General features: G+C 47.7%; 5 protein-coding genes and 2 long non-coding RNA genes across 22 annotated transcripts in view; 4 read left to right on the plus strand and 3 right to left on the minus strand.

Annotated features, from left to right (window-relative positions):
* Positions 1 to 17,148: 17,148 nt before the first annotated feature.
* On the plus strand, positions 17,149 to 40,274 carry GREP1 (glycine rich extracellular protein 1). 12 transcript variants are annotated; one of them, XM_080977975.1, is made up of 18 exons: positions 17,149 to 17,241; positions 20,999 to 21,055; positions 21,366 to 21,410; positions 22,145 to 22,189; positions 22,407 to 22,466; positions 23,268 to 23,297; positions 25,021 to 25,065; positions 26,607 to 26,645; positions 27,942 to 27,992; positions 28,401 to 28,466; positions 30,500 to 30,553; positions 32,141 to 32,209; positions 32,725 to 32,799; positions 34,272 to 34,346; positions 35,046 to 35,108; positions 35,406 to 35,492; positions 39,565 to 39,618; positions 39,842 to 40,274. In XM_080977975.1, exons 1-18 carry the CDS (start codon positions 17,181 to 17,183, stop codon positions 39,865 to 39,867), a joined length of 1,002 nt encoding a protein of 333 aa, XP_080834101.1. In that variant the 5' UTR covers positions 17,149 to 17,180; the 3' UTR covers positions 39,868 to 40,274. The 12 variants fall into 12 exon arrangements, with proteins under 12 accessions (XP_080834101.1, XP_080834097.1, XP_080834103.1 ...); XM_080977971.1 differs by having other exon boundaries at positions 26,607 to 26,642; positions 27,939 to 27,992; XM_080977977.1 differs by having other exon boundaries at positions 26,607 to 26,642; positions 27,939 to 27,992; positions 35,409 to 35,492.
* LOC308461241 lies at positions 35,622 to 42,297 on the minus strand. The gene is made up of 2 exons (XR_013978843.1): positions 41,895 to 42,297; positions 35,622 to 38,382 (listed from the first exon to the last, which is right to left on the minus strand). It is a non-coding gene; the product is annotated as an uncharacterized lncRNA (long non-coding RNA).
* A 139-nt stretch (positions 42,298 to 42,436) lies between these two features.
* On the plus strand, positions 42,437 to 51,057 carry PKMYT1 (protein kinase, membrane associated tyrosine/threonine 1). 4 transcript variants are annotated; one of them, XM_080977966.1, is made up of 9 exons: positions 42,473 to 42,585; positions 44,788 to 44,860; positions 45,009 to 45,379; positions 46,319 to 46,809; positions 46,996 to 47,102; positions 47,291 to 47,463; positions 48,756 to 49,012; positions 49,831 to 49,929; positions 50,305 to 51,057. In XM_080977966.1, exons 2-9 carry the CDS (start codon positions 44,803 to 44,805, stop codon positions 50,546 to 50,548), a joined length of 1,800 nt encoding a protein of 599 aa, XP_080834092.1. In that variant the 5' UTR covers positions 42,473 to 42,585; positions 44,788 to 44,802; the 3' UTR covers positions 50,549 to 51,057. The 4 variants fall into 4 exon arrangements, with proteins under 4 accessions (XP_080834093.1, XP_080834092.1, XP_080834094.1 ...); XM_080977965.1 differs by lacking the exon at positions 42,473 to 42,585 and adding an exon at positions 42,725 to 42,877; XM_080977967.1 differs by lacking the exon at positions 44,788 to 44,860 and having other exon boundaries at positions 42,437 to 42,585.
* Positions 51,058 to 53,314: 2,257 nt separating this feature from the next.
* On the minus strand, positions 53,315 to 75,054 carry PAQR4 (progestin and adipoQ receptor family member 4). The gene is made up of 3 exons (XM_080977983.1): positions 74,715 to 75,054; positions 57,753 to 57,971; positions 53,315 to 56,731 (listed from the first exon to the last, which is right to left on the minus strand). Exons 1-3 carry the CDS (start codon positions 74,878 to 74,880, stop codon positions 56,298 to 56,300), a joined length of 819 nt encoding a protein of 272 aa, XP_080834109.1. The 5' UTR covers positions 74,881 to 75,054; the 3' UTR covers positions 53,315 to 56,297.
* A 4,202-nt stretch (positions 75,055 to 79,256) lies between these two features.
* KREMEN2 (kringle containing transmembrane protein 2) lies at positions 79,257 to 109,389 on the minus strand. Its single transcript, XM_080977254.1, has 8 exons — positions 108,056 to 109,389; positions 94,159 to 94,425; positions 93,062 to 93,186; positions 90,420 to 90,573; positions 85,199 to 85,531; positions 83,690 to 83,833; positions 80,771 to 80,843; positions 79,257 to 80,410 (listed from the first exon to the last, which is right to left on the minus strand). The coding sequence occupies exons 1-8, from the start codon at positions 108,120 to 108,122 to the stop codon at positions 80,116 to 80,118; spliced, it is 1,458 nt and encodes a 485-aa protein (XP_080833380.1). The 5' UTR covers positions 108,123 to 109,389; the 3' UTR covers positions 79,257 to 80,115.
* On the plus strand, positions 99,148 to 102,639 carry LOC308461674. Its single transcript, XR_013978940.1, has 2 exons — positions 99,148 to 99,212; positions 100,187 to 102,639. It is a non-coding gene; the product is annotated as an uncharacterized lncRNA (long non-coding RNA).
* Positions 109,390 to 134,446: 25,057 nt separating the features above from the next.
* The window catches only part of LOC308460255 (uncharacterized protein), a 9,469-nt gene continuing 3,084 nt past the window's right edge, over positions 134,447 to 140,831 (plus strand). The window contains exons 1-2 of one of the 2 annotated variants that reach the window (XM_080976364.1): positions 134,447 to 134,602; positions 138,808 to 139,822. In XM_080976364.1, the coding sequence (XP_080832490.1) occupies positions 138,998 to 139,822 (825 nt within the window). In that variant the 5' untranslated portion in view covers positions 134,447 to 134,602; positions 138,808 to 138,997. Of the gene's footprint in view, positions 134,603 to 138,465; positions 139,823 to 140,831 lie in introns of those variants that run through there. The other variant, XM_080976365.1, reaches the window with a different exon arrangement.

The following is a 140,831-nucleotide window of genomic DNA, read 5'->3' on the forward strand; positions in this document are numbered from 1 at the left end:
CCTGGTAAACAGGGAGGGTTGGCAGTGCATATGCAACCAGGGAGGAGAGAAGGCAGGAGACCAGAGCTCATAGTCAGCCGTGATGTCTTTGTGATTAAAAAATAAGAGACACCTAGGCAGAAGCCATAACATCAAAATGCCTCTACTGTTTGCATTCAAGTTGGTCTTTATCAGAATCTGTAACTTTAAGAACTGGTGACAGAGCTTGCTTTCCCCCTCCTCCCTCCCCATCCCTTTTTCCTTGGGTATCATGTCTTTTAGACTGCAAGCCTGAGGGGTAGTGACTTTTTTTACTACTGATCTTTGTAAGCCACTCTGGGTGTCTTTTTTTCAGCTAAAGTGCAGGTTTTTTAAAACAACAACAATGCTTTTAATAAATATTAAGTACCAGTAATTGTCTTCAGACAGAAGTAAAAAAAAAGCAGTGGCCCTAACTATGTTCTTAGGAATCAGGAAAGGGGTGTGTGGAAAAGACCTGCTTCTTTTCTGAACACTGCCCATCCCTGCTGCACCCTCTGATATCTCATGTGTGGCTTGTTTGTTTTTTAAGCATCTTGTAGAACAGAGGAAAACAGGTGTGGTTGTTTTTGGCTTGACACAGAGACGTCTTTCTCCAGCTTTATGCTCTCCCTGTTCTGACAACTGGCTGGAAGAAGGATAGGGCAATGGGATTCTGTTCAGTCTTTCACATCTCTGCAGAAGCAAGACGGGAAGGCCACCTGAATGAGCATCTCAGTCCTAGTGACAAATCATCAAATCAAGGAAGGGAGGAAGTTAAGCAACTGACCAAGTTCAGCAACAGAATGACAAATTCAGAGCTGATGAAATACAGTGGAACCTTGGATCTCGAACGGTTTAGTTGACGAACAAATCGGCTCCCAAACACCAAAAACTCGGAAGTAAGTGTTCCGGTTTTCGAACATTTTTCGGAAGCCGAACGTCCGGCGCAGCTTCCGCTTGAGTGCAGGAAGCTCCTGCAGCCAATCGGAAGCCGTGCCTTCGTTTTCTAACGTTTTCGGAAGTCGAACAGACTTCTGGAATGGATTATGTTTGAGAACCAAGGTACCACTGTATGGTATTAATAGCATTTGTCTTGTATTCTCTATGTATCTGGTCAGTTTTTGTTTTAATGTCTAGTTCACTGTGAAGTTTTTTGAGAATGTACTTTATTTTATAAGGTAATGACTGTGAACCTTTTGTTTTGTTTTGTACCTTCCCCCCCTTTTTTTCTCCTTTTATTTCTTTTATTTCATATTCCTTACTGGATTGCTATTTTAAGTTCATGTAAAGATAAAAGTAAAAATCCAGAGCAGACTACCTAACAAATCCCAAGAAAACTGGGAAAACAAGCTCCTGAGAAAACTGAAAAGTGATTTACTGCTGGACATATGCTATTCCCAAAATCCCTATCTTGAAAGGAAGAGTGAAATCAATGAGTCACCCAAAGAAAGAAGTGCTGTAGCAATGGGGAAGTGGGGGGTGACTCCCACAGCTATGTGAAAGGAGGCAAACCCTCAAGGCATGCGCTGACTGGGCTAGGGCATGACCTGGGCTGAGGGCCAGGAGGGCGGAAGGGCTGATGGGGAGGCCGAGGCAGATTTTGCAAGTCAGGCTTGAGAGACGCCAGCAGGACTTGGAAGTCTGAGCCAGGCTAAACAGAGAGAGGGATGCCAACATCCACTGACAATCCTTTTTTGTTCCAAGAAATGTGGGTTATTTCCATTATTAGCTCTTTCTCTCCTAAATGGACATAATTTGTTCATGTTGCTTTTTACAGCGAATCCATAATGATGTACAGAACCACTGGCAAAGCCATTTACGCCTCCAATGTCTGTTTTCCTCTCTCCAACCTAACCTAACCTTCCCTCCTTCCTTCTTTCTTTCCTTCCTTCCTTCCTTCCTTCCTTCCTTCCTTCCTTCCTTCCTTCCATTATCCCTTATTCTTTCTTTCCCTCTTTATTTCTTTGCTTCATTTGCTGCCTTTCCAAATACTCAAGGCTACTTTGAAAACTTCCTTTAAAAGTTACACTAAATAATTAAAAACAGAATACCCGAATTTGTGGAAGGGAAGGCTGTCAGTGTCTCTTAACCATAGTGTGCCTTTCAGTACCAACTGCTGGGATGAGGAACAGGATCACACCACCGCTTTGGGGCTTCCTGTAGGCACCCCATTTGCCCACTCTGAGAGGAGAAATCTGGATTAGATAGGGGCTTTGGTCTGCTCCAACAGGGCTCTTCATAAGAATGTAAATTCAAAGGCACAAAATTAAAAACATTGACAATGGAAGTCAATTGTATAACTGAAAACCTCCACCCAAACCCAATGCCTTTAAAATCCAAAAGGGCTTTCATTAGCCTCTGAAAAGCTAAATGTTTATGCACTTGTTTTAGGGAGGCATTCCAATTGCCTTGGGGCAACTGCTGACAAGGCCCTGTTTTGCATTTCCTTTGTGCAAGGTGATGGGGGCGGGAAGTGACTCAGTAAGGCCTGGTGAGCAGCATTAACACACTGGATTTTCACAGGAGGGGGGTTCTGGCAGGGAGCAGCAGCCTTTGCAAGCCCAGGAGCTGGAGGGCTTGAGAGTTCAAAGTCTGCAGTTTGAACTTGGGCCTGCTCGGAGGTGGGCAGAGGCATCTCTTCCCCTTCACCAGCAGGGATGGATGTAGCCAGACAGACAAATAATATTTAGTTTGGGACCCATCTGTCCCAAGCCTTCCTTGCATGCCCCCCATATGCTTTGGCAGAAGCCCATGGATTTGGGGAGAGGGAAGAATGGAAATGTAAGCCAAATGCAAAGAGGGCAGGGGAGCGGTCAGGGAAGGAGAGTTTGGGATGGGGTAGGGCGGACAGCCTGGGCAGCCAATCAGCAACCTGACCACAGTTTAAGGGAACATGGAATTAGTTCAGTTCTGTGGAGTTTTGCCAAGATGAGCTCATTCCCCAGACTCTGCCCTCTACTCTGGCCACAGAGTGTAGTCTAGTGGGCAAGTTTCCACACCTTCCAAAATTTCAAAGATGAAAATGAGGGCATGCTTTTACTCTCATACTGGGAGTTACTGCCCCCTCCACTCATTGGCCATTTATTCAAGTAATTTATATCCTGCCTTGACTCTGCTAAAAATATAATGCTGGGGGTGGGGGCTGAAGGCTCTTGGTCTCTCTTTTCTGAATGTTGTATTCATTCACTCTGCAAATGCCCATATTGGACTGTTTTGGAAGCCAAGGAAGTGCTTGTTCTTTTTGTTAAAAAACAAACTCGAAAAATATAATTGCCCTAGAATAATAGATGATCAAAAGTTCAAATGCAGATATACATATACACGCACCACACACTTCATCCAGTGACGTGAGGCAGAAAATCTTCCAGTTTTATTTTTCGGTGGGAAATATTTTTGCTTCATGAGTTCATTAGTAGGGTGGGTGCCAAGTGCAAGTACAGTATATCCAGCAAGCTTAGAAGTTTTCAACATTTTTAGCTTGTTTACAAGTTAAATTATTGGGCTAATTAGATCACTCTCTAGGTCCTGGAGTTTAGGGTATCATTTTCCACTGGAAAAAATTCTATCTCACTATTATTATTTGTAATGTACACTCTTGGAACACTTTCCAGAAAATTTTCCCATTTGAACATTTCTGGAAAACCCCTATCATTGACTTCATCTCACCAGCTTTTTAAGTTTTTCAAAGATAGGGCAGGTCTGGTAGCACTTCCTTGCAGGAGTGGCGAGTAAGGATGGATCTCCCCTTTTCTCCCTTCCCCAGTCCATTTTGGTTTCCATGCTGGCTGCGGAGGAAGAGAAGGCCCTTCCAAAGCTGTGCCCCTCTTCTATCAGCCTGCTTTAGAGAAAGGCTCTTCCTCTGTAGCCAGGAAGAAGAGATGGGCATTAGCCTCTTAGCAGGCTAGATAGAAACATGTGTAGGCTAGTAACTTATTTGGGCTTATTTATAAGGCTGAGATTACAGGTAATGTTAAAAAATAAAGTGTAACTTGGGCTGCAATGTTTACCTGATTTATTGGTAAGAATTTTAATCAGCTAAGGTTGTGCTCCTTGCACAACATGAATTTTCCAGTACTGTATGCAATTGGATCCCACCAGAAAACAAGGATGGTCTGGAAGCACCCCACCTGCCTAATTTATTCATAAACAAATCAGGCTTCAATGAATGGGTCATCTGGAAGCGACCTGCCAAGGAAACCAACTGGAAAGTGTGTGCTTAAGGTGAGATCATATAAACTGCCCACAAGAAAATCCTAATCAATGCTCAATAAATGCAAACGTTGTGCAAACAAATCAGGAGGGTGCTGAATAAATGGGTCGCCTGGGATGGGGTGGGGGGAGCGACCTTAAACTTTGAAGATGCAATAACGCCAAAGTGTGGGATCGCTCAGTTTCTTTCAAATTAAAAACGCCTTTTCATTTTCCTCATTAGTAGAAGCACGGGAAAACTTTCTGCCAGACCTTGATTCAAATCTGGCATGGTCTCCTGCCGCGGGCCGGACAAGATTTCTTGCGGAGGCCGGATCCAGCCCAGCCAGCGTGCGCAAGGCCACTTGAAACACGCAAGGACAGATACCATATGGGAGCGAGGAGGAATGAATCTGGTGGCCAGAGGACTCCTCCAGAATATGCACAGCAGCAGTCCCAGCTCCAACACCGCTGAAAAGGCAACTTATTTCCCCCTCCCCTGAGCAAAATGAAGAAATTTATAGCGGACTTGCTGCGCCGGACGCAAAAAAAGTGTCCGCCTGCTCTCTAGTGGTAAAACCTATTTATTGCACTCTCTAAGACCGGCGCAATTCAGTCAGATGCCCCACGACGTGACGCAGAAGACCCGTAAGCAAATTCTTAGCCTGACGTCATTTTTCTTCCTCTGAGAGCAGCCGTAGGGTGGGCTGGTTTGGATCGTGGCTGCAGCATTCGGAGAGGTTTCCTCAATATTCCCCTCCCGTGCTGTTTCCAGGACTTAAAATCTCTCCCCTTCGCCCCTCAAAGATACTACATTAAGCATGAAGGTGAAAACATATATAGGCGCAATAAAGGAATCTCCCAGCAATGGCAGCTGCAGTTGGGAAAAAGGGTTGTGGGGATGCGTCTTGCAGGACAAGGTCGACAGCAACACATGGGCATCATCTACGACATGTGATTTGTGATATGAGGATAGACTGCTGAACTAGGACCTGGGAGACCAGAGTTCAAAACCCCATTCAGCCATGAGGTTCACAGGGTGACCCTGGCCCAGTCACTGTCTCTGAAACAAACCTACCTCACGGGGTTGTTGTGAGGATAAAATGGGGAGTGGGACAAGCATGTACGTCACGTTGAGAAGCTTGGAGCAAAGGTGAGATATAAATGTAAAGAAAAGCACATAACTGAGGAGAGGGGAGAGAGAATCTGTGGCTGCTGTCAGGGAATGTTTGGTTTCACCTGTGTCGCTCCAGCTCTAGGAACCAATAAGGAAAGCAACAGCAAAATGCCTGAGAAAGTGTGGGATAGCACTTACTTTGATGCAAAATCAGGATGAATGTACAATTAAACAAGTTGCCTGGAAACATCCCGTGTTTCTTTAAAATAAGAATTAAAACTTTCTTTTTTAAAAAAAATTAAAAACCTCAGAAGTGTCCAGAATTCTTCCAAACCCCACAACAAAACCAAGCTGTACAGAGAGTGGATTAAGAATGTTTAAAAAAATCAAATCTTTCTCACTCTCACATAACACACAGTTTACAATGAAAATTTTGATGCGTTATCAGCAGTCTTGTCTGCTTTCATTTTGGAAAGTTGTCTGTTTATGTCTTGCAATGTTTTTTTACAGAGGGTTCCCCCTCCCTCTTTCTTTGTTTCTTTTCTTTTCACATACAGTTCTCTTTTGACTTGCTTCTCCAAGAATGAAAACAAAAGATCAAGGCGAGAGATCAAAGAGGAAGTGGGGGGGGAACGACATATATTTTCACACCCTTTCATGTCTCACCAAACCTTCCCTCCCTCCCGCACAACACACACACACAGGCACACACACACACTTTTCTCTCCAGTGTGCTAGACTGCAACCCAAGTGAAAACATCTGTGGGGGAGGCAAGCAGCAGGCAGCCCCTTGTGCAAAGGGAATGTGCACTTCTAGGAGGTGGTGCAGGACGGCAATAAAACTGACCACTCCCAGGTTCGCAGAATCAGACGTTACCCAACCTAAATATTAACACACAGCTGCCACATGGCGCTCCGGAGTTTAGCCTGGATAGAAGCCAAGGTCTACAGGTTTCTGTGGCCAAAATGTAAGATGTGGGGCCTGTGGTGTGGCTCTTGGCGGGGGGGGGGGATATTGGCCGAGGCGGGAGCTGCACTTCCACAACAATCAAAAGCTTTTTCTGGCCTGTGTTAATTTTCACCAAATACATCCACTCCAGCTAACTCCGCTTACAAAAGACATCCCTAAAATGGAGGAAGATTAGGACATTATCCTTCAAAGGAACATTTCTTCCAATTATCAACAGCTATTAGCTGTGATGGATACGTTCTGTCTACACCAGGGGTCAGCAACCTTTATCAGCCATAGGCCGGTCCATCGTCCCTCAGAGCATGTGGTGGGCCGGACTGTATTTTCGAAAAAAATATGAACGAATTCCTATGCCCCACAAATAACCCAGAGATGCATTTTAAATAAAAGGACACATTCTACTCATATAAAAACACGCTGATTCCTGGATCCTCCGAGGGCCGGATTGAGAAGGCGAATGGGTCGCATCCGGCCCCTGGGCCTTAGGTTGCCATCAGAGGCAGTGTACCTCTGAACACAGTCTGTAATATGTGGTGGTGAAGAAGAAGAAGAAGAAGAAGAAGAAGAAGAAGAAGAAGAAGAAGAAGAGTAGTTTGGATTTGATATCCCGCTTTATCACTACCGGCGGTTCGAATCCCCGTGATGGGGTGAGCTCCCGTTGCTCAGTCCCAGCTCCTGCCAACCTAGCAGTTCAAAAGCACATAGTGCAAGTAGATAAATAGGTACCGCTCCAGCGAGTAGGTAAACAGTGTTTCCGTGCGCTGCTCTGGCTTCTCCAGAAGCGGCTTAGTCATGCTGGCCACATGACCCGGAATAACTGTCTGCGGAAGTGGACAAACGCCGGCTCCCTCGGCCTGTAAAGTAAGATGACTGCCTCAACACCAGAGTCGTTCATGACTGGACTTAAATGTCATGGGTCCCTTTACCTTTTAAGTTTAAGTTGAAGTGGATTTCTTATGGACAGTGCCAGTCCTGAATGTATTGGATGTGACCATTATGCTCATTTGCCTTCAGTAATAGTAAAGCTCTGCTGGATGAAATATTAATTGCCTCTATTTTGGGGGAATCCTGCAATGTGTTTAAGTTTTTACTCTGCTAACTATATATTGGAGTTCTGCTTTGACTCAATATTTCATGGCAGTGACTTCCCCGGGGTACAAGCCTTTGCAGTGTGTCTGGAGGTCCTGGGCTGCCCGGATGACAAGACCCCCCTCTCGACCTCACTGTGGTGGCCCAAAGGAAAGCAGAACAATACGTTTGGCACCAGCTTGGTTGCAGGAGTTGCTGGAAGGAGATATACAAGGTGCCATCCAACTGTCTTAAGTACAGCACTCTGGATTTGTGTAGGGATTACTCTTTAGCCTTTTCTTCTCTTGAAAATATCCTGCAAAGCAGTAGAGGTTTAGGATCAGAGGGTTCCTTCTCCTAGATGGGCTACCTTCCCAGGCTGATGAGCTCTCGCTTCCCTTCTAAAGGATATGCAGAAACTGCCTTCTTGACCATTGGACCCACAATTGGTCTCGGCTGCTCAGTTCCACTGGAATCTGTCTCCATATGTAGCAGAAGTGTCATTATTTTTGCCCCTCAGACTCTGCAGCCGCTGCCCACGTGTGCAGCAATTCTTGCACAGTGACCCAATCATGAGGAAATGCGCACATGTACACAAGTTAACATCTGCAAACGAGCAAAATGGATTTATGCCTCCAGAATTAGCTAGTTACTACCACGAGGAGACAGGTCCTTGTATTTAGTGGGTTGAATAAGATTTCAGAAACGAGTGGTGCTGTGGGTTAAACCACAGAGCCTAGGACTTGCCAATCAGAAGGTTGGCGGTTCGAATCCCTGTGACCGGGTGAGCTCCCTTTGCTCGGTCCCAGCTCCTGCCAACCTAGCAGTTCGAAAGCACGTCAATGTGCAAGTAGATAAATAGGTACTGCTCCAGCGGGAAGTTAAACTGTGTTTCCGTGTGCTGCTCTGGTTCACCAGAAGCAGCTTAGTCATGCTGGCCACATGACCCAGAAGTTGTACACCGGCTCCCTCAGCCAATAAAGTGAGATGAGCGCTGCAACCCCGGAGTCGGTCACGACTGGACCTAATGGTCAGGGATCCCTTTACCTTTACCACGGGGAGACAGGTCCTTGTATTTAGTGAGTTGAATAATCCCACAGACTCCTTGCCACAAGCCTTCCTCCTAGGGGTGTCAGTGGGAAAATGCATCCCCCATAAGGATACTGCCTGATAATAACTGCCTTTATCAAATGGTGCGGGGGGGGTGTCTCTCGGGGTGAGGTGTTTAGGCAGCAGAGGCAGCGATCAGGAAGGGCCTCTGAGGGGGAGCGTGAAGAGACCATTCAGGGTGTGCATCTTGGCAGGGGAAGAAAGAGACTGTGGAGGGACGTTGGGAAGAAAACTTCCACCCAGGCTTTTCCTGCCAAAGGGTTGTAACTTTTTCCATTTTTGTTTTCCTTTCCCTTTTCAAAGCGGACTCCCCTCCAACATTCCTAAAAGCCACAAGTTAGATCAGAATCCTGGAAAGCAACAACTGAGACCCGTGGGGCCGTGGGTCAAGCGAGACATTACACCATTCCTTCAATTAGCCATTGTGTCAAGAGCAGGTGGGGAGGGGAGCCCAGTCTGGCCAGGCGGATAGAGGGATGTCGAACCTTTTGGGGGGGGAGGACCCACTGCAGCCTGATTCAGATGAGGCCCTCCTTCCCAGAAGCTCTCACTGATGGCACCATTGGCAGGAAGGGTGAGAGTCCAATCAGTCAAATAAATAATGAATCTGGAGAGTGCCACTTTGGCTGCCCCTGGCTTCAAGCTCTTCACTTCATCAGGGAAGGTTGCAAAATTCCACACATGAAACAAGCAGGCTAATTCCCTCCAGACCAGACCCATTATCTCTCAGAGCCGCTTCCACCTCTTGTTTGGATTCAGTTTTAATCTGCAGAACGGGTTGAAGATTCTTGGCTCTCTGCATTCTGACATGACAAGCAGGGCCTGCAACGAAAGGCCCAAGCATGGAATGCTCCCATTCAGGTTTTCAGCCACTCCATTCCACTCCCACCTGCAAACATTCGGTCAGCATTCTGTGCCCACTGAGCACGCTCAGTCTTGTTGGGGCTGATTATAAAGGGTTTTGAAAACCCTTGGGATTCTCTAAGCCTGCTGATACAGTACCTCTTTCCTGGGCATGAACAATGCTGTTTTTGGCTACAGAAGGCCCAGCTGCACTCGTAGGACTGAAAGTGCTGTCAGTCTTTCATTGCAGCCTGTTGCTTTCCCTTCTCAGCAACCCCAGGCTGACACTGAGGCTGCAACTGCAGGCAAATAGGAAAGTACATAAAGGGTGTGGGGGGGTGTAATTGATTGTGTTCATTAGGAAGGGGGAGCGGCAACTGCGCATGCCTTTGCCACACAGGATGGAAAATTAGGATTCATTTAGCAACACAAACACAAGTGTGTTTATTTGGACAATGGGCCTGGATTATTCCGCTGACCTAACGTCACCTGTGCAGCCTCTCCTCCTCCATCCTTAAATATCTCAAAGGCTCCTTGGTGTTGGACAAGGACTCAGGGAGATGCTGGTTAACACATTGGATAGCTCAGCTGGTTAGACCATGGTGCTGATAATGCCAAGGTTGCAGTTTCAGTCCCCATATGGGTCAGCTGCATATTCCTGCATTGTACAGGCTTGGACCAGATGATCCTCAAGGTCCCTTCCAACTCTGCAATTCTATGATTCTGATCAAGTTCACTGGGTGAACTTTCGCCCCTTACAACCTTGCAGCACAGTCTGCCTCGCAGGGTTTAAACATCTGCTAAAACCAGGGCAAAATTTCCAAAGGAGCATGTTGTGACCCACTAGCGAAATTCAGAGCTTTTCGTTTGTTTTATGTTGTGCGTAGAATTATTTGGGCCTGAGTTCATTTCTACGGGTGATGTTGTTGTTATTCTGCATGTTGCCTTTTGTTTCAAGAAAAAAATACCAAGGCAGTTCAGAAACAGCAAAACAACTTCATCAAAACGTGAAAGCATCCATGATTAAAATGTATAAGAAACAAGCCCATGGAAACAGAATAACAGTTACCTTGTGTTCTGTTCAAATGGATATGTTGTTCGCTTTGTGCTACTGTTGCTACTCATAGGACCCCTTCCCCACCTCTTGCAAATCCCCTGATGCTTTCCTGCACAATAGACAAGCCACATTTTTTCCTTCTGCCACTTCTCGTGTGCATGTCTGACCACCCCATCTTGTCCCGGCCTGCTCTTCCTCCCCACCCCATCCCAGGCCCCAAACATTGCACCCACCTGCTAGATTCCTCCCCAGGAATGTACCTGCTGTTTGACTTTCCCACTGGGAGATGCCTGGTTTCTGATGGAACTTAGAAAAAGATGCTCATCCTTTATGGGGTGAACTGGGGAGGGGGGGAACCTCTCCCCACTGCCCCTCTATATCATTCATAGACTTTCTTGGCTCTCTCTGCACAGAACAGCAGATTGCACAAAAGGAAAGTTTCAGGCACTGAATTGTGAGTTTATGAGCCAGTTTATTTCTCTCTCTTTTATTTCAGAAAGAAATAATACACAAAGTTTTGTTGCGCAGTCCAGCAGCTGAGGCAAAAACTTGGGAGTCAGCATCACTGAGCTGAGGGGATTTCCTTCACGCCATTGGCACCATACATTTGAACCACTAGGATACCATTTTAAACACTCAAGACTTCCTCCAAAGAATCCTGGGAACTTTAGTTTCTGAAGGGTGTTGGGAACTGTAGCTCTGTGAGGTGTGAACTATGTTTCTCAGGATTCTTTGAGGGAAGCCATGTGCTTTCAGTCTATGGTTTTTCCTCCTTTTTGCTTGGAGTTCTAACCTACACCCCACCCCCTAGTTGCCCACCCATTCAAGGGGGGTGAAAAGCCCCTTCTGTTATTCTCCTCCAGGTCACCTTCTGGTCGTATGCCAGCCTTGCTGTATCTTTCCATTCTGTTCTTTCTCAGGTTAACCTGCTGAACTATAAATGAGGTTTATTGGCGGTTCCTGGCACCTTGAGAACATGGAAAGTTTCCTTCCAGAATGACCTGCCTTTCAAACGTGTCCTGGAGGCACCCCAGGTTTGAGTCAGGGAGCAGAGGTATTTTAAGCAGGATAAATTCCCATTAGCGGCAACGAAAACAGGGACGAGAGAACCACTGGGAGGAATAAAGCAGAAAGGACCAACAGGCTGGATTTCGGTCACTTGAGCAGATGGCTGCCCTGTAGTGAGATGTGCAAAATCAGAACTGGATCTCACCAGGGAATACAAGCAAGCGAACAAATGAAAGGTAGGAAATGGAGTAAAATAACATTGCAGAGGACATTTGGACTTTTTGCGCATGCTTCGCTTTCGAGCTTTTGGAATGCGTTTAGAGCACATTATTTTCCCCAAGCAATCCTGGAAAACATAGTTTCCCTTGCGATTCTCAGCACCCTTCACAAACTACAGTTCCCGGATTTCTTTGAGGGAATCCCGCAAGGTGCATTGAATGTACTTTCAGTGTGTGGTGTGGCCTTCAGGGCTCTGCCCATAAGGTTGTCATGTCTTTCACGTCATATCTGTGATTTAGCCACACAAATTGTCCTCTGGCTTTGAATTCGGTAACCCTTACAAATCGTGGTCGCCAAGAAGGATTCTACAACCTAGATGCTTCATTGCTGTGAAACCTTAACAAACTACCCACCTGATTAGCCCAAATGGCCCATCCTTGATGATGATGATGATGATGATGATGATGATACTGATTTGCCTTTTCCCACAACAGCACAGCCTTGCTGAATATAGGAGCAGAGTGGGTAGAATTTCCTCTGTCTTTCTCCCTGTCGGCCCCACTTCTTCTCTTCCACCTCCACATCTCTGTCTAATGAGCATTCCCAGACAGTGACCTCTGCCACTTAAACATTGCAGAGCATTTTTTTAATTATTATTTTTTTTGCAGGCGGGTGGGGTGGGGGAGACAAGAGAGGTTGTGTTTATACACCCAGCCAACCTGCCCTCCGTCCCCACCTTGCCATCTGTGTTTACTGTACAGCACCCCACTCTAATGGCAATTCCCCTTCCCAACACACTTGCACTGCACCAAGAGCCTTTGGAGCAAGTCCCTGTGAGGCTGCCCTGACGTTCCAGTAATTCACGGAGCAAGAATGCCGGTGCCTTTCTCAAAAGCTGCAAAAGCAGGAAAAGGCTCTCAGTGTCTGTGTTTGTGTGTGTATGTATGTGTGCGTTGGCCCCAAAATCAATAGGGAGGTCATGCTTATTTTGGGGTGGGGGGGTTACAAACTGTGCCAGGGTGCTTTGACGGGTCACAGCCCGAGTTCAGCAAATACTGAAAAGTCCCAAAAGGAGGAGAAACACATGCCAAGCAAGAGGCCTGGCCTCTTAACATAAAAAAGCACTTCTGCAGCTTATTTCAAGTCATTCTAGAGTTGTTGACATACACTGTCTCAAGAATCCACATAACAGCCATGTAGGGCAGGCCAAGAGGTGGAGGCTCAAGGCTTGTCTAAGGCTGTCACATCCACAGTGTACGTTTAAAGTACAGTGGTACCTCAGGTTACATACGCTTCAGGTTACAGACTCCGCTAATCCAGAAATAGTGCTTCAGGTTAAGAACTTTGCTTCAGGATGAGAACAGAAATCGTGCTCTGGTGGCGCGGCAGCAGCAGGAGGCCCCATTAGCTAAAGTGGTGCTTCAGGTTAAGAACAGTTTCAGGTTAAGAACGGACCTCCGGAACGAATTAAGTACTTAACCTGAGGTACCACTGTATATGACTTCCCCCAAAGGATTCTGGGAACTGTAGCTAACACCAGTGCTATTTGTCTAGAAAAAGAGGTGCCGAAACTCATCATGCATGCCTCCTTTGTTCTCTTATAATGGCAAGGGTGCCCACTTAAGAGGTGCCAGATCTCAGTTCCAGCTGAAAAGAAAGCCCTGGCTAACCTCGTCCCAGAGCTACAATTCCCAGAACCCTTAATAAATGACAGTTCCCAGAATTCTTTGGGGGGAAGCCATGTGCTTTAAACATATGTTGTGGATGTAGCGCTAGAGAGTTAACGGCTGGCAGTGCAACCCAACAGCAGAAGCGGCGCTGAGGACTGGCCACTTAAAAACCAGGAAGCCACTAAGTGCGTTGAGCCATGCAAAGGAGCCCTCCAAGGCTGATTTCCTTGCTCATTCAGCACATGAGTTTGAGGCACCTTCGCGAACAAGTGCTGGCAAGAAGCCCCGTGATTAACAGCCATTGCAGCGTCCAGACAGTTTAAATAGAGGGGAGGGAGGAAGAGAGCGAGAGCTGGGGGGGGGGGGGAAACGTTACACAGCTGGCTGGATGCAAAAGTTTACCAAACATCCAGGCGGGTTTGTTACAAGCGCAGGGATGGAAGCCAACCCAGTGTTTATCTTGGAGAAGGAGAGCGGATTTTGCAAGTGACTCGACAGAGCAGCTTTGAAGTAGAAAGAGCAGGTAGGGTTCTCTCTCCTGCCCCCTGCCCATTTATTTTATTATTATTATTATTATTAAATGAGCAGCCTTTAAGAACTGCCTGACAAGTGGACATTCAACAGGTGCAGCTTCTCTCAGCAGGGAGGTGCACTGCGGCAAGGGGAATTGAATCTTCACAAAGAGGTGGCAGCTTTAAGGGAGGATCCTGGTGAGGCCGACTCAACCATTAGGTCGAGTGAGGTGGGTGCCTCAGGCGGCAGATTCCAGGAAGGGGAAAGATGTGGGTGTTGTGTGGCCTGCCCAGCACCCTCTAAGCTAGCCTGCCACCTGTAGGTTTGGTTCAACATGGTCATTGTTGGAGTAATATTTAAACACTGGGTTGGTCACTTTCTGCTAAATCTGTCGATTTCAGTTTTTCTCATTCTCTTATTTTTTCTTGACATTTCTGCAATAGGTTTTGGTTTCTTTAAAAGTTTGCATGAAAATTCACTAGCACTTTAGTGCAAATTTTCTCCTAATATATGTATTTCAGTATACAGTTTTGCCCAATATGCTCATTTTTGAAATGTATTTCCCCAAATATAATGGATTTCTGTATATTTTCACTACTTTATGCAATTTATGCATGCTATATGCATTATTGGCTGGGGACTTGCATAATTGGGAGAAGTGCAAATTTCAATTTTGCAAATTTCAAAAAAATTCAATTCACGTATTGTTTGGGAAAGTAAAATTAGGTAGGTTCACCTTTAAAGGCAAACTGAATTGAATCCTGGGCCTTCTCCCATCCCTTCCTGCTGCACATGAAATAGAATTCTATACATGCGTCAGACCACAACATGTCTTGGATCCTGGACAGATTTGAATCCAGGATCTTGGCGGTCTTGGGCAACGTACCATCAGGGTGATGGGGGGGCACTTTGGGGCATCAGCGACTGCTCCCGCTCCCCAGCAGAGTTAGCCAGCGGCGTAGCGTGGGTTATCAGCACCCGGGGCAAGGCAAGTAATTTGCGCCCCCTAACCCGGGGCAAGGCAAGTACAGTAATTTACTCTCCCAAGCAGCAGCAGCAGCGAGGCTTCTCTTTCCCCCGCGCTCTCCTGGAGCTGCCTCTTTTCTTTCCTTTTTTCCCTTTCTCCAAGGCTTTTCGCTTTCTCTCCTTAATTGATTCCTCCTCCACACCGCAGCGTTTCCTAGCTGCTTCCCCCCCCTTCCCCTCTCTCTCCTCCTCGCTCTGCTTGCCTTGCCCTGCACCGGCAGCAGCAGGCGCAGCCAGACCCCCGCCAGCCAGCCCGCCCGCCCGCCCACCCGGCTTCCTCTCCTTTTTTTGCCCGCGGCAGAAGGCTTCGCTCTCCCCCTTCCGCGACCTCCTCGCCAAGCCGAGCGAGCGCGGGCTCCCTAACCCGTGGATTTTAGTAGGGGCAGAGAGCTGCTAGTGCGAGTGCGCCCCCCGCCCATGTTGCGCCGGGTGCGGCCGGCCCCCCTGGCACCCCCCACGCTACGCCACTGGAGTTAGCTATGATCTGTGGTGAGTGGCTGTGAGCCTCCTGCCATTTTAAGGATGTCGCCAATGCAATGCAACATCCAAGGTATTGTGGGTAATCTCAATGGCTTTCATTTCCCACAGTGCCATGGGACAATCAATGCCATGTCAAGAGGGGGCATTGCACATAAATGACATTGTGGGCAGTTCACAAATCTAACAGCCTGCACAGAGAGCCCAGGGCTGCCATTAGCCAAGGGCGCTGACTTCCCTTCCCCATTGAGGGGACCCAGCATCGTATGACATCACACACATGAGATCATGCACCCCTATGCATGTCTCGCCCCCGCCTGATGAGCAAGCACTCACCTGGCAGCAGGGAGAGTGCGCCAAGGGTGATCTTCACCCTCTGTGCATTCCGCCCCCCACCCGGCAGGTGGATGGGGCATGCGAAGGGCAGTCTTCACCCTCCATGCATCCTGCCCCCGTCCAGAGTGCGAGTGCTCACCCAGCGGTGGGCTGCGGGGGATGGCAGCCCCCCTCAGTAAGCGGGGGGTGGGCTTAGCACCCTACCCACAAATACTGAGGGGGCTGAAACCCCTTCTGCCCCCTACAGTTGGCACCCCTGCCATTAGCGGTGGTCTCTGCCAGGGCTCTGCTCTCCGTATGTGAAGGAGACATGTATTTTGCCTATCCAGTGGTACCTCTGGTTATGAGCTTAATTCGTTCTGGAGGTCCATTCTTAACCTACAACCGTTCTTAACCTGAGATAACACTTTAGCTAATGGGGCATCCTGCTGCCACCGCACCGCCGCCGCGCGATTTCTGTTCTCATCCTGAGGTAAAGTTCTTAACCCGAGGTACTATTTCTGGGTTAGCAGAGTCTGTAACGGAGCCTGTTTGTAACCTGAGGTACCACTGTATAGTACGTGCAAATGTGAGTTATTTGCACTAGGCCTCATCCTGTCTTCCTGGCCAAGGATTACCCACCCCTTAGAAAATATTTGTGAGGCCGTCTGAGCAACATGCAGAGTGCCTAGCCGCGTTTCTCCACTAGGTGATCACGGCTTGCTCCCAAATATCTGAGATTAGCAAGGAGTGGCTTAAGCAGCTGAGGAAAGGTACAGAGTTCCCCCTTTCCTATTCAATTCAGAAATGGCAGCAGTGTTAAATGTACATGTTGTGGCATGTGGAATATAAAACATAAAAGGTTGGGGGGGGAGAGGGAGGGAGGCGTTAAGGATGCATCTGTGGACAGGTGAAACAGATGTGTGGAGGGAAGATGGGAACACAGCACTGTAGCAGCACCATGACCGGATGATCTCCCGGTGTATTTTTTTATTATTGTTTTTATTAAAGGTTTCCTTGGGTACATACATTGTCTCCACTTTCAGACTATAAAGTCCTTTTTACAGATCAGCTACATTTAATGTGAGGCTTCAATGTTGTACACAGCATGAGGTATCTCCCAGTGTATTTGACACCACGCAATCCTATGCACATTTGCTCAGCCTAAAAGCAGATCAAATCATTTAACCGATTTTTAAAAAAAATGATAGTTAATTAATTTGTATCCTGTAAAAGTTTTTCTTTTTTAATGCTTCATTAAGTACAATAGAGTTGTGGTACTCTGGTCTCCTCTGGAAAATGCACAGAGGAGTGAGATGATGTGTCCGACAGCATTAGCAGCAAGTGTGTCTTGCAAGGATGTGGACGTATGTATAGAGAACAAGGCTGCTTGAGGAGAAGTATGCGAGGGTCCCTGTGCTTCAAACTCGGAGCCCATTGGGCACAGTAGAAGGGAATGTGGCCCAGACACCCAATGAGGAGAGAAGGTGGGAGGTGGGCGGAGCATAAGCAGGGAATAAAAGGGGCTGCCCCCCCTCCAAGTCCTATGGGCACCCAGAGACTCTGAGAAGGTACTGCAGACTCTTTACAGTGGCCAAGATGAATCTTTGCACCTCGCTTCTGCTGTTGTGCCTGGCCAGGGTCAGCCTGCAGGGAGGAGGTAAGTCTGGGAGACGGACATGGAAAAGGGGACAAACAGAAATAGACAACAGAAAATTCAGTTTTCGTGCTCCTCTTAGAGGGATAACACCAGGAATAAACAGAGGGACTGTTTGCAAGAGGTGGGTAAGAGAGACAAGATAGAAATTTATTTTTTAAAAAAATCAAAAGAGGGAGGGTGTAGCTGGGAAGGTCCATTCAGCCTCCACCCCTGTCTTAGTCCAACGCTCTAACCACTACACCATGCTGCCTTTCACATTGCACCAGCAATGTGATGTTGGTGAGACACTTTGTTGGGGAAGATGAAAACAAATGTTATAGGTGCTTTTAAATGAGGGCTATAAGGGCTGGCATTCTATACAATGTAAATCTGGGCACCAGAATGCAGTGAGAGGTGGGTAAGGAGGATGCAGGAACTGGGTAATTTACATTGAAGGAGATCATCACTCATCTGTTGCCAGGTTTCCCCTTGACTACTGGAAGTTTGGTGTTAAATTTAATTATTCCTGCACTCCCAACTGAGCACCCCAAAATGTAGGGATAGAAAGATTTATGCGAAGGAGCTAGGGCAGCCTCTGCCAACCAGGTGCCCTGAAGGCTGATGGGAGTTGTAGTCCAAAACACCTTCAGGGCAGATGCTGGGCTTGGAGCATATCCTTCATTTGCAACAGAGTCTTAATTGAGGTATAGGACTGTGCTGTTCAAAAGAATGGAGAGAATTGTTATGCTGAAGATTTACAGTGCAGACCCATGAATGTTAACTCTGAAATCTGCCCTGCTGTTTCCAGTTAAGTGTGCACCATAGCTGTCAACTTTTCCCTTTTCTTGCGAGGAATCCTATTTGGAAGAAGGGAATTTCCCTTAAAAAAAGGGAAAGGTTGACAGCTATGGTGTGCACCCATAGGATTGTAGCTTCAATGAGGGTGGGTGGGTCACAACTGGAGCAAAAATAAATAAACTTTATGTCTCTTGCATATCCTCTTTTGCATCCACAAGGGACAGGGAACAACTATGAGGAGAGAAGCACAAAGGTACTTCTCAGCTTAATGACCAAAAGTCATCTGCTTCAGGTCACTTAATGAGAACTGGCTCATCTTCTGCAACTCCCTCTCAATTTTTTAATCCCCACTAGGAAGAACCCCATCCTGCCTCTTACAAACTCTGTAACTGCTACTGATTTTATTTCATTCATTTAGGATGCTTCCAGGCAGGGACTTAATACTGGAAACGAGTTGTTGGCAACTTTTTTTTATTATTATTCATTAAATCTGTATATCACCCTTCATATGTAGAGCTCAGGGTGGTTCACAACATAAAAATACAAGACAAAACATGAAAAAACCACAAACCAATAAAAAAACCCACCCATCCCACAGACACATTTAAAAGGATATTGCTTGTTCGTTTGTTTTACTTGTTTTCTGTCAGAAAGGGTAAATCTGTATTGAATTAGGGAGGTGGGAGAAATGAGTTAGCATTGTGATGCAGCCGTAAGCAGCACCGATCCCACAATAAACATCTGCCTGGAAGCAGCTTGATTTTCTATACTACCTTTCTGCTGAATGGCAACTTCTTCAGGTTCTTAAAATCAGTGTGTGTGTGTGTGTGTGTGTGTGTGTGTGTGTGTGTGTTAAAAAAACAGTAATTGCAACAAAACCAAACAAAATGCAGTAATATATTAAGGCACCAGTTTGATATTGCTGCCACTAATGGTGCTCCATGCCAAAAATCAATTAAAGCAACATAATGCACCTTCAATAATTGTTCCCTTAAGTCTCTTGTTTCCTCTTCCTTTCCCATACTTTTTTCCCTTTGGTATCATGCCACTTACATTAGGAAGTTGTCTTAAACCAAATTGGATTGTTGCTCTGTCTAGCTCAGTATTGTCAACTCTGACTGGCAGAAGCTTCCCAGGGTTTCAGAAAGGGCCCTGGAAATATTGGGGAGTGAAGTGGAGACCTTTTGCATGAAAGGCAACGTGTGCTTCCACTGAACTATGGCCTGATTGTGATTCTTCAGGCAGGGACTGCCTTGTTTGTTTGTCTTGGGACAGCGCTTAGGAGATTTTACCTGCTTTGTAAACAAGTAGTTAATATTAGTACCCATGAGTCATAACCATGGTACAGTGGTACCTCGGGTTAAGAACTTGATTCATTCCAGAGGTCTGTTCTTAACCTGAAACTGTTCTCATCCTGAGGTAACGTTCTTAACCCAAGGTACTAGTTAATTCCAGAATACGTCAAAACTAATGGCAATTGTGTGATCATTGCATAGGGTCCCACAAAATGACAGCAGAACTTGTGCATTGCAAAAGGGGTCAGGAGGCTGCAAGCCCCATGGAAATTGGAGAGGAGCCCCACAAACCAACTTTCCTTTCATAACCCCAACATCCCTCTTTGGCCCCCGGGCTGTCCAAAAAGTCCAGGCTCAGGGCAACGATTGGGAGTTTGCATACTGTTCCTTCCAGGTCACATCTCTACCTGGCACAAGGATGCCACATTCCTTCCATGCCCCGGGCAGCCCTGCACACACAAAGACCTCCTTCTCAGGGGAGAGGGGACTGACACCCCCTTGCAAAGCCCTGAAGGCAGGCAGGCCAACTCCCTGAGCCAGGAGACAGGGTGGGACCCAGGTGGGCCAGATGGCCAGGGTGGTGAAATAATCCTTTGGCACCTGGGACTCAGGCTTTGAAAGGAGCTTTGTGGAAGGGCCCACAGCCACCTTTGCTGGGCCTGACAGGGCAGAATGATGGATGCTTTCCGCCAGATGTTGAGAGGAGAACCAATCTCTCAGCAACAGGAACAACCAAGAGTCTTGTGGCACCCTGAAGACTTAACAGATTTATGGTGGCGTAAACTTTTGTGGACCAGAGCTCCTCTTCGTCTGCCGGCCAACTGAAGACAAACCTTTCATACATCTGGTGAAGTGGGCTCCAGTAATCCATGAAAACTCACTCACCATCTATGTTTGCTAAGGCACTACAAAAGCCTTGATTATTGGACGGAAAGTGTCTATCACAGCTGTCTCTTCTAGATGTTCTGCAAAACATGCTGTCCACTTACAGCCCAAGGAACAAAGTGTGAACTAAGGACCCAAGAAAAACACCCTGATGGTCATGAACTTGGAGGGCTTTCAAGTGGGATTAGGAGGGGGGAAACCATGGGAGATAAAAGCTGTCAATGCTAATTAGTCATGAGGATGACTATGTACGCCTTCCTGTGCTGGAAGCAGGATGCCTCTAAAGACTGGTTGTTGAGGACCACAAACGGTTGGGTGCTGCTGGTTGTGGGCTTCACTTAGACATCTGGTTGGCTTCTGGGGGAACAGAACACTGGAGTAGTAGTAACTGAGCTAAGTCTGATCCAATACATTTTGCTGCCTGAGACAGAGCAGCAATCAGCTCGCACATGCGCACGCGCACACACACACACACACACACACACACACTCATATGGTCAGGTCAAGGTGCATAACTCATTGACAATCTGCCACTATTTCACGATACCCCAAATCAGCTGCCTAAGGCAGTCGCCTCCCTCTGCTTAATGGTAGAGCTGGCCTAGATCCAGCAGGGCTCTTTCTATGTTCTGCTAAGGCAGTCCCTTTCAAAAACCAGTCTATTGAGTTATAATTAACTTTATGCTAGAGGCTTGGTGTGTAAAACAATATGGGAAGTGATAAGGCTCAGAAATATAAATAAGGTAAAGGATGTATGTGATATCCAGTCTCATTCCCTTTTTCTTGTGGATCTTTTCCAGCATTTAAACCGCAATCAAATGGCCGGGCAGGTCCTTACTTCCCATCCCTGATGAGGGGTAAGTATCCTGCATCACACCCACCCCTCATAAGTATATAGTGTGCAGCTGCTAAAATCAATGGGATTATTTTTTTTGTCCTCAAAATCCAGTTCAATGAGTGGCTTTAAATGTGCATATATTGACCCTGAACTAGTTCCTGTGCATACACAAAGGCTGACTGGTGCCTCTGAAAGATCTCCTGCTCTTTGCTTTCTGTTTCATGGGGCTTCCCTCATTTCATTCACCCTGCCCTGTTGGCTCTGCTGAACCACCCACAGCCAGTACAAGAGGGCAGTTCATACTTTGTGGTCTGTATTTCATCCCTTAGGAGGAGGAGTTGGACTGGGACTGGGACCAGCTGGAGCCAAGGCCGGTAAGTTTTGCGGCAGATCTTGAGGTCGGGGTATGGGGTGGAGGGTGAAAATCTAGACAGAATCAAATACTGTACCCATCTTAGCATTTGCTATAGGATTATCATGCAGTACTTAAGACAACAAACTGTTGCTTTTATATCGGCCGGGTGGTATAATAGAGCAATGCATCCATTTAAAATGTGGTGAGCATCTGATAGTTACTATACTAGCTTTTTAGTGTTATTATAAATAACTATGTCATTCATAGTAACTCTAGAAAGCTTGTAGATTTCCCACAAGGGACTTACCTGCATTTTAAGTGTTTCAGCTCCTCAGAAACAAATCCTCTTTGTTACAATATGCAATAGTTTGTTGTTCTTTTCCAGCTGTCCACCTTCACAGCATTGCCCAATTCTTTAAAACTGAAGCAAAATTTGGAAGAAAATGTACACTGCAGGGGACTTGGTTTAATTAATTCACACACACCACACTTCCTTCAAGGTGCTCTCTCACTGACAAATTATCTTCACACCAGGCCTGTGAGGTAGTTTTAAGATGAGAGATAGTCACCCACAGTGAGTTTCATGGCTCAGCAAGGATTTGAACCCAGGCCTCATTAGTCTACATTGTACATAACATATGGGAACTGCCAAGGAAAATACCATGTTGTGGTTTGCAGTAAGCCCTGATCTGTTATAATCACTCTACTTTCATTTCCCCTAGCTATAACCTCCTTTGTTTTTTATTCCCACAGGGAAATATCCAGGCTATGGGGCCCAAGGATTGCCAGCAGGGCTGGGTAAGTTTAGCTGTGATGGTGGCCTTAAATACAGAGGAATAGAAAATAATAATAATAATAATAATAATAATAATAATAATAATAATAATTTCAAGCTGTCAATTCATATGCCAAAAGCTGACTGGAACAAAAATGTTCCCTCCTAAAGAGATTATTAGGGCTTGGCCTACGCTGGTGGCAGAAAGCGGTTGACAGAGAGATGTTTCTGCTTTTGCAGGTGCTCAGAATGGATTTGGGGCTGCTGGACCAGGCTTCGGGAACAAACCAGGAAAGCCAGGTGAGCAGGACATGGAATGACATCCAGGGGAAGGATGTCCTGCATCCATCAGTGGGGCCACTGCTAAGCCATGGACCATATGAAATGTAGAAACATGGTTGGTCTTTGCCCAAAGATAAGGGTTATTGTTGCAACCACCAAGGGCGTTAGCAGGAACTAAGCAACTTTTCTCAGTTGTTTCCAGAACACAGGAAGCTGCCTTCCATTCGTCAGACCGTTGCTTCCTCTAGCTCAGTTTTGTGTACACTGACCGGCAGTGGCCCTCCAGGATTTCAGACAGAGTATCTGCCATCCCGTTGTGGTTTAACCCACAACGCGGGTGGTGCTGTGGGTTAAACCACAGAGCCTAGGACTTGCCGATCAGAAGGTCAGCGGTTCGAATCCCCATGACGGGGTGAGCTCCCATTGTTCAGTCCCTGCTCCTGCCAACCTAGCAGTTCGAAAGCATGTCAAGTGCAAGTAGATAAATAGGTACCACTCCAGCAGGAAGGTAAATGGTGTTTCCATGTGATGCTCTGCTTCGCCAGAAGCGGCTTAGTCATGCTGGCCACATGAGCCGGAAACTGTACGTCGGCTACCTCGGCCAATAAAGCAAGATGAGCACCGCAACCCCAGAGTCGGTCACGACTGGACCTAACGGTCAGGGGTCTCTTTACCTTTACCTTATCTGCCATCCCTACCTGGAGATGCCGGGTATTGAATCTGGAACCTGCAAAGCAGATGCTCTACCATTGAGCTAGAGTCCTTCTGCAATCATTGATATTGCCTGTCCATCTGTTGATGCTTTCTGCCTTTCTACAGGATACAGAGTCCCAAATGGATATGGAGCAGGTAGGATGGCTTCTCTTTCCCACTTCACTGAAGCATGTCTCCATTTCTTCCTGCCTCCCATGCACATGAGAGGGGGAACAGGATGAACTGGAATTGAATGGCAGAGCTGGGTGACGGACAGTGTAGAAAAGAGCAACCATGTGATCGAGGGGCTCTTCCGTACAAGGAAATAATAATAATAATAATAATGTATATATATATATATATACGTATATATATGGCGTTTTCAGAGAGAGACTTAATCACTTACCAGCAAAATTCAAGTTTCGCAATTTAAACTGAATTTGTGCACTTGCACAACAATTGCTCCAGGCTTTCAGTTTGCAAACAATAAAAAATAAAAGCATGTGTAAAGGAGGGGGTACATGGCAGAGATTTGTAAAATTATGTCCTGTGCAGAGAAATTAGAAAGGGAGGTTAGTGTTTCGTTTTAGCAATCATTATATGTATTTATTTATTTATGGGTATATAACCCACATTTTCAGGCAGAGTACAACATATAGGGATAAAATCAACAAGAGGTCCATAGAAAGACCGTTAAAAATAACAATAAAACAATAAATATCAATAAATACTGGTTAAATGAAAAATTAATGCTGTAATGGTCTGTCTAAACAAACCTCTTGCAGGTTTAGGATTGTGTGTGTCTCTTGCTCTGTTCATGACAGTTTAGTGCCCTGCTCCCCCAGTCTCATTCTGCTAGCATGTCTTCTGAAAGGAGGGAAAGCTATGGGGCTTGCAAGCACCCACAGATGCTGTTCATGAATCTGGCTCAAGTGCCAGCCCTGGTGGTCCCCATTTCAATTCCAGTCTACAGGGTAGGAAGGACAGAAGCAGCATTCACAATACACCTTGGTGTCTTCAGACTGATGCCTTTCCTCTCCTTCTGGGGAGTCTCAGTGCCCAGAGCCAAGGACATGTTGGTTCTCTGCCCATAGCTGTCAACTTTCAGATTTGAAAATAAGGGATCAGCAGCCTCGAAAATAAGGGATCAGCAGCCTCACCTGTCCCGGAGACAGTCTATGGGATATTTAACAATCCGGGATAGCAGCGGGAAGCAGCGGGAAACAGCGCTGAAATAAGGGAATTTCCCGCAAAAAAAGGGAAGGTTGACAGCTATGGCTCTGCCCACCCTGGCAAGCCAAAGTGCACTGTATCCAAAGCTGGTCAAGTTATTTTGGCATCAAAAAATAAAAATAAAAAAATCTCACTCCCCCTCCCTTCTCCCTTTGCTTAACGTGTTGTCAGGTTCAGTGATTTAAGGTAAGCTGAGATCTGTTGAGCTGGGGTGTGTGATTCCTTTGCCCAACTGCCTTAATATTTATATTTATTTCTATTTAACAGTGATTTTTATAAACTACCACTAATTTCGGGTCAGAAATTCAATCACTTACTGGCAAAGTTCAAGTTGCACCATCAAAGCTGAATTTGCGCTCTTGCACAACAAACTCACTTTCCCCCAAGGTAGGACTTTTCGCACTAAGGAAAGTGCAGTGAAAAGTGTGGGATGTTGCTTGACACAAAGTCTTCCAACCTTACAGACAAATCAGAATGAATGCTCCATAAACAGGTCCTCTGCAAGTGACCTTAAGTTGTTGTTTTTAGTGCCACTCAGATTTAAAATGGAAATTTGAATAAGCAAATGTAAATTCCACTTAAAAGAGGGGAACTAGACGGGATGTTTCTATTCCATCGTCGTTCATGATGCATCTTTGCCTTCCAGGTTATAGAGGACTTGGTTACCCTCGTGTTGGCCTCCCCTTGGGAAGTAAGTCAGATACCTTTACTTCTTCCTTCTGTCTCATTACCTGTTCAACAGGTACCTCACTTACGTGCTTCGCTGTTCCTTTACTCTCTTAACATTCCATTGGCTAAACACGTCTTGCTCGAATAACCCTCCATTTAAAAAAATGCTTGCCAAGACTTTTTGCAAACTTGGAAGACCGCTAAGTGACCCAGCTGCACTTCTTGGCAAAAACACCAACCCTTCTGCTTATTTTACCCTTTTGAGAACTGTTGGCCATCCTCCTTCATTTTCAGACCCTGGAGCTGAAGTACTGGACATTGGATGCTGTGTATTTTTTCTGTGGCTTCATCTGAGGGTGCTTTCCCACCCACTAATCATGAGATTGTTGCCTTTTGTTTTGTCCACGTGTGTTAATGTTTTGACCCTCCAGTGTTTGGTGCAATTTGGCCTAATGGCAACCTCAAGGCTGCAGACACTCCAGTTATCTGTTTTGCTAGGGATCATTTCTATTCTGTGTTCCATGTCTGCAGAAAACCACTGTCTGGTTGTTGCTGTTTTGCCTTACAAGGGTGCATTGTTAAAATGTTGGTGGTGCAAGATGCTCAGATACATAATTTTCCAGGGTTCAGCCTTTTCCTCCAGAAGTTACCTGGGGGAAAGCTGTTATGGTAATCTTGGATATAATATGGACAGTTCTTGACTCCAAACACGCACCTGGCACCCTGATCACTCCATGAGGGTGCTTGGATTGAGCAGAAGGGTCTGGATATGCATCTTCTGGCTTGGAAGTGACAAAACACTTGAAAGTACGGAAGGGAGGTTGTACCCCACAGGGTTGGTTTTCAAACATAGGGCTGCTGATACGATCCAAAAGATTAATTCACCAATTTCAGTAAGCATGGGGTTCAGTGAGAGAGAATAATTTTGCAGAGATCTGGTTTCCTTTTTCTTTTTTTGCATATGTGAATAGGGGGTTGGTGGGGGTCAAGATTCTTGGGACTTTTTGGAGAGACATGATCTGACATAAGTGTGAAGATGTGTATCTTACTGTATTATGAGGTATGCAGTTTAGGGCAAGAACCATGGTACTCGGATTAGTGTTTATTGTTGTTCTGTGATGAAAATTTACAACTTTTTTTTAAGGTCTCTAGAAGTTACACATCTGAGTGTGGTAGCAGAGCTACTTGTCTCTAGTACCCATGCAGATGAATGCCAGAAGGGAAATTCATCATCTTGAGCAATATCTGCTTTCCTTGAAACACAAGTGCATGCTGGCTGTAGCAGGGTCCTGTGAAACCTTCAGAAGCTAGAGAGGGGCTCAGATGAATTTTCAGTGGCCACAAAGTGGGTCCTGACTGAGGACTCTGCATAGCTCTTTACCCCTTTCTATCACTGCCAGAAGCAGAGAGGTAGACAAAATAAGTGCACTTAATTTGCAACATTTATGCAGATCACATAAATTTAATTTATGTAATTTTTTTTTAAGTATGAAGTACACAAGCCTGCTCTTATTCTTTGTACCTAGTGTTCTGGTCTGACCCAGTCTCTTTCTCCTCACTCAGCAGGCCTTGGAGCCAGAGGCAAGCCTTCCAAATCAGGTAGCAGTACTTTCACCAACAAACGTTCCACCGGGAAATACTCCCCCCATCATTCCCCAACATTAGGGCTGTGTGTCTGCTGCATGTGTACAGAATTCATAATTCCAACAATCCAAAAGTTCTTCTCCAGGTTGCAATTTAAATCAAGCCACTCTCCTTCTCTGGCAACTTGATTTTGGGGACACCAAGATCCTGGTTGTTACAGATCCTGAGAAATGGGGTTTTCCGGGTCACCTGAGTCCTTAGTATGGATGGCAGGCACCTTGGAAACAGCAGGGCTCCTTGTTCCTCAGATGCTGTTGCAACCATGCTCAGCAGTCCCCAAAAGCCCTTCCTACTGCCATCACTGCCACTAGATAAAGGGAAGGGAGCAGCAGGGCAAGGTAAAGTATTCTGTAGAGTGTTGGTTGGGGGAGGCATTTAGAAGGCCAATTGAGCTTCTAATGGTGTAATCAGGAGTTCAGTGTGGCCAGGATTTCAAAGTTAGACTAGCGGGGGAAATAACCTATGTACAAGAGTGGTGCTGTGGGTTAAACCATAGAGCCTAGGGCTTGCCGATCAGAAGGTCGGCGGTTTGAATCCCCGCGGTGGGGTGAGCTCCTGTTGCTCGGTCCCTGCTCCTGCCAACCTAGCAGTTCGAAAGCACGTCAAAGTGAAAGTAGATAAATAGGTACTGCTCTGGCGGGAAGGTAAACGGCGTTTCCGTGCGCTGCTCTGGTTTGCCAGAAGCTGCTTAGTCATGCTGGCCACATGACCTGGAAGCTGTACGCCGGCTCCCTCTGCCAATAAAGCGAGATGAGCACCGCAACCCCAGAGTCGTCCGCTACTGGACCTAACGGTCAGGGGTCCCTTTACCCTTTACCCTTTACCCTTTACCTTTACCGATGTTTTAGCTTGGTTTGCCAATCTCAGTTCTGAACTGAGGCAAGAAGAGTACCACTAGCCACAACCTTCAGATAAACCCAGTGGTGGCTTGTCCACTAGGGGAAATGGGGCACTGCCCCAGTAACCCCAGCCTGTTGTCAGCCAGCCTTCACCTGCCTGCCTTCCTATTTACAACTACCCAGGAGGTGACACTGCCTGTCAGCTTCCTCCTCCCTCTCAGTCTTGCCTTAATAGATCTCAGGAGGGGGAGGGTGGTAAAGCTAGAATTAGTTGGCTCTGCCTGTCACTGGCTCTGGCGCCACCTACTGCTGGGCTCCCTGCCTTCTGTGCTACCACACCCAACAGGCACCAGCCCCAACTGGGTGAACCCTAGATATCTGTGAAAAGAGAATTTCTTTCTTTCTCTCTTAGCAGGTTATGGGGCAGGGCCCAGTACTGGTGGCTACCCAACAGGAGCACAGCAAGGTGAGCTGGGAAAGTTTGATGGGGCCCCAAAACAAACAAACAAACAAACAAACAAACAAACAAACAAACAAACAAACGAGAGTGGGATTTGCTGTTAACTTTCCTAAGGATTAATTTCACCAGAGAGGGGTATTGGGGCCCAACCCTGTTTAGTAAATATGTCATCTGAGCTAGAGCCTCTGTATTCTGTTTCTAGGGCTGGGACACCTCATTTGTAGGGAGAAAGCACTTTGCCCATGCTGAGATACAAGCTCTTTCTTCTTTTGACCCCCCCCCCCCGCCATGAAACCTGTCATCATAAACCGATTTTGCCTTGTGCAGACCAGGGAGGAAGGGCAGGGGAGGAAAAAAGGAGTGATCACTTCCATCCACAACTGATTTTTCTTTTCTGCATGCTTTGTACATCAGCCTATATTGGTGGAATTGGAGCCGGAGGCTACCCAAGCAATGGAATCCCTAATGGATATGGCAATGGTGAGAGAGACACGCTCTGATATTGTGCAGTAAATTGGTACTGGGGGAGTCAAATGGAGCTAGTGGCAGAGTTGCTTTTGGCCATAGACTGCTGTGACACAAGCATGTTTATCCTCTGCCCCAGAAACAAGGAGCCTGGCATGTGAAAGGTCTGTTCAAGAGACTTCAGGCAGCAGGCCAGTCAGACTAGAAAGTACTGGGCTAGGAGGATCAATGGCGTGACTAAGTATTAGGCAGCTCCTTATCCTGACATTACTTTGCAGAACATGCCCTTTTATTTTGTGTGCGTGTGTCTATGCTGCTATCCCATGTTTGGGACACTTATCTGCAAAACTAATACATGCTTCTCAGAAAACTCACCCAAATCTTTGTGGCAGATCTGTTGCATGCAAAGTCTTGTCCACCTTCGTTATCTATCATGGTTAGGACTGCTATACATCAGGAATTTCCTGGTCATAGCTAGAATACTGCAGTCAAAAACAATGTCCAGATGGGAATTGCTGGAATGTCCGGGAAAATCTGGACATATGGCGCAACCCATGTTGGAAGTCAATATTTTTATTTTTATTTTTTGAGATTTTGAAAGAAAGAAAAAAAAGCATTGTATCCAGATTTTCACTTTTTGAAATATGGCAAGCCTAATCATGGTACCAACTCAAAGGCACTAGCAGTTGAGCAAAATAATGCGGAAATAATACTTTTCAGCCAGTGCATACTTGCACAAAACAGCAATGAAAATATACGCCCAGAAGGTGGAGCAGTTGGCCAACCTATTGAAAAGTCTATGTGAACAGACATATTGCTGCCCATCCATCCATTTATTCTACAGGGAGTGCTCTAGAGCAGGGGGCTCTCACTTTTAGCCCCTCTGGGCCCATCAGTCACAAAATGGTGGCGCAGTGGGCAGAGCCAGTCACAAAATGATGGCAAATGGAGGCAGAGTTTGGCACCATCAGCTGGCAATTACTAACGTGGTTTTCTACTGATAGCTAATCCATCCTTGGGAATTGCTGAATTCTTTGCCGCAGCATTTTCCTTGGGACAAGAAATCCCATAGCTCAGCTGTCCTAAAGCAAAGTACAGACATTTGCTCTGGAGGTATTTGCCCCCCCCCCCCTTTTAGGCAGAATGTGCTGATCCAGAGACTCTTAAGTGGAAAAGCCTTTTTCTGTTTTTTCCTTTCCCATCACTGCATGCCTCTCAAAGTATTTTTACCCATCTCCTGCAGTTTTTCTCCCATTCTACTTTCAGACTCAACTTGTACCTTATTCCCCCACCCTGAGCAAAAAAAACCTGTGTTTCTTTCATCCCTCCTTTCTGGTCCTTTTACTTCTTCCTCCCATAGCAGCTTAACTCTCATATCTCCTTCCTTTGTACCCCTAGTTTATTAATATTCATAATTATTATTTAATTACAGTGGTACCTCTGGTTGCGAACAGGATCCATTCCGGAGGCCCGTTCGCAACATGAAAAACCCGCAACCTGAAGCGCCGTATCTGCGCAGATGCGCAGCGCAATTTGGTGCTTGTGCACATGCGTGAAGCACGATTTAGCAGTTCTGCGCATGCGCGATTGGTGAAACCCGGAAGTAACCCTTTCTAGTATTTTTGGGTCGCCGCGGGACGCAACCTGAAAAAACGTATCATGAAGCAAACGTAACATGAGATATGACTTTATATTGAAACATTTCTTAACCTTTTATCAGACTTTCTAAATTTCCTTGAACATCTCTCTTTCCCCTCAGAGAAAAGAGACCTCCCTTCTTCCCAAAACCACTTCTCTGTCTCCCACTCACCTTTATGCAGCATGATGCAACTTAATCCAACCAAAAGACTATTGCATGGGACAGATAACTGAGGAGGGGGCTGTGGGCTGGCTGTGGCACTGAGGCTCATCTGAAAGTGGCCTAAGGCCCACTGTGGGGTTCCAGACCACTGTTTATGTAACACTGCTCTCGAGTACATATTCAGCCTGAATGGAATCAGTTTCTGTTTGGTTTGGGAAATCGTAAAGATGTGTTTTTTCTTTCTCAGGCTATGGTGCTGGAGGAAATGGATATCCTGGTGTTGGATATGGGAATGGGAATGGTTAGTATTTACTCCTCACATTTTATTCTCCAAGGAGCTTGGAGTGGCATTTTAGCACAACAACCCTATGACACACAGAGCCATCTTTCCTATTGGGCTTACGGGCACGTTGCACCAGGGCGCTGGCCTCTCAGGGGCGCCCCAGCGAGTGGTGGAGTTGTACGGCTTTGCCGACAGCCTCCCTTTTCCCTGCATGCCCGCCAGCTGTGCCCCGTCAACCATATGGCTGGCGGGCATGCAGCTTCCTTCCCAAGCCTCCGCGGGAGGAGAGCGATCCTCGCAGAGGCTTGGGAAAAGGTCGACAACTCTGGGAAACGGGCGCGCCGGAGGGATCTTTGAACCACGGCGCCAGATATGCTTAAGACAGCCCTGATGACACATTTTAGACTGCAGAGTGGGTGGCTTGCTCAAGGCTGTCCTGTGAGTATCATGGCTAAGTCAGCATTTGAACTCAGGTCTCTCAAGTCAAAGTGCCACACTGGCCACTATGCTATATTGGCAACGATGGGGGAATAAATTTAGGGCTAAGATTGGGTAAGTGGAGGGGAAGATATGACATTTCATCAGTAGAGGCGGGGGGGGGGGTAGTGGATAAGAAAGAGACAGGCTACAGGACTTATCCATTGGCTCGCCTTGACTCAGCTCCAGAACTTTCTTTCAGTGTCCTGAGATTCAGCTGCAGAATATGTGAATTAATGCTAAGAAAGGGCCTTTGCCTTCCACTAAGGGCCAAGCTAGATGTGTTTGGGGCACAGTCCATTCCACATGGCACAACTCACAGGAAGTTCAGACAAACATTTTGAGGCTCTGTTTGCCCTGCTGCTTTCCCCTGAGAAAACCTGTGGCTTAGCGCTGTATTAGAACAAAGGGCAATCAGGTTTTCTGTGGATTGCTGTTGAATCTAATTTAGTGTTAAAAGAGCGGATTTTCCAGGGGGAAGTGGCAGGGCAAAGGCAAAACTGTTCCAACCGATGCCAAGAAAGCATGGGACAAGCAGAAGTGTGGACGAGCCCCCTGTGTGGGAAACGGCACACATGCCAATGGGAAGATCCTTTTAAAGAGGATAGGTCACATCTTGCTCCCAGAATTGATCCCTGGACTACCACAACAAAAGAAATGATAGTAGGGGATGAGAATGATTGCACAAGACAAGCGGCTGCCAGTCAAGAGTACATTGTTCTGGTCTAGATTGACAAATAGCCTGACACCAGTGTTGAGCACCTTCCTATATCCATGAGCAGATCCCCCTGCCTGTGTAGAACTGGCTAAGAGTGCAACAGTTGGGCTGCGTAGGTTTCCCTGCCTTGCAAGACAAACAAGAGCATCAGTGGAAGGGGCAATTGAAAAATGACATGGGAGTAAAAAAGCTAAGCTTGCCTTCTGCCTTGACTGCATTTGATCAGCTCTTACCGCTCATCACAGGTCTCTTCCATTTCATCGAGTAACTGCAGCTCCCATTAGGGAGAAGAAAAAGAAGATGAGGAAGGGTTGATCCCCTGATACACTGCTTCAGAAATGAACCATTTTAGGTTTTGAGACAAGCAGGCAGGGAGGAGCTGTATACTGAGCCTTTGGGTGTCTTTGCAGGTGCCCGGGCTCCCTATGGCAGTCAATTAGGAGGCCCTGCTGGAGATCCTGCTGCTGCTAAATATGGAGGTAAGTCTTTATTACGCTCCCTAAGGGAAAAGAGACTTCCTTCCTTCCTACATAAGGCAACTGACAAACAGCCTGGCAAAGTTTTCTGCAGCTTGAAGGGGAGCAGAGTTGACTTGCAAGGCATTTTAGCTTCAACTGGCCCTGAGGGGGTGAAACATGCCTTAATTGCTGCATAAATGACTTAGGAAACATAGGGAGGATGAAAATGGCCTGGGTGTGACTGTGTTGAATGCTTATTGTTTTACCTGTTTAACTGTCACGGCTTCTCCCAGAGAATGCAGGGAATTTTTGTTCGGCAAAGGTGCTGACATTTCCTAAAAAAGCTAGTTTTCTGGAGGGGAAACGGAATGACCCTGAAACCATTTGGTGCAGGTGTGTCCTCCTGTGTCAGCATGGGAGAATTTCTGTAGAATTGTTCTAAGGTGTGGGAAAGAGGGGTGCCAAAGGGGCAATCAAGGGATCCTCTCTGTGACCTTCTCTTGCCCTTCCTTGGGCTCCTATGATCTGCGTTACAGGGACAGGGCAACTCCCATACAGTGGGCAGCCAGAGGCTGCTGGCCTGGGAGGAGACTATGGTGCTGGAAGATATGGTAAGTTAAGACAGCAGGGGTAGGTGTGCCTCAGACTGGTACTCTGTATGACTGCAGGAAAAGCACAATTTTGAGTCAAGTGCTGATTATTTCAGGTACAACTAAAACACATACACAATCTGGGGTCCCAAATGTAGTGCTTTTGGGGTTCTCATGCACCGACCGGTATTCTCAGAAGGCTCTCCCAATTTATTATAAATAAAACCAGGAATTTTTGAGGGCCTTTGGTAGAGGGTTGCCTTTTTTTTAGGGGGTCAGACCTGCAAAATGGGTATTCTTTTATTTCCACAATGAATTCTTAGATTTCTTTAGGGTTTTGAGGCCCTGGGCCCAAGATTGGAGACCCCCTCAATCAGTGAAGATAGGCTTGTAGGCAGAGCAGCTGTGGTACTAATATATATGCTATGCAGATGAGGCAGATCTGCATGTGTGTCCTGTTTTGCATAAATGGTTCTGCCCTGGGTCCCCAAAGTGAAGAGTAAGTAGCTGTGAAATATACTTTACTCTTCTTTGCGTAGACTCAGGGCAGAACCATTTATGCAAAGCAGAACACACATGCAAACCTGCTTCATTTGCGTAACATCTGTGTCAGGGGTCGGCAACCTAAGGCCCATGGGCCACAAGCAGCCCTTGGGGGTCGTTTAACTGGCCCATGCACCCCCACCGCCTGCTCGGGGACCCCCACCACCTGCTTGGTCGGCTCCTGCAGCCAATGGGAAGCTGCACACGCCTCCTCCCTGTCAGGAGCGCTGGAAATAGCGCTTGCGCATGCATGCATGCACACTCCGGCCAACCGCAGCATCTGCGGGACCGTGAACCGGCCTAAGCCACAAAAACTTTGCCGCTCCCTGATCTATGTACCGTATTTTTCGCTCTATAAGACGCACTTTTTCACTCCAAAAAAGTAAGGGGGGATGTGTGTGCGTCTTATGGAGCGAATGCAGGTTGCGCGGCTATCCCAGAAGCCAAATCCCTCTTGCTGTCCTGGCTTCTGGGATTCAGAGTATTTTTTTCCTTGTTTTCCTCCTCCAAAAACTAGGTGCGTCCTATGGTCTGGTGCGTCTTTTAGAGCGAAAAATACGGTAAATAGTAGGGATAGGGAACCTGCAACCCAAGACTCCCATCAACCCTGACTGTTGGCTCTCCTGGTTGAGGCTGATGGGCCCTGGAGTCCAGCAACAACTGGAAGGACACGAGTTCCCCATCCCTGATATATAGGCTGCAGAATTCTACTTTTGATGGCAGAGTTGGGGCTTTCTTTTGCTGCAGACTTTTAACTCTTTAGTACACACAGTTCTAGCTGCAACTTGTTGGGCTTAGCTTATAAATTCTTATTGTACATTGTCGTACATCTTGGCAAGTAGTGTGCTTTCTCCAGGACTGGGGTGTGATAGTGGAGGGATTTGTTTTTGGTGGGTTGAGCAATCATATCCCCTTGCCCTCCCAACTTTTCTTCTTCTCATGCCTTCCAGGAGCTCCTCAGAGCCCCTATGGAGCACAACCTGGTGGCTCTGATGGCATTGTAGACCCAGCTGCAGCCAAATACGGTAGGTGAAAGAGAGTCCACCTAAGTCACAGAACCAGAGTAGAGCTTCAAGCACATCCATCTGCTGAAAAGCAGTATGGATTGGGGAACTGAGTACACCAAACTGGTAATACTGAGGTCTACTTACATGGCCAGTTTTGGCTCTGGTGATAGCAGTTAGTCCCAAAGAACTAGGCACAACAAAGAGATAGAATGTTATCTGTTAATAGACCAAGTTAGGTTTAGTTTGCTGCGGATACATTAGGGTGGCCGGATGCAAAAAAAGGACGGCTCCTACGCTTTTAATAGTTTCATGACAAGCTACACCCGCTGATCTTACCTATTCTACACAAATATTAAAGGTGCAAAAGCCCAGCTGTTTTGCATCTGGCACCCTGAGATACAAGTTTTAGAATTTAACACAGCTATTCACTGGTAGCAAACAAAACTTTCAGATGCATTTGAGGCATGCAGTTAGCAACTGTAAATATTTACATTGCTCATTTAATGCCACCCATGTACAAAATATGATACATTCTAGATTAGGAGATTCAACTGTTTTCCTTTAGAGTTGATGTTTGTAGAATATATCAACTTGAAGAAGGCTGGGGCTCCTGGATCTTCCTAATCCTAAAAGCCTGAGCTCATGGACTAATTGGTTTGGGGTGGTCTTTTGTTGTTATGCTCTTTCCCTCTTTCTCACTCTCTGCTTCCTCTGCAGGCAATGGGAACGGAATAGGATATATGAATGGACGAGACTCCCAAGCTAATGGGCTGGGGGCAGGTAAGGCTGAAGGTGCAAGATAATAATAAAAAGCACAGCTCTCAATTGGGTGCAGCAGGAGACAAACTACTCCTTCAAGGAAAATGGGGTAGGAAGTTGACAAAAAAAGAGATTGCGTATTGGATTGTATGCTAAAAATGTTGAAACTTAATAAAATGCAAAAAATATATATTAAAAGGGCACTGCTCCCCTCCCCACCATTGCTCTTTAGGATAGATTTGCCTGGGATTGGTGTAATTGGGGATGCCTTTTGCAACCAGTTGCTCTGCTGCTTCACTTGGCTCTTGTTCTGTCTAGCAGGTGCATATGGTCCCTATTCAGCAGGACAAACTCCAGGAGGGTATGGCAGTCCATTGGGCGCTGGACAAGCACTGGGAGGATATGGTAAGTGGTTCTAAAGTTGTATTCTCTTGTAGCAGTGAGGAAGAGATTGGATTTCCCTGCCCAAGAGGTATAGAGCTTCTCAACCTTTTTCTGACCATGCCCCACCCCTCTCCTATCAGTAGACAGGTAGCTATTTAAATGTTTTATTTGTAAATAGAACATGTTTTATTTATAATACAAAATATTACATAAAAAATTATACTTTAAGTATTTCTCGATCAATGTGACTCTTGTGTTTGATGACCAGAAACAAACTTTTTAATATTCAGTTCTATTGCTGTGAGAGATAACCAAGATCAACTCTGTCTGTTATGTTAAGGCAATTCTGTGCTAGGCTGAGTAAATAATTCACAGGTGATCTTGAAGCGCATTTGATTTAATGTAATTTTCTGCTTTTATTAAAATTTGTAGACTCATGCAAGCACCCTGCTAGTGATCTTGAAACCAAGTGTTGTCGGTGAACTATGTAGTGAATATAGAATACTTCTGCTACACCTTTAAAATATGCAGTAAATCCTCTGTATCTACGTGTCATAGAAGCAGCACCATCAGTAGCACGGTCCAGAATGTTCTCAAGAGGGATATCTTTCTCACTGATGTACCTCTTTACTTCTTCAAAAATTGTTTCACCTTTTGTTTTAAGCTTTCAAGCAAACAGCATTTCTTCTTTCAATTTGTCATCATGCAAATCTCTTAACACAAGCCATCAGTATGGCTTTGTTATCTGGAATACACAATTCATCAGTTTGGAAAGCAAACTTATGAACTTCTAACTGCGAGGCTAGTTGGTTTTCAATATTTATTGCCATTCCATCAATACACCTTGACACTGATTTATTGTTCAAAAGGATGGATTTGATAATTTCACAAGCATTTTGGTTCATAACGGTTGATATAACAGACACTGCTGGCAAAATCAAGGATTGCCCTTTCCTTGGCTATCAGTTTGGATATCTCATAAGATGTGATTAAACCGTTATCATTTAAAACCGATTTCTGAACAAACATTTTCTTCAATGTAGGTCTAGTTTCAAATTTATCTTGCAACGCTCGAAAATATTCCAGTGGTTTATCCTTCTTGTCATTATGTTTTCAAATGCTTCTGCAACTTACATGGATGCACTCTCATTGGAAAGTGTAGTCATACATATCAAACAAGTGGGGCAGATTGATGCAGAAAAATTCAATCTCATATTTTATGTAACAAAATTGAGTCAAATAATCATAAAAAATGCTTTATGCATGGCATAACTAATCAATATTATAAGAGCAAGCAAAAGAACCATTAAAGTTAGAAGACAATGAGAATATAATGACCTTAGTAAAAAATGGGTTTTGTATCATTCTGCCCCATCTATGGGGCACTTAGATACATTGGATGGGGCACTTTGAAACAAAGCGTAAATTGTATGAGAATGGTATTTATTTACAAAAATTTAATGGAAAAAAATTAATTGTGAGAGATGATGTTCGAGATGTGCCCTTTGAGAAATTTGGTTTTGGCAACTGCAAAACAACATCCTTGAAATCAACACTTGTCTTATCTTCTACAATGGGGAAGACAAACATACAAGATCCTGTTTTTTCCCTGAGATATGACACTTGATAATCGGTCATATTATATTTGGAAATGACTTTGGCCACATAGTAAACAAGTTTTTTTCTTTTCAAATTTAATGAGTAGGAAATCTCCAACATTTATATTTTCAGGATTGGGAACATCAAAATTTATATCCTCAACTTCTGAATTAGATGCAACTTCAAAATCTTCATCATCATCACCATCACCACCACCACCACTCAATTCCACAGATTCATTCCAACTTGTATTGGAGTCAGATTCTGAACATCTTTTCTTCTTAGTTTTTTTAGTTTCCATTAAACACAATCATTTTTTTGCCGTTTTCAACTTTTTCTTTCTGCTTCATTTTAACTTGCTGTTTTATTTCCTTCTCTTCATGCAATCTCTGTAATCTATCTTTTTTGGGCATATCAGTGAAGAGTCTCAATTTCCTTTCCCTCTTCCGCTATTCAAGGAAGAAGTATTTTTACCAATGACTTTTTTTTTATATGGTCTAACTACTTCAGGGGACAATATTGGCGTAGAGCCTGGTGGAACGACCTTAGGAGATAATGTTACATCCTCTTCCAATCGGCTGGCTTCAACAACTGGTATTTTGTCTTCTTCACAGTTTTCGAGAACCTCATCATTTTGGCTAATATCAATGTCCACAAAACCTAGCTCTTGTGTATTTTCTTCATTTGTCACATCCGTAACATCAGCAATATTTTTAGAACTCGAATCTAACATTTGCATTCGTGCAAAATCATCAGGCGTAAATTTGTTGTGCATTGTTACACGCTCATAATTGTCAAAAAAATCAGTGACTGCGGTTTTATTAAACACAAAACTTTGTGCTGCACTCATATTTTCTAGCTTTCTGGGGCTTCGATCCCGATTCCTCTTTCTAAATCCTGTTGCCCAATCTTTCCCAGCACATCTATTTTTCTTCCAGGATTCCGGATATCTACACCCCAAATATTCTGCATATTCATAAGCCAAAACCAAGACTTGCTGCAAAGACAGCCTGTAGTGCATTTTACTACAGTTCAATAAATATTCAGTAAATGCTTTCTCTTGTTCAGTTGAGAAAACCTGTGCAACAGTGTACTTGGACCCATATATATTAGAAGATGATGCTTCATTTTCTTCAGAAGTTTTTCGAAACTTTTCAATGCGATGTTGCAAAGTAGCAGCTTTGATCCTGTATTTGTCAGCTGCCCTCCGTATAGACAATCTCTTTGATATAACTTCAGATATAGCAGTCTTTACGTTCTCCTCATCGATACTTCCTCTATCAGTCTTAGGTTTATAAGTTCGCACCATTTTCTGGAAAACAGAATAACTAGTTTAGTGATTTCATGCAGACTTGTATATTGGGGCACTATTGTACACTGCAGGGCACTTTTATACATATCAATGTGCCCCGTTTCTTAGTGTATCAAAGTACCCCACAGACATTTTCAGAAAATAATTATTAGTAAAACCACTGAATTTATTTTAAAATCACGTGTAATCCTGATTACCCTTGGTATTTTAAAATCTTAACTAAATGATGTAAAACAGTGTCAGAACACTTACATTTCACGTAATTTTTTAGCTGGCCATGCTAAAAGCACAGCTACTCTCGTCAAACGCCAATGGCTAACTAGCGGACGGCATGGTTGCAGCTGTTGTACTCACACATGTATAGACACATTTTAGTGATGTCACGATACGAATAACATTTCTTGAAATTGAAATATTGTTGGTGCATCAATGTGCCCCGCCTCCCCCTAGGCCAGGCTTCCTCAACCTCGGCCTTCCACATGTTTTTGGCCTACAACTCCCATGAGTCCTAGCTAGAAGGACCAGTGGTCAGGGATGATGGGAATTGTAGTCTCAAAACATCTGGAGGGCTGAGGTTGAGGAAGCCTGCCCTAGGTATTGTGTAATCTTATGGTGACAGAAATCATAGCCAAGATACTCAACTGAGTATTGTAGGTTTCCTCTTTTTTTGTGGAGGTAGCTATGGGGTATCATAAAAGTAAAAAACTGAAACTTGATACATATGCCAAATAACTTTACGTATGTTTGCAACTAAAAATAATATCACTTCTCAGAAATAAAACAGCATTAGAACATCTGAACAAAGACAAATGCAAAGTTATTCTGATCTTGACAGATCTCTACGAGGAGAAGCAACTGAACACAGCAACCACAAAAGGAATGGCAAACATAATGCCTGCAGTCCTAGGGCTGCAATTCTTAACACTTACTGGGGAGTAATTCATTGAACACAGGACTTGCTTCTGAGAAAGCATGCATAGGCATGCACTGCATACTGTAGTCTTTGCAATGCCTTTTCACACTTTATGTTTTGATAATTGGATGTTTGAGCACTGTGATTTGTACAAAAAGAGGCTACAAATGGTCTTGAGTGAATTTCTTGCTTTGGAATAAATGGAAAAGCGTTCTGTACACCAAATAAGAGTAAGGAAAAAACCAGTCACTTTTTCTGTTTTGCTCTAGGAGGAAAAGAATCTAAGTATGGAATGAATGGTTTTCTGGGAAATGGGTACAGAGGTAAGAAAGATGGGGTCCCTATCTTTCATAATTGCGGCTGTTCGCTATCCTTACTACTCAGTCTGTTGTACAAATCTGAGCTTCCATAGTTTGGTTCCTATCTGATCAGTTTCTATCCCCACCACATGCCTTTCTGCAACCTGTTTCTGGAAGTGCAAGGATGAAATATGGAACAATGCCTGCCTCTTTTTCTACATTTCCCCCCCCCCTTCTGTTTTCTCAGGTCGCTGCTCTTCTGGAAAATGCTGAGGAATGATGTTACTGTGTGGAACTTTCTCTGCAGCAGGATTCAGGCATCCCGGCAACTTTTGGTGCTAAGTGTGATGATAAACGACAACCAAGTTTTCCAATATAATGATCCTATATTTCTTTTTCCTGTTTTTATTTTATCATTAGAAACCTTTCATTGTAAAAGAGAAGATTTTACCATGTTGGCTTCTAAAGCATTATTGAACACATTTTCTAAGGGCTGTTAGCATGTCAAGATCAGTGTTACAGAGATGGACACATGAAGTTGGAAACCCCTTTCCTTCCAAAGAGATTTGACTTATCAATTCCACTTCTTTGGAAGTAGCCTAGAGTTGATTCCCATCTTAGTGTGTATCTGGGTGCCCAGGCACAAGTGTCTTTTCAATTAAAAATAAGTAAATCCACAATTCTGTTGTCTTTATCATTCTTGGTGAAAGAATTGTAACATACCAAACCAACCATTGCCTTTCTTTAAACATTCATGTTTTGTTTTTCAGTTGCTGTGGGTTTTCTACATTCTAAACAATACTACCCAGCCCTAAGTCAAATTGAAATATTTGCACTGGGTTTGTGCAAATGTTGTGAACAGTTAGAAATATAAAGAAAGATTTGGATCCCTGGGGTCACTTATAGAAATTTGAACATGGGGAAAAGCAGGGGAAGGATACATGGGAAACCCAGATGTGTGCTAGCTATACAATCCAACCACAGCGATAACCAGCCTTCTTTGCTAGATGGAGCTGCTGCAATTCCAGATGGGCTTATAATTTTCTCCTAACCAACAGAAACTTCTGTGATCAAGTTTGGCACTTGGGGGTTTCTTTCATTCTCAGCTTCTTGGCCACACAGTTCTCAGAAACAGTACCGTATTTGAAAAAGTGGTACAGTAATGGCCACATATTAATTACATCAAAATAAATAATGAGTTAATGTTCTGGGACTCCCCGTTTCTTATGAACTATATTAACTCAATGTGAGGGGATTTAAGTATCATAAAACCACTTTAAAGTATGTAAAATGGCAATTTCATTTTTTAACAAGATTGTAATTTTGCCACACACACCTCAACCTGCTACCCAGGGCACATGACTTTTCCCCTACACTGGTTCTATGTACAATTTGTGCTTGTTAACTCAAGCTTGACAGATGGGCTTTTAAAAAGTCTTTTTTTATTTTTATTTTGGCAGGCTGGCTCTCCCAGTCTGACCAAAGGGGTGCCCATCATGGAGCCATTTAGAACAACCCTTATTACTTATGTCAGTCAGGACAAGGGGATGGGGGTTTGCACTTTCCAGGTCAGCTGGGGCCCTTGGAGTTCCCCAGTACCTTACAAGTCTCCCCTAGCTTCACCACTTCAGCCGACATAGACAATACATCAGGTGAAGGCCCTTATGGTCTGACTGGTGGGGGGGACACTGTTTCCCTTGGCACAGAAAACATCCAGGGAACCCAGAAAACCCAGGTGGATCAACTGAGGCTGAGAACACACCATATATTTAAAACATATCCCCCACTACACCAAAGAATCCTGGGAACTGTAACTTACTCTCACAAAACTACAATTCCCATCACCCCTAAACTACAGTTCCCACAGTTCTTGCTGGAGTGGGGGTGCTGCAAACGCGCTTTAAATGTATGGCATAGACAACGACCTGAGTCACTCTAAGGGGGAGTGAGCGTTGAATCAGAGGCTCTTCAGAGAGATCCAACGCAGGTTTCCGAGTTCTGGTTCGACCTGTTTGCCATACCACCCAACAAACAGAACCAGAGTTCGTTTTTCCCTTCGGGATCCTGGAACTGTCGAGTTGGAACGGACACCCTAGAGGTCATCTAGTCCAACTCCCCGTCATGCGCCGGATCTGGGCGCTAGGAAGGCAGGCGCTTCCAGCAGTTCCCTAGTCTCGGGGTGGGCGAGCAGCTGCATGTAGCCCCCGCCCCCCCAATTCCGACAGGCTCGGGTGGGGGCCCGGCCGCCCCGGTATTGTTCGCCCTTCCCCGGGATGCACTGCTTGCTCACACACACTTACCAGGGCTCCTCACTCGCGAGGAGACGGCAATTCTTCATTTACCGCGACTTCCCCCTCCCGCTCGAGCGAAGGAGGCCGCTTAGGCCCACCCGACCACCCGCTTCCAGTTCTTTCTCCTCAGGTGCCGCGTCCGACGTCGGGTCCCGCCTCCCCAAAGGCAAAAAAGCCTCGTCTGTTTCCTATCGAGTGGGCGGCCCCGGGACTCCTCGGCAAAGTCCCCGCTTGCAGGCTTGCCTCCGAGTCCGAGCGAGGCCTTTCCTCTGTCCTCAACCCAGCTGGCCTCGTCCACCCACCTGCCAACGCACTGACTGACTGGGCAAACAAAAAAATCGGGGGCTGACAGTTAAAGAGAGGCGTTTCCGTTGAAAGGAGCGCTCGCGCGCTCGCTTAGTCCATTCGGCCCGTAGCCTTTCACGCACGCATGCGCGGTGACGTCGGGACGCGGAAGTGGGCGAGGCCGTTTGGAATTTTGGCGCGAGAGCGCAAACCGGGCGTTGAGGGGATTCGCGCGCGCGCGCCGGGCAGGAATACACACACCTGAGGGAAGGGAGGGGGTGGGAAAAGGGCTGCTTCATCCGGGGACTCTCGGACGGGCGGAACAAAGCGATTCCCTCGTTCGCACGTACGCGAGAGCCCTTGCTCTCCGGGGCTCCGAGGAAATTTAAAATTATAAAGAGGAAGGAGAAGAGAGGTAAGGCGCCGGTGCTTTTGCGTTTCCTCAGTGGCAGGAGCGGGCGTGGCGGTGATGTCGCCGACCAGGAGCAGGGGAAAGGGGGGGCGCCCCCCGCACCTGAGGTGAATTTCGGGGGAGGGCAGAGGCGGTGGCTGAGGGAACGGCCCTTCTCCGTGGAGGAGGGCGAGGCTGCCGGTGGTGGCTATCTATCACGGTTAGAATGATTAAACGTCGTATTGATTTCTATCCCGCCTTTTCCCCTGACAGGGACTCGAGGCGGCTTACAGACGAAATAGGAAGCGGCCGAAACGTAGGTTGAGGTGGGGGGAGGGAGGGAACGACGATTAAAAAGCAAGTAAAAAAATGGATAGAGCCGTGTTTCTGATAGGTCTGGGGGAAAGGAAGCTGAGGCAGGGGTCGAAAGGGGCTTATTCTAGCCAGGGTCACACTTGCAAGATGTTATAGGGCCTGGCGGGGGGGTGGGGAGGTTGTGCCCAAGGCTTCGTGGAAAGTGTGAGGTATTTGAGGGCGTCCTGGGAGGCGGTCCCAAGCATAAGGCGGGTCGGAGGCAGCAGGGTTTCTGAATGCCAGTTGATGGGAATCACAAATGCTCTAATCCTGCTCCTCGCGGGGTTTTCCCCACAGGCATTGGGTGGCCACTGGGAAGATAGGATGTTGCATTAGATGGGCCATTGGCCTGATCCAGCATGGCTCTTCTTGTGTTTCTATAAGGAGCAGGAGAACTTTAGAGGGCTGAGAGTGATGGAGCTGGAGGGGCGAGGATGTCTCTTCCACAGCTGACATAACTCAAGCCCAGTTGTGGGGGACAGCTGGGCTCCTCTTTTAGTGGTGGTGTTGGTAAAATCAGAACAAGGCAAATTCCTGGAGGAATTCTCTAGTTGTCATTTTAATCCTACTCTTTTCTCAAGGAGTTCAGAGTACATAGCTCTTCTTCTTTCTCCTTTCCATACTGTTTTATTCTTGCCACAGCCCTGTAAGAGAGTTCAGGCTCAAAGACTGGCCTGAGATCACCCAGTGAACTTTGTGTGGATTTGAGCCTGGCTGCAGGGGCTCTTAAGTCAGATGTGATGTGGAGGCCATATAGGCATCTGGTAGCTAAATGGAACCTCCATTTTTAGAGGCAGTGTACCTGTGAGTACCATGTGTTTCTAGAGAAAAACAGGAAATGGCCATCACCCTCATGACAAGGTTGTGACCTGGCTGCCTGGTGCTGGAAACAGAATATTTGTTCTCATCTGTTTGGCCTCCTGTTGTGTTATTACCATCTCTGGTTGCACACACCCGGGACTGAGGTAAGGACAGCCCAATTGTATCATCATCATCATCATCATCCTCATCATCATTAGTCTACCTAAGGAAAGAGAAAAAAACCCACACATGCTCTGCTAAAGGGTTAGAAATATAGCAATATTTTTATGTAATGCCCTATTTATTTTGAAGATGCACAGGGCAGTCTTAATTTTAAAATCTTTGTGTTCAATATGGCTTCCTCAAAGGAAATTGTGTATAGGTTTGTATCCAAATGCTCTGCTGTTCACATAGACATTTAAGCAGCTTATGATAATGTAAATATGAATTCCTTGTGTGAATCGATACTTTGAAACTCTTCATATCTTCCTGTTAGTGCTCCACTTAGTGTTTTTTTCTTTGTGACTCTGCTGACTGCTTTGTTTGTTTTCCTTTGAGTGCCTCTAAAGATTCTGATCCCAGACTTGTCAGTTTCATCTGACTGTCACATGATTTATCAGGACTCACTAAGGCCATTACAAACTCCATCACAATTACTGATGGTTCCAGGACAGTTGCAGTAGATGGATGAAAGGCATCTTAACCTAAAATGCGTCCCAAATGGCCAGAGCCTGGAGACAGCAGCCCACAGGGCATTGATCTTCTAAGATGGAATTCTAGGAACTGATTGGGAGGCATGAGTTATTGAAGCCTCTGCCTGATAGACAGAACCTTAAAATGGGTGGTTGTTTTTGTTTTTGCAAAAGACAAAAATAAACACGTCCCTTCCTGCTGTGAATACAAGCTACGAAGGTACATAAAGATACAGCTCTGGGCTTGTGGTCCCAGAACTGGAATGTAAAAATGAATAGTGGGAGTTAGAATGCTTTTCAGGTCCAGGGCTTCTGAACATCATTGTTGCATACAGTGGAATACTGTATTAAAATTGAATGTATCCTCCTGTTCTTGCAGTTTATCCTTTGGGCTATGCATGTGGGGAGGCTTCTTTCCCCATCACTTGAGACTCTACTATCAGTCTCTTCAGGTCAGCAAACTGAAAATATTTACCTTTTTCTTGGTTAGTGAATATTAAATGTGCCTTAGCAGCCCAACACAAAAGACTCGCTGACTGCAACTTTGAATCATTGAGGAAATGATAATGTAATTTCAATAACTATGCATTCTGCTTTCAGACATGCCACTACCTCTTGACTATGGAGGGGCTGAGTCCCAGATGAGTCACACTCCTCTTCCAGTGCCTGCCTTCTTCCGGGAAGCAGAAAGCAGTTTTTCAGCCAAGAGAGCTCGTAAGCCACTCAGCTATACCCTCCCACCACGCCCACGCCACAAGAGCTCACTCACTGTGAGCAGGATTTTCTCTGACCGCCGGCAGCAACCGTGGACCAAGCTCCAGCCACACAGTGTTTCCTTCCATGGCGCACAGAGGAAACAGACACCCCTGCGTAGTCACCTGTATGATGCTTCCAAAAGAGAGCTGTTTTTCAGGCAGTGTTTCCAGCAGCTAAGCCGTCTTGGCAGAGGGTCTTTTGGTGAAGTGTACAAGGTAAGGCAGTAGCAGACAGGCTACTAATCTCTTGGGACACATCTACACTAGCCATTTAAAATACATTTCTTCCCCAAAATATTCCCGTGAACTATAGTTTATTAAGCGTACTGTGAAATGCGGCTCTGTGAGATGAGTTCCAGTTCCCAGAATTCTTTATGGGAAGCCATGCTCTTTAAATATAAGGTATGGACACAGTCTGTGTGGAAGAAATGAATTCACGCAAGGCATAATTAAGATTCCTCCCCCTCACAGTTTGTGGTGGTGACCACTGGTTAGATGGCTTTGAAAATGAATTAGACAAATACATGGAAGATCTGCCTATGAGTGGATTACATTAAAATGAGACTTCCATGTTCAGAGGTGGTGACTGTGGCAGGGGGCTGTTGCCACCATGCCCTGCTTGTGGGCTTCCAGGAGGAATCTGGCAGGCCATACTGTAGGAAGTGGGGTGCTGACTACAATGCATTGTCTTAAATACACAGCCCCACACTGCGGGTGCCTCCAGATTTTGGGAGAAGGATTTAAGTGCATGCTACAACATTAGGTTTGTGCAGTTAAAGGGCTCTGTCCCCTTAGTGCAACAAATCAACTTTAAAAAAGAAGCATGCTTTTTGCAATTTGGAAAGTGATGGGAGAATGCATTGAAGAGTGCAGGATGAACAAATGACTAACAGAATGATTTATAAACACCCCACAAGTAAATCAGGATGAATGCAGAACGAATGCTAATTGTGCAGGCTTTGTTCTTATTTCTTTGCTGGGTGATTTTATGACAATGTGACATGAATATAATTTCTCATCACAGAATCTGGATGTTCTTGGCAAGCTTACCACTCACAGTTCCTGAACACCCCTTGTGCTGGGAGTTATTGCATGGAAGGGCCAGGATCCTCTTCAGTCTACAGGATGTAATAACTTGTTTCATCTTCCCTACAGGTGCGCTGTAGGGAAGATGGACAGCTATATGCTGTGAAGCGTTCTGTGGAGCCATTCCGAGGTGAGAGTGATAGGCAGCGCAAACTGGCTGAGGTGCGCAAGCACGAGCGCGTGGGGCACCATCCCAACTGTGTGAGCTTCGTACAGGCCTGGGAAGAGCGTGGGCAGCTCTACATACAGACGGAGTTGTGCCCAAACAACCTGTTGCAGTATTGTGAGGAGTATGGGCCACTGCCCGAATGGCAAGTGCGAGCGTTCCTCTGGGACTTACTGCAGGGACTGCGTCACTTACACGACCGCAACCTTTTACACATGGATGTCAAGCCAGCTAACATCTTCCTCTCGTCCAGCAATGTCTGCAAGCTAGGTGACTTTGGGCTTATGCTGGAGTTGGACTCTAGGGATCTGAATGATGCTCAAGAAGGCGATCCCCGCTACATGGCACCTGAGCTGCTCCGTGGGGAATACACCAAGGCTGCTGACATCTTCAGGTGTGGGATGAGATGGGAAGTAGGGATGCTAATATTTCCAGTGCCTGAGATAGCCAGCAGCTTCACAGTTGTGGCTTTTGCTCCCCTGCCTCAAAATTTAACTTGTTGCGGGGTTCAAATTAGCACTACAGATAAGCAATGTTGTGCTGCTCCTGTTACTTCATCTGTGTGCTTCTGTCCTTCCAGCCTAGGCATAACCATCTTAGAGATTGCTTGCAATATGGAGCTTCCTAATGGAGGTGAAGGTTGGCAACAACTGAGACAGGGCTATATGCCCCCTGAGTTCACTGCAGGTGAGCAGAAACAAAGGGAACATTTCTGCATGCAGCACTTGCATATGCCAACTCAACCACTAATCCTCATGGAAGGAAGCAAAGTGGCTGTCAAAACTAGGAGGGTCTGGGGAAAGAGCTGGTGGCATGTGAAATTCAATATATTGCAGAAAGCAAAGTAAGCAGTGGAATATTCTTGCCCTTCCCAGATCTCTCTGCTGAGCTGCGGACTCTCCTAGTTGCCATGTTGGAACCCAACCATCTGCTCCGGCCCTCGGTGGAGACGCTGCTTGGTTCCAGCCTCATGCAGAAGACAGGGAGGTGGCGGAAGCTGATGCTGCTGGCACAGTCTGGGATCCAGCAAGGAGTTTCCATGTGCAAGGTGATCAAGGCCCTGGCCAGAGATCCTCACAATGCTAATCTGCAGTGCTCCTTGAGCGCACTCTCCACGGCATTACCAAATCATCTTCCTAGAACTATGCCACTGCTTTGCGCCCCTTTTTTGTTGTTCTGGACAAAGGCATCCTTATCAGAAAACAGCCTATCAGTTATTTATGGGTGAATCACACTGAGCTAGTTCCATGTGTTGCTCAGCCTAAATGCCTTTGGGGCGGGGTTTGCCGGCCTAGTTGAGGGTGTGTCTTTGTTTTGTGATGTTTTATGTACCCAGTTGCAAGAGCAGCACTGACTGACAGCAAGGGGCTGGAGACCTTTTCTGGTGCCCTAGCCTCCAGTTTGCAGTAGGGAGAGTATCTACAGTGGTGCCTCGCAAGACGAAATTAATTCGTTCCGCGAGTTTTGTCGTCTTGCGATTTCTTTCGTCTTGCGAAGCACGGTGTCGGGAAAGTTTTGGAAAAGCTTCAAAAATCACCAAAGTCTTTAAAAACCTCAAAAAAGGCTACCACACCGCGTTCTATGAGTTGCTCCTCGAAGTCAAGTCGCAACTGTATTAACGGTGTTAAGAAAAAGGAAACAAACTTGCAAGACGTTTCCGTCTTGCGAAGCAAGCCCATAGGGAAAATCGTCTTGCGAAGCAGCTCAAAAAACAAAAAACCCTTTCGTCTAGCGAGTTTTTTGTCTTGCGAGGCATTCGTCTTGCAAGGTACCACCGTATTGCCAGATTTGGGAAGTGCCTCATGCCAGCATGCTGTGCCCCATCTATTGCTTTCTTACAGTGTTTCCATGCGCTCTGGCACTTGCCATGGTATTCCATTGCGCCAGAAGCGGTTTAGTCATGCTGGCCACATGACCCTGAAAGCTGTCTGTGGACAAACGCCAGCTCCCTTGGCCTGAAAAGTGAGAGGAACCGGCGTGATGTAGTGGTTAAGAGCGGTTGACTCATAATCTGGTGAACCAGGTTTGCTTCCTCACTCCTCCACATGCAGCTGCTGGGTGACCTTAGGCTAGTCACACTTCTCTGAAGTCTCTCAGCCTCACTCACCTCACAGAGTGTTTGTTGTGGGGGCTGAAGGGAAAGGAGATTGTTGGCCATTTTAAGACTCCTTAAGGGGAGTGAAAGGCGGGATATCAAGTCCAAACTCTTCTTCACCCCATAGTCACCTTTGAACGGACTTAACCGTCCAGGAGTCCTTTACCTTTATCTTAATGCCAGCATGTTATTACTCCATTGATTGCTTTCTAAATGTGTGAATTCTCCCCATCTGTTTATTTCAGATCCTCTTCAGATTCATGCAGTGGCTCTGGGGGTCTGTGAGCAGCCCGGTTCACTGGCTACTGTTTTGGCATCGGAATATTCCAGTCACCCCCCCAAATTCGCCCCTTGTCCTTCCCCCAGAAGACAGCAGCCTCTCTAGTGGTTGGGGTGAGGAGGAAGAGGATGCCGAAGAGAGCCTTGGTGAGGATGTCTTTGAACTAACGGAGACAGTTGGGCGACATAACCACACTTGCCCTGAGCTGCAGTCTTCTGACAAGTAAGTAGAAGAAGAAGATAGGACCGCTCCTACTTTCAGACAGTAACAGGTTGGAAGTAGAGAGTACATGTGCGCAAGGTGCCCCCCATCAGAGAAAACAGTGTGGTAGACCAATCCAGATGTCTGAAGCAAGTGATTTGTCTGTCTGTCTGGGAAGGCTAATAGACATCCACTCAAATATCCAGGATTGCTAGCCAGTCTGACCTGGGCCAGGGAGGGCTCAATGAGTTAGATCTGTAATGTGAAGCAAATTCCATTCACTATTCTCTTGAGAAAATGTTTGTTTTGGGTTTTTTTAAATCTAAATTTAGTTTGTTACACAGTGCAAATCCCTCTGATGTTCTGTAGCGCAATCATGTCCTCCCCATCAGCCTTTTTTTTAAAGCTAAACTAAACAGGCCAAACTCTCAATCTCCTTTCCTAAAATAATGAACATCCCCAAATCCTTCAGGTGCTTTTCTTTGCACCAGCTTCTGCATAAAGCTCACCTTATCAACGGCAGGTGGCCAAGAATGATACTATTTTTTCTATTAAGCATGGGAAGAATGGTTCCTGTTATGCATGTAGAGAGAAAACAAGTCTCCAGCCTCTAAAAGGTAGGAGAGCAAGTGGCTGTCCAGCTTCCCTTCTGAATGTGAGCTGCGGCAGGTCATCTGTTCAAGCACATGTGCGCTCTCTTTCACTACAGGAAGCTAGTCTGGATTCCCCACTACCACCTCTGTCACACATCTGAATTCTGTTTGACTCCTACTAGCCTGATGATATTAAAATGAATGCTTGAAAGCATAGGTAACTTCAGATTGCTGCTTCTCTTCCAGACAACCTGGTTCTCCTCTGCTGAGCATCTGCCCTTGTGTAGGAAACACCTCCACGCCACGGCACCCCTCACCCCAGCAAACTGGTGGCAGGAAGAACAGGTGAGCTGATGGTCAAGGGGTAGCTGTAGGGGAGGCAACAGCAGAGCTGCTTGAGGTTTTCCGACAACTCCTTGTGGTCCCTTGCAATTCTTTGATTCTGCATGTAAGCGGAGGGTTCAGAGAAATGTGCAGACTTGTTAATGTCTTTTAGCTGTTAATAACTTTTAGCTTCTCAAAAGGTATCTTCCCCCTTTGGCACTGTAGAGGGCGCAATGGTTTGAACCATGCATATTTATCGGAATATTTTGCTGCGAAGTTGTGATCTAGAGTATGTTGTCTTTCCCAGTGCTGAACTATATCTCAGATAGGAGGTCCTGACGCAGCACCCAACACCTTATTTTTATCACCTGTCTTTTTCTGTTTGGTCACCCACAGGTCTTTGGTACTCCAAGGCAGCCCTAACCTCAGCCACATCAGCCCAGAGTCCCCCAATAGCAGACATGCCACACCAGGCTCTCTGAATGCGAACAGCTTGCGCCGCACACTAGCTTTTGAAGATGAGGATGAATGGGAGTCACTTGTTCCCCAGTGCTCAAAGCAGTGCTCTACTTTTGAGCCAAAAAACTTGCTGAGCTTGTTTGAAGACTCCATGGCATCTGAGCAGAAGTGCCAGAGCTGAGAGGAACTTATTTTCTTTACTTACTGGCTTGCATAGGCCCTTATTGGGTGAAGGGAGGAAACCCCTCCCCATTGATATTGCACAACTGGCCAGTATGCTCAGTGGGGCTGGGCTGTGACATAGAGCTAAGTTTAGCAAAAGGGAGGCAGGATTTCTAGGGTTGCTTCCCTGTGCGTAACTTCTCTGCTTGAGCCCTCTTATGATGATGCTTTTGAGATGCATATTCTTGTATTCCAAAATTTAGACTGGTATCTGCTGGCAGGCAGTAGAAAATAGGGTGTATTGTCAGAGGTCACTTGAGGGGAAAATTGTTTTATATGGGGAATGAGGGTGGAATCTATATTTTCTTTTAAAGTTTTGTCTTCTAATATTTGTGTGCTAGGAATGTGTTGCCATTTGTGGGAACTGGCTTGGGGAATGGGGAATATAAACTCCCTTTCATACTAGGGTTTTGCAAAGGTGGCAGCTGTAAGACTTGACAATAAAAGCATTTTCAACTTTCCCTTGAATTTTGTGGTTTTTTGTGACTTGAAATATTAATCAAGTTAGAACACCATTCTGACAAAAGAACAGTGAGAGATGAAGTTGCAAATCGCCACACAAGGAAATTATATCATCAATTTGATTTGAACTGATTTTAGAATGAATACAGCATTTTAAAATGCTGTATTATTTTACTGTTGTTAGCCACTCTGAGCCTGGCTTTGGTTGGGGAGGGCAGGATATAAATTAAATTTTATTATTATTATTATTATTATTATTATTATTATTATTATTATTATTAAAAGTTTGAAAGAAAGAAAGAAATCCTGAAAGTACAGGCTGTTTTTTTGCTGACGCCTCAGAGAAACAGCTGAATAAATAGTGGGTGTGAGCTGGACAGGTCTTGAAGATATACTTTAGAATCCAAATCTTGCTTATTCACAGTATCTAGTGCAGGGGGTTAACTTTTTGGGGACTGCAGGGGCAGGGGCATTTGGAATGAGACTGTGCTACAGACACTATTCCCCACCAGACAGAAAGCATCCAAAACTTCTTTTCAAAGTCATCTGTGAAAGTTGGATCCAATAGTAATAAAACAGATCCCTGAAAAAACCAATATTGAATTAAAGCTTAGAGGAGTAAAAACACACAGATCCAGTGCCTGCCAGCACCATAAGAACATTGATCCAAGGCACGAATCCTCAAATTGCTTTTGTAAATAGGATGACAACAAAACCAACCAAGCACTTAAACACACTTAGAGGAGACCTGTGATTTGATCATGGTTTTGAGGGGATTGTTCCTTGTTAAATTGTATGTTTGCCTCAGCTCCCATGTTTTTGTGCCAGGGTACCACTGGATTTGGTGGTGGACCTTTGAAAAAATTAAGTTTCAAGAAGATTTGCTGGATACAACTTGTGTATGTGTGTCTTCTCCTTCTGGCAGTCTGTTATTTTCAGCTCTGTACTTTTTTGAGGGGGGTGGGCGGGCAAGATAATGTAACCTACCTTGTTGCCTCATCATGGAGGCAGTGAGGGGCCACACAGAGGCTTAACACATGCCAAGGGAAGTTCTCAAGGCTGCCCTGCCATGTTGGCAACCCCGGATCTGCATCGCAATTGCCTTCCATATTTTGCAGTGTAACGTAATACTGCAGTAGCTTAAGCAGGGTGGGGGTGGTGAGGGAATTTTTAAAATAAGGAAAGGAGCTTGTCTCCAAGATAGTCAAATTAGATTTAAAAAATAAACATGTCTAGAAGCTTGTGTAACTTATTCTACTTGTCCTTTAGATTGAAGTGAAAAACTGCAGCCCTGTGTATCTGGGAGTGAAACTGACTGAACTCAGTGAGGCAATACTTAGGTGGAAGCATGCATAGATTGGGCTGTATGTATTCCCCACTCCATTTTCTTAAAGGCTAGAGTAGCAAGCAATTTGTTTAATTTTAAAATTTGTGTGTGCTAAAAACATACATAATGACTTGCTTAATTTTATGTGGCTTACTTCCTTGCTGTACTTAAATTCATGTAGGCAAAGAGGTTCAACCTTCTTGAATAATATGGTTTACCCCAGGACAGATGGTTCTACCTCCATTCCACAGTCCATAAGGTGAGAACGACCTTCAAGCACCATAGTTAATTCAGTCCAGACTGTTTTGGTTCCTGTGCTGTAGCAGAAAATAAAATAAATAAAATAATAGCAGGAAAGGGAGTGTTAAATTTCAACCCAGGCCTAAGTATCTGGATGTTGAATAATGGCTCAAGCCACTTTCAACGTTATTAAAAAAAAGTGTGATCTTGGTGTGTCAAGTGGCAGGCAAGTGGTCTAAGCAGAATAAAGAAATCAAACCATTGGCTACCATACAGCAAATGCAGGGAACAATCTCACACTAGTTAGTTATACTAAAGTTCCATTGAAAGTGATTAAAATATTGAAGGGTAGTTAGATGATTGACTGTATACAATTTTGTTGCTTTTGATATATTTAATCACTTGATGTCAAACTGTAATTTCATTTTTCTGCACTGGGAGATGAAAGCTCTTCTAATGTTACGTGAAAAATACGCCTGACATGTCAGCAGGAGAGCCGTATTCCAGGACCTAGATGAACATCTGTGTAGCATCTCTAAGATAACTGGAGGGTGCTTCTGGATTGAAACCTGGATGAATTATCTCTTCCTACAGGGAAAACACATCCTAGTGGAAGAGGTTGCAACCATCAGGAACCTTTTGCAACACTTTGAAAGAATAAGTACCACTTATGACAGGCCAGGAAAAAGATGAGTCTTCCTTAGACAGCTCTCTTTATTAGAAGCCCAGACCTGCCATCTGCCCAATGAGGTTCTGGACCATAAAGCACCTACAGTTCCCTTCTTTCCCTCCCTCCTGCATGGAGTGCATTTTTTAATTTTTTTTGGTGCCTTGCTCTTATATTTTAAGATGATATGTAGCTTCAGCCCAAAGAAGCTGCGAACATTAACCATGTCCGTCTACCCTGAGATAGCAAGAGACAAGACTAGGCTGCTGGCAGCAAGTGAAACCCCAGCCCATAACAGTTGAGAGCAGAAAAACACAAGACACTTCCCACCCCACTGTGGAAGGCTTAATTCAGCCATAATGAAGACCGGGTCACACCACTGATACATCATCTTTCTGCATTTGCAGACAACAACATGTGACACACAACAAACAGAAGGCTCAAACTCACTGCCCCTCCCTGAGCACACACACACACACACGTGCACACACACACCCCATGAGATCTGCCCTACTTGTGGTCATTTCAGATCCTCAGTCAGTTGTACCTCACCTCCAGCAGCTGAGTTATCTGTTCTAAAGTTGACTGAGATTCAAAGCAATATGACACATATTTATCTTTCCCTGACTTAAAAAAAAAAGCTAACACACACAATCTGCCTCAGGCACCTGCAAGTTGAAACAGAAGAGGTAGGGGGGGCATGCTGATCCCTTTACAATCTGTCTCTTGGTTGTTTTTCTGCTCAGAGTCACAGGGCCTCCCCTTCAAAATGGGGAAAGTTCCAGAGTTAACGCTTTCATTTCTCTACCCACTCACATTCACAGAAAGACACATCGACATACCTTGTTTGGCCCTAAATCAGAATGAAATCCAGAAGGACTTGCGTCCTCCACTGAAAAACTAGCTATCAGTCTGGATCATCAGAATAGGTTTGAACTATTTGCAGGCATGCTCCACTATTCAGCCCCTTATACAGTACAGATTTCAGATTAAGGTGGTGCTGCTGCATAGAAAATATAGAAACCCCACCTTCTGTTAATATGTGGCTTTTTAAAAAGCGGCACAATTGTAACCTAGGTAAATACATTTGTTAAATTTATAATTAAAATATTTCTTTATTCATAAGGGCTACCCAACATGGATTGGGATGCTGATTTCCGTGAACTAGTTTGGGTGTGTTCCATTGAGGCCAAACAAAAGACATGGGGACTTAAAAACTTCTGCCATAAAAATTAGAACGAACTCTAGCTGAAGAACCATTCACCTTATCATTTAGAGCCCAAATGTGGAAGAGTGTTCTATGGGCCCAGTACATCAAGAAACAAGTTTAAAAACTGCTGTGGATTATTTTCCCCACTTGCAATGGCCGAGTACCTATATCAGCCTTCCCCAGCCTGCTGCCTTCTATATATCTTGGGAGTACAAATCTTATCAGCTGCAGCCAGCACACAGTTGCACTTGTGTTGCAGACTAAAACATCTGGAGGGTAGCTAGCTGGAAAAGGGTGACCTAAATTATGGCTCAGGTCCCTGGGCCAAACAAGACGGCCACAGTGTTTGCTAGAAGGCCACAGGGGTGCAGCCTTTTGTCCCCATGCTTGCAGAATAGACCACTCAGAAATCTAGTTGCTGACCACAGCCCTAAGTTAAAAATGTAGATATTTCTTCTTCTCATAACTGACCAGGTAGGCCAGCTGGACTAATTCCGCAGCCCGTGAAGGAAGTGAACTGGAATTTGGAAATATGGGTAGGTGGCCTTCTGTCCAACCGTGAACAGGAAGACAGGGTAAGAAGATAGCAGCAACTGACTTAGGTTAGCGGCAGCTGCAGTCATCTCTATCAAGAAATGGAGAAAGACCTTTTCCCATTTTATGCTGAACTAAGCTCTGGAAAGTACCCACTCGGCCTAATAGGTATAGCTACGAAAGCAGTAGGTGGGGTTCAACAGGCAAACAGACATTGCAAGGTGATCCCCAAATCCCTCCCCCCGGAGAGAAAGGGGAAGCTGAAGCATGTTGCAAGTCAGCCATAGACCCAGATTTGGTGAGAAGAACCAGAAGTGGAAATCTGGATTCTAGACCTTCCTTCCACCCAATCTAGTTTCAAGGCCGCTAATTACCCCTCCGGAGGAGTGGGGGGGGGGGAGCTGGTTCAGTGCTTCAAGTTATTTCAGAGCAAATGAATGTATACAGAGCATCTTCCATAATAGACTAGCTGTATCCCACCCCATTCCTTTCCTCAAGGTCCTCACCAACACTCAGTGCAGCAGACCTCAATACCCAGGTGTCTAACCAGCCCTTAAAAAAAAAAAAAAAGTATTGCATGGTGTCTGAAAGATACCTGGATAAAAAGTCTATTTAAATAACTCGTCTCTATAAAGCAGAGAGGCTGTACTCAGAACAAGTGTATTCCATTGAATTCCTATTCGCCCAGTGCATACGTCACCCTCAAAACAGGTGAAAAAGATGTCCAAAACAATGGTGTTCTTCCTTGACCACCACCAAAGCTAAGGAAGTCTAGCTTTGATGCAGAAAAGCCTGCAGCCAGCAAGGATTGATGCAAGAGGCTTCGAGTACGGATAACCTTTGCTAGCGCCATCAATAGCTTCTCACAAGTTACAAAGCTACAGGTCAGCAATTTAGAATTCTTCTTAACCCAAGAATGTTTACAAGGCCATCCACCCTGGATGGCAATTTGGAAGAACAGCTGAACACCACAATCTAGAAGCACCTCAACCAATGGAAATCCATTGCCGTAGACCCCAAGGTTTCCAGATCCTATATATGTTTATCCACAGATACTCAAAGCAATGGAAAACCATAACCCCAAGAACGAAAAAATAACACCACCCTGTTCTAAGTGAGTTGTATAAAAAAGAAAAGAAAAAACGTCCTTCCTTGTCTGCCAGCCCTTGTCAAAGACTTTGATTGACGGGAACTTGTGGCCTACCCCACGTCTTAAATCTGTGGGGTTCTTCGATGGGAAGGGTAGGACCCGGACATGATGCAGTCATTCATTCCATGGGGCAGGCGTGGCTGCCAATCCACTGCAGATCAGCCACTACTCCCCAGTGGAGATAAAGGATGCTGACCACCACCAGCACGTGCATTATTTGATGGCTGTTGAACCAGTAGTCAAAGCGGCCCGGCTTCCAGCGCTCAGGCACCCGCGAGATGTTGATGACGCCCCCGAGAAAGGCCAAGCCGTCCATTATGAGGTATGAGCGCAGAGAGGAGGGGTGGCCGGTGCCCAGTCCCACCCATCGCAGGTAGAAGAAGAAGAAGCGGAAGAGGGCTTGCCAGGCAAAAGCCCGCAGGCGCCGGACACTGGAGCTGGCAGTCACTGCGCAGAAAATGCCGTAGCTCGACAAGCCCGTGTAGGCCAGCAGGGCAGCCGTGCGGGGAATCGGGGTGCAGGCCAGCGTGCAATAGATGATGGGGAGAGCACCTGCAGGGAAGAGAGAGGAACACAGTCTGCCCATCAGGAAGTTAAGGACAGGGTGGGGTGAGGGGGAAGCTGGTAATTATAATTGTCATTTGTGTGGCCAGCCTCCACCACTGGTAGGATGGTCATGCTGCTGCCCCCACACTCTCAGGCAGACCCCTAGGACCCCTCAGTTCTGAATCTAACCGAACTCTACGTCCTCTCCCTTGCCAGATTTCTACCACTCCCAAATGAACTTTGGCTGCTCACGGCACATTATTATTATCATCATCATCATTATTAATTGAATTTACATGCCCGATTCAGTTTGGCTCCCACATCCCACACACTAGCCCACTCCTGCCTTCCAGGAAGTGCTCTCCCTCCTCTGCCACTCCCCTTTTGCTGTGTGTCTTGTCTTTTTAGTTTGTAAGCCTGGATTCCGCTTCCCCCTCCCCCCCCCCAACTTCTTAAACATTATTTATTGATGCGAGCCACTGTGAGACACAAGAATTTTTATGGCTATTTTGGGGTAAGTAAGGCTTCCCAAGTTCTACCCCTGGTATCTACAGTTAAAAGGGTCATGTAGGCTCTGGGATGGGCCTCTACCCGAGACCTGCTGCCATTCAGCCTGGGCAGGACTGGGCTAAACTGGACCAATCATCGGATCTGGTACCTAAGCTTCCTAAACATCATCCGCCATAGAGAACATTTTTGGCTCTTATCAGGATCTGCCTAGCTGGCAGAACAGGTACATAGCCCACACAGGATTTCGCCCAACCCTCCCACCCACCAGGTGACAGGTTATGGTTTGGGGAAAAGAGCCTCATGGGCAAAGATTGGCCCAAGATTGACCCAAGGGGGGTCGCCATCGAATTTTGTCTCGTTCTAGGATCCGCCCTCTGTGATACCTGTCAGTACCTATGTGCCGTTGTCCCCATCAAAAGTAGGCCTCTCCTTTCCAGCTTCTCACATCTCCTCTGTGCCAGAGTTCAGTTGCTACCTGCATCCCAGTAAACCAGGGAGGAGACCACTATTAACTTACCCAAGGTGTTGACCATGCATACCCCACACATATCAAGGGTGAGCAAGGTATGGTAGACAGCAGGGCCTCCCTCGTGGTTCATGAAGAGGTGGTAGAGCACACTGCCGAGCTGTGGGAAGACGCAAGCCAGGTAGTGCGCTATTCCTAGCCATGAGACGGAGAGTCGGGTCCACGGAATGGTCAAGGGCAACACAAAGAGACACCCCAGCAGAGGGATACCTGAAAGAGAGAAGAAGAGAGCTGGCCTAGTATCCCATCTCCAATCAGGGACAGCCCTGGGACTCCACCATCTTCATAACTCTTCCCACAGAGTGCCCCACTCTAAAAGTTAGCACCAGGTGTATCTTCTCCAGTTTTCAGGCCCTTGGCGTCTCTCTCCCCCTCCCAACCCACATCCTCTGCTCCTGCTATCCCATTTGTTATGTCAGAACACAGTTGGAAGAAAAATCGTGGAGCATCAAAGCGGCATCGGGAAAGCCACCATTAAAGCATTTTTGGACAGGGGCAGCCTGCTCGTCTTAAGCAATGAACACCCTTTGACACGGTTTATCCATGCTCCTCTTGCAAAGCGACGGCTCCGTTGAGGAATCTTTGATAAGACCCTGAAGGCCACCTGTTCTAGTACTCTACCAGGTACAGAAGCATGGATTGAGCACACACTCTCTCACTCTGTGTGTAAACATTAAAGCAACAGCCCTTTCCCACTCCCCCTGAAATTTTGTTTCTGACAGTGAAAAAAGTTTGAAGCGAATGGTGTGCGCTTGCAATTTCCCCAGGCATCACCTGTTCAATGTGTACTATGGAAACTTTTGCAGCATTGAAAAACATTTTAATGAGCTAAATCTTCCTCAATAATTACAACCGGGGGGGGGGGGGAGCAGGCCAACACCATGTTCCTCCCAATGGGGCACGGACTGGATTTCTTTTCTCTCCACCGCCAAAATGCAGCAGCCTGGTAGATTCTTGACCTGTGGATCCAGCCTGCCCTACCCTCACTCTTCCTTATCCCCGCTGAGCCTCAACTCTCCCCTCTCTCACCCTCCATTTCCCCCAGAGGCCACAGCTTTACACAAACAGATTAGGTCTCCCTGAACCCAATTACTGTGCTAATTGAGGCTGCCCGAAGCCAGATCTCAATTAGGAACATGATAAACATTCATTAAGAGGCCAGAAATACTCCTTTAGAAAGAGGCAGGGGAGAAACAGAAGAGAATCTCCCAGGGAGACTGAGTCAGCCCCCGGCCCCAAGGGGCCTGTCACCTAGCCCACAGCTAGCGAGAGAAGAGTTGCTGCTACCAACTTTTTTTCTTCCCTCCTAGCAGGTCAGTGCCCTTTGTTACCCCATTACCGCAATCTCACTTGCCAGGAAAAGCTGCACCTCTTCTCAGTTTCTGCCTGAAAAACAGTTCGCTTCAGTGGGGAATCGGGATACACACACTGAAGCAGAGGGGGGAGTCTTAGGCTGAATATACGCCATACATTTTGAACAAATGACTTCCCCCAGAGAATCCTGGGAAGTGTAGTTTACCCCTCACAGATCCACAATTCTCAGCACCCTCCTTTCCCAGGATTCTTTGGGTTAGATTCCCAAGTGGTCACTCCCCCGCCATGTGAGATTATCTGCTTCTCCAACACATACAAGGGACAGAGAAATGCAACAGGTGCCTCTTATTTGCACAGTGAAGCTCCAGGATACAAAACACATGCAACCCTACTCTTTTATGCAATTGGCGAACATGCAAGCTTGGGCCAGGGCAAGGGAACCTTTGTGTTCCCCCTGCCCAGGTGTTGCTGTTGTACTTCAACTCCCACCATGGGCATAGCCAAGAGGGGGACAGGGAGGGGCAGCTGCTCCCCCTCAAATCAATAAAAAGGGATTCTTTCCCCCGCCCTACAAAAGCCCTGGTTACACCCATGACTCCCATCACCCCCAGCCAATTTGACCAATGACCAGGGATGATGGGAGGCAGAGTTCCAAAGGTATCAAAGACCATGAGTTCCCAAGCCTTAGAATCCCTTTTGCCAGCCTGCTGCTGGACAGAGAATCTGAGTTTTTCAGGCAGTCACATGAGTAGTAGTGAGGCGGAAGTGGGACATAATGAAGCCGCCTTATCTAGTCTAGTATTGCCTGTTCTCACTGATAGCAGGTCTCCAAGTTCTCAAGCACAGCCCTTTTGCAGACTTTACCCTTTCCTTTTAAATAAATAATAATTATTTCAAAAAATTCCAGTGGAGATGCCACAGATGGTATCAGGAGCAGGTGCCAGGTAAGCCATAAATCACACGGCATCAGTAAAGTTAATTCTTTATTCAAAAAACAAGGTTGACACGTTAGGCCAGGCCTAGTGACAAGAGCAACTCTTCCTAGTAGATCTTGCCCCTATGAGGCAGTTCCCACAGTTCCCTAAGTCTCCTATACTCCCAGGTCTTTCCGAAGCAATCTGAGACTCAGTTGTGTGCCTGCCTTTGCTCCACCCTATTCATACCTCTTCTGGTTCTGGGAGACCAGGGGGAAGGGAGCTTGCCACAGCAGGAGGGGGAGACCCCCTGGCTTCTTCACCAGCCTGACTCACCTCTGCCTCTTAGCCCCTTCCTGTCCAGCCTCTGCTTCTGTTTCTGATTCTGGACTGCACTCTACCACTGCCTCTTCCTACTCACTAAACCCTGTTACTGCTTCAGCTTCTGACACCTCCTCCTCCCAGCCTGCTCTCGCTTCTCCCTCTGACCACTCATCGTCATCCCACCACCAATCCCCTGGCTCTGAACCTTCTTCCCCTGGGGGTTCCCCAGCTGGGGCCTCCCACCACTCCTCTGCACTCATGACATCTGGGGCCTAGGCTCCTGGCTAGGGGGCGCTATGCCGCTACATGGTTCTCTCCTACTCCTGCCACAACTACCCTGGAGAGTATGTGACTGGGCCCAAGGTCACCCAGCAAATTTCGTGGCTGGGGAGGGCAGGGAGCATTTGAAGTCAGGTCTCCCCAGTCCGAGTCAGATTTTCTTGAATGGTATACTAACAGCAGCTGTTTCCCCAAACTTTGGCAAGAGGGTGGACCATGGCAACACAATGAGTAAACCCATTGGCTCCCCATGTTGTTGGTAGTGCAGTGGTTAGGGTGATTGACTAGCACCCAGGAGCCCAGGGTTCAAATCCCCACTCAGCCATGAAGCTCCCTGGGTGACCTTGCATCAGTGCTTCTCAGCTTAACTACCTCGCAGGGTTGTTGTGAAGATAAAAACAGAGGGTGGGGAAGAACCATATGTGCTACCTTGAGAAAGTGGGTTATAAATGTTCTAAATAAAATTGGCAAACGGGTTAGGCAGCTGGGGGCAAGCTTATAACCTCAAAAACATAGGAAGCTTCCTTATACAGAGTCAGGCCATTAGCCTGTCTAAGTCAGTATTACCTACCCTGACTGGCAGTGCCTCTCTAGGCTCTGGGCAGAGGTTGCTCCCATCCTTACCTGGAGATGTGGGGATTGCATTGCACGTGGCTGTGATCTAGCCAAAGTCAAGATGAGCTAGGATGACTTTCATCTCTCGCACAGCAGAGACTATGACGATTTAATCTAAGCTTTTGGGCTACCGAGCAGGGAGCAATGGCCGCCACAGGGCATAAGCCAAGCACACCTGCCCCCCACCTCCCCAAAGCCAGCGTTTTGGTAAATAGCCAGGCTGTTTTCTACCCCCACCCCCGACGGCTCCCAGCATCCCCACCTGACGGGACGACGGTCCCAAGGACGACAGGGAGGGCCGTGTCAGCAAATAACTTGGAAGCCTGCATTTTGCTGACGGCGGGGATTGTGGTACCCACGCGCCAGCTGCACAACCGCAAAATGCCTCCAAAATGCAGCCAGGCCATTTAAAGAAGCCACGCAGCAACTTGGCACCCGGGGGCTGGGAAGTTACATTTTAACTCACAGCGCCACCTGAAGAGGCTGTTCTGCTGCACACCTCCCAAGAGGCAAGGTGGCAGAGGAGAACCACTCTCTCCAAGCCCCGAGGAAGGGAACAGCCTCAGGCCTGCTCCAAAATCCACACATGGGAACAAAATGGGAAACACAACCCTCTGTTTGCCAATCGGATGTTTTCTACACAAAAAAGGGGGGGCGGCAAACAGAGGTATGAAAAGGAGTAGGGGAATAACTGTCAAGGTCAGGTGGCTCTCACAAACTACACTACCAAACGGGTTTGGGTACAGAATTCAGCAAGCTAAGAACTCCCAGCTGCTGGGTTTTTTTTAATAGTTTCTAACCTGAGGCTCCAATACTTTGGCCACCTCATGAGAAGAGAAGACTCCCTGGAAAAGACCCTGATGCTGGGAAAGATGGAGGGCACACAGAGAAGGGGATGACAGAGGACGAGATGGTTGGACAGTGTTCTCGAAGCTACCAGCATGAGTTTAATCAAACTGCGGGAGGCAGTGGAAGACAGGAGTGCCTGGCGTGCTCTGGTCCATGGGGTCACGAAGAGTCAGACACGACTAAACGACTAAACAACAACAAACCCTCAAGACTAAAAGTGTAATGCAGTGACTACTGAAGCTCCTGAAAGGTTTCCTGATCGACCACAAAGCACAGATAGAAATCATGGATAAGCCTTCTCTATCACCTATGCCTACCTCATAAGGTTGTGATCTTTTATTCTGATTCTGTTTATTTATTGTGCGGATTTGTTATTTTATTTCTATCGTAAATGTTATTGTTGTTAGCAGTCTTGGACGTTTTAATGGAAGGGTTAGCGTATAAATCTAATGAACAGCAATAAGAAAAAAATGAATGCTCCCATCTATTCTGCCCCCGAATTCCTTCCAGCGGGACGACAGGGAAGGAAATGTGATAAGTACATACCGACCTGAGGGTCTACATAGAAATGATAGCAAGATCTCAGAAGCCAGAGTTTGGAGAAGGGGAGCAGGACTTGTCTGCCTCCTCATGACTGGCTGGAGAAAAAGGGTTTGCAGAATTCACACAGATCCACTTCACACCGTTTGCAGAATTCAGCCATCCTCGGCACAACATTTTGTGTTGTGTTTTTCCCCCCAGCGCACACGTACACAAAATCCTGACAACCGTCCCCTGCAGAGTTATCAAGGCTCGGCCATTGAACTCTGCCACTGAAGTGGTAGGAGCCTTGCAGCGAGATCTGGCAAACTTCCCAGAGGATATCTTGCTTCAGGGCAGATGCTTGTATTGGTTGCCCAAAGCAGACTCCAGGCCACACTTCAAAAAATAAAGATAGGGACACGGTGGAGGGGAGAGGGCAGCGTTGCTGTTTTCCCACATGAATAAAGCAAGTTACACCTGAAATAGTTTTACTCTTTGTCCTTGTCTCCAGGCCCTAGCACCAGCAACGGGGACGTCCAAGTTTATTCTCATTTTCCCACCCCTGCACACCCAGCTCTGCCTTTCCTGTTCTCAGTTTCTGCAATCGCTGCTACAGACCTGTCACAGAAGCACAATCCCGGCCTTGCTCTCCTCCCCAGGGACATGTTAGGGATCGGATAACAGACCCGGAAGCGTCAGGACTGTGTAACATTAAACAGTCATGATTTCACGGTCTGAGCCAAAGACTCAGGGCAGGGGAATATACACCGTGAAGCGCTGACGTTGTGCGATTCTGGCTCTACACACACAAACCCATTCTCAGAGCCAGGGATGTTCCCTTCTCACTCTCTCTCCTTTTATTACATTTCACTGTCATTTCCAGAGGCTTAATCAAGGGTAACCTCATTTTTCAGAGCGCTGAACCAATCCGCCTGTTACACCTATTATTCATACAGCCCAATCAATGCAGCTCCCCCCCCCATTTTTTTACAAGAGTCCCAGACCCAGATAGATGCTAATCCAGTCCTTAATAGAGGGGTGGGCAAGAGGAGGAGGAAAGGGACAGAGATCAGGAGGAAGGATTTGTGTGTACTGTATGCAGAAATGCAGGTGCACATGAGGCTCTCACGCTTGTGTGTTAAACCTCAAAGGCCCACCTACTGCCAGAGTTCAGTCTGGGCTCTGCTTGCCACCTCTGAGGTCAGCTGCTCAAGTGTAAGCCACTTATCCCAGGAACTGCTATTTCAGCATCTGGGACAGGATACGTCCTGGCACTTGTATGGGGTGGGAGGATGCATGACGTTGGACCCCCTGGCAGGATGGAAGGGGCGGGGAAGAGAAAAAAACACTGAGCCTATAATTGGATCATCATTAACTACCTGGAAGGAGCTAAATAAATACAGTTCCTGAAGACGGATAGAAAGTGGGAGGCTCAAGGCTGTCTCTGTAGGAAAAGACAGGGGCACATGGCATCAGGAAGCGGCACTATCGCCTCTTAGCGCCAGGGTTGGTCCTTGGCCATAGCAGTAAAGAGTTGAAGGGTGAGGATGTGTACCCCCCCCACGGCCAGAAGGTGCAAACAAGGTGTATTTCTTCCTCATGCATGATTTCCACAAAATGCAGCAAAGTCCACTCATTTACCAGCAGTTGGTTTTTTAAAAATGGATTTGCGCCAACAAATCCATAGCAGATTTGCCCATCAATGGTGTTTAAACCCAACCAGCAGGCCCTGCAACAAAATGTTGCAGCGTGCAGTGCTCTTGTTCACTGAACCAGCCTTGCCCTCTGTGAAGCTGCATTTTATTCCCTCTTCCTTCCCACCCATTTTTCCATTTGCTCTCCCACACGACGGTCAGTCAGCATTCTCTGGCCAGTGAGAATGCTCAGTCCTCACTGGGCTATTGGGGGGGGGGATCTTCCCTCACTTTTCTCTCATGAAGGCTTTATTTGCGGGGGGGGGGGTATTTCTGTAAACCTTGGGGTATCCTTGAACTTTTCAGTCCCTCCCTCTTATATGTATGTGGCGCCATTTTGGCTATATAAGCACTCACTTCTGAACACAAGAAATAGAGGGAATTGGTTAAAAAAAAATTGAACCTCCATGTTTAGGAGGAGTATACCACCCATTAACAGATACTGGGGCCAAACAACAAAGGATGTCCATCTCCGTGACCTACTTTGAGATCTTTCTAGTAACATCTGGCTTGGCCACTGTTGCACAGGTAAGCTGGATAAGGTGAATTTTGGCTTGAGCCAGAAAGACAGTTGCGAGGTGCTTCTGTAGGTGTCTTCACTTTCGGAGATTAGGCAGGTGATATGCAACACACACAACCAACCACATTTGCCTGGCACTGTCATCTTTCAGACAAGAAACCAGGCTCAATCAGCCCTGTTTTTCATGAGCCTTCAAACAGCAATTAATATTCTCCTAGCCACCGTCTACCTCTTTATTTGTTTTTAGACTATAAAATTTAATTTGTCAGGTTGCTTATTCAATTTGTTTTACTGCCGACACTTGATACCATTTAAATTGTAAGTTATCTCGAGGATGCAAACAACAGAAAGTGGGGGACGAAAATCCTTCTCTTAAAAAAAATGAAATCAATCTGCCTTGTGTGGTCCTGGCTGAAACGGCAGCCTCAGTTCCCCCCATCTGTGAAAGGGAAGGGAAAGCTTCGCTCAACTCACTAAGTGACACACGACGAAGAAGAAAACCAGGATCACTTTATAAAAAGGATTAGTAGCCAGAGCAGTATGCTGCAATGGTATTGAATCTCTCACGCTATTTGAATGACATCCTGCGAGCCAAAAGGGGTGTGTGTTAAGCCCAGTCTTACTTTCGGCCAAATGCAGGGGGTAGCATTTAGGGGTGGGCGAAATTCTGCCCAGTGTCCTCATCCTACCTCTTGGCTGCACAATGTCACTGAGGTCAAGAGAATCCGGAACAGCTCACATTACCCACACAGCTGCCTCCCTCCCAGAAGAGTGTGGGTACTGCCCGCCACATCCTCTCAGCAATACAAAAACCTCCCAGATTCCCAGCCCGCTGCAACACCACCTTTCCTGCTGGATCCACTACGATATCTCCAGGGCCCTTTGCGGTCCCCTCACTCTCTGCACAGCATCTATGCCCACCAGCCAGTAGAGCTAACCTTAAATCCCACTCATCCATTTATCAAAACGCCTACCTGTATATCTGCACCACCACTACCCGCCCCAGACAGACTGCTGTTCCTATCCAGGTCTCTGTTTTCCATGCACCTGTCAAGAGCCAGCAAGGTGTAGGTAGAGTCATAGAATTGTAGCTCTGCGAGGGAGACCCCGAGGGTTATCTAGTCCAACCCCCTGCAATGCAGGAAGCTCAACACATGGTCTCCCCCATCCCGTTTGAAAACATACCAGTCCCTGCTTAAGCTTTGCAAATGTGCTAGCAGGTAGGTAGTTATCAGGTGCTGAAGTAGGATGGGGAAGATCCGGGTTCAAATCCCGACTCAGCCAGGAAGGTTATTGTGGGCAAAGAGAAGGCCATGTAAGGCATCCTGAGGACTGTATATGCATACACACACGGCTTGGTTTTGTGAGAGGCAATATTTACTGGTACAGAGTACCAGAGCCTGTTTTTCCCTGCCAGTAGCAGACAGCACTCTCCTCAGAGGCCGGATCTGTCGCTTGAGGTGACTGCCTCGCCTCATGGACAGGCAGACCACGCCAAGAGAAGCCAAGATTCCTGGACTTTATCCCTCACCATTCTCTTCTTCTCACCTGTGGACCATATTCTAATACCCTTTGTTCTTCAAAGTAGGAGGGCGTTGAATATATAGATATATTTTTTAAAAAAGCTATTTCCAGGGCAGCTGAAATGCAGGCCCTTCTAATCCCCTGGGAACTGTGACTCCATAGCTGCTCCCTGCCCCCAGGTCTTAAATGTTGGGCCAGGAGAGCAGAACAAGACTCAATCTCTCCGTTGCCTGGATTAGCCAGGATCAACGGCTGCTTAGCCCCCAGAGGGCTGGAAAGGTAATTCCCAGCAGGGCTCCTGGGTTCCGTGAGGGGAGAAAATGAGCAAGAATTAACCAGAGAAAGATGCTCTCTCTCCAGGGCCCGTGCAAGATTTTGGGCTGCCTGAGGCAAAGGACACAATGGGGCATCCCTCCCACCATAGACAGAAGCCGATATGAGCAGCAGTCACCTCTTGCTTCAACACTGGGGACGGGATAACACCCTCTACTGCACCTGAGAGCACCAGGCTTTTTTAGGGGTGAATGACAGAAGAAGAAGAAGAAGAAGAAGAAGAAGAAGAAGAAGAAGAAGAAGAAGTAGTAGAGGAGTTTGGATTTGATATCCCGCCTTTCACTCCCCTTAAGGAGTCTCAAAGCGGCTAACATTCTCCTTTCCCTTCCTCCCCCACAACAAACACTCTGTGAGCTGAGTGGGGCTGAGAGACTTCAGAGAAGTGTGACTAGCCCAAGGTCACCCAGCAGCTGCATGTGGAGGAGCGGAGACGCGAACCCAGTTCACCAGATTACGAGTCCACCGCTCTTAACCACTACACCACACTGGCTCTCGGGCCATGTAGAATACGCAGCTCTGTTTTCCGAAAGAAGGAGGCCACATCTGCGCCAGAAATTTAAAGCACCAACATGCCACAGTTTATTAAGGGTGCCAAGAGTTGTTGGAGACCCCCGATTCCCCTCACAATGCTCCCAGTTCCCAGAGTGGTTTGACAGTCCATCCTTCTTCCTGAGGAACTCTGGGAATTGTAGCTCTGTGAAAGGAGTAGGGATATCCTAACAGCTCTCAGGGTGTTTCAAGTGGAATGATAGTGCTTTAAAAGTCTGGGGCAGATGTGGTGTGAATGGCCAGGGGGCTTGGGAGAATCAGCCACCACAGCCCCATAAGTATATGGGCTATAGGCTATAGGCACGCTCTGACTAATAACTGGGTGGGCCCTGAGCCTCTCACAGACATATGAGACTGGCTTACACCATCAGGCTACAGGTTTATCTAGATTCCAGAACAATATGGTTTTACTCTTAACAGGCAGTGGCTTTCCAAAAACTTGATTTCTTTCATAGAACCCTAGAGCTGGAAGAGACCACAAGGGTCATCTAGCCCAAACCTCCGCAATGCAGAAATCATTTGCCCAAAGTGGGATTCAAACACATGCCTTTGAAATTAAGAGTCTCATGCTCTACTGACTGAGCTATACTTCAGCTATCCTTTCACAAGGCATTGAACCTGGGATATTTTGAACAGAAGGAAAGACTCTGCCCTCAAGCTGTGGACCCAACAACTCAATAGAAACTGAACTGTACCTCCATATGCAGGTACAGTATACCCCTCTTCAAAAAACCCAGATCAATCATGGCTGCCATCATTTTCATGCATTGTTTTTGAGTCTCCCCAAGGCTATTGATAACACAGTGTTGGACGAGTTCAACCTTTGGCCTCATCTAGTGAAGAAGTACTTATGTTCCTACTCCTGCCTGATTTGTTCCCTGCGATTTATTGGAAGCCGGCCATGGGCACGGATGCTGCCAAGCAGTTCCCAGGTGCCGGTACATGCCGCTCCCTGGAGATTCCCCACCCTGACGATGCTGCCAGACCAACAGCATGGTATCCGCGAGGCAATTCCCCTGGGAAGCTGGCATAAGCAAGTTTACACATATACAAAAGTTCCACTTGCCTCAGCGGAACAGAAACAAAACAACTTTCATGGCCCTGTTGGCTTCTTCTAAGAAAACGCCTACAACCGCCGTCGTTTTGGGCAAAATAGACCTGGCTCATATGCACACAACGCACGGAAATCCCTTCTAAAACCAGGGCAGCTTCCCCAAACTATTTCCCATAATTCCTTGAGGAGAAGGATGGGAAACAGTGGACAAGATCCTCAAAAGACCACCTGCCCACCATTTGGTCCCATTCAGAGAAACAGCCATGGGAGAGGGTTGGATATGTACAAGTATGCCCAGCTTAAAATAGACCTGGCCTCATACAAAAACAGGCCCCGCACATCCCAGAATCCTTTGCAGCATGCAAGGATTTCATGGCAGGGATAGAGGGATTGCCTTGAGAGAGAAAACAATTTGAATTTGAAACCTAATTCTCTTAGCCAGGGACCTACTCTCTTCTAACACCAAGGAAGGAAGCCACAAATTCAGTCTTTCTTTAGGATATTGATCCATTAAACTCCCACACCCCATCAGGTGTGTCAAATCTCAAAATGACGTGGCTCAGGCTACTTTATTCTAACCTTTGAAGCCTGTTAGCTATATGTCAAAGCTGGCAAACAGCTTTATTGGTCCCCTAGAAGTGCCCTTCAACGCTTCAGCACACCCATAATTGCTCCATGTTGCTCTTTGCCCTCATTTGACACCGGCAGTTGGAGAACAATTTCCTTCCTCAAGTCAGGCTCTTGCCACAACATGTGTGTAGGAGCAAATACTTAAAAAGTCAGATATTTGAGCAGGAAATCACCTGGGGGGGGGGCTGTGTGTGTATTGTACCACAATTCTGCAGGAATGCAGGGGGGAATGTGCAGAATGCAACATGAGGACTATTCTGAGAATCTCAGCCTTCACAAAAAAAGAAAAGGGGTGGGGAGGAAAGAGGAGCAATCCAGCCCATATGGTTGCAAATAAACACTGGAGAGCATGTGGGCAAAACAGTGCTTACAGATCTTCACCAGAAGACACAACACACACACACACACACACACACACACACTAAGGGGTAAGCAGTGAGGTGGTGAAATTTGCTGATAGTACTGTTCAGGGTCATTAAAACAAAAAGAGAGATTGGGAAGCGTTCCAAAAGAACCTCTCCAAACTGAGTGAACAAGCAGTCAAAAGGCAAATGCAACTGAATGTAAACAAGTGCAAAGTGATGCATGTTGGGGCAAAAAATATTAATTTCACATATTTGCTTATGGGACCTGAACTTGGGGTGACTGACCAGGAACGTGACCTTGGGATCATAGTGGATAGCTTGCTGAAGACGGTGATCCAGTGTGCGGCAGCAGTGAGAAAAGCAAATTTCATGCTAAGGATCGTTAGGAAAGGAATTGGGGGGAAAACTGCTGATACCCTAATGCTGTGATAGAAGTCTATGGTGTGACTGTATCTGGAATACTGTGCAGAGGTCTGGCCACCTCAGCTCAAAAAGGATATTGCAAAGTTGGGAAAGTTTCAGGAAATGGCAAGTGAAACGTTCAAAGGGATGGAGCAACATTCCTGTGCAGCAAAGGTTGCAGCATTGGGGACTTTTTAGTTTAGAGAAAAAGTGAGGAAGAGGTGACATGTGTACAATTATGCATGGAATGGACAAAGTGGATGGAGAGAAGTTTTTCTCCCTCTCATATAACACTAGATCTCGTGGAAATCAAATGAAGCTGAATGCTGAAAGATTCAGGACAGACCAAAGAAAGTACAGTGGTACTTCAGGTTACAGACGCTTCAGGTTACAGACTCCGCTAACCCAGAAATAGTGCTTCAGGTTAAGAATTTTGCTTCAGGATGAGAACAGAAATCGTGCTCTGGCGGCACGGCAGCAGCAGGAGGCCCCATTAGTTAAAGTGGTGCTTCAGGTTAAGAACAGTTTCAGGTTAAGAACAGACCTCCGGAACGAATTAAGTACTTAACCCGAGGTACTACTGTACTTCCTGCAGCGCATAGTTAAAACTATGGAAGGCCGTGACGGGCCCCAACTTGGAGGACTTTAAAAGAGGATTGGACCACTTCATGGACAACAAAGCTATCAATAGAACCTGCCACAATGGCCATGTTCTACCTCCATTGTTGGAGGCAGTGAATACTTCTGAATACCATTTGCACAAGACGGGAGAGTGCTGTTATTCTCATGTCTTGTTTGCAAGCTTCCCTGGGACACTTGGTTGGCCACTGTGAGAATCGGATGCTGAACTAATGGGCCATTGGCAGGCTCTTCTCATGTTCCCAATAATGGACTACAGGTGAATCAAGGCAGCTTTGGGTGTCCCTGAAGAAATGTGAACACTCAGAAAGCACTGCCCTAGACAAGGAAGAGGAACAAGGAAAAGGAAGCTTTGGCCCTTCAGAGCTCACAGGACTACACCTCCTCATTCCTGAACCCTGGCATGTTGGCTGGGCCTGATAGGAGCTGGAGGAGTTGGACTCTCTGCTTCTTTGTTAGATATTCAATAAGGGAAGAAATGTGTTCAGGTGGTACACATCAACAGCCACCAAAGCCAAGCAAACGCCTGTCCTCCGCTGCACTTCTCAGGGAATCCATTTCAAGAATATCCAGCCTGTTAACTGACCCCACCCTACTCCACCCAGTGAGCTGGGACAGGCTGAAGCCATTCCCCAAAAGATGCTTTCGTTTGGGCTTGCTGCTGCCCGCTCCCTCCCTCATCCATGGTGAGTAAGAGCGCACAGCTTGCACAATATGCTGAGCCTATGCTTGTGACACATGAAAGGGGTCCTGTGGGCAGGAGAGCTCGTAAAAGGGCAGTTTGCCCTTACAGGGGAGACCGGATTATTTCATGAGCTCACGAGAACAGTGAGGAGGAGGAAATCCTGCAACCTCAACTCTGCGGCTTGCTCAATTGCCCAACTGGTCCTGCTCTCCGCTCTCATTACCCAGGCAAATTCATTTCCCTGGCCGTGTGAGCATTTTCCTTCCTTATTCCCCTAATACAGGGCAGTGGGAGAGCAGAGTGATTCGTTTCTTAAGAGGTGCTGGGAAACTGTACCCTAGTTACTCATCATTGACATGGGGGGAATGGCTGCAGCAGCTCAGTGCCGGGGGGGGGGGGACACTCTGCATGTGGTCAAAAGCTACTTGCTCTTATTTCATATTCATATCCCACCTTTCATTCACAAAAGACGACGTACATGAGATTTCCAGGAAGCCACCATCCACTCAGGCACTATTCATTCAGTGCTCTGAATGCTCGAAGACTGTAGCTGAGGGGGCTGGAATAGATGCCTACAGATCATACCTGGGGTGGTGTGTTGTTAGGAGGAGGTCAGGGGTCCAGGCCCCAGGTCTTTTTGTACCAGACCCAAGATCTTCTAGCCCTTCCCTTCTTTCTTACTTTCTGTAAACTTAAAGTACTTATTTTAAAAATGATTACAAGGCACATTTCCTCTAGAAGCCATGCTCAATTTGCATAGAATCATAGAATTGCAGAGTTGGGTGGGACCTTGAGGATCATCAAGTCAAATTCCTTGCAATGCAGGAATTTTTCACCTAACACCCACGACCCTGAGATTAAGAGTCTCATAAATAGCATGCAAATTTCTGTCACAGGGCTGTTGCTCCAAGCCCTTTAAGGTTCTAGCAACACACCTGGCCTGGGACATGACATGATTATTACTTTCCCAAGTTCTACAGGTGGCATAAAAACAGGTTCTGGGTGAGAAAATGTGCAATAAGGAGGCCTAAGGGGTAGGAAAGCATTGCAGAACCACCTACATACTTGCACAATAGGTTTACGCATTACTTTCAGTGAGCAGGATATAATCCTGCCTGCATGGTTTTTGTTATATCTCTACAAGTTAAAGGGTTAGAAGCCTTTTTCCCCAAAATGAAATATTTTAAATAAAGTACATACATGCTGTTTAGGAATGGGGAGCAGAATATTTCAAAAGTTTCAAGGGCTGTTGTGGTTACAGCTCTGGACTGAACTCTGACAGCAGTTATCTTCTTCATACTTTTATCACAGCCTTTCCCAACCTGGTGCCCTCTAGATGTTATGGAGCACAATGTCCACTCTGCTTGGGGCCAATATGAGCAAAACATATGCATGGCAACAGATTAGAGGAAGGCTGATTTATGACATCCCTTCCAATAGGAAAGCTAAGGAAGGGCAGTCACTAAGAAGCCTAGAGATGCTGGCTATTGAACCACAGGCCTTTTGCCTGCAATCTGAGCAACGAGGAAGTGTTCTGAATGCTATATATTCATGCTTACTGTTTCTCTTTCACCTGGCTAAAGCAGGTTGGCTCAGTTTAAGAACTTAAGAAGAGTCCTGCTGCATCAGGCCGATGGCTCATCTATCCTGCTCCCCCAGTGTCCAACCAGATGCCTATAGGAAACTGGAAACAGAAACTGAGCACAACAGCGCTCTCCCCCCTTTTGTCATTCTCAGCAACTGATACTGCCTTTGATAGCAAAAGAGCACAGCCCTCATGGCTATGTAGCCCAGGATAGCCTGATCCTCCATGAATTAGTCTAATCCTCTTTTGAAGCCATCCAAGTTGGTGGCCATCACTACAATTTGTCACCACCACCCCAAGCCAAACAGCCCACCAGCCAGATGGTGTGGTTTGCCAGGTGTTGAGCCACATCCTCATTTTTTGTATTCCCAGGTGGGCAGCAAGAACAGAAGGTGTAACCAGTGGGTCCCAAGGTGTCCAGGCCTTACATGCAAGCTACTTTTTCAGATACAGAATTTATCTTGTCCTGATCTGTTGTTGTTGTTTTACCTCTTTTTATGTTACACTCCTATTTTCCTAGGCAGCCTCCCATCCAGGCACTGACTAGACTCAGGTCCGCCTAGGTTCAGCAGGTTTGCAGCAGTAGCAGACTTCAAACCATCCCCTAAGTACTGAAGGTGCAACCAAATTGTTCATGTTGCTATGTTGCAAGGAGGAATGGGCACATGAAACAATGAGGTGAGAGCTAGTCACTTTTGTGGATGTGATTTGCACAACTGTACTCTTGCAATAAGAAACCTCCAAAATAGAAGCTCTCCCCATACAGAAAGGTTTATGGCTGTGTGAATATGAGCCTATAATTTCTGCCCAAACACCCCAGAATGGAGCTTTTCAGCTCAGCCTCCTCTAGCATAGCCACAGGTGCTTGTGTCCAGAACAATCCCCATTGAAACCAATGACAAAAGTACATTGTGTGTTTTGCCCAAACTCAGCTTTGCAATGAATGGGAAGCGGGCGGAGAGTTCTAAAACATTCCACCCCCCATTGCCGTAAGTCAGACAACAACAACAAAACAAAGCTGAATGAGTGAAGGGGTGACAGGGAGTCATAGCTGGCTCCTTGATGCTCCAACCTAACATGCCTCATAACAACAAGGCGCTTGAAAACCCTCTTTGATTATCGCCAACCTTTGGGTCCATCTAACCCAGACTCTTCCTGCTCCACCACATGAGATGATCCTTTCAAGGCATCCAAGACTGAACTTGGCTTTTCGGCATGCAAAACATGCCCTCCGCAGCTAAGCCTCTCTTTCGCAGGAAGTCAGCTGCTCTCCCACAAACCCACACAGGATAATACAAAGTTAAGGCTGCCATAGAAACCCTACCAGGAAACAGGGCACACAGCTAATAAGCGAAGTGAAACTCCCGTGGCCAATGTTAGCTCAGCAACTTTGCTCCGACTCCGGCAAACAGTCACCTAAGCCCAGAAAAATAAACTTGTAATTATTCACCATTTGAAGGGGTGGCTCGTTGGAAACGGACAAGGAAAGCAGAATGAATGAGCACTGACATCCGAGGGGGCACGAAAGCCGGGGTTGGGGGAGGAGAGGGAGAAAAAATATGCAGAGCGTGGGGACAGGCATCTAAATTGCCCACGGAGAGCTAGCTAGGTTGCAGTGGGGCTGTCGCGTGCGTGACACTGAGGTTGTCCATGGACCCTCCGGCGGCCAGGATGCTGCCAGTCTGTCTGGGGATCAGGGCGCAATGGAACTGGAGTACAGAGATTGGCGGCTGGGGGGGAGGGAAGAGGCATGAAAAGGGACGCGCGGCTCTCAAACTCCGTCGGATGGGGGAGAGCCAGGCCCTGCGAAAAGGGTCCACGCCAACGCTGTGGGACCGGGCAAGAAAAACGGAAGCAGCAGCAGCAGCAGCCGAGGGATGCCGAAATGCACCAGGAACAGACCAAAGCAAGGGTACAAGAGCTCTGGGCAGCCGGGCGGAGGTAGAGGTACCTCTGGATGCCCGCTGCACGCCTAGGGCTAGAGGGCTGGCATCCGGTGCAATCGCAGGGAGGGCCCTGCAGGAGAGCAAGCACGGAGATCGGAGGGCATCGGAGCCCGGCGGGAGAAAGCGCGGCCGACGGCGGCGGGGTGGTGGAGAGGCCGGTGCTAGACACGGGCTGCGGGGAGCAAGGCAGGGAAGGCTGCGGGGACTCACCATGGGTGTAGATGTTGCCCAATTCGTTGTGCAGGTAGAAGAGGCTGCGGAGGCAGCCGGACCCGGTGCTGATCGGCCGGTAGCCCGTCAGCACGAAGCGGTTGAACTGCAGGTGAGGGGGGGAGCTGGCCCAGTCCAGGAGCCGGGGCCCCCCCAGGAAGGCCATGGCCGGGCTCCCCCCCCGGGGTCAGCTGCTGGCCGGGCTCTGCATCCTCTTCCTCCTCTTCTTCCTCCTTCCTCCTGCTGCTGCCGTTGCTGATGCTGCCGCTGCAACGAGCAGCTCCTCCTTGGGCTTCCCCCTCGCTTCGCTCCCCTCCTCGGGCTGAGCTCACAATCCGGCCCCGCCCACCGCCCTCATTAACATAATACATGCGGGTACCACTGCTCCCCTCCTCCTCCCCTGCCGCCTTTTCTCACGCCGGGCCGGTCCCCCTATCTGCAAGGCTTCCGCGCAAGCCCCGCCCACGACCCCGCCGCTCATTTGCATAATCTCTGCACCGCAGTCGCTCTGACTCGCACATGGCTGCCCGGATCAGGGTTCTGCACTCTGCATAAAAATGACAATATATGCAAGCCACGCCCTTCCTCTCCGGGGCCTACCAACCGCCCGAGCTTGACTAAGAACTGTCGTTCCGTTATTAGCATAACGGACGCCCCGCCCTCCCTGCGGTGGGTGTTAATAGGGCGTCCCGAGTCCTTGAAATTCGATTATTTGCATAACCCATTGAGACACTCCCCCAGCAGCTTGTCAGCGATGTCCGTGATTGGACGCGCGGAAGATAGGCCCAATTGTAAACCCCAAAGCAGACAAAAGACGCCCCCGAAAGGCAGGAGGGTGTATAGGTTTGACGCGGTTATGAAATTAATTCCTAAATCCTAAAAAGTCACGCCCCTAAACTGCGTGGTGGCCCGTCACATAATAGGACACCTTTGGTTTTTTGGTTTTTTTAAGTAATCCCCAAAGCGCTATTGCAATAACGTTGTTTGTGCAAGGAGATCTCATATTATTATAAGTATTTGCATGTGTTTCATAATGCAGTGATTTCCTACGCATTTATAGTGCCTTGTGAGTTTTCGGCTTTCAGAGACATAACGTGATCCAGTCATCCTTGCAACAACCTTGTATGGATGTCCAGCGTTATCCCCATATTACAGAAGCGGGACTGAGGCTGAGAGAGCGGTTTGCCTATAACCGCGAGGGGGGCGTCTCGCAGGAGTGAGGTTTGATTGAGAGACTGCCAGGTTCATAGTTCAGTCTGCGGGCTGGCAGCCACTAAGCTACACAGCAGTTTTATTAATAGAAATATAACTCACGCGGGTGATTCTCCTCTTTATTAAAGCAATAAGTAACTGGGAGGAAAGGCTGGCGGAGGGGTGGGAACGCTGTAACAATATTTGCACAACGTAGGATACAGCTTTCCTTTTACCTCTTGATTAGTAATAATTTGGGTACGTTATTGTCATGTTCATCTCAGACTACTTGCACATTCCAGATTAATGCATTAAACTCATCCTGCCCAGGCAGAACATAAGGAAAGCTAGTGGAACAGACATGAATTACAATAATTTATTAATTACTCTCTCAGGATTGCCTCATTAATCTAACTGCGTTTGGAGTCTCCCTTTCTCAGGTGCTACTGGCAGTTGGAGGGTAACAAAGTTTCCCACTCCAACATGGAAGACAATTAACATTATACAATACAGTGGTACCTCGGGTTACATACACTTCAGGTTACATACGCTTCAGGTTACAGACTCCGCTAACACAGAAATAGTGTTTCAGGTTAAGAACTTTGCTTCAGGATGAGAACAGAAACCGTGCTCCGGTGGTGCAGCGGCAACAGGAGGCCCCATTAGCTAAAGTGGTGCTTCAGGTTAAGAACAGTTTCAGGATAAGTACGGACCTCCGGAATGAATTAAGTACTTAACCCGAGGTACCACTGTACGGAAAAGTATGAGGGGAAGGGGGTTGCAGCACAACCCTATGCATGATTAATCAAAACTTCTTTTATTTTTACATTTGTATCCTACCTTTCCTCCAAGCAGGCACTTCTCTCCATTTTATCTTCACAACAACCCTGTGACGTAGGTTAGGCTGAGAGACAGTTCCTTCCAAGGCAGTGTGTATAAGATTGCAGCTGTAATTCCTTTTGTTTTGTTTTGAAATGCAAAACTCAACTTAATACATTTGAATGTGTATTTAATTAAATATGTAAACTCACAACCTTGGCCCACATCTAAATCTGACTTCCCTCAAATTTGCATACAAATTAAACATGAATCTTCCACTCACTGCATTTCTATTTGGAATTATGATTTAATATGAATGGGAATAATTCATATTAAATGAGTTTGGGTGCTCAATGTGATTGGATGTTCATTATATTTACGGCTGTTTTCCTTTTTTTGGCCAGGTATGGCATGTTGAAAATCCAAAACAACTGTTGGATTGCAGTCAAGATTTTGAACTCATACCTGATTTGGGCCTGTTCATTAAAACTTCTGAACAAACATGAGGGAAAACACATTTTTTATGTATGTCATGTTGTGAACATTTCTAAAATAAGGTACTGTTCCTCTGATGTCTCAATCTAGAAATTACACCAGTGTTCTTTGAAACCTTTACTCGTGAAAGCAGGAAGTCTGTGTGGTCGGTGACGGCTAGTCAGACCCAGCACCGACACCCAATACCTTTGGGTCGTTGCTGGTGTTGCACTCATGCCTCATGTAGGGTGGCTGGGCCTTCAAGCTGTCATTAAAAATACAGTGGTACCTCGAGTTACATACGCTTCAGGTTACATACGCTTCAGGTTACATACGCTTCAGGTTACAGACTCCACTAACCCAGAAATAGTGCTTCAGGTTAAGAACTTTGCTTCAGGAAGAGAACAGAAATCGTGCTCCGGAGGTGCAGCGGCAACAGGGGGCCCCATTAGCTAAAGTGGTGCTTCAGGTTAAGAACAGTTTCAGGTTAAGAACGGACCTCCAGAACAAATTAAGTACCGGTACTTAACCTGAGGTACCACTGTATCCCAAAATGCAAAGTATTTTGGGAGTTACTGTGGAAAATTCACACATGCTCAGAGCACCCTCTTTGTATTGTTTCACATATGGGCCCAAGAGCTAAAAACAAAACATAAAAGTTGTTGCCCCAGAATTTAGTTTATTGCTGGCAAAAGAAATATGTGAGGGGATTTGGAGGGGGCAGGTTGGAGGAGGAGGGTTCACTGCAGGGCGGTGGGAGTGGAAACTTTTGGGCTCCACAGACCTGATTCTTACCAGGATTGGCTTTGCAAGTAAAACCACCTAACTAGCAATCGTCTAGCATCACCATGAGGCAGCGGTCAGCAAGGCGCTGCTGCTAAAATGGAGAAAACAAACATCATTTTATCAGGGGCTTCAGTAAAGGGGTTTGCATTGAATTCTGTCAAGATGAGCAGGATTTAACGCCCCCTCTCAACAGCTGGTGAGCTGGAGTGTCAAATCCTGCCACAATGGCTGCACACACAGCCAAAACAGAATTGAACCCTGCCCATCAGCTGGCATCACCCACCTATTGGAGTGGTGTTAGGTGGTTGATAGGGTATGTGTGGTTTTGGAGGGAGGGAATGGCTTGATGGGCCAAGGTTGGCTGATGGGTCGGAGGTGCCCCATCCTTGCTTCAAGGAATGGAAAATTTAAATGGTAGCTCCCCAACTGACCCAAACTTCTCCAGGGCTGATCAAAACTTTGGGAGATAATTAACATTGTGTCTAGGGCAGGTCAGTGGTAAGCTTTGTCAGGGCCCAAGATCTACAGCAGCTGCTCAAGGATAATAGAATCATATACAGTCATACCTTGGATCCCGAACGCCTTGGTACTCGGACATTTTGGCTCCTGAGCGCCACAAACCCGGAAGTGAGGGTTCCAGTTTGCGAACGTTCTTTGGAACCTGAACATCTGACGGGGCTTCCACGGCTTCCGATGGGCTGCAGGAGCTTCCTGCAGCCAATCAGAAGCCGTGCTTTGGTTTCCAAACGTTTTGGAAGTCAAACAGACTTCCGGAATGGATTCCATTTGACTTCCAAGGTACAACTGTAATTGTAGAGATGGAAGGCACCCTGAGGGTCATCTAATCCAATCCCCTGCAATGTTGGAATCTTTTGCCCACCATGGGGGCTGGAACCCACAATGCTGAGATTAAGAGTCTCGTGTTCTGACTGAGCTATCCCAGTTTTTGACACTAGGAGGCCTGCAGGCAGAAACACAGCCAGCAGCCTCCTTTGGAGCCTTTAATAAATTATTGCTTTTTCACGGCAAGATAGGGATCATCTCATGTTCTGTGTCTTGTCACAAATTTGGGAATCGTTGCTGTTACCGAAGGAAATCTGATCAAAACCTCTACGTACGTGTGTTAGAATTATTCCCTGCTCTTGTGCCCTCAACAGCCATCCCTGTATATCCAATCCAGGAACAGTAAGAAACATTCAGACTTTCAGTTCCCTGCTTCCAGCCCCAGCCCAACATTGCTGTTCAGCGCAGTGAAGAACAGAGAAGCATTGCTACCGATATGAAAATAATTTAATGAAGGTTTTATGTTCCAAAATCCATCGTGCGGCTCTGGGACACAATAGGCAAGGGGGTTGGTTTTGATCTCCCCTCTTCTTTTTTGGTGTGTCTTTGCACCCCCGTGTAGCCAAGTGAAAAGTCTTTCAAGTGCCCCGTGGCCTCTGTTTGCACCCAAAGTGACACCAGTAATGGGATCTGCACACGAATACCACCATTCCCTGCCCCCCCGCCCCAATTCAGCATCCACGGATGAGCCTGTGGAACTGAAGGCTTTCCCCGCTCCAGCCTCTTGGAGGATGCAGCCAGGATCTCACCATTCCCAGGCCTTGGCGTCTCACAAAACGTGAACCTGCAAGATGCCTGAACTTCCATGTGTTATAGAGAACGCATCTCTCCTGTCACACAGTCCTAAATTCCATGCAGGTATGAATCCTGCCACGATGGGAGACTTCCACCAAAACTCTTTGTCCCACAGGCAAGGTTTACAAAACCCCAGGGAAAATCCCAGCTTCAAAGAAGGCACAGATGTCTCCCCCAAAGGGATGTGGCAATAGGATTCTCACCACCTCAGTACTCTCCTGGCCCAGAGAAGGTTGTTTAGGCAATGTTGCTACACAAGTTCCTGCTGTCAAAACAACTTTCAGTTTCTCCAGAACGTTCTTATCTGTGCCAAACGGTGCATTGGCTTCCATTAAATTCCGTCTCCCCTGCCTCCAACCCGCAGAGCATATGCTTATAAGGTTGGTTTCTTGGTTCCTAGCAAACTGGGGAAGTTCTGCTCCAGGGATCTGGCAGTAGAAAGGGAGCTGGTCATGACAGGGGTGAAGGTGGAAGTTATAAGGTTCGCATGGCCTCAGATGGTGGAGATGAGAGATTTGAGAGAGGACTGGTTGGTGGATGAAAGGTTCTCGTAACTGTGGCACAGGCATGAGCAGTCCGAGGAGGCCTCGTCGTCCCCGGCAACCCCGCCCCCGTTGCGCAAGGGGCGGTGGTGCGGGGCGCCGCGCGTGGTGCAGATCACGACCCGGGTGTGGCGGTAGGCCACGGCCCACGCCTCGCCCCCAAGGCACTGGCAGCGGCTTCGCGGGCCTTTGGAGGAGAAAGGGCCCAGAGAGCTGCCAGTCTTCTTCTGCACAAAAAGGCAGGTCCTGGAGATAAGAAAACAAACAAACAGTGCAATCAGGTGAGTCAAAGATTGACGCCACCACTAGCAACGGCCCAGCATCCTGAGCACGTATCTAATGTCCAACGTGTACAAGACTCTCTAGATTAAAGGTAGCCAGTGTGGGGATCTCTAGATGTTTTTGGACTACAGTTCCCAGCATCCTCTGCCAACATGACCAAAGTGACTCACTTCCTCTTAACTCCTTGTCATTCCACAAAAAGGGGGCAGAATCTAGGACTCTTTGCTCCCTACAATACCGCCCCCCCCCAATATCGCCCAAAGATGGGAATGAAATGCAAAACCTCTGTCTGACTCCCATCATCCAGTTGAAACCCCAGCCTACCTCTTGCGTAGATGGAACGAGATGATGAGGATGGCTAGGATGAAGGTCCCTGTAGCTGTGTACATCACCCAAGCTGTGTTAACAAAAGAACAGAAGACACTAGTTATGTACAACCTTCCACCGAGATCTAGAAAGCTACAGGGCAGGGTTGATTAATCACCATGCTGAGTCCCCTACAGAATTAAGTCTCTTTCTAGCTCTCACAGTGAAAAGGAAATTACTTTCAGACATTGCAAATATGATAAGAGGATGCTATACTGGTCAGCTTACATTTCTGTGTAAAAAGCTGACCAATACCTGCTTGGTAGACATCCTGTGCATTTCATATAAATTTATAATGTCTGCTGCGTCACGCAGATCCAAAAAGCCAAAAGGTCAGCCATTTCCAATCTGTTTATTGAGCCAAGTAGGAAGCTGGTTGGGACCTGTGATCAGACCTACCATCTATTTTTTAAAAGCAGTTCTTTTTAAAGCCAGCAGCTTTGATCACAGAGCCCCAACATCTTGTTTATGTTTGTCAAGAGTGGTGATTTAAAACAGGGACAGGGAATCGGCGGCCTTCCAAATGTCATTGGACAACAAGTCCTGTTATCCCTGACCACTGGGCATGCTGGCTGGGGCAGATGGGATCCAGCACCACTTGGAGGGCTTTGGGCTCCCCTTCCCCGGTTTAAAGCACCCTCTAGTCCCTCTGACATTGCACAGCCTCCTCACCACCAGGCCTTTGGCTGATTGACACCTGATGCCCTTTTAAAATGTGTTTTTGTAAGCAGGGATTATTAGGTTGTATTTGTTTTTATGATGTATTTTGTGTGTTTTTTTATTGTGATTTTATGTTGTGAATCGTCCTGAAATCTGCGGGTATAGGATGGTATACACATTTCATAAATAAATAAATAAATAAATAATACAAAATTGCCACCAGGTTGTGCCAAATGTTCTATATAACCCTCAGCACAAAATAAAGATTGGGAGGTGGGCGTTGTACAGCAAAATACACCTAGACGACGGTCTCGTGAGCCACTTTAGGACACAAAAGGGGCACACAGATTAAAATAGTGATAGTAATAGTAACAATAACAAGATTACAGTATTTGGAGAAGAGAGAAGACCCATGAGAAAGCAGAAGTTGGCTCCAGATTTAAAAGGGCCCATCCACATTTTTGTTTGTCCCATGATTTCAAGTCATGGATCCAAGAGGAATTTTTTTTTTGCGGGGCGGGGGGGGGGGGAGATTAGTCCTGCTGCTTTCCCTGGGAAAACCAGCTGTTTACCGGAGAAATGGAAATGGAACAAACTCAAAAAAATCCTCTTGGACAAGGAGCTGTTTATTTTCGGAGGGAAATTTAAAACATGGTGCAAATCCGTGTAAAGGTGTTCTCTGTATACATCTCTCTCTCTCTCTCTCTCTCTGTGTGTGTGTGTGTGTGTGTGCGTGTGTGTGTGTATACACACAGCGAGAGCTTTGCAAGCATGTTGGCAGACAATAAATGTAGTAGTCATGTTAGCAATGTAAGGCCTCATCCCATGGGCTGTATGCATTCCACAGTTCCTCAATTGCACCATGCAAGCACTCAGCAAACTGAGAGACTTGGGGGTTTTTTGTTTCATGCTCCTAGTCCCTGTAGATATACAGATGTGAAAGTGCATGGGCAATGCTGCAGAAACCAGGTGGGGGGACAGCCAAGCAGGGTTTTTGGCAAAAGCAAAATAGGGATAAGGCTGCCCTGCCCAGCTCTCTTCCCTTCCCCATGGCTTGTAAGGGTTGTGCAAAATCAGCAGATGTGAAATAATTGTGCTTAATAATACATAGGTCACAGAATCCAGTTTTTACTGCGTGCTGAGTTCTGATTTTTCTTTCATTCGTTCTATTTAAGTGCAAGGTGTGCAAAGCTTTGCCCAGAATAAGAGAGAGTTCAGGATCTCTAATGTCATTTAACTCACAGCTGACTACAAAGTGCATTATGTTACAAAGGTACAGACTATGACCCCTGGTGGCTGGATTGCACCACAGCAAATTTTACACAGCGTGGGAACCGAAGGTCAACTAGCTGCACTTTGGAGATGGGCAAATCAGTTTACTTCAAATCTGTGCCCTTTTTGCTCGTGGTCACCCATAAGTTCATTCTGTGCCATTTCCACATTAATTCTACTTTTTTAAAAAATTGCAGATTAATTTCTATCAAAACATGCATTTCCAAACCTATTTTTCTATCAAAACATGCATTTCAAAGTATTTTGATACGTTTTTTGAGCCAAGAATAGCATTGGAACATTCAGAGAGCCTGGACATTTGTGGGTGACAAAATTCCAATTCACACATTAGTACAGGAAGAGCAGATCAGTTCATATTGGAATTTGCAAAGATCCAATTCTTCACGCATCCCTATTAAATTATGTGTGAATGTGTATTATTAGAGAATCTTAATATTTTAGGGTTTGGCGGTTGTTTTTGTAGAAGCTGCTTTAAGAGAAGGAAATGTAGACAGTGGAATAGAGAGAGTACTTTACCCTTTTCCTCCCTGTTTCTTAGTTCCAAATGGCACCCACACTGAGATTTCCCCACCCCGCCCCACGCTCTGATACCACTTACATGCTATCCTTGAAAAAGTGCAGCTGTAATCCTGTGTGTGGAATTGGGAAGATGTTATGGGAAGGGGTTTAGAATTGTGAAATGGTAGGTAGAGAAAGGATTGAGCACACATAGGTTGCCTTTCTCTGATCTGTACTCTCCTTTGCAAAAGTTAACTTCTCGCTTTCTTTAAAAAAAGGGGTCATCTGGCAGGCACATGTGTACAATCAGTAGTTCCTGCAGGGAATGTCTTCATCAGAGACTGTTTTGACTTGAGCCAGCCAATCAGGTTATAGCACAAGCTGCAGCATCGAGGGCCAAGCCCTGCCTCAAGTCTAGTCCTTTACCTCCTACCCCAATGGCAGAGTCATTGGCGCTGTAGGTCCAGGTGGAGTTCAACCAATCGGAGGAGGTTGGGATGAGACGGGATCCATCACCTGGTAGAGTTCGTAAATCAGACCGGGCTCCGTTGATAAGGGGACCTTTCACTCCTGCAGGGAAATCAAAACAGTTTATTGTCTTCACAGTGGATTTTTAGCCAACCCTGTTCCCAAAGTCTGGAATCCAAGCCTTATGAGGAATGGTTGAGGGAGCTGGGTATGTTTAGCCTGCGAAAGAAGAGACTGAGAAAAGATATGATAGCCATCTTCAAATATCTTAAGAGCTGTCACATGGAAGATCTCAAACCAATGGCTTCAAATTGCAAGAAAGGAGATTCCGACTAAACCTTTCTGACAGTAAGAGCTGTTCCACAGTGGAGCGGTCTCCCCTCGGGAGATAATGGACTCTCCTTCGTTGGAGGTTTTTTAGCAGAGGTTGGATGGTCATCTGTCATGGATGCCTTAGATGAGTTTCCTGCATTGCAGGGAGTTGGACTAGATGACCCCAACTGTGTCACAATTGTGAAGCAAGAGCCCCAGGGCACTTCAAGACTGTCACAAGTGATGCCGATTTGGAGCTCTTGCAAAACAAATCTGCTTCCCAGAAAGATAGGTGACCCAGAAATGAACTGCAAAGTGTGGGGTGGTGATGTAAATTATGAAATTTATAGCTGTGAGGGTGTGCAATTGCTCTTAAATGGTTTTTAAAATTCTAAGTGTTTTAAAGTTCTCAGCTTTTGACGTTCTCGGCTTTTAAAAAGCTTTCTTAGGTGGCTTTTAATTGGTGGTTTATACAATTAAACAGCAATGCATCAGGCCACTTGTATTTAGGCTCTTCCTATTCTGTATTCATTCTGCCTCCCCCCGCCCCATTCCCCCAACCAGGTGCCCTACCCACCTTTAGTTCACAATCATTTTTGGCTACAGGCCTGCGGCTGCACAGAAAGTTCAAAGGGACACACCAGGAGAAACTTGCCTGTAGTTAACCCATTGGGTGACTATTTCAAAGGTGCTGTCACCAGCGGGAGGGTGAGCGAGTGCGAGGAACCCACACGCAGGGCTTCCCAAGCTTTGTCAAAAGAAATCCTCCCCATTCCCAGGGCCCCAGTTCAAAGGGCCGGTCACCCTCCTCCCTTTGCAGGTGTGGAAGCAAGAGCTTCTAATTAGAGACTCTGACACACTGAGCCCCAGGGAAGAGTTGGCAGACGCTGGAGTGAGTCCTGGAGTTCAAAGACAGCCTCTCTCTGCCTCAGCCGCACACCACACCACCTCGAAGTCTTCTGCTGTGGGAGCAGGGTTCTTACTTTTGGTCCTTGCTGCGGCCCTCCAGACCCACTCGGGAAGAGGCTTCTTTCCCCTGATCTACCTCCTCTGCAGGTGATTGCTGCAGCGTTACTCAACCCAGGTGGAACAGGTTTATCCCGCCCATTCTACCCCTGGGGCAGATGCATCGCAGAGTCAGGCCTTGGCGCATACCTCTGTACAAGATGGCAAAGCCCTGGGCTTGCAGGAGCTGATCCGAATGGAAGGAGAGGAGCAGGTGGTCGGTGGGGAACAGCAGGGGAGCCCCCGGCCTCCGGCGCCCGTCAAACTGAGCCAGCAAGAGGTTGCTGTGTCCATCCCACAGCTCCAGGCGGTCGTTGGGGTCATGCACGTCAAAGATCCGGAAGGTGACCTCCACGGACTCGCAGCCCAGGGGGTGCAGGGACCAGCTGCAGTTGCTGTCGGCTTCGTAGTCATCCGGGAACTGCGGAGAGTAAATCACTCCAGAGAGATCGCTGAAGTTCCCCTGGCAGGCACCCATGGATACTGTGGGGTGGAGAGACAAGCAGGGTGGGGGGTAGGGAGGGAAGGATCAGAATAAAAATGTAATCAATAGAGGGATGCAACTTTTAGGATCCCCAGTTTTTTGTTTTAATTTTCAATGACAAAAAAACCCTGCCCCTTTGCACAAAATGGCTTTCCACATTGTGAGCGTTTGTGCGAAACACCTTTCCATGCGGTTACACTAACAGAGCCCAGCTTCTGGTAATAAATTTCCCATCCAGACAAGGAGCCAATCATCTTCTGCATGAGTAAGACTGCTTACAGAATTGGAACCGGGTTTTACAGAGGTGTGTAAGATTATGCATGGGGTGGAGAAAGTGAACAGAGTGAAGCTTCTCACCACATCTCGTAATACTTGAGCCTGGGGCCATCTGAGGAAGCTGAATGGCAGAAGATTCAAGGCAGACAAAAGGAAGTAGTTCACGCGCAGCATTTGGTTAAGCTGCAGAACTCGCTACTGCCAAAAGTAGCAATGACCGCCATATTGGACAACTTAAAAGGGAGATTAGAAAATTGATGGCAGATAAGACTATCAGTGACTGCTACCTATCATAGCTGTGTATTACATTCAATTTCGGAGCAGTATGCCTCTGAATTCCAGTTGTTCATGAGTGGAGAGAGTGCTGTTGTGCTCACTGGCCTCTGGTGCATCACTCTGGGAAACAGGAAGTTGGGCTAGGCAGACCTTTGGTCTGATCCAGACGAGCTCTTCTTACTTTTTTTAGCAGGATCAAGCTTCAGACATGCTGGACTTTGCCAGGGGGCTGCCTGTCTGCCCACACAGCCCAGAAGCAAGTACACGGTCCCAAGCCAAGTGGACGTCAAGATCCAGAACTAGAATCAGAGAGACTGGAGGAAGGTGCACATGGCCACAGACAGGCAGGGGTCAAGAAGACCCGTCAGCCTCAGAGGATCTGACTGAAGCAAGGGCTCAGTCGGAACCAGGCGGGTCAAGATCCAAGGCAGCCATAAGAGACTGGTGGGCAGCGCTTTGGCAACCTCCTCACGCTGGAGGTGAGTTGCTCAGACTGAGCAGCAAGCTCTGAAGTAAGGCTTTATACGGCCTGGTTGGTTGTGATTGGCCCTAGACAGTCATGTGACTAGGGCAAGATTGCATGCTGGTACCTCAGCCTGGATGGCGCCCTTGATGCCCAGAATTCACCTGCACTTCATCAGACCAGTGGTCCATCTAACTAAGAATTGTCTTCCCTGCCTGGGGAAGCTCTCCAGTGTTTCTGACACAGGACATTCCCAGCACTATGTGGCGTTGCCAGGCAAGGATTTAATCAATAATCGTTTGTGTTCAAAGCAGATGCTCTTCCACTGAGTTCTGCCCCTTCCCTGGCATACCAGGTTCGTAGTAGGAACAGAGGGCTGGTGGTACACGCTCTCTGGATCCTGACCTCTGGAAGCCACAGTCGGAGACACTCAATGCAAACCTTATAACTGGGGTGATAATACATCATATAGTAATTAATGAACTGCGTGCCAGAGCACACTGGGTTGTGCAAGGCAGCTCACTGTGAGAAAGCAGTTAGGTTAATTTGTGGGCCCAAAACACCCACTTCCATATCCAGGGGATCTTGCCTGCCACATCTCTGTAATTTACTGATCTGGCCTTGCCTCCTTCCAAACAGCCACCACTAGGGGGTGCTAATGTTGCTGCACATTGATGCTGGGTGAGATTGGATGGTTCAGCCACTCCCAATGCAGCAGACTGACCCACCTGCAGAGGAGGCTGCCTGTTGCTGCTCTATGTAATTTGCTGCTCTGATCTTACCTCCTTCCAACCAGCTTTGGCTCTGGCCTGGCAATCATTTGCCTCTAATGTAGAGACACTGTGCAATGACCTGCCACTGAAGAAAATGGCCATGCTCAGAACAGTGAATCACTCAGAGACACAGCAGGTAAGACTCCTTAATTGTTAAGTTTTAATTGGAGGTACAGTGGTACCTCGGATTAAGTACTTAATTCGTTCCAGAGGTCTGTACTTAACCTGAAACTGTTCTTAACCTGAAGCACCACTTTAGCTAATGGGGCCTCCTACTGCCGCCGCGCCGTTCTTCTCATCCTGAAGCAAAGTTCTTAACCTGAAGCACTATTTCTGGGTTAGCGGAGTCTGTAACCTGAAGCGTATGCAACCTGAAGCGTATGTAACCCGAGGTACCACTGTACTCTGAAAGGGGGGGAGGACCTTTCCGGGTATAATAATGAAGTATACTTTTTAATTTAAAAAAAAGAAGTGTACCTCCATTGTTTTCAATCATGGCAAGAGACACAAACTCACCCTTTAAAAAAAACAAACCAAAAAGAGAGATAAACAGTGTAGTGGCAAGACTATAATCCTCACTCATTCACAAAACGTATTGAGTGACCTGGGTCACCTTAGACCTTTACTGATCTCTCAGTTCAGCTTCATGAGGTTGTTGTGAATATAAAGGAAGAGATTTTTAAAACGTAATAAATAAACACAAAAACAAACTATTATCATTTTTTTGAGATGGCAAATGGGATGACCCAAGTGTACCAAACAATTACAGTATACTATAACATTCTACAATAACAGTACAGGCGTCTCCCCACGTATACATGATCAGCACACCCGCTCCGGCTAACATGTGTGCCATTTCCGGCACTGAAAAGAGGCAGAATGGGGGTAGGGGCAGAGAGGGGCAGGATAATCCCCACTCGCATGCATCCCAGTGACATGTACAGCAGCCAGGAATGGAACCCCATGCGTAAGTGAGAATTCCCCTGTATTTGATATACCTTAAGGACCGCTTGATCCTTTATACCTGTGCCTGATCCCTGAGGTCTACAGGGGAATCACCACGGTTCCCCACAGCTCAGATGCATGACTTGTGTCCACAAGGAGCCATGCATTCAGGGTTGTGGGCATCACTTTGTGGAACTCACTTACAAATGAGATCAGACATGCCTCCTCCCTGTTGAACTTCTGGCGCCTACTAAAGATTTCTATTTCAGCAGTAATTAAAAGTCATTTTTGATCTTAGAGTTAGCTTTTTATCTCTGTTGTATTTGCTCAGCTTGCTGTACACCACTTAGAGATAATTGTAATTAAGTGGTAGATAAACTGTAATAATAATAATAATAATAATAATAATAATAATAATAATAAATTATTTACATGCTGTAATAATATCATTCAGGCATCGTACAGTAGAGGGCTGTTGTAAAAAATACTGAGACAATGTGGGTGGCACCCAAAAAGCATTATATTTGTTGTCAAAAAACATTTAAAAACAAAACAAAAAACAAAACTCAACAGTTAAGTGTATACACTGCACTTTGACATCCCTGAGAGTCAAAACTGGGGAAAGAAAACAAATCAACCGTGTCTGGAAAACAGGAAAATGAAAAATTTCTCAAAAACCAACATTGGTTAGAAATAAATAAATAAATGCAATCCAGATGTCGAGAGAACGTGAGACTGGAAGGATGGGAGATCCGCTTTGGAGAAGGCCCGGGAAAGAGTCCCTTTTCTAAACCAAAATACTCAAAAAGTCCTTCCATGAAGTGTCCTGTCTATTTCCAATCAGGATCCTCTCTTTCACAGTTGTGAAATTTTAGCACCCTCTGTTGGGGCAAGGTGCATGGGAGCAAACACATGCAAGCACAGAGCACCATGGAAACTCCAGGTTCCCATAAACTGTATACCATTGTGGGTCACGGCCGTTGGCAGACTTCTGAGGCTCCATGAACATATCTAATCACTTTTTTTTTTAAGGCATAGGATATGGAACACAGAAAGTTGTCCTATACAAAGTCAGACATTTATTTTTATTTTTTTGTCATGTTCCTGAGTCGCTCAGGGTAGTGTACATGGTTCTCCCACTCCTCATTTAATCCTCACAACAACCCTGTGAGGTAGGTTAAGCTGAGAGAGACAGTGACCTGCCCAAGGTCACCCGGTGAGTTTCTTGGCCGACTGGGGATTTGAACCCTGGTCTCCCGGATCCTAGGTCCAACGCTCTCACTGTGACACCACACTGGCTCTATATGATCCATCTAGGCCAGCTCTGCAGGGTGTCAGCCAAGAAGCAATTCCAGCCCTACCTGGAGATGCTGGGGAATGGACCTGCGACCTTCTGCATACAAACCATGTGCTCTGCCCACATAGCTAGGGGCCATCAATCACCACTCTTTGTGGCAACAAATACCTTAAGATGCGTTGCAATCCAACATGTGTCCACATGGAAGTATGAGTTCAGCAAGACTCGCTCCCAAGAGCAGGCAACACCCAATTTACGCAGGGCTTAAGTTCCGAGGTGAAATTACGTATATTTTGAAACACAATTTGAAAAAGCCTGCAAATGTCCTCTAAACCTCTGGAAACCCTTGAAAAACCCTTTAAAAAACCAGCGGCAACTTACCAGACGCCGAACTCCAGCACAATCGCTCCCTCCAAACCCCCTTGTTCAGACTCCACCTCCACACAGGTCTCAACGGCCGGTGCAAGGGCTCCTGGGATTGCACTTGCAAAGGCTTGTGGGATGGCTAGGCACTGCTTTTTCCCCCTTTCTGGGCTCTCTTAGGGCCATTTTAAAAGTCACTTCTGGGTTTGGCACACTGCATGTATGCGCGGTCATGCATCAATTGGGCGCGCGTCGATTGGTCATTGCCTGTAAGTGTATGGAGGACTGCAGCCTTAATTTTGTGCTGCCCTGCTTCCCATGGATTTCCCTGGGTGTCCTCTGAATTCTCCCTCAATGGGAGACAGAGAAAAACACTTCTCTCTACCTCTGTGCATAAAAACCTATGTCATCAGGCATGCAGAGCTGATGCGCGTACGTCTTTTGGATTAAAAAACCTTTGATCTGTGATAAGCCTCCTGCGTCCTCACACTTACCATTGTATATGCCAATCCGGCCATCTCCTCCGCACAACTCGCTGGACTTGCCAAAGCAGACTTGGTCGCATTCCACGGCACTCACTGGCTGGCTACGTCGGACATCCCCTTCGTGGCCACAGAAACAGGCATAACCAGCCTCTACGCCAGCAAACTGCAGAGGAGAAAGAGAAAGGTGATTAAGAAAGCATGTACATGGGAGGGGAAGCAGGGTGTAGATCTGATCCCATAACCTGCCAATGGTGTTTGTTCGTTGCATGGCTAACAGCACAATCCCATACATGTGCACTCAAAAGCAATTCCTACTGGGTTCAGTGGGACGTACAACCAGAAAAATGCAATCAGAGTTGCAACCTCAATGACACCAATAAACGGCCCCAGTACAGAGAAAGTGAAGCTGAGGAGAGCTTTGTTTTTCTTTTTTATATAATTTTTCTGTTTTACAATTTAGAATACTCATTTAAACATCCTTAAAATATCAGTGACTTCCCTTATTCTCTTTCCATGGTTCATTTTGTATATCATAAATCCCTGCATATTTTACATAAACAAAACCATCTGTATTCCATTATTACATCCAACAAAACTTATTTACACTGTTGAATTTATCTTAATGCTACCAACGTTTTCAGGTGTACACAATTGCCCCCATATATTCAATAAACATTTTCCAATCTTCTCTAAACTTATGTTCTTCTTGTTCTCTTATTCTATATGTTAAGGCCGCAAGCTGCACATATTCCATCAGCTTAAGGTGGCCTTTCTTTCCTAGCTGAAGTGGCTTTAAGGAAGGTAAAAGTGGTTTCAGAGAAGCTTCGTATCTTCTGGCACACGTAGATTTATTTTGTCCCAAATAGGTGATGCAGGTTTGTGGAATAACACAAAGACTACCAAACCTGCTTAAAGGTAAAGGACCCCTGACAGTTAAGTCCAGTTGCAGACAACTCTGGGGTTGCGGCACTCATCTCGCTTTACAGGCCGAGGGAGCTGGCGTTTGTCCGCAGACTGTTTTTCTGGTTCATGTGGCCAGCATGACTAAGCCACTTCTGGCACAATGGAAACTGAAACCAGAGCAGCGCACGAAAATGCCATTTACCTTTCCGCTGAAGTGGTGCCTATTTGTCTACTTGCACTTTCTTTGGGGTGCTTTAGAACTGTTGGTTGGCAGGAACTGGGACCGAGCAACAGGAGCTCACCCTGTTGTGGGGATTCGAACCACCGACCTTCTGATCAGCAAGCCCAAGAGGCTCAGTGGTTTAGACCACAGCGCCACCCACATCCCTCCTGCTTGCCACGTCCAAACCTGCTTGCCAGAGGCCAAATGTACACACCACGCAATGGGTGGCTTTGAAAAAGGATTGGACAAATCCATGGAGGGTAACACTATCAATGGCTACTTGCCATGATGCTCTGCCTCCACAGCCAGAGGCAGTAATTCTTCTGAATACCAGTTGCTAGAAATCACAAGAGTAATATTGTGCTTGGGTCCTGCTTGAAGGTTTCTCAGAGGGATCTGGGTGGCCACTATGAGAACTGGATGCTGGACTAAACGGCTGATTGGCCTGATCCAGCGGGCTCTTCTTATGTTCTTATAAGCGGCAGGGGTGTCTCTGTAAATCTCCCTTCTAGAAAAACACAGAGTCATCTGATAACCAAAGGGAATGAAGCAATAGATTGGGGCTGATATTTCTTTTAAGCTTTGGGGCGAATTTTAAAGCAGCAACTTCATCAACGTTTTGTTAAAAAGACCGGCTAATGCTCTAGGGCTGGAGTAGCAGAGCAGGAAAGTACGCTCAGCCTTGTGCAGTGCTTAAAAATGCATCACAGCTGAAATTAAATTTTATAAAGAAAAGTCACACAATGGCTTGAACATGTGGCAGCTTCACCACCATCTACACACAGGCAATGGCCAATAGATGCTTGCAGGCCTATATCTGAATTTTTGAGACTGGGTAACGAAAAGAACAAATGCAACAACACCTCTAAATATACCATGGGAGGGGGTGATGTGTTCACATACTGACCAGTCATCCCAAGTGCCTTTGCACTCTTTTTTTGTTTCTATGGGTCTGTTATGAATAAGACTTAGCTGAACACAACCCTAAGCCTTTTTCTGTAGGGTTGATGCTTATTTGGGGTTGTACCTAGTATTTGCCCTACTCAGTGCTTTTTTTTCTAAAATACTGTTTAGGGGTACTCTTAATTTGACTCAAGAAAATCACCATTTTATAGTTAAAATTGAGGAAAATAAATACAGCAAATGGACAAAAATAAAAAGATTCACAAAATGTTTAGGGGTATGCGTACCCCTGCGTCCCCCCCAGAAAAAAAGCACTGGTCCTACTCAGAATATACCCACTGAAATGAATAGGCTTGATTAATTTAGGTTTGTTAGTTTTAAAGGGTCTACTGTGAATACAACTTACTTCAGTACACCCCATAATTTATGCCCCAGGCTTTCTAGCATAGAACTCCAAGTTGGTGTACACCGGATTCACTCCTGGTCTCCAAGACACACACTGACTAGGCCGAGATCCGCTTAACTCCAGCAGAGTTGCGACATCAGACCAGGCCATAAGCCTGAAGATGCTATTAGGCAGGCCAGGTGAGGTGAGATGCCCATGGTTGGCAAAGAGCTTTACCTTATAGCCCCGCTTGCGGCAGAAGCTGAGGCAAACTTGCACTGTAAGCTTGGTGGAGGTGCCGCTGCTCCCACTCAGGGCCGGTGGGGTCCCAGAATCTAAGAAGCAGCCGACGTAACCTGGCACTGGAGAGGAGGACAAAGTGATTGTGTTTTTGTTGTCTGGAAGGGCAAGAGAGCAAAAACCCCAACACCCCCCCCCCCGGAACACTTGTATAAAAAGTTACAGAATTTCACCATGAAGTTACGGGGCATGCACTGATTAGAAACAAAGCTGTCTGTCTGCCTTAAGGCTTTTGCAACTGCTGCGACAGACCAGTTCCCTCAGACCTCCGGCCCCTCAGCTGTCATCTGGAGAGTCAGCCCAGGCTCGTGTAAGGTGGGGGGCAGCAGGATACACTTGCCCCAAGCCTCAGAGGGCTATGCTAACTGGGGTTTATAACTATATTCTAACGAGACAAGCTCTGTACAGGCCTGGGTCAGCCATTCCATTAGACTCCTTTGTCTTGTCTCTCCACTCTCTTCATTTATCTGTGTGTTTTGGGAGACTCAAATAGGGTCTGGGGAGCTGGTTTCAGCAGGAGGGGAAGATCCCCTGGCTTCTTCACCAGCCTGACTCATCTCTGCAATCTGAGACTCAGTCGTGTGCCTGCCTTTGCTCCGCTCTATTCATACCTCTTCTGGTTCTGGGAGACCAGGGGGAGCGGCGCTTGCCACAGCAGGAGAGGGAGACCCCCGGCTTCTTCACCAGCCTGACTCGTCTCTGCCTCTTGGCCCCTTACTCTCCAGCCTCTGCTTCCGCCTCTGATTCTGGACTGCCCTCTTCCAGAGTCTCTTCCTGCTCACTGAATCCTGTTGCCTCTTCAGCTTCCAACACCACCACCTCCCAGCCTGCTCCCTCTTCTCCCTCATCACCATCCCACCACCAATCCCTTGGCTCTGAGCCTTCTTTTCCTAGGGGTTCCTTTGGGGGTTCTCCAACTGGTGTCTCCCACCATTCTTCTGCACTCAGCCAGTCCATATCTCTCTCTCTCTCTCTCTCTCTCTCTCTCACACACACACACACACACACAGTCTACCCAGGCCTCCTGTACTCACTGTGGCAGGTTGGGATGTCACAATACTTCCAGTAGATGCCTTCCTCGTTCTCCGAGATGTAGCACCAGGGCTGTACGTCCCCGTCCGGGTTGCGACAATAGTTGTGGCTGCCCAGGCCCCATTCGCCATTGGGGTATTTGGCGGTGTTGTAGGCATGCTCTCGCGTCTGGTTCCAGTAGAGGCAGGGCCGCCCCGTGCTCCCGGGAGAGGTCCTGTTCTGCGTCCCCCGGTAATCGGCCCCATTCACCATAAAACATTCAGACAGCTCTGCAGGCAAGGAGAGAAGAACGGAGGGCTGGTCAGCGAGACAAATCTTCTCGTTGCACACTCTCGCTTTCCCTCTGGCATCCCAAAGAGGTGACAGTATCAATATATATATCTACATATTGCATTTCTTAAAATCCCACTCTTCTCCCGAGTCGCTCAGTTGCAAATGCATACACTTTATCCTTCCAACAACCCTGTGAAGTAGGGAATGCTGAGAAATGGTGGCTGGATCCAGATCATCTACTAGGATTTAGGGCTAAGAGGGGATGTAAACCTGGGTCTCCATCTACCCTATACCAGCTTAAACACAATAGTTCAGGCCCTGGAAATTTCAGAACTGGATTACTGCAATGCACTCTGTGTGGGGCTTCCCCTTGCACTTGGTGCAGATACTGCAGTTAGTGCAGAATGCTGCAACACGGTTACTGACAGGAGTGAGACCTTCTCAGCAGACAACACCTCTGTTCAGAGATGGGCACTGGTGGCTGGTTGGTTACTGTGTCAAATTCAAGGTGTTACTATTAGTACATAAAGACCTTCATGGCTTGGGACTAGTTTACTTGCAGGATCTCCTTGTCCCAGATGGGCCCATTCAATTGCTTCAGTCTGCAGAACTGGCATGGTAACCAGTGCGACATAATTCAGCAGTTGTAAAAACGCACTCTGCTTGACAGGTTTGAATCATGGCATGCCTTGATGAAAACTCACACTCTCACAATCCATGCATATTGAAGCAGAAGAAAGGCTCGTTGAAATCAGCGGGGATAATTTCCTAAGAATTCTGCTGTTAGCCATTGCCTTGCCCCAGATCTTTTAGACCTCACAGGTCCTGACTTTTAGCGCTTCATTTCTAACAGCAAAAGAGAGAGGAAGAGATTCCTGGATCTCAGAGGATCCAAGTCCATGCTCTAAAGTTGGAAGGCGTGACTCGTAATTGGCAAAGGCCAGATTTGACAGATGAATTGTGAGGGAAAAGTGCTCTGTGTCCACTCAGAGATGTTTGTTTGTTTGTTACCTGCCCTTCACCCTAAGGTCCCAAGGCAGGTTCAATAATAAAAAAACACTAACTGCATACACCCCATGCATTTAAAGCTTCCTGTGAAATCCTGTAATTCGTTATACCACAAATGTTCCAATTTTTTATTTTTATTTTTTGGGTCCTTCAAGGCGCGAAATTAAATTTGCTTCTTTAATCACCATTCCTGTGGAGGGTTTTTTTTTTGTATTTTTTAATGGAAACGAGCTAATGGTTAGCGTAGCAATCACAGCCTGAAGACAAAAACTTAAAAACAAAGTATGGCAGCAAGGAGGGGTCAGAGCCACAGGAGCTTGTACTTCCATGTACTTCCTGTTGATGCCACATACAGTGGCACTTCTGCGGTTTCCTCCCCCTGCAAACTAACACGGTTTTGCACAGGAATTCACAGCTGAAACATGCAATCTTTAAAAGTGGATGAAAGGAAGTATGGTGGCACAGCACAACTTACTTGCGATGTCCGGGCAGAAGGGGGAGTGGAGACTGGCGATGGGCAAAATGCTGAGCATGCAATGGGTAGAGTTAAAATCTGGATGCACTAATGCGAGCGCATTGGGGAAGCATCACAGGACAGCTGAGAAAGAGGGATGATGTGTGGACGGTCCAGTATAAATCCACTTCCAACGCATTACTAATACATCAACGGAATGTTGCTGCATACGCCCACAATAAAAAGAGCCTTAATATTGCAGCCTTTAAAGCCCTTTCGAGCCTCTTTTGCATACTATTTGTAAGTGAATGTTGAAATTCTATTTTAAATACACCTGTATCAGATTTTGGGATTGCTGGCGTATTTCCACACCCGTTTCAACCTCCTTGTTGGTTTCATGACACCTCTCAAAGGATGCAGTTGATCAGAAGTGTATTTCAGTCTCCCGCCCACCACTTCCTCCCTGCCCTCCACACATTTGGGGAATGGCTTTTCTTGTCTTTTAACCTGTCCTCCCTCATTGGGAAGTGTCTCTTGGTTGAGTGATATAAAGAATCTGGCTTCTTCAGGCAATCTATCCTCCCTTTCCGCTGCTCCCATGCCCCTGCAGAACTGATAAGGCTGGGAAGGAAACCTTGCCAGTTTCATCAGCTTTGAAAAAAGTTGAGCATTCTGGTGCTATTCCTGCCCCCTCTGAAGGAAAAGACCTGACCCACATTTAGAACACATTCAGTGAACATTTAAAACATATTACTTCCCCCCCCAATCCTGAGAATTGTAGTTTCCTTCCTCACAGAGCTACAATTTCCAGCACCCTTAATAAGCTACAGTTCTCAGAATTCATGTTTTTTTTTGGGGGGGGGGACAGCTGTGTGCTTCAAATGTGCATTAGATGTGCTCTAAATATACATTGTCAATCTTGTCTGGCGATTCAAGATTAATGGGGAGCAGCAGCTTCCTGAAAAAACCTACTGAGTCACCAGATGATAGTTTTCATACTATCAGAGACCAACAAATCTCAGTTGGTGGAGTGTAAGACTCTTAATCTCAGGATTGTGAGTTTGAGCCCCACCTTGGGCAAAAGATTCCTGCATTGCAGGGGTTGGACTATATGACCCTCATGGTCCCTTCCAACTCTATGATTCTGATATCTGGTGGCTGTGAATTCCACTGGGAAACACGGTTGTTAGCAGGGTTGAAAAACACAGTTTCTTGCGCCTAATGTTTAGAGATGTTCTAATAACCTGAGCAACCCAGTGGTCAAATTACTGGCGGGAGGGAGAGAAGGGCGGGCTTCCAGCCCCCTTACCTTTTATGACACATACCATTTAGGTACTTTTTTAAGAAATGTACAGGGCGACACAATACAAATAAAATTCAGGCAAGTCAGAGACTGAAGCTTGTGGATTTCATACACCCTCACCCGTACCCAGAGTTGCAGTTAGGTAATTTTAGACTCTGGACGTGAGGTGGAGGGGGAACTAAGTGAGATGGCAATGAATATTCCGTATTCCTTCGCTTGTTTCAAAATATGGCAGGTGAGCCTTACTGCGTTTGGAGACCCCCCTTCGTCATTCTCCTGGGCCACCCTACCTCTCCTCCTACAATTCGAGGGCTGCTTGGGCCTAAGAGTGCAGGGCGACCAAGGGCCCAAGACGAGGGGCTCTCGTCTTCCCTGGCAGTTCACCAGAGACCTCCAGTTGCCCCTCCTTTCCACCCCCACCCCACCCCCAAATCTCTGAAATGTGGAGCTGGAGGAACATCAGAGCAAGCGTGACAAGACAAGCTTGAAAGAAGAGGGACATGTCCCAAGGCTGCCTCCCGGGTGGGGGCCAAGAGGAGATTAGAGATGCTAAATGTGTAATCAGTTAAAGCATGCAGAGGCTTTGAAGATTCAAAGGGAATCGGTGTGGAGGGTGTCGTGTGAGCCTTGGCTGCAGGCAAAAGAAACACAGGAGACCCTTTTAGATCTTATATTGGGGGGGGGGGAATGGAGGAAGATCAAAGAGTTCAAAGGCGCATTTAATCTGCCATGCCAAGACAGTCAAGTGCAGGCAAAGCACCAGGGGGGTGGACAGGACTCCCCCCTCCAATCCAGCTCTTTGACCTCTAGCAAGGTCAGCAGTGGGTCCCTCTGGACTTTTAGTCTGGGGGGGGGGGGAATGGGTTCCAGCCTTGCTCTCAAATCACCAGCAACTGCCTCAGGGAACGTGTTTCCATAGCCAAGCCAGCTGCAGAGCATGCAATGCATAGTAACAATGAGGGCCAGGGTGCTTCTGAGCATGGGCAAAGTTCTTCCCCTGCACTGGCATGACTAACTGCAACCTATCATCAGGGATAAACATCTTGGTCTGTCCTGTGTCAATAAATGTTCCTGCAAAAAACAAACAGACCATGTAACACCTTGCAAGGAAAATCTAGCACCTCAAGGAGAAAAATTCTGGCACAGTCCAATATCTGCTCTGCTGTTGGTTTTTTTCGCTGTGTGCAGGAAAATCCCAAAGTTTGATTCTTCACCTGCAGCCTGATGGGGTACAGCCCCTTATTTGACCACCTCAGGTTTCTGCCACCTCCTTGCACTGCAGACAAAGACCAGTCTGAAGAAGGCACAGATACTGGATCAGGAAGCAGAAAGGTGGGGCCGTGTGAAAATTCAGGAGTGCCTTTCTTGCTGTGGGAATTGGGGTCTGTTGTTTGCATGTGTTGGGAATGCAGAAGCAAATCCAGGTTGCAGAATGCATATTTTCTTGACGCAGAATCCTGATTACACTACACACACATGTACCATTTCAAAAAGGACAATAGGCACAGATGCGGCCAGCCTTCTTCCCAACAAAATAACGCCGAGTGCCAGGCTGCGTTCTTCAGGTGCCCCACGCAAGGAAGCCCGTAATCCGAACTGGCGAAGAGAACCGGCCGCTCTGGGCCCTGTCCCTCCCTGGGAACCCAGGAGTCCTGGCTCCTAGCCGGCCTTGTTCTATCCCAGACATATTAATGTCCTTCCACAGCTGGGAATAGGCCCAGGAGCCTCGCTTCGCCTTCCCTGCCACTGCCCCCCCCCCCCGCCTCCGAGCCTGAAGCCTCTCGGTGGTGTAACCAGACGCCTTTCCAGCCCAGCAGACAGAAGCCCCGGGGGACAGGCCCCACCTGTTGCCGGGGATGGAAATAGCTGAGAACATAATAAACAGGTGGTTGATATAAAGCAAAAAAGGGTGGGCGGGGAGGGGGGCGTAGGGATTGCGGGGTGGGGGGAGATCTCTTGGTGGGGACGGACGGACGTTGAAGCCTACAGAGGCCTGGAGCCTGGATGTCTAACAGGTGGTGAGTGTTGGCAGCTGGGCCCTTCGACGCTACAGGCTGCTTGGGCCTAGCGGCGGGGGTGGGGTGGGGGGAGTGTGGAATTGGGGACCGGGGCGCGTTGAGGGGGCATGAATGTGAGGTGGCCTTGGAGATCGGGGGGGGGGACGGACATCAGAGGGACAAATGGCTCAGGGCTCTCTGTTCTCTTGAGCCCTGGGATTGTGGAAGAAACGCAATGGAACGCACACCGGGGGGTGGGGAGAGAAATAGCCCTATTCCGACAAACGTGGGATTAGCTATTTCGGTACCATTGTGGAGAACTTCCTCCTGTTGGGGAGCTGCTGCAGCTGTCCAAAGGCCAACAGCCTGTCGCGGCGAAGCAATAGGGAAGGGGGCAGAGGAGAATTCCCAGAGTACTTGCAATGCCTTTCTTTCAATAAATATATAAATAAGTAGATGCCGAGGGCGCTTTCACACCTTTAGGAACTGGCGTGTGAGGATGAGCGGGAGCGCATGTGTGCACGCACATGCTCTCTCCTCCCCACTCCAGGGATCCTGGAGTTCCTTGGACATTTGCCCTTGCGTGGGAAACCAGTGAGGTTCTTCAGAAGGCAGCTTACCTTTCCCTTACCAATCTTCCTCCGCAAGGTGCAAGGGGGGGGCTTGGGGATGTTTCAGACTAGGCCGGCTATGAGGGAGCCATCGTGCACATGTATGTACAGCTCACAAGTGAAAAGGGAGGTCAGGCTGTGTGCACATCATGTTTATAAAGCGCACTGCGGAGAACCCTGGGAACTGTAGTTTACCCCTCACGGTGCTACAGTTCCCAGCACCCTCAACGACCTGCAGTTCTCTGGATGCTTAGGGGTAAGTCGTATGGTGTGTACTCCGCCTTACACATGGGAGAGAGACGGCGATGAGCTGCTGTGTGGACCCCTCCCCTCAGCTTACTGCTACCTCAGCCAGTTGCTCCAAATAATTTTCTGTCTTCTTAGCTGCAACACTGGAAGCAAGCTGGGAAAGGGGGACAGAACGGCTACAGCAACCCAGTGTGAGAGGGAAAGCATGACGGGGCCGGTCCAAGACATTTTGCTTCCTGAGGCAAAGAAGGTGCCCCTCTCTCCCCACCCCAGAATCCAAGCAGGCTGACAGTTTTGACAGCAAAATTTCACTTCAGGTCTCACAACTGGGAAGCACTCTCCCTCGCACCTGAGGGCAGCAGTTAGCAAGCTTAGGGGAGCTGCCATTACCGTTTGACATCCCTCCACATCTACCGCCTGAGGCAGCCAGCTCCTTCTGCCAGCTGCCCTCCTGCTGTCACATCTAGCTGGGCCCTCAGGAGAAATAAGTCTATCCCTGTCTAGTAACCATGATGGCTACATGGAACTTCCATGAGCAGAGGCAGTGTACCACTGAATACCACTAGCTGGAAGACGACAACGAGGGAGAGGGCTTTTGCGCTCCCATGCCCTGCTTTTGGGTTTCCCAGAGGCATGACTGACCAGTGAGGGAAGATGGACCTTGGATCTGATCCAGCAGGACTTGTTTAATGCCCTTTTCAGCGTCCTGACGATGAGGAAACTCAGTGACATGGATGTGAGGCAGATCGTCAATAAAAGCCCCAAAGAGAGACAGCTGCCACCTCCCAAATGTCACTCTTTTGCAGGACAGATTCAATCACATACCAGAAACTAAGACTGTCACAACTGAAGAATTCTGGTGCAACAAATCCACATCATTCCACTTTTCAAAACATACTCTGCGGTAAGGAAAGTGACAAAGAAAAGGGTGGGATAATGATCGATTGATGGGAAGTTATACATGAACTTGGTGCAAACTAATCCGGAGGGATGTTCTCCGATGTATAACCTCCCCACAGACAAATCTGGAGGAATGCTCAATAAAGAGGTCGTCTGGGGGATCTCAGTGCAGCAGAACGGCCAGAGCACCAGATATGCCCCTGAAATGCAAGTCCCACCTCCGCTTTCGGGATGCACGGAAATGTGGAGGTGTCAGCCGAGGGTGTGTAGGAGGGGAAGGAAACTGGAGATAGGGATGGGGTGCACAGTGGGTCATTTCACACTCCGGACTTAATGGTCTTATGGGGGTGGGGGAACTCTCTTGATGGCCATGTGTTTTATTTCGTTTATTTAAAACCGTCTCATCCCCCTCTTCATTTCGATTACCAGTAGCAGACAAAATTGCAGGGCAGAGACAAAAAGCTGTGCGGTCAACATTGCTGTTCCTACGGCTTACCTAGGCAGCACTGGGGCAGGGCAGTCCTCACAGCCCCCACCTTGCCCTGCCCTGCTCCAGGGCCAGCCAGGTACAAGTTGTGATGTCAGTATTGGGATGGCAGGTCTGCCACATCAGCACAGCTGTGGAACATAGGAAGCTGCCTTATCCCGAGTCTGACCGTTGGCCCATCTAGCTCCATAGTGCCAACACTGACTGGCAGCAGCTCTCCAGGGTTTTCGGGTGTGGGTCTCTGCCAGCCCTACCTGGCATTGCCGGGATCGAACCTGCAAGCTTCCTCATGAAAAGCTGGTGCTCTGAGTTACAGCTTTTCCCCTTGTTTCGAAATTCAGCAAGCCCCACCCCTGCTGCACATGTGGGTGGCTGCTCCTTCTACTGAGTGTGGGGTTCTGGACCTCTGCCCCACAGTCCTGCTCGATGGCACCACACAGCTGCCACATATTGGGTCAACATTTTCATGGAGCTATCCACTATGATCCCAAGGTCTTGTTCCTGGTCAGTTAATAAATGGATGCAACAGACAGAATACTCTCTAACATTTCACAGATGAGAACAGGAATATGATCATTTGGTGCAGTGGTTAGACTGGCAACCTAGGACTGGGGACAGACCAGCTTCAAATCCCCCCTCAGCTATGAAGTTCTCAGGGCTCATCAATCTCTCTCAGCCGGTAACCTGTTTCATAAGCCTGCTGTGAAGATAAAACGGGACAAGGGGAGAGCTCCTTGGTGGAATGGCGAGTTATAAATAAAAGCCAATTCTCCAACCAAGGGCTGTTGCCTGAATGCATCTGTTGCATTGCTGAAATTCCTGTTCTGCATGCTACTTTTGCAATAGGTTGTCCTCTAGTGATCTAAATGGGAGGTGTTTGCTGTTATGGTTAAAAATAACTCTTAAAAGCATAATGCAAAATATGCCTTAGTGTAGGATAGGGATGGGTGAATCTGCCCGTTTTGGCTTTTCTCAGTTTCTCATTTTCCTTAACTTATATTCAGTTCTCCATATGTGCACATCAGTTCACAATTACGTGTGTTTTTTTAAGTCCTCGTGAACATTCATGAGCATTTTAATGCAACTTGTTTGTATGCCATTTTGCCTAGTATGTACGTACATTGTTGCAAAGCAATTCTCCCTGATATAATGCATTTTTTGTATGTTCTTTTCCCTAACATGTGCACACTTAGGTACCCTTTATGCTAGCATGTGCATTTTTGTACACAGCACTTGCCTGGAAAGCTGCACTGCCAACTTTGGAAAAGCACAAATTTTGGGAGGGTTGCTTCCTTCAGTTTGCATATTGTTTTGGATGGTGCAAATGATTGCCTTGAGATGCAAACTGAATCGACTTTCTCCCTTGTCCCAGCATAGGAATGGGGAAACTGTGATTCCCCCAGATGTTGCTCCCCTTATCCTTGACCGCTGGTCCTGCAGGCTGGAGCCTTTCTCCCTTGCTGCCCCTCATGCCTGGAACTGCCACCCAATGCATCTTTCGGATGCTACCCCTGTTCCTTCAAATCCTTCTTCAAAACCCACCTTTTCTCTGATGGAAGACCATTAAGCCAACCTCTTTTGATGGTAATGTGCATTGCTTCACTTACTCCAAAATAGGGGCATTCCAGATGGCCAAGGGTGCCCAAGCTATGGGTCTTTAGCACTAGGCCCAAGATCTCCTGCTCCATCCCTGATTTATGCAAACGCATGCCAATGGGCCTGCAGTCCTGGCTCCACCTACTGTCAGTTGCCTTCTGACCCACCAGTTCCAATGGGCACCAGCCACCACTGGCAATGCCCCACTTCAAATGACGGTAAGCCAGCTCTGCTCTGTTTGGGGGCACTCCTGCTCGCCTTGCCCCCAAAGTCCTGCCCTGACAATCCTCACTGCCCCTTAGTTCCTATCCCTTCCTGCAACTAAGCCCAAGTACATGTAACTGTACAGAGCAGATATACTTTCCCTGTTTACTTTTGCCTCCATTTTCCTACCCCTTCTACTGTCGCCTCCTCTATGACAAATTTTGGATTGTATGCTCCTCGGGGCATCTCCTTCGTTTTTCTCTGCTACACATGTTGATGGCACTTTACAAGCAAATAATAATAATAATAGTTATTATTGTGTGCACACAATGGAATGAGCTTTTTTTCTAACCTAGGATACAAAATAAACAGTTTTAGTCGTGTGGTAATTATTCTGCTGCTCCACCCCACTAGAAATTGATCCGCAAGGTATCTCTTCCCCCGTGATGTGGGTCAGCTACTGACAGGACCATGGGATGCAGAGGTCAGAGTAAACAGGGAAGATCTAAGGCACTCTGCAAACTACAAGAGGTGGGGAAGCCCACAAAATGCAGCTCATCTGTGAAGCCATGAGAGACAGAAAAGTAGCAACAGTAGACTCCCTTTATACAGGGTGGGTAAAACTAAAACTGAATTTCAAAGGATTTGAAAGGATTTCAACAAACCTAACCAAGGGGATCTGAGAAGTTGCTTTCCCCTCCTTTTCCTCTCCCCACCTCTTTTCCCCAACTTAATGACAGGCAGTAGAGCAGCTTAGTTTGCATACACGGGAATTATCCAGAGGACTGAAGTAGCTGGTTGATAAAAGCTTATGGCAAATGTATGTAATGGAATAAATCCTCCACAACTACCCTTCCTTCACACCTGGGGTTCCCTGTTCAAAACCACACAATAGGGATCAGAAATCCTAGCTCACCCAACGATAAACATGTGAGCATAATTAACTAGTGCAGGATTTGGTATGGCAATCAGTTTACATGTCTTCTTCTTTTTAAAAAAAGAAGACTATATGTTTAATGATTCTATACTCCTGCATAAATTAACCCTAGTTCTGTATTCACAATTACAAAAGCATCAACATTCCACAAAGGCAGAAAGTAATTTACCTTTCTTATACCACTCTTTATGAATCTCCTCCTTTTGCAACAATATGTTAAGAAAAAACATCAGAGGGGTATTGATTTGATTCTGTATGCAATGACTGTGCTCACACACAGAGAGAAACATGCTTGGTTTAAGGAGAGTGGTCAGTGACAGCACCCTCACAAGAAAATGAAAGGTTTAAAACCACTGTTATAAAGGGAAATGGGGAACAGAACAGAAATGAACAGGCTCAACTGCCTCCTGAGCCAGAGCACCCCCTAATGGCAGTCTGCTGCACTGCAGCTGGCCTTTTCTGTGCTCAGCGTCTCAAACGTGGGAAAACACACAAAAAAGCGAATTTGAAAGGGACTGTCCAGCATTTCCTGTTGAAAAGGAAATGGGAGAGAAACTGTGGTTTTGATCCTAGTAAAAGAACAAAGAGACAACAAGCTGGGCTTTGTGCTCTGTAGCCACAGGGGTTGCCAACATTTTCTCCTGCCTTTTCCAAGTGCACAAAATAAAGGCAGAAGTTCAACCGGCAAAGAATCTACAGCAGCTGCTTGCCATGCAGGCAAGATTCACTTGCTGAATATATTCTTGCCATACAGCAGAGAATGCCTTGCTTTGCAGGGTGGGAGGGGAAGGATAGGACTCTGTGACGGGTAGAGCCCTCCTTCATGTACCATTCAAAGATGCTCTTTGGAAGAGGAACCTCTGTTTTTGTGCTTATTTTATCCTACAACGTCCTCCTTTACCACCACCACCCACCCTTTAATCCTCACAACAACCCTGTGGTGTAGCTTATGCTGAGATAGAGAATGACTTGGCCTCAGGTCACTCATTGATCTTCTTGGCTGAGTGGGGAAATTTGAACCCAGGTCTCTCTGCTCTAAGCCTGACACTCGGGATTGCCAACCTTTGAGGGACTGCGGGAACGTCTGCAAAGTAGAGAAACCACCATAGCAACCAAGCACATGCCACAGCCTAGGGTATTGGCGAGAACAGAGTGCCTTGTCCAATTTCAGCTGGTGTGGAGAGGACCCCATTGGTGATCCTTGCCCTACAGCAGCCTTTGCCAACCTGGCACCCTCCATGTGGCTTTGGACTGCAGCTCCCACCAAGCCCATCCAGGTAAGGGCATTGCTGCGCTATGCCCTCGGCACCTGGCAAGAGGCACGGCAACTGAAGAGCTGCGCCAGGGAAGAGCCACGGCTTCGTTCTGGTGACGGATGCCTACGTGTGATTGTTGGGGCAGAAGGTGGGGCAGGTTCAGGATGTCCTCTTCCAGCGACAGAGAGTGTCCCTCCCCACAGATACTTGCATGAGGCTGTACACAACTCTGCCTCTGAGTCCCTGTATAGGTTTATCTTTGAAACTGGTGTCGAGATTGGGGGGGGGGGGGGAGTTTAAAAATTCCTTTGTTAAAGGGTGCCAAAGAGAAAAAGATGCCAGATATGGTCGCCATCTGATCTTTGATTAATGCCCAGATTCAGCATCTAGAGCCCTGCTGGGTGGGTAGAAAGTAGCCAGCCCCCCTTTTCCCTGCACCACCGCCCCCCCTGCCAGGAGGGGCATCTGCACCCCTGGCGTCAGCTTCATTAACTACAACCCCCGAAGGCCGGGATCCCAAATTTCATGGTTTGTAGTTAGTGAAGTCCCTGGGGTCCTCGACCCAGAACATCCCCGTATTAGCTGGGCTTCTCTGGTAGACCTTATCCTGTGGAGTTGAGTATTGTCTACTCAAGCAGGCAGCAGCTCCCCGGGGTCTCAGCCAGGAGCTTTTCCCATCAACCACTGCTCCCTGATTATTATTATTATTATTATTATTATTATTATTATTATTATTTTACTGAAGATGCCAAGGCTTGTGCTCTGTTGCTGAGCCATGCTGACCCCTTCTCCAAGATACGGCCTCTCTGGAATGTACCCCCCCATGTGATCTGAAAGAAGAAAAAGAACCTCTAAGCATGCGCTGAGTGTCTTCCCCGGCCTGTGCCACAACAGAATGTGCACACGTTTGGGGTGATTATGATCAGTTTTGGTGTCAAAAGATGAATCTCCAAATCAAAGGGCATGGTTTTATATTTTTGGGGTGGGGCGATTAAAACATAACCTGTTACCTGCATTACTATCGATAAAATCACTTGGGGGAAACAAACAGAACTTATTGTTCCATCAAGCCTTTGGCATTACCTCTTGGTCCAAGTACTCTGCCTGCTACAGCTAAAGTTAAGTATACGTCACTGCAATAATCACATTTTCTTCCCCTCGTGTCCCTTGCATCCAATTATCCCTCCTCCCTTCTGTTGACGCACTTGCATCTGTTCTTTTATACTGTATGATTGTTGGGGCAGAGACCTGGCATTTCATTCTCTGTAAAGTGCCAGGGACATTGAAGGAACAACAATATCCAGCTTACAGCCTCCCCACAAAAATGTTCTGTTATGAAGAAGAGAGAGAGAGAGCGCTCAGTCAATAAAGCATGAGACTCTTAATCTCTGAGTTGTGGGTTCGAGATTCACATTGGGCAAAATATTGCTGCATTGCAGGGGGCTGGAGACTCGATGACCCTCATGGTCCCTTCCAACTCTGAGATTCTATGACCCAGATTCTATGACCCAAATCTTGGAATAGCTTGTCAAGCTGATGAATATCTTTGAAAGTAGTTGGGTTGGGGGAAGGATGAAGAAAGGAAAGCATACCTTGCTCTGGGGGGAGGCGGGGCCCTTCATACCCCCCCACCCCACCCCAGCAGATCCCTAGCATCAGCAGCATTGCAGACTGCAGCCTACCTCCCCAATTATAACCCAGCCCAACCCTGTTGAGCCAGTTCCTGCCACTTGGGATTCCCATCTGACAGGTATCCTGGACGGCAGCCAAAACACAAGTGGGGAGACAGATGCCGCCTGGGCCAGAAAGTGTGGGTGAAGAACTGGACCGCAGGGGTGGGGATCTGTCCCAGACACTTTCTCTTTCTCTTCTCTCTCTCTCTCTCTGCTGCGGCAGGGGTCCAGCAGCTGTCTAGGGGCTGAGTGTGTGAAATCGGCTGGGCTCCGTCTGTCTGCCATCGGGGCCGGGCGGGACAGGTGGCCGCTGAACTGTGCCTTTGAGGCTGGGGGCTCATCGGGCCAAGCAAGGGAGGCTGGGAGGGGGGAGGGAGAGGGGGGAGGGAGCCAGAAGGGGTCCTACCAGGCCAAGGGAAGGCTTGATGCTGCCAACCACAACGGCAGCTCCAGCCATCCTCCTCTCTCTCTGGCCATCAGTCCCACACACCCTGCCAGCCAACTAAAGGACCAGTGCAATGGGACTCTTGCACCGGCAGCCCTCTTCCATGTACCCCCTCCCTGACCACTCCCTGCCCTTCCACATGACCCCCATCCTCAAGGGACAGAGACAATATAGGAGTCCTGCTTCTCAAGTCAGTAGAATCAGTCTCAAAGAGAACCCAGGAGTCCTGGCCGTCTTGCCTCCCCCAACATACATTTCAAGTTATAACACATTCAACACCTGTCCCAGAGCTGTGAAGGGGGACCCAGGAGTCCTGCCCTGCTCCCTTTGGGTTTTCTTCGTGGTTCCCAGCCCTCCTGCCCCATGCTTGGCCACTCCCTGCTCCCCCAGCCCCCATTCCCAGAGCTGAGAAGAGGACCCTGGCTCTAATACCCCCCTCCCTGTCCCTCACTATTACGCACATATAAATACACAGACCCTCCTTCCCTTCCGCAGTTCTCACTCACCTGCCCTCTGCAGAGCCCGCGACCCTCGAAGAAGCACCAACAGCAGACCAAAGACCACCCAGGGCATTTCTGGACAGTGTCACCCCTTTGCCCGGTGCACCCAGGCTGCCCCACACCTGGAGGGTGTAGGAACAGCCAGGGTCCCAAGCTAGAGCCCAGCTGGGGGAGGGAAGGGACAAGAGGGGTGTCTCTGGACTGTCACGGCGCCAGCCAATCGAGGATCTAGGCGGGATCTTCCAGGGTCTGCATGGATGGCGGCGAAGGACGCTGGCGATCCAGTCGTTTTCTGGGATCTCGCGGGTGGAGCCTGCTAACTAGCCATTGCATCCGAGGGGCTCGGATACCCCTCTGCTCCTCTTCCTGCTCCGGGGAAGTCGCTGTCAAGCAGTCGGTGGGTCGGAGAGGGTCTCGTTGATCTGTCCGCAGGATCTAAGGATCACATGTCGCTGGTCCCCAAGGGGCACCGTGGGGCGGCGACTCTCCTCTCCTGTCCTGAAAGTGCAGCAGCCCGAGGGCGCCTTGGGTCCCAAGCGAAGTTTCTCTCGCACTTCGACGGGGCGCAAGCTTAGCTGGTATCCTTCCGGATCTGCCACGTTCCGAGCCGGCTGTCCCCAAAGGATCTGGAATCCACTAGAGTCCGAGCGCGGTGGCTCATCTCCCCCGGTCTTCCTGGGTGAGGATCCGGCGGTCAGACGGGACGGGGTCCCGCCTCACCCTTCTTAGCTCTCTTCACCGCTTCAGCCGCCGACTAAGATCTCGGATCTGGTAGATCTCTTGCCAGAAGTGATGCTCGTGGATCTCTCTTTCTCTCCTCCCCTCTCCGCCTCTCTCGGCTTCCGACCAATCCCTTCTCGGCCTCCTTCTCCCTCCTTAGGCAAATCTGGAGTCTCTCCGGAGCCCCGAGGGATGGTGTGTGGATCAATTCTTGTCCACGACGGGTTTGCTCACCAGGTGGGTTCCTTCCATCCCGGAGGGGATCTCGGCGCCTGTCAGGCGGCGGTGTTCAGCGTATCCTTACTCCCCGCCCTCTCCCCGCCACCTCCAGAGCGGATCCGGAGTTCGCAGGCGGACCAAACCCGAGTGGAATAGTCTGTGGCTCTGCTTACGTCCAGGCGGACCTGTGGTAGTCCGGGCTTTTCCTGGGGGGCGAGCAGTCGGAACCCGCCCCAGGCAGCCCCCCGAGGAGCCTGGGCAGCCGCCGCCCTCGTGGTGGAACCACCTGCAGCGGCAGCCCCGCAGCTCCCTCGGCTGGGCGCTTGTTCGACGGGGCCGGTTCCTGGCTCGGCGGCTTTTACTGCTGTTGCTGCCGCCGCCGCCGCCGCCCTCCGCTCTCTGTTCCCCCCAGCTCGCTCCCCTGGCAGCCGGAGGCAGAAGAGAAGGCGGCTCCCCCGCCATCCCCACCCCACTCCCAGCAGATCTCCCCGCCCCGACCGGCGGCCGCCCCTGGGACGTCCCATCCCGAAGGGGAGGGCCGAGAGGAGGAGGAGGCTTCTCTTCTCGGCGCGACTTCCTTGCGGCCGCCTCGCTCTCTTTCTCTCTCATCTCCGCGCGCGGCCTTGAAATCTGAGACGGGGCGGGAAGAGGAGGGGAAGGAGGGGGCCAGAGGATGTGCGGTTTGGGGGCGAGCGGGTGGGAGAGGAGGCTGGGCAGCCCAGGGCTTCACTTGGGACATAGCTCACAGCCCAGAACCACTTTTTTCCTGCTGGGCCTCAAGCCCCGGAACACGTGAGGAGAGCGTGCCTCTGAGCACGTGCAGAGTTGATCTCTCTCTCTCTCTCTTTCTTCATGCCATCGTCCTCACGCGTCTGGAATCAGGGGGGGAAAGGTGGGTGAGGCTGACTGCCAGAACATTTGAGCCCCCGCACCTCTTCTTTTTAAAACGGAGCGCTGGCCCAAGCTCCGGAGGGTTAATGCCTCCTGGAGCCCGTTTCTTAAATGACTGCGGACACACTGTGCATGCAGAGCACATTCCCCCACCCCGCAAGAATCCTGGGAACTGGCCTTTGATAAGGGCGCTGGGAATTTTAGCTCAGTGAGGGGCGAACTACAGTTCCCAGCACGCTTTGGCACTCTTTTGATGGGTGGGGTGTGTATGCAGCCAAGACCAGCAGGCCTCAAGGTGTGTATCAAGGTGGAACATCTCTGGGTACCAGCAGTGTCCCATCCCCTTCTACAAAGTCCTGCATTAAAGGTTAAAGAGAGAAGAGGAAGTGGTTTTAAATTAAAACTCAGCACCAGCTACTTAAAAAATGAGCATCAAGCAGACCGAATCCTAGAGATCCTGGCTCTCATTACCCCATGTCAACGCCACCCCAGTATTGAAGGGAACGAGGAACCAGAGCACTCTGGTTCAGTGATTCTCACTTCATAATTTTTGTAAAAAGGAAGAGAGTGAATTGCGGATCGTACACACAGGATCGTTCCCTGGTGCAGACGTGAGCAGAGAGTTTGGAGGGGGCCTTGTAGGATACGCAGCCTGATCCACTGCTGGATGCAAAATATTCAGAGCTTGGAGCATCCTCGGCAGACACTTGTTCAGCCTCTTGAAGACCTCCAGCAAAGGAGAGACACGTACACACGACCAGCTAGAAATGGCCAAAGTGCTGTTTCTTCCAATGCCCAACCACAGTCCTGACCTTAAGCCCTATAAATCATTTAGCCTGGCTAAAAGTATTTGCTCACATCCAGAGGGGTATTCCCTGTGCACAACCTGTGTACACCACCAGCTGGACTGTATGCTTGTAAACTTAAGAACATGAAAGGTTCAATGAGATGAGTGCACCGTCAAGGTACCGGTGAACCCAGTAGCAAGGGTACACCTATTCACACAAACACTTGTATGTGTGTACAGACAACTTGCTTCTAAGGTGTCAACGAGCCTTCTTCAAATATTTGAATACAGTGGTACCTCGGGTTAAGTACTTAATTTGTTCCGGAGGTCCGTTCTTAACCTGAAACTGTTCTTAACCTGAAGCACCACTTTAGTTAATGGGACCTCCTGCTGCCACCGCGCCGCCAGAGCACGATTTCTGTTCTCATCCTAAAGCAAAGTTCTTAACCTGAAGCACTATTTCTGGGTTAGCGGAGTCTGTAACCTGAAGCATATGTAACCTGAAGCGTATGTAACCCGAGGTACCACTGTAATGCTAAAGGATTATAGGTGGCGGTGGAAGGGCAGCTCTCATTACTCACTTAGGAGGAAATGCTTTCTGCACATGTTCAAAGGCAATTTCTTGTGTTAGATTACTGTGAGCCAGTCCTGGCAATGAAAACGGGTACTAGGTCCGAGTGCCTGATAGATTTATGACCTGCCTTGGCTCTGTCCAATGTAATCATTAAAATGTAGTTTGCTGGAGGAGACGGGAGTCCACCTTTGTGCAACCATGTGGTATAATTGTTAGAGTGTTGTGGAAGGATTGGGGAGAGACCTTGGTTCAAAGCCTGACTCAGCCATGATGTTCATCTGGGTGGCCTTGGACCTGTTACCACCTTGTAGGGTTGTGAGGATCAAATGGAAGTGCTGAGGAAGAAACATGAAGAACTCTGAGCTCTGGATGTGGGCGGGAGAAGGCAGTAGAGAAATGAAATAAATAAGCCTCCCCTGGTTTTACGAAGTGGGTGGAGGTGGGAAGAGAGTGGTTCAAGTGTGTCAGAACCCCAGTCAACCCGCTTGGTGGTTCAAGGAATGTTGACACGGCAAAACTTAAAAACTGGTTTGAGAAACCAGTTTAATTATGGAGGCTTTCCTTCAAAGGATCTCGGCGACTGTCATCTTGTGAGGGTTGCTAAAAATGCTGTCTTTCAAGTCCCCTAAAGTAAAATTATTATTATTTTTCTAATTTGCAGTCCTTTTGTTCCCAGGATTCTTTGGTTTAGGGGCAGGGGCGTTGTTCAATGCTTTCATTTATTTCTAGCATTTCTATCCCAGCCTTCCCCCCCCCCCAAAAAAGGTGGCCAGATGTACTCAGGAGGTCACAGACCCATGGCACCAATTTGCATAAAAAATTGCATATGCTAATATGTGTAAAGAGTGCAAATTAATTAAGGAGGTTTTCTCAAAAATAACCCACAAATTAGTGGGCCTGCCATTGGCTGAATAGAGCCTCCATGATCAGAGGCACTATACCACCGACTCTCTGACACTAGGAACAATCCACGGAGGAGAGCTCTCAGCTTTCTGCTGTGCTTGTGAGCTTGTGTGGGTGTGAAGTCTAGCTGGCTGCTGTTGGCAACCGATCTGGGTGAACGTTGGTCCCACCCAGCAAGAGGATTGTTAGTAACACCAAGCTGTTGTAATGGGTTGCCTAAGCTGATGAGGTCAGGAATACAATGGGGGTGGGGAGCCTATGGCCCTCCTGATGCCAAACTCCAGCTCTCACTGGCCCCCAGCCGGCATAGCCGGCGGACAGGGAAGGCCACAGATTCTTGGGAGTGGTGGGACCCACAATATAATACTGAAAGATTCCCTGTTCATGCTGCAGTGGGAGACAGCCTCTTGAACCCGAAGGACGCCCAGCCACAGTGTGGGTGAGTTTTAGGCTGTTTGAAGATGGCTATCAGGAGAAAACAAGCTTGCTTCATCTTCCATGTGGCAGCCCTTTAGATATTTGAAGATCGCTATCTCCTCTCAGGCCCCTCTTTTCTAGGCTAAACATTCCCAACTCCCTCAACCGTTCCTCAACAGGCTTGGTTTCCAGACCCTTGATCATCTCGGTCACCCTCCTCTGTACACGTCTCAGTTTGTCAGCATCCTTAAATTGTGGCACCCAGAACTGGACACAGCATTCCAGGTGTGGTCTGACCAGAAGAGAGCAATACTCTTCCTTCCCTTGACCTCAACACTAGACTTCTGTGGACGCAGCCTAGAATAGAAAACCATAACTAATAGTGGTCATCGCTGTTAATGGAGGTGTCAGGATGAGGTCTATACTGGCTGGTGGGGTGGGGGGTGGCACAGGGTGGAACTGAGCTGCCATAGCAGGCCCAGGTACTGGGATGAGCAACCTGGGAGTGGATTGAAGCACTCTGGAGCTTGGGGGCAGAGCACCTGCTGGTTCAAACCCCAGCCTCTCCAGGTAGGGCTGGGACAGAAGGTTGTCTGAAATCCTGGAGAGCAGCTGCCGGTCAGTGTAGGCAATGCTAAGCTAGATAGACCAATGGTAGACCCGACTCAGTATAAAGCAATTTCCTAGGAGGCTGAAGAGCAGGAGAGAAAGAGGTTCTTGTGAGTTGGGATTGCAAGGGTATCATCCTCAAAGAATCACACTTTCTTCTCCTTTCATCTGCTCCTTCCCTTTCAGGTTCAAAGCTGTCAGAGAGGGGGGCATGTGGGGGAAGCAGTTTCTTGGGGATCAAGGGGGGGATTAGGTGTGATGCGGCTTGTTTTGAGTGTCTCTTGGCAGCGATCGAGGCTGGTGGAGGGGCTTTCCACGCAGGGAGAAGAAAACCCAGCTGGGATTTGGGGCCTGCAGGAACCTGCCCCTTCTGAAGGGGCCTTGGAATCTCCCCCAGGCTTGTGGGGGGTGGGAGGTGGGGGGGATAGAGGAGCGGCCCCAGGTGGTAGCTGAAATTGGGGAGAGGGATCAGAGAGAGATCATCTTATGCATCAATCAAGCTGATTACAAAAAAGCTCCTGTGAACACTGAAGCATGGAAGAATCTAGACTTTGACACCCAGCCGCCTCTCGCAACGGCTCAGGCAGGCACCACAAACCTCACCCTCACAACCACACGCTCACATTCCTCTGCAGGCAGCATCGCGCACTGTGGAGCATGCATGTGCACACACACATAGACACACTGGCTCGCGCCTCGAGTCACCACAATTTGACCTCTTGGGAGCTCGCTGCTTTGAAGGCCTGACAGGAGTGAAAACAGCATAGCAGAGATGAGGGGGTCCCTGTGCATAAACAGAGTGTGCTTTCTCTGCTGCCCACGTTCCGACTGTGGCCCCCACCCCACAATGGCAGGCGGCCCCTGGAATTCTGACCATGAGGGAATGCGGCCCCAGGCTGAAAAAGGGTCCCCACCCTTGCATTAAAGGGGCTGGCAAATTCCACAAGGAGGGGGCCCAGTGCTCAGTGGCTGAATACCGCTGCTTTGCACACACGCAGAAGATGCCAGGTTCTGTCCCCCTGGAATTGCTGATCTGAAAGGAGCTCAGAAGCCAGGAGAGCAAAATATGGGCCTGATGCATGTCATGAGTTAAAGCAATGTGGCCTGAGTCAGTAGATGTCAACATCGTGCATTCACCAACTGTCCAATATTTAAGTCTTGCTTTTGCTTCTTTCCTGTTTTTAAACAGTGGCCAGGCTGCAGCTTGCATTGCTGCCCCCGGGCACCCAAATGTTTGCAGCCAACTCCAAACATACCCACTCACAGAACTTCCATGTTCAGGGGCAGTATATCGTTAATTGTCAGGTACCTGAGATAATAAACGGAAAGCAGTGGCTGTGTCTCCATTGTTGCTTTTCTTCAGAGCTTCCTAGGGGGCTGGTGGATGTTGGAGACAGAGTACTGGGCCCGAGGTCAGATCCAGCAGGAAGTGGCAGTGCTTGCACACAAGTAGATGCCCACACAATACCATGGGAGGCATGGGGTTTATCATAGCTACTCAGAGGGCTACTGGCAAGAGCTGCTGTGTTCAGTGAACATGCAAACATAGTAAGTCCTGGTGGACCAGGCCAATGGTCCAGCATCCCCTTCTGACAGTGACCCATCAGACACCTCTGGGAAGCCCACAATCTCCCCTTCTATTCAGGGACAGCCTGTCTCCAACAATGGAGCCAGAGCACAGCCCTCGTGGTAGCCTCACCCTCCATGCATTGGTCTAATACTCTTTGGAAGCCATGCTGCGAGCTGCCTATAATTACTTCTTGTGGCAGTGAATTTCACAGATAAGCTGTGTGAGGCAGCTGCTTTTACACACACAGCAAAATCCAGACAGGCCATGCTCTACTGCTCATTCCACACAGCCCCCCCGGGGGCAAAGAGAGGCCCACGAGGCAACGGGAATTTCCCACGGAGCAAACCAGGGCGGGACCGGTCAGGGCCGCTCAGCCAGCTTGGAGGAACCTACACTTTAAGACTTCAGCTCTTTTTAGCTGGGGAGAGTACAGCGGGGTCAAGCAAACCCTCGTTATCAGGATCGACGGCTCCTAGTCCCATATTCAGAATGAGAATGTGCAATGTGATAATGACGGGGCAAGAGTGCCTCTGAGCACTGTAGTGCATTCCATCTCCTGCACAAAGGAAACAGAGCCAGACATGGCACTCTTCTAGGGTCCTTTCTATTTTAGGAATTAACTGTGGTGCCCAGGACAGCACCAGACCTTTCCCCAACTCCCTTTACTCCATACTTCCAGCACTGCAGAGTAGGAAAGGTTAGGCAACAGGCCCCTTCCCTGCCATCTGCACCCTGAGAATCTCATAGGAAGTTCTCTTATTGACCAGGCCAGGCCCTTGGTCAATGAAGCCCAGTGTGGATTGCAGCTACCATGACTCTCTGTGCCATCAGGCAAGGAACACAAGAAGAGCCCTACTAGATCCAGCCAGTGGCCCATCAAGTCCAGCATCCAGGTGTCCATGCAAAGCCCATAAGCCGGACCTGTGAACAATGGCCCTCTCCCCACTTCTGATTCCCAGCGACTGGCATTTAGAGGCATCCTGCCTCCAACATCAGCATCTTGGTTCATAGGTGTTGGTGGTCTTTCTCATCACCTGCTTCCCTATATCCTTAAACCGAAGATGCCAGAGACTGAATCTCAGACTTTCTGCATGCAAGGCATGCTCTCCCCTTGAGCTCTGCCCAACATGCGTGCGTTGCAAGTTTCTAGCTCTTACGGTGCAGGTTGAAAGTGTGTGGACAATGCATGCAGAAATCTTAGAAGCCCAAGTGCAGCTGGCTAAGCAGGATTTTCAGCTATCAGGACTCTCTTCCCCTTGTCTCTGGCTCCACCCATCATAGGATCCTCCCGCCACTAGCACCCAACTTCTGACCTGCATCCTTTTGTGTCCATCACAGCAATCAGGAACATGTGAATGGGGTGGAAGGGGAGAGGGGATGGCAATAGTGGTAGTGAGGAGGAGCAGGACATACTATTCTGCACAAGAATCTGAGCAAGGTTGTTTTTTCCTCCCCCTTTCCTTGCCAAACCACTGGAGAGTAAACCCCGGAGTAACTCATGATTGTTTTTCATTTTATGAGCAAGGCACCCTGGAGTAAGACTCGCTGCAGACAAGCCTGGCTTCACATCTTTAATGTACAACTTCTGCAAAACAGCTCACGTTCGCCTCGGGACCCAGCGCTCGGGAAATTTCACATCGCCCCCAAGGCACGTACAGCGGTGGTCGGCAATTTGATTTCCCTGGCAGAACTATTTAGGACAGGGCCGCGGCAGGGAGCCAAACCCCCTTCCCTTCCTCCTCCGACTCGCTTGCTGACTCCAGGACAACGTGGAGCTGGCTGAGGTCTCAGATTGGTACTACTGCAAAAAATAAAACAGCAGGCAGCCTTTCTGCAGATGGAGGGGATCGAATAAACTCCTTTTAGCCACTAGAATGGCAGAGGCAAGGAGTGTGGGCCAAGTGATGATCCTCTTGTAGGCCTGTTTTTTACCCACAGGCAGTCAGTTCCCGACCAGAAAAGTCTATCTATGACTACTAGTTGTGGTGCTAAGTGGGGAATCTCCATCTTCAAAAGCAATGCACCTCTGAATACCAATTGGTGGAGAGGTGACAGCAGGGCTATGGCTTTGGGGGGGGGGAATTGTAACATAATGTCAGAGTGCGTGCTGTGTACACAGAAGGACTCTGGCTCAGTCTCTGGGCCATCTCTATATATGGCAGAAAAAAATCTGGACTGAAACTCTGGGGACCTGCTGCCCATCAGGATAAATCAGGGGTGGGGATCCTGTGACCCTTGAGATGCTGTTGGGCTCCCAATCCCATTCCTGACCATCAAGGCTGATGGCAGTTGAATCCAGTACCATCTCAAGTGCCACAAGTTCACCATCTCTGGCAGACCCTCTTCCAGGGACAATCCCAGATTTACAGAAGCTGCCCTGGTTCCTGATTTGATCCCAGAATGTCCCACTTTTCCTTAGGACACCCCTATTTTCATCAGCAAAGTTTTGGAGGGTGTGGTAGGACGTCCCTATTTTCATTGGAGAAATCTTGGAGGGTATGGAGTTATGCAGAGCAGAACAATTTCCAGACCAAGTCCCTTTTCCATCCACCTCTCTGTCCTTGTGGGACAATGCAGGACAATGCCCCAAGGGGAGTTTGCAATGCTACCCATGCATGTTGAAGCAGGTGGTTCGGCCGGGGGGGGGGGGCAAATGTGTGGGATGGAAAAAGCGGGAGGATTGGAGCGGGTGGCAGTTTCTGCCTCTTCCTGTCCATTAATTAAAGATTAAGGAGGATGCAAATCAAAGGGTGACAGTGTGACAGGCCTTGCCTTCATCTGGCTTCCAGCTGGAGGAACTGGCCTCAAAAACCTCCACTCTCCACCCACCCAATGCCACATCCCCTTCATTTTAATTTGGCCCTGATGAATTGCAGAACTGACAGAGCAGCAGAGGGCAATCCCTTCCCCAGAGGCCTCCCTGCCTCCCTGTTGCTCTGCAATACGGCTAAGGTGCGCCCTGGACACGAACCTCAACTGAGGTATTCAAGTTAAATTACATACCAACTTGGTTTTGGTTTTGGTTTTTACTTTTCAGCATGGAATATTTTAAGCATGCTTTCGAAGTGATGACTGAAAAGCCATATATCGGCCTGCTTGCTCAGAGGCTTAATTGGGGCAGCATGTCCAGCAATGTGGCATCATTGCTGGCTCCTCTTAACCTCTGGGCTGACAGCCTAGCACTGTACAGCATATTAAACCACTGGATGCCAGAAGTAAAGAGGTTTTCCTTACCCCACATTCTGAGCAGAAACAGTCTTATCTGAGGGGAGCTTTTCAGCAGCAGGATCCTTGAAGTTGCGTGAAGAAACTCTTAGCTTGTACCTGTTATCGGTAGAGGCGGCAGAGGCAGTGGACTAGCTAAAAAGCCTAGTTTTAGGGGTTATTTAAAAAAAAAATGCTAGCCAAAGTTCCCAAACATGGTCTGGCAGAGTCGCTTTGGCAATCTCAAGAGCAGTGGAGCTCCTTGAACCTGCAACCTGAGGAAGACTTCTGTGCTGCTTGAAAGCTTGAAAAAGTTGAGCTTTATTATACACTTTTAGGCGCCAGGGCAGGAAAAAACCAGGCCTTTGGCTGATTGACATCCAATGCCCTTTTAAATGTGTTGTGGAAGGGAGGATTATTGGTTTGTTGTAGTTCTTGTTCTTACTAATTTTATGTTTTGAGCTGCTCTGAGATTTGCAGATGAAGGGCGGTATGCAAGTTTAATTAACTAATAATAATAATAATTTTTGATGTCATTTGGTCTGAAAAAAAGGTCTCATCTCACCAACTGGCAGGTTTCTGCAAGGACCCATATGGTCTACTAGCCATTATGGCTAAGCTCTGCCTCCACAGTTCAAGGAAGGAATGCTTCTACATACTGGTTATTGAGAACCACAGGAAAGGGCTCTTGTGCTCTGGTTCTGCTTGAGGGTTTTCCATATAGGCATCTGGTTGGCCACCGTGAGAACAGGATGCTGGACAAGTAGCTCAGTTGGCAAAGCATGAGGTTCTTAATCTCTGAGTTGCGGGTTTGAGACTCACATTGGGCAAAATATTCCTGCATTGCAGAGGGTTGGATTCGATGACCCTCAGGGTCCCTTCCAACTCTACAATTCTATGATTCTACAAAAAATGTTGCATTCTCTGAGTTGCACACAACCATGTGTGTCATTCTCTTCCATAATAATAATAATTTATTATTTATACCCCACCCATCTGGCTAGGTTTCCCTAGCCACTCTGGGTGGCTCCCAACAGAATATTAAAAACAAAATAAAACATCAAACATTAAAAACTTCCCTAAACAGGGCTGCCTTCAGATGTCTTCTGAAAGTCAGATAGTTGTTTATTTCTTTGACATCTACTGGGAGGGCATTCCACAGGCGGGCGCCACTACCGAGAAGGCCCTCTGCCTGGTTCCCTGTAACCTCTTGCAGGGAGGGAACCGCCAGAAGGCCCTCAGTGTCCGGGCTGAACGATGGGGGTGGAGACACTCCTTCAGGTATCGTGGGCCGAGGCCGTTTAGGGCTTTAAAAGTCAGCACCAACACTTTGAATTGTGCTCGGAAACATACTGGGAGCCAATGTGGGTCTTTCAGGACTGGTGTTATATGGTCTCAGCAACCACTCCCAGTCACCAGTCTAGCTGCTGAGTTCTGGATGAATTGTAGTTTCCGGGTCACCTTCAAAGGTAGCCCCATGTAGAGCGCATTGCAGTAGTCCAAGCGGGAGATAACTAGATGGGCTATTGACCTAATCCAGAAGAGCTCTTTACATGTTCTTAGATTTATCTTGTTTAAAGGCTGCCAAGGCCTGGGAAGTTTCAAAAGCCAAACTGCTGGTCCCTGGCCTCTATGCCCATGAGAGCCTCTGATTCCCTACACACACACACCGCAAATCCCTGGGTAATACAATCCTCCTCGCAAATCTGGCAGGAATTGCTTTATCTCCTCCGCACCCCTCCCCGCTCAGATCTGCCTCCAGCTGCACCTGGCAAAGTTTGAGCCTGCCCTGATCCAGCCCCTGTTTGAAGCTGGGTGCCTGAAATTCCAAGCGTGACGCCTTTTGTTCCCGATCATCCTATAGTCTCCCAGGCACAGCTAATTCTGTCCCCTCCTGCTGGCACCCAGGCTAGGAACGGGAATGCCACCACATTCAAAGGGATTGATGGATGCCTTTGGGATGAGGCAGGGCCAGGGTGACCCTACACTGAGGCTTGGGTGAGGGGACCCAACAGGAGCCCGGCAGGTGCAATGGCCCAACCTTGCCACGGGGGGGGGGGAGCCCAACTGCAAAGAGCACCCGCCCGCCCAGCCGCTTTCTCCCTGTGGTAGCGTTCCTATCGGAGGGTGTTGTTTCGATGAGTCTGCACCGGGGCAGAGGCATTGCATCAGCCTCACGCCCGCTTTGCCTCGGTGTTGCGTCCCTGCGCACGCCTCTCCTTGCCACCCTGTTTCCATGCGCAGACGGGCTGTTGTGGCAACACAATCAGCCTTGCCCTTTGGGGGCATGCGCAGCCCGCGCATGCACACGCACATACGCACACACAAACCCCAGCACATATCCAGGGGTGGTGGGCGTGGGAACAGTCAGTCCATAGTGTCAGGAATGCGTTACACAACCCTCCAGATGGAGCAACAGAGCTCTCCTGCCAGATGTGTGTGTCAGACAATCGCATGTGTCATTCACTGCGGGGAAGGGGGGAGGGTATATGGAGTGTGTGTGCAACAGAGAGAGAGAAGGCACATTCTGTGTCACAACACATGAATCTGCAGCCATTTGGTCCCTTTTTGCAGACGCTTAGGGGGATGTGTGAATGCAAGAGCCAGCAAACGCACATGCGGGCATGGAAGAGAATGACACACATGGTGGTGTGCAACTCAGAGAATGCAACATTTCTGTAGAATCATAGAATTGTAGAGTTGGAAGGGATCCCCGAGGGTCATCTAGTCTGACCTGCTGCAATGCAGGAATCTTTTTGCCCAATGTGGGGCTCGAACGCACAACCGTGAGTTTAAGAGTCTCATGCTCTACTGAGCTATTTTGACTCTGAAAATGCCTTGCTGGATGAAGCCAAATGCATCCACAGTGGGCAACCAGGTGCTTTTAGGAAGTTCATGGGCAGCATAAGAAAGTGACAGCTCCTGCCAGCTGCTTTTCACAGACATACTGCTGCTGAACATGGAGGCTTTGCCTGAAAGCTGTCAAAGCTGACATTGTGGCAGCAAAAAGAGTCCACACATGAATTATGGCTTCTGGTGTGACTCTGAATGTGTGGATGTCTCCCATCCATCCCAGTGCTATACTGGATGTGTGTGAGAGTCCAGACCTAGGCATGTTAATTCAGATAGAATAATAGAGATAGAAGGGACCTTTAAGATCCTCTAGTCCCACCCCTCCTCATTTAATAAATTTACTGCTACAGCATCCCTGATAGGTGGCCACCCAGCCTTTGCTTAAAACCCTCTACTGGGAGAGGGAGACAGAGAGACAGAGAGAGCCCACCATCTTCCGAGGCGATCTTTTCCACTGTAAAGTGGCTCCTACCACTGTAGACTTTCCACTGTAAAGTTCTTCCTCAAGCTTTGTTGAAATCCTCTTTCCTAACATTTCATTATCTTGATCAACAATGGACTCCATCATCTATGTGTATTTGAAGATGGCTACCCTATTGTCTCTTAATGGTCTCATAATATCTCCAGGCTAAACATGCCTGACTAACATCACCCTTTCCTCACAAGACTTGGACGCAAGGCCTCTGTTGCTCTCTCTCTCTCTGCCCTCTGGACACACTGCAGGTCCCTGGTCTCCTCCTTAAGCTGAGTGCCCAGAATTGCAAGCAGGACTCCCAAAGTGGTTTGATCAAAGCGGAATTGAGTGGTAGCGTGAACGCTTTGCAAACTGCAGCACCGATACTTCTGTCGATGCAGCCTAGGAGCACAGTAGCCTTCTAAAGTGCCACGCAACACCACTGACTCATTTCTAGCTTATCTTCTTACTGAAACTCATGGGTTATTTTCACATGGACTGCTGTCACCCATGCTGTATTAGTGCATCTAAAAGTTCAGCGGGGTTTACTCATGCATAAGTGCAGACAGAATTGCAGCCTGTGCACAGATAGAGAAACAGATGGCATGCAAAAAGGGTGGATGCTGCTGTGATATTATACATGTGTCCCAATATTAGGGTATGCGTTTGTGCATGACCACAACAATATGAATATATGTGTGTTGTTATGATATGTATTTATATCTGACCAGCACTTTCCCTTCCCGACTGATTATTATGTGTAAGTTAGCATTCATGTGTATACTGGCATGTAAAGGTAAAGAGACCCCTGACCATTCGTGGCTGACTCTGGGGTTGCGGCGCTCATCTCACTTTATTGGCCGAGGGAGCCGGCGTACAGCTTCCAGGTCATGTGGCCAGCATGACTAAGCCGCTTCTGAACCAGAGCAGCACACGGAAACACCGTTTACTTTCCTGCCACAGTGATACCTATTTATCTACTTGCACTTTAACGTGCTTTCAAACTGCTAAGTTGGCAAGAGCAGGGACCAAGCAATGGGAGCTCACCCCGTTGCGGGGATTCGAACCACCGACCTTCTGATCGGCAAGTCCTAGGCTCTGTGGTTTAACCCACAGCGCCACCCACGTCCCTATACTGGCATGTATGATCTTGTATTTTCCCATTGCCTTTGATATAATATTGCGTGTATGTATCGATGAGGCAAGCAATGGTTATTTTTTCCAAATTGAAAGCAACAGGATTCAAGCCTGCCGAGAAAGCCACACCTTCCGATGCCCTGCTTCTAAATCCCATTGTGGGAAGCTTGCCTGTGCTTACTCAGTGGCAATCAGAAGGCACTCTGCACACACTCAGAGGCCCCCAGCTTTATCATTACACCTCCACATTCGCAATATGCAAGCACTGACAGTGGGTTCTGGAGCCAAGCCAGACTTAAATTAAACACTGGGGCCAAGTATGTATGTGTGTGTGTGAATGAAATATAATATCTGCACATGCAACATAATCTGTGTGTATGCGAACGAGCAGAAGCTTTTGTGCTGGAGGCAATTCAGGCAGCTGTTGAATTTTTTGGGCGGTGGGGGAAGAGTCTGGTTTGGGAGCAGCAATTGGTGTGGTGGGGGCGGTTAATGCTTTGGTGTTGTATTAACCTTTGATGCAAGATGTGTCCATAAATCTTTGTATCAATAGGTTCCATCTTGCATGCTGCAGGATACACTTTATTTGCCTCTCTTAAAGAGAGTGCTAAACTGGGATTGGGGGGGGGGGTGAGGATGAAGGGGACGGGGCGTGCAATGCTGACTATTTTGCCTGAAGTGGAAGTTTGTCTGCAGCAGCTGCGCGTGTGTGTATTTGATATGTGCCTACCTATCTGTCAGTAGGTGTGCTTGATTCTGTGTGACATGTGGGTGTGCCGATGCCTCTCAAGAGAGCCACAGAGGAGGTCTGTATATGCCTCCTGTCACTGTGGTTTGTGAGTCACCATGTGGCTTAACAGGTAGGTGCAATGTGTGGCGTGTGGCATTTGTGTTTGTGGTGCACAAACACACCTTCTGGATTACTTTTTGGCATCAAAACCAGGTCCTGGGCTAAGTCAGCCCTGTCTGCACCACTCTTGTCTTTAAAAGGCATCAATCAGGGCGTGTATCCATCTTTAGATGCAAAAGTCATTATGTACGAGGTAGGTTGAATTTGTGCTTGTGTCTCAAGGAGAGCTACCGCCTTTTTTTAAAAAAAGAAAAGCAGTTAGAAGAAAAGGGCCACGAGACATATCTATAAAAATTTGAGCATCAAAAACCCTTGTCTTGTTCTCCTGCCTGATGCAGGCTGGGCGCAGAGGGAAAGGGGAAAATATATGAGCAGTGGGAACAGTGCAAAGAAGGAGCAGCTCAGGAAGGGAGAAAGCACTAAGGACATTTGGCCCAAGTGCCCCACACTCCAAAATTCTTTGGCTGCATGCATACTGTACATTTAAACCACATGACACATACATACAAAGAAAATCAGGAACTGTAGTTTGCTAAGGGTGTTGGGAATTGTAGCTCTGGGAACTACAGTTCCCAGTATTCTTTGGGAGAAGTAATGCACTTTAATGTATACATTTAAATGTATGGTGTACACGCAGCCTGAAACTATATTCCACTCCTCAATTTCATTTTCTTGTGCTGCATAAACACTATGCATTTAAAGAATATTTAAAGTGCAATACATCCTCTCCAGAGAATACTGAAAACTGTAGTTTAAGGATGCTGGGAATAGTAGATCTGTGAACATGGGCTTTTTGCAGAGTGCATCCATCTGTCCTGCAGAAGGTGGCCCTCCAGCAGGAACACAGTGTGACCACTGACAGGGACCCTGTGAAGAGATGAAGGCTGTGAACATACTACAGTATACTTTTAAAGCGCATTCAAAGCACATTTCCTCCCTCAGAGAATTCTGGGTTCTGTTGTTTGTAAAGCGTTGCTGAGAATTGTAACTCTGTGAACTACAGTGCCCAGACTTCTTTGAGGGAAAGAATGTGCCACAGATCTGCTTTAACATATCTCAGTGTTCCTCCCAGGAAGGCTAGTGAGAGAGGGAGAAGAAGGCCCTTGGTGCCACAGCAGCCATCTCTGCCCCTGCGGGCCTCTCCCTCAGCACAGCTAGCCCTATCATTAGGCAGAGGGAGGCGACTGCCTCAGGCACCAGATGTGCGTAGGGTTGCCATATTTCAAAAAGTAACAACCAGGACCCCCCGAAAGTTGTTGAGATTCTTTAGAAATGCCAATCCAGTCAGCTATCGCACAGGGAGCAGTGGGGGTCCCATTTTGTCTTTCACCTTAGGCTGGAGGATATCGTGGGCCCAGCCCTGCCTACGTCAGATACCAACTTTCCTCAAATAGGGTCCTGCACAGCTTTGGACAAAGAAGATGGTGTCAGGTCCTATGAGGAGGCTTGTAAATCTTGCAAGAGACTTGCAGAGGCGGAAAAGCACTCTCGGTAGCCTCCTGATAAACAGAAGCTTGTCGCATCCACAACCTGTTTGCTAGTTAAAAATAGGCAGGGCTTGGGCAGGTTATTGTTAACCATGTCCGGCAATGGGTGATATATTTTTGTGCTGGTGTGCGCGCGAGGGGATAATAGTGACAAATGTGTTCTCTGTGTGTGTATGAGAGAGAGAGCCACTTCCACATCCCATAACCTTCCCAGCTGCTCCCTCCGCTCCATCACACTCCTTGAACACGCTCACGAGTTTTCCAAATTGTTGGTTAAAAACAGCCTTTTCCGACCACAGACAACTGTTTGACATTACTGGGGAGTGAGGGGATGAAATCCAGGGGCTGGGCCGCAGGGGTGGGAACGCAGCCACATGGGCGAGGCAGGAGAAGGAGGCGGCCATGGGCCCTCCGGCTCCACCTCAGCCTGCTCCAGGCAGGCCCAGATGCCCCTGGCTGGCCCTGCTACCACAGCCAGGGAGGGAGGCAAGGAGGAGGCCTCGCTGAGGGAGTTTGCTTTGGCACTGGCAGCCGGCTGCGCCGCGGTGTGCTCCTCCCTGCACGCGGCGGATGTCCCTGATTTCCGACAGCATTACTCCCACGCCACATAGACAAGATCGCCCTCCCCTCCTGCTGCTGCTACTCCAGATTGACTGCCGTCGCTCACAGGCCCCTCGACTGCCGGTTAAAGATAACCTAAGCGCAGAAAGCGTTTAGGAACTGTGAATGCAGAGGCAGTCAAGAGGACAAGAAGGAGGGCAATTCGTTGGGGGAAAAAATGGCTGAAATGAGCGGATGGGAAGAGACACCACTTCTTATATAAAACAACAACAACCCCAAAGAACTTTCCAGGCTTTGAGCATGACAGCGTGCTCAAAAGTTATGGTGTTAATCTGCATTAAGTTATTCGGAGTCTCTCTCTCTGGCACAAACACACACATAAACAAACACAAATCCTGGAGTGCTGTTTAGGTGCTGTTATAGCAACAAGCCTGAGTCACATTCCTCAAATGAATTGTATTTTAATTTAATCATTACCCTTGTTTACCAGCCTGACATTCGCACAAACAAGGCTTGCTAAGGAGTTGTAAAAAGGGTACGGTTACCCCGATCCTTTCTTATGGGTGAAGAAGCAGAGATTCTAATACTTGCTAAGGGGATTCGCACATGTGCATATAGATGTAAACTTGTGTGATGACAGATAGATAGATGATAGATAGATAGAAAGATAGATAGATAGATAGATAGATAGATAGATGATAGATAGATATGGATAGATATTTGTTTCCACTTGGTGAGTGGCAGAATGTGTGAATAGACCTGTTGAAAATCATTGTGGCTGAGGTGATCCAGAAGCATTAAACCCATGGCGGTCCTTTTCACACATGCTCTTACCACTGGCTCTCACAGTCATCAAGCGATGAAGATGCTTAATTTAACCAGACCTTAATGTGTGAATGGAATGGTGATCTGGGGACTGTGGATCAGTGTTTGAAGGCAGCCCTGTATAAGGAACTTTTAATGTTTGAATGTATCACTGTGTTTTTATGTCAAAATAAAAAAAATCCTTCCAGTAGCACCTTTAAGACCAACTAAGTTAGTTCTTGGTATGAGCTTTCGTGTGCAAGCACACTTCTTCACACGAAAGCTCATACCAAGAACTAACTTAGTTGGTCTTAAAGGTGCTACTGGAAGGATTTTTTTTATTTTGACTATGGCAGACCAACACGGCTACCTATCTGTAACTGTGTTTTTATGTATCACTGTGTCTTTATATTATTTTAAATAGTTTGTTGAAAGCCACCTAGAGTGGCTAGTGCAACCCAGTCAGACCGGGGGGGGGGGGGGGAGAAGAAGAAGAAGACGAAGAAGAAGACAGAAGAGTAGAGATGGGCTGCCACACTTATCTTTCATTATGGCTCTCTTTGCTGCTGTTTTAAGGATCTGCTGTTCATTTCAGCCTAAAATGTTTTAGGGCCAAAGTTATTTCATACACCCATATGAACGTACCCGGTGTTATGTACTGAAGTTCTCAGCCTGGGCCAGCAGGGGGATACTGTAGATAGTTCAGGTCCACATATGCAAATAAGGGATCGAAAGTGACGTTCAGTGATTGGATAGTTACAGAAAGTAGTTACAGTTACATTGTACTGGAGCTCTATATAAGCAGGCTGGCTGAACCATTCAGTTCAGTTCTGTTCTGACCAGTGAATAAACAAGAGCTGTTTGGAGAATCGCTGTGTCGTCTGATATGTTCACCCACAACTTAACACCCAGGCTTTGAGACAGGCCTTACAGGACCACCAGCAAGATCAATTAGGTGGCTGGGCATTAGAGAGAGGACCTTTTTGGTGGTGTCCACATATCCTAAGAACTTCCAAGGAACATATCCTAGGTCCTTCCAGTGCTGGCTTTTTAAACAGGCCATTAAAAACCATTCATTCCAAACTGCTTTTAATTAACTTGCTGAACTTTGCAAATGTGTTATATCGCTGTTGGTTTAAAACTGCTGGTTTTAAATGGCTCTTGCCTGCTGTTTAAATTAATATGAATGGGGTGCTGGCTTTTGAAATGCTGTAACTGCTGCCATTGTTGTTTTCCATAACTCTGATTGTATTTTATTGGAATCATGTTTCAACTCTTTTTATGTAAGCCCTAAAATGGGGTCCAGAAATCTTTGCAATAAAATAAAAATTAGAAGACTACAGGGCCCATTATTTACTTAAAAATTGAGGGGAGGGAGACAGGAGATGGGGCATATGGGGCTACCTTCACCCTATGATCATGAGTACATAACATTCCAGATTTAATTTAAAAACAAACTTATGAATGCTGCGCAAGTGTGTGTTGGAGAGTAGCAAGTAGGTGGGCTACGTAAGGAAGTATGAAAATAATCCTTGGCGATCATTTGTCCTCCCCCAGCTTGCCTGAAGAGCTTCCATGTACAACCATCAAGCACCAAACCATTCCAATAGCGTGTGTGTAAAAAATAATACAGAAAAGTATAGGATTGTAGGCTCAAAAATATACAGCGTCTTTACTGGAATGAGGAGAAGATCTAAACTGGATGTAGAATTAATCCCAATATATCCTAAGGTGATCTCTTCCCAGATTCCAACCATGTGGAGGCCTGTGGCAGGTGGTTGAGATTTCATACGTGTAAAGGCTTAATCGTGCAGGAATTCTCAAAGAATAGAGATGTCTTTTAAAAATAAGGGGGGGTGGGTGGCTGCCAATCCGTCTCAATTTCTCCCCCCTCCTTTTTACACAGCTGCTTGGGAGAAGGCAAGCTCCTCTCGTCTCCTTCCTTCCCCCCATAAATCAGTCATCGTTACCTCCCCGCTACCAGATGCAAGCGTGTCTATCTCCCGAGGTCAAGTTGCAAACTTTTCGGGGTGCAAAGCAGGTTTGGATCGCAAGGCGGGGCCCGTAGAGGCCGGTGCAATTTGTCCCGGGGGGCCGCGCGCATCGTGGGTGGGTGAACAATGCCGGGACGAAGCCCCCGCCCCGCTCCCCCCGCCGCCGCCGCCCCACACCTTCCCTACTTCTGGCAAGCGAACCGGTCGGTCTGCCCCAACCTGCTGAAATTGGCAACGCGGGAAAGACAGCAGCTTAATGAGAAAGTGTGAAAGACGACGAGGGCCTGGGGGGAAAAGGGAGAGAGGCCCGGGCTCGGTGGGGTGGGAGCGAGGGCAGGGGGGCTACAGCGAGAGAGCTGGGGACCAGGTGCTGGGCCTGGAAGGGGTTTAATGGGCAGGAAACCCACCATCGTCACTAGGGGGGGGGGCACGGTTGGGAGCCCCACGTGGTCCTTGCTTCTCCATTCCAACTCTGGAAATGTGTAGCAGAATGGATTTTTTCTTTTTAAAATGTTTTTATTAAAGGTTTTCTCGAGTTACAAAAGTACATACATCGCTTCTAGTTTCAGATCATAAAGTCCTTGCAGAATGGTATAAGGTTACACTGGGGCAGAATGTGCAAGCTTTTGGGTTTCACAGACACCTTCAGCAGGAGAGAAGTAAGTGGAACAAACGTCTAGACAGAGGAGAAGGGCTATAAAGGCAGCACCCTTCAAGCTGTATCAGCTAGTCTTAGGTTGCAATTCTCGACCTGCTTTCCTGGGAGTAAACTCCCTTGACCTCAATGCCATTTAACTTCTGACTTGATTTAAGATTGCACTGATCAGTTGCATGACTTTTAATCACTCACTCCACTAACAGTATGATCTCATGAGCACTTTTACTTGGGAGCAAGCCAGAGTGCACTTAGCAGGAGACTCTAAATATGTATAGGACTAAATTCAGGGACGCGGGTGGCGCTGTGGGTAAAACCACAGTGCCTAGGACTTGCCGATCGTATGGTCAGCTGTTCAAATCCCCGCGGCGGGGTGAGCTCCCGTTTTTCGGTCCCAGCTCCTGCCCACCTAGCAGTTCGAAAGCACCCTTAAAGTGCAAGTAGATAAATAGGTACCGCTTTATAGCGGGAAGGTAAACGGCGTTCCGTGTGCTGCGCTGGTGCAGGCTCGCCAGAGCAGCGATGTCACACTGGCCACGTGACCCGGAAGTGTCTGCGGACGGCGCCGGCTCCCGGCCTCTAGTGAGATGAGCGCACAACCCTAGAGTCTGACAAGCCTGGCCCGTATGGGCAGGGGTACCTTTACCTTTTACCTAAATTCAGGTAGGTAGCCACGCTGGTCTGACGCAGTCAAAATAAATAAATAAATTGTCCAGTAGCACCTTAGAGACCAACTAAGTTTCGTTCTGGGTTTAAGCATTTGTGAAGCTGAATCTGAAGAAGTGTGCCTGCACACGAAATCTTATACCCAGAACAAACTTAGTTGGTCTCTAAGGTGCTACTGGACAATATGTATAGGACTGTGATGAAAAACTGGATAACCTTGTGTTGGAATAAAACTGGAAGGTGGAAAAAAACTTTGTTTTTTGTTAGATGATGCTCCCACAATTCAACAGGCAACAACATCTCAGGAGAGGCGCCCCGTTCCCTGTATAAGCCAGGGATGGGGAACCTGTGGCCCTCCAGTTTCCATCATCCCTGACCATTGGCACTGCTGGCTGTGGCTGATGGGAATTGGAGTCCAACAGCATCTAGAATCACAGGTTCCCCATTCCTGCTGTAAGAGAAGCAGCGGAATGCCTGGGACCCATCACAGACTTTTAAAGAAATTTTAATATAAGAGCATAAGAAGAGCCACCTAGTCCAGCGTCCTATTCTTATAGTGGCCAACCAGACGCCTATAGGGAGCCCACAAGCAGGAACAGAAAGCAACAGCCATTTTCCTCACTTGTGGATGTGGAACACAGCCATGACTAGTAGCCATTGATAGCGTTACTTACCCACCACAAATTCGTCTAAATCAGGGGTCAGCAACTTACGGCCCATGGGCCAGAAGTGGCCCGTGGAGGTCATTTGACCGGCCCACGAGCCGCCCCCAAACTGAGCTGCCCGCTCATGTGCTGCGCTAAACTGGCGCAGCGCGGCACGGGAACTCACTTTCACGGTGCCGAAAATCGCGTCTGCACAGACGCAGGTGCTGAAAATCAGATCTGCACATGCACAGACGGGCATGCTCATGCGCACTCCGGCCCACGGAGGGATCTCCGCAGGTCCGATCCAGCCCAGACAAGATAAACCTTGCTGACCCCTGGTCTAAATCCTCTTTTAAAGCCGCCCAGGTCTCCTGCTCTACCAACTCAGCTGTCTCTCAGGACCTGGATTGGAGGTGCTCCCAAATGCACCAGGGCTGTTGTACCACGTTTTGAAGGATGCGAAGTAGCACACCTTGCCATTTAAAAATGGGGTGGGAGAAGAAGTGGAAAAGGAACAGAGTGGCAGGGAGGAGACCACGACCGGCTGAAAGACAGAAAAGGAGGAATCCGCACGGCAACGTTTGGTTTCAGTCAGATCTCACTTCTTCAACCATATTTCTCCATTTAATTTCGATTTATGTAATCCCAGTTTCGGGTCAAAGTTTGAACTGAAGAAAAATTATACCTTTCAGAAGGTGAAATGTTGCATTTCAACATTTGGCAGCATTTTATTTCTGTCAGCCTCAAGCTTGCACACATCTTTTCCTCAGGGAGGGACAACTTAAAAGGTTCCTACTATACTTGACTGATGCAGCTGTTCCGTAATATCTGAGGTAAGGAGTTTTGAGCCCAGGGGGCAAATGCAGTCCTTCAGGCTTCTCTGTCTGACCACATGCCTTCCTCAACCATACCCGCTCTCCCCAGCCCGACTTCGTACCTTATTTGAATACTTTTACCTAGCTGAATGTGTCCTTCACCTCCATTAATGCCTTAATTGCTTGGATGGATTGGGTTTGTGAGTGTAGAAACAAGCGTACTGCGCAAAGGTGAAATTTGCATTCATCACTCCATCCCTTTTTGCCTCTGGCCCTGCCCACTTCTGGCACGCGGCCCCTGAAAGGTTGCCCATAGCAGAATGTGGCCCTCAGTCTGAAAAACGTTCCTCACACTTGCTTAAGAGTTACCCTATGTCTGTTCAACTGCACTTCATTCCGGTTGAATCTGCTGGCATTTGCTCCTCAGGCAAGACTTTACCACTTTGGGTTCTGCATTTGAGACCAGCCACCGGCTTGCGGCTAAACAGGGAAAGGACTTTGCCGGCATTTAGGAAGGCTGCGGCCCACTCCCAGCCACTCAGCGTCTATTTCTCCAGTTACTTTTACAGACACGCCAGTGGCGCTTTGAGAAAGCGCGCAGCAGTATGCCAAAAGCCGCACCGGATTAAATCTTGCATATGCCGTCAGGATGCACACAACTGCTGTGCCATGTGACAACATGGCTGGAAGGCAGCCTAGGCCCTTCACAGGCCCTCATGCCCTTCAAACGAACAATCGGTTTTGAGTTATGCGAAGGTGGGGGGGAAATATTTGTTGTATTTGGCGGGGACAGGATGCCCTCCGCTGCCCGGGCTCAGTGTGCCATCTAACGGCGGGTTTATGCAACTGCACTCACAGTAGATTCCCTTTTATTTTTATAAAAACCCAGCTCAGTATGGCTGCAGAAGTAACACCCCCATGACTCCCCACACTCCTTATGGAATACTGGTAGATTTCTGGAAAAGGCCGGAGATCTCTAACCCAGAAGTCTCTTAACACCCCCACAAATTTGCAGTGATTCTTGGAGGAAGCCCAGAGAATGAATCCAATTTAAAACTGGATTGCATTTGTAGCATAATTGCTCAGTGACGGCGTAAACAACAACGGATGTTTTGAATCTGAAATGGCAGTAAGTGAGAATCAGCATAAGCACTGTAGAGTTCACCAGGTTTGATTGTTTCCCAAGCTCATCTTGCAAAAAGGTGTGTGAGCAGAAAATACCACAGACGTGACCTCATGTCTGTAAAAGATTATGATTTCTGCAGAGCAATAAAAGGGTTGATTTCCCCCTTGCTACTACTTCCATGGCACTCGTCCTAAAATCGTACAAATGTGATGGAGGAAGGAACAGAGAAGAGACCTCCCGCTATTAAGAGATGAAAATGTCTGTTCCCTTTTCTTTGTTTCCAATTCTGACCGCTTCCTTGCTCCCCAAAAATTCAGAGAATTCAAAGGGGAAAGGGGGCTTTCCGCCCCACCCAAGAGTCTGTGGAAAGCTCTCCCTAAGGAGATAAAACTCCCCCAAAATAAAATAATTAATGTTTATTTTTAATTATTTTATTTATTTATTAAATTTGTATACCACCGTATACCCATAGGTCTCAGGGCGGTTCACAACCTTCATCTATCTCCTTGTGGCATCAGGGGTAGTATTGAACTATGTTTCACTCACAGCAGCCCCACTGAAATGAATGAGCATAACTAAGTTAGGTCCCTTAATTTCAACGGGTCTGCTCTAGAGATACGAGGAGAAATTCGGTTTAGTTCACGTTTAAAGCTGAGTCTATCAGATCTGTGCTTTGTAACATGAGAACCAAAAACACAGCCATCTTTCCCAATTTCCACTTCGAATTTTGGGATACAGTCCCCCAACCTGCCAGTGTTTACAAAAAGGCCTATATAGGGGGATAAAAATGCATATATTAGTGAAAATAACATACAAAAATGCATTGCATTTAGGGGAGATTTCTTGCAAAAATGTGCAGTTAGTCAAAACCACATATATGTTACAAGGAATTCACACTATAATCCTAGCACTTTTTAAAGTTATGGCTTTCCCCCAAAGAAACCTGAGAAGTCTACATTGAGTTGTTAGGAGACCCCTTTGCCCTCACAGACCTAGAGCGCCCTGGGAAGGCAGACTGATTCTTAAACCACTTTGGAAATGGGCTTTAAATGTATAGTGCAGATGTAGCCTTGGCTACAGTTGGCTACCGGCTATAGTTCTCGCAGATTAGGAGCAGGACTGCTGGGTTTCCTTGGGAAGGGAGGTGCGAGGCTGGGCTCCTCGGTGCTCTTAGAGGGCAAGGGAAAGAACCTGCGCCCTCTGCCCAAGGTTAATAACACAAGTTGATCTACAAAGGCCTTTGATGAACGGTTATTATGGATAGTCTTTTGACTACATTGCCTGCAAAATGTTGCCTTTTCAGTCTGTTGGTTGGGATTGGCATGCAGGTAACTTGCAACTTTCACACATTTAACTTGAGCACGATCTGCTTTATGGGCTGGGCAGTGGAATTAAAAAGGGGGTGCAGGCATCCTGGGTAGGGAAACTTTGGCAATCCCACCCACCATTGCACCCAATGCAGTGTACTGTAGTCACTACACACAATTTTAGCTTTATGTACCATACCTAGAACATAACCCCCACTTACCGTAAGTTGAGAGTCGCCTCTACTTGACTTATGCATGGATTTGGAGTGGGTTGTGTGCTTGTTTCATTTTACGTGAGCCACCGTGAACCTTTATGTAAATTGAAAGCCATTCTCGGAATAAATCAAGATGAGGCAGTTTTTGAAACCATATTCCACCACATAACTTGGTGCATATGTTTCCAAGCCAACTCATCTCCCCAAGTTGCTCCACACATGCTCAGGGACACTGTGGTTTCTTAAAAACCATATGCTGCCTTGTAAAAGTGTGTTGATTAAGCATTGATCCGACTGGCCTAGTTCTGCCTCTCCTGGCAGGAGACCATCCCTTGGGGGGGGGTGTCTCCTCTTAGGCAAGAGGCCTTTGCCTCCTCTTCTCCCTGGCTGAAACAACACTATTCGCTATAAAGCGACCCTACTCGCCAGCTTCGTTTTTTAAGCAGTTTCGCACGAGACAGACGCTCGTTTCCTTCCTCAAAGGAAAGGCGCTCTGCACATGCCTAGAGGCAATGCAGCGCAAGATGCAGCAACAGCAGCAAAAAGTCGGCGACCCCTATTTCGGTACGCTATTTTATTATTATTATTATTATTATTATTATTATTACTAAAGTCAAGAAATCGAACGGGAAGAAAGGCGCGTCTGCTGCGCCCTGCTCGACCCGGCTGCGCGCAATCCCGGCCGCGGCGCCTGCAGCGCGGAGCAATCGTGGCAAAGGCGGCCCTGCCCGGCCTGCCTCCCTCCCTCCCTCGCCGGCCCGCCCTCCCTGCCGCTTTGGGCGAGGGGCTGTCCCAAGCCGGCTTCCCCTTCCTTTCGGCGGTGACTGACAGAGATCGCAGCCAGTGCCCGCCCTGCGGAGGGGGGACTAACCCCAGCCTCTCCGGCGCAGCCCGGGAACCAACCTGGCGGCCACCTCCAGGGCAGGGCGAAGCGAGGCGAGCGGGGCTGGCGCGGCGCGCGGGCAGGGCAAGGCAGGGCCGGGCAGCGCGCGATGGGCGCCGCGGGACTCGAGGCGGAGACGCCGCCGCCGCCGCCGCCTCCGGAGCCCTGAGAGAGCGAGAGCCGCGCGGGAGGCGCCCCGGCCCAGGTAGCGGAGCCGGGCCCGGGGCGCGCCAAGACGCGCACAGCCGGCGAGCGGAGCGCGGGGCGAGGGCGGGGGACGGAACAAAGGGCGGAGCTGGAGCCGGGACTCCTGGGTCCCTTCGGGGAGGAGGGGGTCCTGCAGGAAGCGGGAGCCGGGATTCCCTTTCGCAGGTCCCGGGGCTTTAGCGGCACCAGGACGCCTGGGTCCTCCCGAGGGAAGGAGGAGGAGGAGGCTCCGGTACTCGTCCGGGTCCCGTTAGTTCTCGCATTTGGGGTTGGGCTCCACCAGGCTTCCTAAGATCGGGGTCTTGTGGGGGGGGGGCGGGCGGGAAGGTGGAGGTAGGACTCCTGGGTTCTTTTCAGAGGCCGGAGCCAGCACTTCTGGGAGCGGGACCGGCTATAGTTCTCGCAAATTAGGAGCAGGACTGCTGGGTTTCCTTAGGAAGGGAGGTGCGAGGCTGGGCTCCTCGGTGCTCTTAGAGGGCAAGGGAAAGAACCTGCGCCCTCCGCCCAAGATGTTGTGGGGCTCCAGCTCCCATCAGCCACAGCCAAAATGGCCTGTGGTCAAGGGGGATGGGCGTCCCGGTCCCAGCACCCTCTGGAGGCCCTGCCGATTCTCCATCCCTGCCTTAGGGAGACAGAGCGTGGAAGAAGAGAAGCAGCACTCTTCTAGAAAGGAAGAGATAAAACTTCTTAGAATTAGGGCTGGGAGCCAGGACTCTTGGATTTATTTGCAGGGAAATGTAAGTGGGAATCTGATGTGCCAGAGCCAGGACTTCTTGGTCCTCAGGAGACTTTTTCCTGGAACAGCCATGGGAGAATCCTTAGAGTCAGAATTCCTTGGGATCTCAGGGAGAGTGAGTTTTATAGGCTCAGGCTAGCCTCCTAAGCGGGTCTCCCACATGCTTGGCGAAATGGGATGGCAACAAAGAAAGGCGAGGGGATGCGAGTCAAGGAGCACAGCTCCATTGTGACATTTTAGGAGGGGTAGAATTCGCTCCATCATCCCATCCAGTGATAGGATTATGTGTGGGTGGCAGGGAATATTGGAGTGGGTGCTTAGTCCAAAGGACTGCCCTATACGTTAGCAGTATGGCATATGTTGTGTGTGACATACAGATATGCATTGGTCCATACGCACTTGTGAACTCTTAGAAGGGACTTTTGTGGTGTGTCCATTGGGGGGGGGTGGATCTCCCTGACACACCCTGGCTGTGTGTTTAAGCATGACCAGAATTGCTTCTTGCCTGTGGACTGAATCAGTTCATTCGTGGTGCATGGTGAGAAGTCCCGTCCCTCCCCCCCACATCCCCTCCCATATCACTATTGCTCAAGGTTCATCTAATGAAATAGATTGGCAGGAGATTCCAGACAGATCCGCCACAAAAAAGTACTTCACTTGAGGCACACACTTAACATATGTATTTTGCTGCTTCTTGCTTAGATGTCTTTAAAAAGAGATTATGAAAAGGAAAAAAAATGAATGGAGCATAGGCCCAGTTCATTGTAAGCTAAATGAGAGCATTGTGTTCAGATTCTGCTTGCGGGCTTCCCAAAGGCATCGGTTTGGCCAATGTGAAAACAGGAGGCTGGACTAGATAGGACTTCGACCTGATCCTACAGGGCTTTTCTTCCATTCTTACGAAACAATAGGAAGCAAGATGGGCCTTTGGTCTTATGCAGCAGGACCTTTTCTATGTTCTGCAAACATCCCAAGCAGTTTCTTGGGGCAGCTGGGAAGCAGTGCATTACTCGGGAGGTGTGGCCCAGATGTGTGCATAACCCAAGTGCTTCACACGCACCCCAGCATCCTCTGAAACCTTGCAAGGGATTCTGGTGCATAATTCCCAGACTTCCCATGGTCTTAGTGGACGAACCTTGTCAAAGAATCCCTAAGAATTGGTACCAGGCAGCTCACAGGGGTTTGGTGCTCTGAATGGGCACATTTGAGTCGTGCCACATGGAGTTATCCAATGGAAGTGATTGGAATTAGATGCAGGAACCACAGAATTATGGAGTTGGAGGGTCCCTGAGAGGCTAACTAGTCCAAACCCCCTGCTTAGTGCAGAATCCGCAGTGAAGGAGAGCCCACTTTCTCCCTAGGGACGTCTTCCCAGAACTAAGCATCTCTCGCTGTTAGGATGTCTCTCCTCCTGTTTATCTGCTTCTTTGCAATTTCCACCTATTGGTTCTAGTCCTGCCCCCTGGGGTGACAGGACTGGCAAAAGGATGCCTGATGAGCTTCTGTCATTCATCTTCATGGGATGCTGTGACGACTGCTGGCTTTCCATTGGCTTGTAGACCCTTAAAAATCCTAGGAGGCTGCCTTAGACCAGGTCAGACTAGTTGCTAATCTAACGCAGGACTTGCTACTCCAACTGGCAGCAGCTCTCCAGGGCAGAAAGAAGTATTGCCTCCCCCCGCCGCCCACCCATCACCTACTCAATGATCATTATCCTTAAAATAACAAGAAACTCACTATGCTAGGAATTGAACTTGGGACCTTTCTACTCTGAGCTACCATGCCACCCTTAGGTCAGGCAAGGTCTGCCTAGCCCAGTACTCTTTTACTCCCAAGTAGTAGTGGTCTTAGGCAGAGATCATTTGTGTTTCCTGCTTCACTGGAGATCCTGAGGATTGAACCTGGGACATTCTGCAGACAAAGCACATGAGCTGAGGCTCCTCCCATCTGGCCAGGCACTTTCAGAATGCTGAACTAAAGGGACCTTTGGTCTGGCCCAGGAAGGCAATTCACGTGCTCTTTATCTTTTTAAATAAAGTGTCAGTATATTATTCTCTCTGGCTCAGAGGCTCTGTAGATGACCTGTCGGCCGCGAGAGAGCAAGTAATTGTGCAGAAATGTGCATTCCAGGGCACAGTTACACCTGGAACATTTTAAAACAGTAGTGCTTTGATCCTCGGAGGCAAAGTACTGCATTATCCTGCCCTATCACTAGTTTTTGCTTTGCCCTAGCTTTGAGGAGAGAACTACCACTTGCCCCTTGCTCCTAAGAAGGGTGTTCTCATTCAGTGTGGAGAAAATGGATAGCAAGAAATTCCTTCCCCTCCCCACATGAAGATAAAACTCAGGTTTTCTCAAAAGAAATCGATTGGCAGCAGACACTGGAAGGATAAAAGGAAGCACTTTTTCGTGCAATGGGTGCTTCATCTACAGCAGGGGTTCCCAAACTCTGGTCTGTGGCATGGCTGTGGATTTGTGGCCAGAAATGGGAGGCAGTGCAGTGAGTCATTGCCTTAAATATTTCCAAACTGTATTCTTATTGCTTCTTGTGTTTCTTACATTGTATTACAAGTTGACTTATGTGGAATTTCGGTTGCATTGCAATAAAATAGGTTTGAAATAAAAGAAGCAATAGAAACACAGTTTTTTAAAAACCGTACAGCGTCTAGCACAGTGCATTACAATTGCTACAGCCAGCAGAAAAAACCATTAAATGATCTGCCGTCTGAGACTCTTGGCAATTTGCAAGTGGTCCAGGGCTGGGGGGTGAGTTTGGGAATTGCTGGCGTCTGGTCTTCCCTGCCACAAGATGGAGTGATGGCCACCAACCTGGGTGGCTTTAAAAGAGGATTGGATACATTTCTGGAGGAAGGGAGGGTCTATCAATGCCTGGTGTTCTGTCTACGTTTTATCTCCAGGCTGTGAGTGCTGATGTTTATGTGACTAAAATGCACAAGAAGAAGAAGAAGTCAGCAGACTCGGGGAGGGGGGAGAAACCCCAAAGTTTGTAGAAGTACAAAAAAAAAAACAACATTTAGGGAGAAAAGGGGCTTTAGGACCCTGACTGACTTGGGGTAGAGGTTTGGGGGCAGAAGGAATGGCACAGAGTGTCTAGAATTCTGAAAAGCAGCACTCAGCACTGCAGCATTTTGCTGCAGGCCCAATTTTCTTTATTATTCTTTATTAAATTTATATGCCGCCTTCATCCGAAGATCTCAGGTCGATTTACAAGATAAAAATACAGGATAGAAGCAAAAAAATAAATAGGTAAAACAAAACAATAACTCCCCCTCCCACAAAAACATGTAAAAGGTCATAGAAACATTTAAAAGGACATAGGCACTAATTGAATTCCAAACTCCTACTGACCCAATGCAACAGGGGCGCAGACAGTTCTCGGCCGTTTTGGGGTCGATCCTGTTCCTTACGAGCGTAATTCTCAGTGGTGTTTTGGCTTTATGTTTCAGGGAGGAGTCCTTTTGCTGCCGCATCATCACTTTGCCGGCGTTAAGGTAACATTTGCTGGCTGCCAGTCCTTATCTTCCTTGTCCGGCTCCCGGAGACGTGTGGATTGTCTCAACAGCCTCTTTTGACTGGCCCCAGTTGGCACCGGCCAGAAGATTCCTCCTTTTTGCTGAGGGGAAGGTTGGAGGGAAAATGGCCGCCACACAGGAAGTGCCTCCTCCGGCGCTGGGCCTCCATTTTTTGTACCCGTTAGAAGACACCCTGCCGCCGCGGGTGAAGATGGAGGAGCCTGGTCCACCGTGCCCCGAAGCAGGGTGGGAATGGGACGCCACAGGGAAGGCGCCCCTCGTCGTCCAGGCTGGCACCATTAGCGATTTACTGAGGTGGGCGACCCCTCCTCAGGTGAGAAGCGACCCCATCCCGCAGCTGTGGGAGGTTCAGTGCCAGGAGATGGTGCAGACCCCCGTGGCAGTGCCACCCCCACCACCTGCCTGGGGGAACCTCCAACTCCCTGAGCTGGCGCCCGTGGACGACATCGAGGCCTACCTTTCATCCTTTGAGCGGGCGGCTGAAACCTGCCAGTGGCCGAGGGGAGAGTGGGTGACCCGCCTCATGCCGGCCCTCAGCGGGAAAGGCCAACCGCCCCACAATGGCCTGGATGCCAGGAGCAGCCGGGGAGACCACAGGAAGTCGAAGTCCTCCAGCCTGCGAGGGGAGGCCGGGCCCAGCGTGGAGATGCAGCGCCAGCGCTTCCGGCAGTTCCGCTACCAGGACTCGGAAGGCCCTCGGGAGGCTTGCCGGAGGCTGAGGGAGCTCTGTCGCCGCTGGCTGAAGCCCGAGAGCCGCACTAAGGAGCAGATCCTGGAGCTGCTGATCCTGGAGCAGTTCCTGACCATCTTGCCCCAGGAGATCCAGAACTGGGTGTGGGAGCGAGGCCCAGAGACGTGTGCCCAGGCGGTGGCTCTAGTGGAAGGCTACCAGATGGGACGGCGAGAGGCAGGCATGTGGGAGCAACAGGTGAGGACGCTTTACGTCATGGTGACAGAGAGGTTTTATTTTGTGGACCACCCTGAGATCCTTCAATGAAGGGTGGTATAATAATAATAATAATAATTAATAATAAGGGAGCCTCCAGCCACAGTCCCTATAGCATCCTAGTTCCCCCAACAACACCTCCAGAAGTTTTCTCAAGAATCCAGCATGACGTTTCTGTATAAAACCCTTAACCAAGTGTTCAGTAAGAAAGGTAAAGGGACCCCTGACCATTAGGTCCAGTCGTGACTGACTCTGGGGTTGCGGCGTTCATCTCGCTTTATTAGCCAAGGGAGCCGGCGTACAGCTTCCGGGTCATGTGGCCAGCATGACTAAGCCGCTTCTGGTGAACCAGAGCTGCGCACGGAAACGCCGTTTACCTTCCCGCCGGAGTGGTACCTATTTATCTACTTGCACTTTGAGGTGCTTTCAAACTGTTAGGTGGGCAGGAGCAGGGACCGAGGAACGGGAGCTCACCCCGTCGTGGGGATTTGAACCGCCGACCTTCTGATCGGCAAGTCCTAGGCTCTGTGGTTTAACCCACAGCGCCACCCGCGTCCCAAGTGTTCAATACTTCACATAAATAAAGAGAGACAAGTCCCTGCCCCAAGGGGTGTACAGTCTAAAACAGTGGCTCAACCTTTTTTTGGCCATGCCCCACCTAAGCATCTCTAAAATCCCTGTGACATATAATTCTTATTATTCAAAAAGTGAACTCCTATTCACGTGGAAGAAGCCTAAAAGGCCATTAACTGTTAATAACTCATTCTCAAATTGCCCCCTTTAAAAATCAAATTGCCCCCCTGTGGTGCGTGTGCCCCACGTTGGGAACTGCGGGTTTAAAAGAACCATTGGCCCTACTTATGTTGCTGGAACTACAACTCCCATCTGCCCCAGGAAGCATTAACAGTGGCCAGGAATTGTGGGAGATAGGCAGCATCTGGAGGGCAGGAGGTGATCCACACCTGGTCTAAAATATTTGAAGGATAACAAG

Source organism: Podarcis pityusensis (assembly GCF_964106645.2).
Source record: "Podarcis pityusensis genome assembly, chromosome: 13".
NCBI lineage: Eukaryota > Metazoa > Chordata > Lepidosauria > Squamata > Lacertidae > Podarcis > Podarcis pityusensis.

What these genes read in the sequence shown, in the direction of transcription:
- GREP1 (XM_080977975.1), top strand. Translation starts at nt 17,181, where the DNA reads ATGAATCTTTGCACCTCGCTTCTGCTGTTGTGCCTGGCCAGGGTCAGC. An exon ending in CCCAAATGGATATGGAGCAG is followed by an intron (nt 23,298 to 25,020) that starts GTAGGATGGCTT and finishes TTTGCCTTCCAG; the next exon opens with GTTATAGAGGACTTGGTTAC. An exon ending in TCTGGGAAATGGGTACAGAG is followed by an intron (nt 39,619 to 39,841) that starts GTAAGAAAGATG and finishes CTGTTTTCTCAG; the next exon opens with GTCGCTGCTCTTCTGGAAAA.
- KREMEN2 (XM_080977254.1), bottom strand. Translation starts at nt 108,122, where the DNA reads ATGCCCTGGGTGGTCTTTGGTCTGCTGTTGGTGCTTCTTCGAGGGTCG. An exon ending in GCCGCAAGCGGGGCTATAAG is followed by an intron (nt 90,574 to 93,061) that starts GTAAAGCTCTTT and finishes TCTCCTCTGCAG; the next exon opens with TTTGCTGGCGTAGAGGCTGG. An exon ending in CTTTGCCATCTTGTACAGAG is followed by an intron (nt 83,834 to 85,198) that starts GTATGCGCCAAG and finishes ATTTCCCTGCAG; the next exon opens with GAGTGAAAGGTCCCCTTATC.
- PKMYT1 (XM_080977965.1), top strand. Translation starts at nt 42,788, where the DNA reads ATGATTAAACGTCGTATTGATTTCTATCCCGCCTTTTCCCCTGACAGG. An exon ending in GCCCCCTGAGTTCACTGCAG is followed by an intron (nt 47,103 to 47,290) that starts GTGAGCAGAAAC and finishes TGCCCTTCCCAG; the next exon opens with ATCTCTCTGCTGAGCTGCGG. An exon ending in AAGGAGTTTCCATGTGCAAG is followed by an intron (nt 47,464 to 48,755) that starts GTGATCAAGGCC and finishes TGTTTATTTCAG; the next exon opens with ATCCTCTTCAGATTCATGCA.
- PAQR4 (XM_080977983.1), bottom strand. Translation starts at nt 74,880, where the DNA reads ATGGCCTTCCTGGGGGGGCCCCGGCTCCTGGACTGGGCCAGCTCCCCC. An exon ending in GGGCAACATCTACACCCATG is followed by an intron (nt 57,972 to 74,714) that starts GTGAGTCCCCGC and finishes TCTCTCTTTCAG; the next exon opens with GTATCCCTCTGCTGGGGTGT. An exon ending in ATGCATGGTCAACACCTTGG is followed by an intron (nt 56,732 to 57,752) that starts GTAAGTTAATAG and finishes TCTTCCCTGCAG; the next exon opens with GTGCTCTCCCCATCATCTAT.